The following is a 144,179-nucleotide window of genomic DNA, read 5'->3' as shown; positions in this document are numbered from 1 at the left end:
TAAATAGCACCTGAAAAGCGAATTGCATAAAACATATTTAACATGAAATTCAAGGAGTCCATGAAACAAATAACATAAGATACTTGTTGAGAAAAATGAGTTTGATTGTATTAATTCAAAAGAAGAAGAACTTTACAACCTTTGCCTTGACGTTGTACAAGCTCCTCCCAGGGTCCAACAAGAAGTCTCCTCTACTTTGACAAGTTTCACTCACTCCCCAATGAAGCCAAAAAGGTATGTGATCTCTCCTCTTAAGCTCAACTAGGAAGTCTTAATTTCACCAGCATTTACCCTCAAAATGTTCAGCTTCTAACCTCTCTAGTCCTCACTCCAATGCCTGTATTTATAGTGCAATGGAGGGAAGTTACTAGGTCCTCCTTCAAAGGGATAAAGCCCTCCTTCAAAGGGATAGCTCCTTTAGTCAAGGGATTAGCTCCTTCTCTTTTGGGATGCATGAACCACCTCAGAGCGAACAATCCACGTCAAAATTCCTTCTAGAATCCTCTAGAATTAACCCAAAGTGAGTTTTTTAAGATAAACTTTGCGCCTTTTGACTTTCACAGGGGTACGCACCCACCCCTTTACAGACAGAGCGTGAAGATACACAGTTGAAATGAACAAAGGGTGCGGGCCCGCAGGTGACAGTGAGAGAAAGTGCGGAACCAGAGCTTTTATTGATTTTCAATGTCTTTCTCTTATTTTCAAAGCTTGATTTGAAGAGCTGAGGTCTTAGACTTGCTTAGGAGGACAGTACAAGTGATGATGGACCCATACTGACTGCAAATAATCATGGTGACGATATTTTTGTGTAGCAAAATGCCTTTACTCTTGGGTTTTGTGTTGATTCATTATATCAAGTCGATGGAATTCCGCTAGGTGTCATGTCTTATGACACATCTCTTTAGTCTGAACTTTGGCATTGGAGGTTTGCCCACCTTCATTATAAAGCTCTACCCGATGTAAGACAAATGGTGACTGGGATGTAAGACAAATGGTGAAGGGGACCATTCCCCTCAAGCCAAAGCAAGACCTCTGATATATTACAGCTGGTTCACTTAGGCATACCTGAGGCTGGCATTAACAGGGAGACATCTACTCCACATACTCCTGAGAAGAATGGTGTGGCAGAACGGAAGAACCGTATGATTGTGGAAGTTGTCAAGAGACTTCCGAAGTTTCTATGGGTAGATAATATAACAATGCCTGATGTGGAGGAACCCATGGATCCTATTTATCCACCTGAGCCTTCCTCTTCTAGAAAGAGGCCTTCATGGCTTAGGGGGGTACTCGATGATGTTGAAGGACATGCTGCACCTCGAGGAACCTTCCATGAAAGTAAGAAGCCTAACAGGTATGAGGGATACTTGTCCATCATGAGCATGATCATACAAAATGAGCCTTCATCATTCTTAGATGTCGTCAATTATCAAGTATGGAAGGATGCTATGACTGAGGAATATGACTCTATTATTAAGAATGATGTCTAGGAAATAGTTCCCAGAGCCCAGGACAAATCAGTTGTCACCACTAAATGGCTTTACAAGATAAAGCATGCAGCAGATGGAAGTATGGAATAGTATAATGCTCATTTTGTTGCTCGTGGTTTCTCCCAGAAGGAAGGTATAGACTATGATGTGATATTTGCACCTGTTGCCAGATATATGACCATTTGCTTGATCATAGTCCTTATGGCTTCACAAGGATGGAACCTACATCAGACGGATGTCAAGACCGTGTTCTTGCATGGTTCGATCTAGGAAGAGGTATATGTGGAGAAACCCAAAGGATTTGAGATTTATGATTGAAAATCTCATCTATGCAGGTTGAAGAAGGCTCTCTATGGGCTAAAGCAAGCACCCTGAGCATGGTATGAAAGGATTGATAGCCACTTGATGAAGTTGGGATTCACTAGGAGTGAAGCCGATCCTAACCTTTACCTTAAGGTTGAAGATGACAAGCCTCTCATACTGGTGTTGTATGTGGATGACCTCTTTCTAACAAGTGCATACCCTCTCATTCACAAATGTAAGAGGGAGTTGGCTTTTGAATTTGAAATGAAGAACCAAGGGCTTGAAGTGTGGCAGAAGCCAAGGGGAAATTTTCCTATCTCAAAGAAAATATGTGGTAAAGATATTGGAAAGATTCGGTATGGTGGACTACAAGCCTGTGACTACCTCGAGGATCTTAACTTTTAGAAGTTATATGGTAGTGATGTTTGACCAGATTTGGGAAATGCCTCTAAGTTTCATAAACTCATTCACATTGATGTTCTTGGTGAACCTCCGTCTGAACATATGTTTTGCAGTCAACATTGTGAGCTCATATTTGGTTGAGCCTCGCTAGATTGATGCCAAGAATCTTCTGAGATGTCTTCGTGGCACAATCACTTATGGGTTAAAGTACACTGCCAGAGATGTGAGATTACTTGGACACACTAATGTTGATTGGGTAGGCAATGTGGAGGACCGTAAGAGCACTTTCGAGTGTTGTTTCTCCTTAGGATCTGCTTCAATATCTTGGATGAGTAGGAAGAAAAAGTCGGTGGCTTTGAGCACCATCAAATCAGAATGTATTGTTGCTAGCATGGCCTCCTGTGAGGTACTCTGGTTGTGAAAGCTCTTCAGTGAGTTGCTTGGATTTACAATGGATACCACCGTGATCCTTTATGACAACCAGAGTGGGATTCGTTTGTCAGAGAATCCCATATTTCATGATCGCTTCAAGCATATTGATATCAGGTACCACTATATTTGATATATGGTGCAGTGGGGAGCTATAAGGCTCCAACATATCGGTACAGATGAACAGGTCACCGACTTTCTAACAAAGCCCCTTGGGAAAGTAAAATTCTTGACTTTTCGAGAACAACTTGGAGTTGTTCAAGACCCTCCAATGAGGGTCCTGTATGATGCATTGAGCTCTGGGAGCTCCAGGGGGGTGCGGGGTACTTCTTGGAGCAGCATATGACCACAAGATGATTCATTATCCCCTGGTGGTATACATGTACACCCCGTGGCGACATTGTAGTAGGATTGATGTGTTCTCCTGTGAGGCCTGGATTGATGTGTTCTCCATGGCGATTGTAGTAGCATTGATGTGTTCTCCTATGAGTCCTGGATTGATGTGTTCTCCATGCAGCCTGGATTGATGTGTTTTCCATGGAGATTGTAGCAGGATTGATGTGTTCTCCTGTGAGGATTGGATTGATTAAGTTATCCTATCGAGACATCCTACCCATGCAGTCTGGGACTCATGGGAAGTACCTCTCATCTGATCAATGAGTAGGGAAATGAAGTTAGGTACCATAGTAGTACCGATTGATGCATTGTTTTATCTACCGTACTCCCTATGATAGTATGACATCCATTGATTTGGGATTAATGATATTGGTCTGGGTCTAGTGGTAGGGGTGGTATATTCTATGACACTGACTTTGGGTCGATTGTTACTGGTATGGGACTAGTGGTACACACTCTGAGACTGATTTTGAGTCAGTGGAGGATGTTACTGGTCTGGGACTAGTGTTAGGAGTTGTACTCACTATGACGCTAACTTTGGGTTGGTTGAGACTGGTTTGGGACCAGTGGTACATACTCTGAGACTGACTTTGAGTTAGTATGATATATCCTCGATCATTTCTTCTTCTTCATAATTCAGACAAAAGTAGAGCAAAACAGAACAAAGAAGAGAAGAGCATAATAGAGTAGAGTCATACAGATTAGTACAGGGCAGAACAAGACAAATCAGAATAGGCAGAATAGAGCAGAGCAGGGCAAGGGTCAGGCTGTACAGGGTAGTGCATTTGATGGATGAATAGTAGCAACTGACAGACAAATTGCAAATGAAGTTCTCCCTAGTTGAGAGGGAGTGTTAAAATTGGCAACTAGGGCCAAAGTTCATGTGGGTCATCTCATTCATGGCTGATAATATGTTCATTAGATTCCTCTCATCGATAGGTGTAGGATTGATCTAAAGATCATCCGATTCCGATAAGTATTGATGGAGATATGAATTTATTTTGATTATGGAATTATTATCAAGTGGACCTACAACTCATGTAGGCTCAGAAGGCCAATAGTCGCATCTATTCAAACATCAACAGTTGTGTATAAATATAGGAGGAATTTTCCTCATTTTCACTCACCCATCTCATCACATCTCTCTCTCTTTACTGCATAGAAAAGGGTCTCTCTCTCACACATGTGAAGCCGAAAGCTACTGACACTGAAGTTGCGACTGTAGAAGTGAAGTTTGACCTGCGAGGACCAGAAGATATCCTCACCTGAATTGCATTGTAGGTTCATCTGAACCTCCTCTGAAGGCTGCAACTTTTGGTGGTGGAATCAAGTCAATCTGACGGTCGGTTTGCGAGATATCGACTGCCCTAGTTTGAAGGAAGCTGCTAAAATTGAAGCTGCAACTGCAGAAGTGAAGTTTTACCTGCATGGATGAGAATATCTCCTCATATGAACTACGATGTAGGTTCATCTGAACCTCCTCTGAAGGCCACAACTTTTGGTGGTGGAATCAAGTCGATCCAATGGTCGGTTTGCGAGATATCGACTGCCCTAGTTTTGATGATGAAGCCGCTAATGATGATGCTGCTAATCTAGGGTTTGCTACTGCTGATATAAATCAGATTTATTGTACTATTTCTCTCTATTGAATTATTGAAGATAAAAGAAGATTTGATCAAAGGGTTTCCCCACACATTGTGGGGATTTTCCCTGGATAGCCGCCACATCTTGTCCTGGCTTGTTTTCTGTTGATTGTTTAATGTTCTATTTGCACTTTACTTATGCACATATGATTGCTAATCTATGAATAATAATAAGAAAGAAAAGTAAATTGCTCTAAGCATAAAACATACCATAACTCAACAACTTTTGTTAGCATCGACCATGGTTCCGTGTCACAAAGGGCCTTTCTGGATCAGCCCATGCCAGTTTTGAATGCTCCATCTCCCTTATTAAATGCCACATCTTCCAACCCATCCTCCTTCAAATCCATATACCATACTATCATGGGTTTATGGAAACGAGACTTTTACTCTGAAAAGCATTGCAGAACAACAATTTCCGATGCTCCTTGGCCCACTTTGGTTTAGCCCCTGTCTACATTTCTTCTCATATGACCAGGGGGTTGTGACCAGGTGCTTAGTCCCCAGGTGCTATGGTATTTTGCGGGAGAGAGTGTGATGATGAGTGGTTTCTGGAGGGGGGAATGATTGGTAAGTGGTAAGTGAGGGGGGGTGAAAAATGATATGAGAGGGACATGTAGTGGTGGGGCCTAGCGGGGGAAATCGCTTTTTCAGAACCCCACCCCCCCCCAACCACTAGTAAAGGGAAACATGGTGGGGGGGTCCGAAAATGCATTAGAGCTGTCAATCTAGGGAGAGTCAATCTGTGCCATCCTACGGAGGGGGGGTGTTTAATTAATATGTGGATTTTGAAAATAAACAGATACGACAAACTTTTAAATCTATTGTATAAAATATCACATCCGAGAGAGTTCCTACATATCACAATCACAAGCCAGGAGGGACTTCGGCGGAGGACAAAATTTGCTTTGCGTGATTTCTGATTATCGATCTGTAGGTTTGATGATGTCATTAGTACCATGTGTCACTTCCTAAGTGGTGACACGTGTCACCCGAATATGCCCCCATTGGACCCCTGAAAATGCCACATTTGCGTGCCACGTTTACTCCATACTACCATGTCATACTGATGTTAGTTTCCCCATGGATTCTTAGGAGCAATAGGATTCTGCCACGTGGCCCCCCTAGAGGAGAGAGAAAAAGGGCCCATTCACCCTTGGTTTTTCTTTAAAATTTCTTTGTTAAATGAAATTGGCCCCTCCCAACACTTTAACACTAAAGGCCCAAATTTCATCGATTTTCATGACATCAACATTAGGCGATGTTATGGTATCAGTGTTTGGTGATGTTTTGGTATCATGTTTGGCAATGTTCTAACCCTATGTTTGTGTGCACCCCTTTGCACCTACAATTGCCAATCTGTGATGTTAGTGCTCTGCATCATGAACTACTGATACGCTATGTGCCATGGGCCTCCGACCGCCAACATGCGATATTTTCTCTACCTTGGACCCACCAATAGCTTATTTGTGACATCTATGATCAAATGATCACAGATTTCACTGCCTTCCCCTGCCACTATTTCAGAAAATCTCTTATTGCGATTTGCGATGAGCTTGACCCTTAGCCATTTTTTCTTTGTTTTCTGACTTTCAAAGGGTATCTTCAATCTGCTCTAACTTCTGATCCAAGAGTCCATTTTTGGGATTTTAAAAGTAGCTTCAAACGTCACTGCTATTTGGCACTTGGGACAACTGAAAACTCATAATGTAATGAGTGACAAGTTACAAGAAGGAGATCATGCCAAACTAACCCTCTTGATAATAAAAAATCAACTAAAATCTCAACTAAGAAGGAATACCTTCCCTACATTCAGGGAGTTACCAATAAGATTGCAAGAGTTCTAAAGGAAAAGAGCATCAACAAATCCTTTAAACCTTTAGTCACTATTAAATAGAGTATGAGGCCCATTAAGGAAAAAAATGATATCCACCAACAAAAAGGAGTCTACAAAGTTTCTTGCTATTGTGGAAGATGTTATATTTGTGACACTAAGAGATCAATTATGACTAGAATAAAAGAGAACCTTGAAAACATAAAACATGAGTGTATTAGATCCTCGGCCTTAGCTGAATATTTAGTCAAAACTAAACATCATATATGCATTGAAGACACCCAAATCGCTTCCAAAGAAAATCATGATTTCAAAAGATGCATTCGAGTACCATTAAAAATTGATAAAAATACTACCAACCTCAATAGAAATAAAGTCTTCGAAATTTGTAGTAATTGGCTTTCTCTAATTAGTCAATCTAAGTCCTAGTTTCCCATCTCTCATGATCCATCCTTGTTCCTTATGGTCTTATTTCTTTTCTTTTCCTATCTTCCTTATACTTTTCATTTTTCTCCTCTCCTTCTCTCCCCCTCTTATGTATTACCCCTCTTCCCTCCTCATTTATCCTCGTCTGCCTTTTCTTAACCCCAGTCCTCTCCTTTTGTCTAAAATTCTTCTTTGTCTTTAGGCCTCCTTCCCCTTTTTTCCCTGTCATCCTCCTATTCTCTTGCTTCTCTCACCTTTTTCCTCCCCCTTCTCTTCTTCCCCTCTATTATACTATTCTTGTTATTACATTATTAAATTAATTGATTGATTAATCAATGAATTGATTGAGCCTATCCTCCCTTCCATAATCTCCCCCCCACCCCGAAAAAAATTCAAATAAATTATCCATTTTATCATACTCAAACTTACATATTATTATGCTAACTTATACACTAACTCATATATTAATATATATTTTTAATAATATTATTATGTTATATATTAATTTATATTAATATAATATTAATTATTAACCTATCTTTTATTATGTAATAACCTTCCTATTCATTAATTTTATCATATTAATCATTGACACACCTTTCATTCATTTTTGTAGGTTTTGTCCCATTATTTTAGGTTTATATGTTTTCTATCTCTGGAGTCCACCCTTCTCCCTTTCTCCTCTCCCTCTCTTTCTTGTATTTATACCTTTCCTTCATTTCTTCTTTCCCTTGACTTGTATATCCTAGTGATGAATCATTTTAAGAGATTTGAAATGTTGACCTATCAAAATGTCTACTATGGAGTCTACTTCAGAAAATTAAAGTATCAAATCTCAATCTCATAGGAATATGTAAACAACTAATTGATTGTTTATTTAGTTATTAGTATGGATTGTAGCCAACCATAGGATCTTTTTCATCCCTGTGGATCATAGTTGTATCTCGAGGTTGGCTTGTTGTAGAAAGAAGCAGACTAATAATGTTAATGGTTGGGTGCAACATCTAATATTTGTATCAATTTTTGTAATAATTTACAAAGATAAATGTTTTGGACACTAATTATTTTTTTTTTTTAATGTTGTGTTTAAATGTTGCATTTTATTCATTGTTTATGTGTTTAAATATTATGTATGAAATATTATGCAACTATAAATGTTTCCATTGATGGTTGCATATGCATAATTATCGTGTTGAAAATGCAACAAGAAAAATAAAATCCTAATTTTATTTGTCCTTGAATTAAATTAGGAATTAAATTGTAATTCCATATCTCATGATGACTTGTAATAGTTAACTAAGATGATTTGCCTTAGTTAGCTCAGTTATATTCGAGTTGAGAGTCTAACTAGATTCATGTAGAGTGTCTCCTACACTTAAGAGCACTCACTCAATTTATTTTGAGTTGTATTTATTTAATTCAGTCTAATTGAGTTAAATTTAGTTAATCTAGTTCCAACTGATGGAGGAATTAGTGGGAGATCTGAAATAGTGGGGTGTGGCTGACTACATTGGGGCGTAACTTACTGTAGTGGGGTGTGACTTACTATAGTGGGGTGTGACTTTCTCTAGTGGGGTGTAACTAGCACTAGTGGGGTGTAACCAGCATTAGTAGGGTGTAACCAACACTGATAAGTAAACTGAAGATTCACTCATAATTAACTCATGCATGTCAGATCAGAGAAAGACCCAGTTGAGATTGGAGTTCATGGACAGTGTACTATCAATTGTACAATCATCTGAATTGTATAGGTGGTGTATGAAATTAGAGGAAGGCCTATGACGATTGTGCAATTCATAATTGTGTGATCTCCCAAATATGGGCTAATGTTGAAGGGAACAATGCAAGGAAATAGGAGCTTGGTAGGCAATAGAATTGGCTAAGTATTGGCTTGAGCTTGTTTGTGAAGCAATGAGATAGATAGAGATAGTGCAGAGGTTGCTTGGGCTTGAGAAAAGCATTATAATCTTCTCATATTTTCTGATTAATGAAATATACAGATAGTATGGGTTTTTAACTATGGCTTTCTCTAGAAAATCATTTTATTGTGTGTGATTGAATTCTTTCTCTTATATTCTTAGTGATTTCATCGATCGTTTATTCTTTCTATTGATGAGTAGAGTAGATTCAATTCAATTGTTTTAGCATATTATGATCTGTAGTTTGAATCTACAAGGAATTTCTAAATGTTATCAGAGCTGAAATCACTATAGAAGAGGAGAATGCGAGTTTGTATTTTGCAGGAGAAATCAAATTTGTAGTATCATACTTCAATGTCAGTAGGATGTCGTTCTACAAATTGAGACTTGAATATTCCCTTAAGGGTAGTTCAAACTATATTGCTTCGAAGGACAAGATGGAGGCAATGTTGGAAGACAACATGCTTAAGAAGTTCATAGACAAATATATTCCTAATCCAAGTGATCCTCAGGATCTAGTAGAGTGGAGAAAGTGTGTGGTGAAGCTGAGAAGGATTATCCTAGAAGGAGTATGAGATCATATTATCTCAAACCTCCATAGGAAGGAAACTCCATTTTCAATGTGGAAGGCCCTGATAAACCTATTTCAAAACAATAGTGACCATAGGAACCTGGAACTAAAGGATAAGCTTATAAATATCAAGATGGAGAAGGGCGACTCAATACTGAAGTACTTAACCAAGTTCACCCATTGTCGAGATGAGCTTGGAAGTGTCAGTCTTATAGTTGTTGAAGACAATATGGTGAGCCTAGCACTTTTATGCCTTCCCAAGAGTTGGCATAGTTACCAAGACTTAGTTAATGGGAGGGAGAAGCTACCAAAGGGGGAGCAATTGTGGTTCGACTTGGTACAACAAGAGAATCGATGGGGCACTAGAGATGGATCCTCATCCAAGCAAGATGATGAGGATAATTGTGCCTTAGATGGAAAGGCGAAGAAAGGGAAGGGCAATTCATCCCATTCAAAATCAGATTCTAGTAAGGGTGGCAAGAAGGACTTGTCAAAGATTGAATGTTTTCGATGTCATGTGCTGGGACACTGTTGTCCCTTAAGAAATCAATTTCTTGGCTATGCAGAAATTGTTCTTAAGACATTAATGTTTATTGTTTATATCACTTAGTTGTATGTTGTATTCTCAAATAAAGGACATGAAAGCCCTGGTTTTAAAACCTCAATACTTAGGTGATATGAAAGTCTTAAAATGCCATTTGATTGCTGAATATAAATTTCGAATGAATAATGCTTGGAGAAGTCAGATACAATATGATGTTTTACACATAAACTATTATCTATGACACTTAGGGAAGTTAAAGACAATATGTTGTTTTACACAGAAACTACTATATGTAACTTAGAATAATTGTAGAGGTAGGAACTTCAAGTATAGGAGCGCTCTTTTAAGGAAATTTAACTTCATTCACATAAGAAAACAAAGAGCTGCAACTTCATTACCATACTTAAAGGAAAGAAGACATATGATGACACATAACAGAAAGTTACAAAATCATACCCAACAATGTGTGGAAAACTTCTGATTCTTTCATTAATCAACAATTTTGTCAGGAATACAGTGGCCTAGTCCCTAGGTTCTTCAAAATTCAAACCCTTTTTCTATAATTTTTCCTCTTTTTATACATCATGTGACAGTTGATAATCACCAAAACTATAAAACTACTTAACTATATCCTAACTGTCTAAAGTAAAAATCAATACATAATATTACATTGGAGGGTAAAAGACACCTCATTCTCAAGAAAAAAAGTAACAAGAAGTAATAGAAATTAGAAAACTGATGATGGTTTCTCACTATTCGGATCTATGGCTTGACTGTTGATGAAGTTTCTCTATAGATGTTTTGATAATAGTTAAACTGTTTTAACACAACAAACTACATCTTTACAAAACTCCGTGCATGGACTTTGGCCCATGTATGTATCCGAAATGTTATGATTGGCTAAAACATAAGGAAACCCTTATGGCCCACATATATATCAGGAGTGCTCCGATTAGCAGAAACACAAAGAAACCCATCCAATCATCGTTCCTTTGGAATTTTGGTCATTCGCCTCTAATTCTAGTTATTATGCTAAAACAACGGAATTGGTTGATTTACGCGGAATATGGCTTACCATGGAACTGAAAAGAATTTAGACTCCGGTTCATAAACTTATCGCGTCTGACTTTTCCATAGACCTTTGCCCTCCCCATGGACCCGATAGGAAAAAAAACTGTAGTTCAAAGATTTCTTGGGTCTGAAATTTACAATAAACTTCGTGCAATTTTCGACGCGATATCCATCGGATCTCGTTGCTTCTAGATGAGAGGATATGATTAATCTAGACTTCAACGAATTTAATCAGATTCTATAAGCTATCACACCCATTTTCCGAATTAAACATCGTCCATGTTAACCGCACGAATACCGTCGGATCTGCATTCTTCAAGCAGACGACCCTGATCAAATGAGGTTTTAACTCCATTTTATAATTTCTCGCATCCAATTTAGAATTAACCCTCATGCTTGTTAACTGTGTGACCACTGTTAGATATTTTTCCTTTCGATCGGATGACTTAGACCTTCTACCGAGTTTCTCACATTCAAAAGCTATCAATAAAATAAAAAATTTATTTCTTTTAAATTTCCGCATTTTCTCTTACTTTCGTTATAACATAATAGTTCTTTTTTTCCCTTTTTGTGATAAAACAGAAAATAAAATTAAAATAACAATGGATGCTACAACATCTGGCTCCACCTCGGGATAGTGCTTTTTCCATAGAAGCACTAAGAACCACAGATAAGTGCCTTCACCTCGGGCATGGAGTCACATATTGCTTAGCCAATTTAAATTCTATGGAATTTGTACAATGAATTCACTCTGGTATCTACAATGATAGGATGCTTGTGCTTCAGAATTGGAACTAGTGTTTGAGGTACTGCCCATTTAAAGGCAGTTGTAAAGATTCATTATCAATATTCTCCAAGAAGAATGTATTATTTTCCCTTGCTTCTATGATCCTGAATGGACTATACCAGAGAGGATCAAACTTACCATGTTTACCCTTATTTTATCTTCTAGTATCCCACCTTAATACCAGGTCTCCAACTTTAAAATCAATCTCTTTGGATTTTATGTCAAAAATACCCTTCATCTTTGATTGATACATAATCAAGTTGTCTCTTACCTTATCCCTTCTTTCACTTAATTCCACTACCTTATTCATCCTTCTTATCAAAGCATTGGGTTCTTCTTTTACCTCCTGAATCATTGCAATTACAGGCTTCACAATCTAGCTTGGGAACAGATCTTGAATTCCATACACTAACTCAAAAGGTGATTTTTCTGTAGACCTTCTTGTAGTCACTCGAACAACCCATAGAGAAAACTTTAATTAGGAATCCCATTCTTTCTGATTCTCTGTAATAGTTTTCTTAAGGATCTTCATCAATGTTTTGTTAGTAGATTCAGCCAATCCATTTCCCTGTGGATGATAAGCTATTGAATGAGATAAAACAACATTATACTTCTGAAAAAAAGCAACAAACTTACTTGAACTGAAGTCTTGAGCATTGTCTGTTATGATTTTGACAGGGTATGCAAATCTGCTGAAAATATTTTCCTCAGAGGACTTCATCACCACCTAGTCATTTTCCCTTTTAGTAGGTATAGCTTCTACCCACTTGGTGAAATAATCAGTATCTGTGAGAACCCACTTGTGTTGTCCACTTGAAGGTGGGTTAATCTCTCTAAAAAAATCTAGTCCCCATTGTCTTAATGGTTCTTCTATGAAGACTAGGATCAAAGATAAGGGAGCTACCCTCTTCTTCTCAGCAAAAAGTTGACAATTCTGACAAACTTATATGTATCACCAAATAGAGTGGGTAAATAAAACCCTGACTCAAGGATTTTGTGTGCAGTAGTTTTCAAACTATAATGTCCAACACATAACTTCTCATGATAATCTTTAATGGTCTCTGTAAATTCATCCTCTGTTAAACATAACAATAAAATTCCTACAGGATCCTTCAAATACAATCTGCCTTCAACAATCACATATGTTTGTGCTTTGATCTTTAATTTTCTATACTTTGTTATATCCAAAGGTTGAGGACAAGAGAGAAAACATAAATAATGAACTATGTGCTTGTACCATTCTATGTTGGGTTGTGTTATATTCTTTCCACAACTAAACCACGTAGTTAACCGGGGGGTTAGAGGGGGGCAGAGCCCACCCTTTGCTGTGCCGATTGCGTAGCAGGGGGGGTCACAGGGGGTTTGACGGGTGCAGGTAACCCCACTCTATGGGGTCCAGGGCTGTGCCCCAAAAAATTTTGGTTTTCGATCCTATATTATGTTGGGCGGACCTACCTATGGTTTTGTGCATGATTTTCGCATATGGTTTTGGATGCGATGGTCTTCGGTCCATTGTTTTGAATGCGATGGTTTTCGGTCCATGGTATTGGATGCTTCAGCATTTATAAATATGTATTGTGACATTGAAAGGAACAGAATGACAAATCAAGCTAGTAGTCCCGGTTTTGGGATGCAGGGACAAATCTCTGTGTATATGGTTTTTATGTGTTATGCTCTCACATTGTTTATTTTCTGTGTTTTAGAATTCGTATCCAAGTAATTTCTGTACGGGGTTAAAACCTATGTTTGGTATCAGAGCTTTTTTGGCTTCAAGGGGATGTCTTTGTTGCTAAGGGGTTTCACTCAGGCCTGTGGTAGACCCTGTTTAGTGGGAGATCTGCGAGATTGATTCTGGTGGTGAAAGAAGATGGTGAGCAGTGGAAAGATAGAGATCGTGAAATTTAATGGTTAGAGTTTTGAGTTGTGGAAACTCAAGATGGAGGATCTGTTGGTGGATAAAGATCAGTGGATCATGGTAGATCTGGGTACTAAACCAATGGGAGTGTCCGATGAAGAATGGAAGAAGTTGGATTGGAAGGCAAAGAGCTCAATATGATTGTGTGTCTCAGATTTAGTATTTCTGAATGTATCAGGGGAAGCTACGGTGAAGGTTTTGTGGGACAAGTTAGGGACTTTGTACCAATCTAAGTCTCTGGTGAATAAACTGTTCCTACGGAAAAAGCTGTATAACTTGAGGATGAAAGATGGAGATTTGGTGACAGAGCATCTGAATGCATTTAATACTATGGTAAGTCGGTTATTGTCTGTTGAAATTAAAATTTCTAATGAAGATAAGTGCATTGGTTTGTTGTGTTCTCTACCAGATTCGTGGGGTAGGTTATTGCAATAGGTAGCAATGAAATTGCCTTGCAGTTTGATGAAATAGTCTCATCCTTGCTGACAGAGGAGATGAGACAGAAAAATATGGAGAACCAGAATGGTGATTCATTGTCTGTACAAGGACAGTCCTAGAACAGAAACAAAAATAAGTCATCGAGTGGGAGATATAAATCTAGAGGGAGATCTAAATCTCCAGGAAAATCTGTAAAGTTGGTGTGCTAGAAATGCGGAAAGGAAGGGCACTACAAAAGGGATTGTAAATCTAAAGCTCTTGACAAAGGAAAGGGATCTGATGATGCTCCTTCTACAGAGACGGAAACCACCTCAGATGAAGGTGGGGATGTGTACTTAGCTTCTTCAAGTACACATTTAGATCATGAGGCATGGTTGATTGACTCAGGTGCATCCTTTCACTTCACTCCCCATAAAGAGTGGTTCTGTGAGTATGAGAAATATGATGGTTGTGATGTCTTCTTAGGGGATAATAGGAAGGCTAGAATTGTTGGTCGCGAAAAAGTAAAGTTGTAGTTGCAAGGTGGAAGGGTTAGAACACTTCTGAGTATTCTACATATTCCTGAATTGGCCAGAAATCTTATTTCTGTAAGCAAGCTGGATGATGCAGGTGTAAAAATAGTGTTCGAGAAGGATACTGCAAGATGGTTCGGGGAGCACTGGTATTGATGTGGGGAGTTCAAATTGGAACTTTGTACAAGCTGCATGGTAGCACTGTTGTTGATGGGTGCAACAGTTCTGTGGTTCCTAAAAGTGGAGCAGAAAATCTAGTGGTCTCTAGAGAGAAGACCATGTTGTGGCATCAAAGGCTTGGACATATTTTAGAGAAAAGCCTTCGAATACTTCATGGTAAAGGTGTGGTAGAAGGTATGAGTACTAGCTCTCTGGATTTTGATTTCTGTGAAAACTGTGTATATGGGAAGCAGAATCGGGTGTGTTTCCCCTCTGGTCGTAAGAGGGCAAAACATATATTAGAGCATGTGCACAGTGATGTGTTTGGACTTGTGAAGGTTCCATCACTGGGTAATTATGTGTACTATGTATCATTTATAAATGACTTCTCAAGGAATACATGGATATATTTCCTTAAGAAGAAATCTGAAGTCTTTGACAGGTTTAAAGAATTTAAGGCTCTAGTGGAAAACCAGACAGAGAAGAAGATAAAGGTACTGATGACAGATAACGGTGGAGAGTTTTGTAGTAAGGAATTTGAAGAATTTTGTAAGAAGTGTGGTATAGCACAGCAGAAGACTACTCCATATACACCTCAGCAAAATGGAGTTGCATAAAGAATGAACAAGACATTGATGGAAAGGGCAAGAAGCATGCTCAGTGGTGTCAGGTTAGGATAAGAATTCTGGGCAGAGGTGGTGGAGACTGTATGTTACCTAGTCAATAGATCACCTTCATTAGCATTGGAAGATAAGACTCCACAAGAGGTATGGACTGGTAAGAAACCTTCTCTTTCACATCTGAGGGTGTTTGGATGTGATGCATATATACATGTTCCAAAGGAGAAACGAACCAAGTTGGATAGTAAATCTAAAAAGTGCATCGTTATTGGGTATAAGGATGGTTTAAAGGGTTATAAGCTTTGGAACCCAATAACAAGGAAGGTTGTGTACAACCAAGATGTGGTGTTCAGAGAGGTGAAAGATGTTATTAAACATGAAATCCAACCAAAGGAACCTGAGAAGATAGAGTTTGAGCTTAAGGAGGAAGATTCAGACTCTACAGTAGAGGAGTAATCAAAAGACAAAGAGCCACAAACTCCGGGTGTGAGAAGATCAGTTCGAGAAATAAGGCATCTAGAAGGGTATAGTCCATATGCTTTTTGTTCAAATTTTGCTTTATCTATTACTGATGATGATCCAAGAACTGTGAAGGAACCAGTAGATTCAAAGGATGGAAAACTCTGGAAAGAAGCCATGGTTGATGAAATGGCATCTTTGCACAAAAATGAGGCATGGGATCTAGTGGAGTTGCCAGCTGGAAGGAAACCCATTGGCAACAAATGGGTGTTCAAGAAGAAGACAAATATAGAAGGAAAGGTGGAGAATTACAAAGCTTAGTTGGTAGCAAAAGGTTATTCCCAGGTGTCAGGAATTGATTTTGGTGATATTTTTTCTCCTATTACCAAGGTGACTTCTATTAGATTACTTTTATTTGTTGCTGCTACTTTTGATTTTGAGGTAGAACAGATGGATGTGAAGACAACATTTCTTCATGGGGATCTGGAAGAGGAGATCTACTTGAAGCAACCTGAAGGTTTTGCGGTGAAGGGTAAGAAAGAAATGGTATGCAAGTTAAAAAAGTATTTGTATGGGTTAAAACAGTAACCAAGGATGTGGTATTAGAAATTTGATACATTTATATGGGGACTTGGCTTCACCAGAAGAAAATTAGATCATTGTGTGTATTTTAAATTAATTGGTGACTGTGTTATTTATTTGGTCTTGTACGTGGATGATATGTTGCTGGTTGGAAATGACAAAGAAATTATCCAGGATTTGAAGACCCAATTGTCATCCAAAATCGACATGAAATATCTTAGTGTTGTAAACTATATTTTGCGCATGGAAATTAAAAGAGATCGGACAAAGAGGAAGCTCTAGTTAAACCAGAGGAAGTATGTCGAGACAATATTGCCGAGATTTAATATGCAGGATAGTAAAACGGTGAAGTTTCCTATTCCTGTAGGTGTAAAGTTATCTGTTGAACAGTGTCCCAAGACACAAGAAGAGGAAGAAGACATGTCCCGTGTTCCATATGCAAGCACAGTCAATAGCCTGACGTATGCGATGGTTTGTACTAGACCAAACATTACAATGCAGTGGGAGTATTGAGTAGGTTTATGTCAAAACCAGGAAAGGAGCATTGGATAGCAATGAAGCGGGTTTTCAGGTATTTGTGTGGCACTAGTGATTATGGTTTGTGTTGCTAAGGAAGACCAAGATTGGACAGAGTGTTGGATATTCGTGGCTTTGTTGATGTAGACTGGGGTGGAGATCTGGATCAGAGAATATCTACAAGTGGGTATATGTTTAACCTATTTGGAGGTGCAGTCAATTGGATGAGTAAGAAACAATCTGCAGTGGCACTATCAACTATAGAGGTAGAATATATGGCAGCCACTCATGCAAGCAAGGAAGCAGTTTGGTTGCAGAGATTGTGTTCAAGTATGGGGTTACTACAGGGTGCTATAAGGATAGACTATGACAGCCAAAGTGCAATTTTCTTGGCAAAGAACCCTGCATATCATTCAAAGACAAAGCACATTGATGTTCAATATCACTTTGTGAGGGATATGATAGAATACAAAAAGGTGTTTCTGGTAAAGGTGGACACTTTGAAGAATACTACAGATGCATCGGAAAAATCTGTGAGATCTGACAAGTTCTCTTGGTGTAGAGAAACAATGGGCGTTGCAGGGCTGGATAAATGACTAATTTCTTTTGTGGTCCCCTGTGGAAAGAAAACAAGTGGGAGAATGTTGGGTTGTGTTATATTCTTTCCACAACTAGCCCACGTAGTTAACCGTGGGTTAGAGGGGGGGCGGAGCCCACCCTTCATTACGCCGATTACGTAGCGGGGGGTGGGTCACAGGTGGTTTGAGGGGTGCAGGTAACCCCACTCTATGGGGTCTGGGGCTGCACCCAGGAAAATTTTGGTTTTGGATCCTATATTAGGTTGGGCGGACCTACCTATGGTTTTGTGCATGATTTTCACACATGGTTTTGGACACGATGGTTTTTGGTCCATGGTTTTGGATGCGATGGTTTTTGATCCATGGTATTGGATGCTTTGGCATGTATAAATATGTATTGTAACACTGAAAGGAACATAATGAAAAATCAAGCTAGTAGTCTCGGTTTTGGGATCTAGGGGAAAATATCTGTGTATATGTGTTTTATGTGTTATGATCTTGCATTGTTTATTTTATGTGTTTTAGAATTCGTATGCAGGTAATTTCTGTATGGGGTTAAAATCCTACATTCTGAACATAAAAACTTATATCTAATCTTTGTACCTGGGCTTGATTTTTCTTCACTTTCTTCAATTATCTCCTCATTTGTAGGTGTTAGCAAGTTGATTCCCAATTCCCAAAAATTTGACTCTGTCAACATCTTTGCCAATCCCTGCCTTTTCACCAGCCTTGTGGGGTTTATGTCCAGGTCATACTCTTGAATATTGGCTATCCATTTCCCTCTTTTTCCTTCCATATCACTCTGGACTAAGACATCCTTTACTATAGCATTTGGCACATAAGCAATGATCTGTGACTGCAGCACATAAGTCCTGAAGGCCTTTAGTGCTTTTACCAAAGCATATAGCTATTTTTCAAGAATATTGTACTTTAGTTTAGCATCTCTGAGAATCTTGTTAAAGAAAGAAACTGGCTGCTCCTTTTCCTCATCATTTTTCTGTAACAAAACAACAACTATTGAATTAGGTGAGGCAAATGAAAGAAATTGAAAAGGCTTTTGATAATCAGGGCTGATTAAAACTGGAGCTGCTTGTAATGCTTCTTTAATCCTGGAGAATGACTCTCTGGCTTCTTTGGTCCAATGCACTTCATTTTCCTTCTTCAACATATTGGTAATTTCTTTCACAATTTCAGCATAATTGGACATAAATCTCCTTTAAAAGTTTATTTTTCCCATAAATATTTGAATGTCTTTCTTACTCTTGGGAAAGGGTATTTTCTGTACATCTTGCACCCTTGCTGGATCTATCTTCACTCCATATTTAGAAACAATGTGCCCCAGTAGTTTTCCCTCTTCCAGAGCAAAAATAGACTTCTTAGGATTCAAGGGAAGCCCAAATTTTCTACATTTTTCAAAAGTCATTTTAAGATGGTCCAGATGCTCCTCATCAAACCTAAAGAAAATAGTGATGTCATTCAACTATATCACTACAAACTTATTCCTTACAAATTCAATGTCCATAGCCCTCTGAAATGTTGCACCTGCATTCATTAACCCAAATGGAATTCAAGCATACATAAAGGTTCCCCAAGGAGTTGTGAATGCAGTCCTTTTCTAATCTTCTTTATCAACAGCCACCTAGTTATACCCAGAGAACCCATCCAGCATGGAAATTCTGACTGATCATGTTACCTTTTGTAGCACATGATCCATTTTAGGTAACAGATAGTTATCTTTTAAGGAAGCCCTATTGATATTTCTAAAGTCCACACATAGCCATATTTCTCCATTTTTCTTCCTCACAGGCACTAAATTGGCCACCCGGTCAAAGTACCTGAGTGGAACTATTATCTTGGCATCAAGCAGCTTTTTGACTTCTTTCTCAATCAATGGTAAAAGCAGAGAGTTTATCTGTCTAAGTTTCTTCTTAAACGGTTTAATTCCCTCTTTCAAGGGAATCTTGTACTGAATAATACTTACATCATATGTTTTGAGATCCTCATAGGACCAAGAAAAAACATCAATATAGTCCTTGAAAAGCTTAATATATCTCTCCCTGTAATTAAGTGGAACTCCATTAAATAATTTGACTAACCTAGGCTCCTTCTTGGTTCCAATATTGTGATCTTGAATCTGATCATCCTGTCGAATTTTCTCTGAACTAATAGCTACATCATTGGAGCTAAAAAGTCTTTCAAGAGGGACAAGCCCCCTTGGCAGAGTATTATCTTAGATATCATTTTGGGATTCAACGTTAAGTAAGGCATTCATGTATGACCATTTCCATGAGAGGTAGTCGTAACTGACTAATTTCTCATGATTTTTGAATAGTTCACTTAGCACTCATTGCATCGGGTGATGCTCACAGGGGCGAAGAAATGGGATTGAAACTAGTCAAATGAATCACATAGCATCAATCATCACTTTCGGGGCTTGCACCCGGTAACTAGGACTTCTCGGGAGGTCACCCATCCTAGAACACCTTTGGCTCAAGCACGGTTAACTGTGGAGTTTTCCCCACAATCAAGCCCACTTAGCTTGCTACCCCATTTGCAAAACCTTAGCAAGTATTGTGCCTCATGAACCATTCAAATAGAGATCTCTTCACTCTTTTTGAATTTAAGTATGGGGGTTTTACGTAGTGCATTATACTAGATATCATTTTGGGATTCAACTGCGTTAAGTAAGTCATTCATGTATGACCATTTCCATGAGAGGTAGTCGACACTGACTAATTTCTCATGATTTTTGAATAGTTCACTTAGCACTCATTGCATCGGGTGATGCTCACAGGGGTGAAGAAAGGGGATTGAAACTAGTGAAATGAATCACATAGTGTCAATCATCACTTCCGGGGCTTGCACCCGGTAACCAGGACTTCCCGGGAGGCCACCCATCCTAGATCGCCTATGGCTTAAGCGCGCTTAACTGTGGAGTTTTCCCCACAATCAAGCGCACTTAGCTTGCTACCCCATTTGCAAACCTTAGCAAGTATTGTGCCTCATGAACCATTCAAGCAGAGATCCGTTCATTCTTTTTGAATTTAAGTATGGGGGTTTTACGCAATGCATTATATTAGATATCATTCTGGGATTCAACTTCGTTATGTAAGTCATTCACATATGACCATTTCCATGAGAGGTAATTGTCACTGACTAATTTCTCATGATTTTTGAATAGTTCACTTAGCACTCATTGCATCGGGTGATGCTCACAGGGGTGAAGAAATGGGATTGAAAATAGTGAAATGAATCACATAGTGTCAATCATCACATCCGGGGCTTGTACCTAGTAACCAGGACTTCCTGGGAGGTCACCCATCCAGATCGCCTCTGGCTCAAGCGCACTTAACTATGGAGTTTTCCCCACAATCAAGCCCACTTAGCTTGCTACCCCATTAGAGTATTATCTTCAATTGAATAATTTTTTGATTAACTATGGAATTTTTCAAACCACTTACTTCTACACCTTTTATTGCTTCATCTTCATCTTGACCAATCTCTGTGCCCTGAAAATCTTCAATCATAGTCAAGATTTCCTTAATCTACTCATCGTCCTCAAATATCTGCCAATGTTTTATATTATCAGGAACAGAAGGCCTATGCCTTATTTCAACCTCATATCTTAGCTTTGGATTAATAGGAGGCCTAAAAGTACTAGAAGCCATAGCCAAAGAGTCTGCTAATATGTTTCCATCTCTTGGAATGAACTAAATGTTGAAAGCTTCAAAGAAGTTCTCAACCAAATCCCACACTTCATTTCTGTATGCCCTAAGCCTAGGGTGTTTTGGCTGACAGTGGTTCTTTATTTTCTTTATAATCAACTCTGAATCTCCAAAAACATAAATTGACTGGACTCCCACTTGTTTTGTTGTTTGCAGAGCAATGATCAAGGATTCATATTCTGCCACACTATTTGTTGCTTCAAACTCTAATTTAAAAGAAAAAGGGAACATATTACCTCCAGGTGTGATTAGAAGGAAACCAGCACATGTTCCTTCTTTAGAATAGGCTCCATCAAAGAAGCACTTCCACACCCCTTTTGTTTGCAACTCTGTATTTACACTGGTTGAAGTAAGCTGCCTCTGGTTATCTTCAGCCAATTCTACATTGTCATGTAGCACGAAGCAAGAAAAGTCATCTTTATCTTGGCTATATACAGGTGAATTTCTTTCTCCATTGTTTGTGATTGTTTTTACAAATCTTGTCTCTTTGTACAACCTCCTTTCTTTTCCACCAAAAATTGGTATGATAGCATAAGTAAAATCTAGCTTCAAAACACCACCCAATTTAGCCCCCCATGACCTAGATAGTAACATTCCAAACCTAGCAAGGATATCTGCTACCACTACATCCATTACCAAGCTTCTAGCTAGGATCTGGGCTAGCGACACCACCATATCTTTAATGACCCCCAGACACTTGACTTTATTTGAATCAAAAGAATACAAGTCTCTATAAGGTTTAATTGTTTCATCATTGATAATGGCACAAGGTTATGTGAAGCTTCTAAATCAAACATACAATTATGCAAGAGGAAATCATGAATCAATAAAGAAATGCAGAAAGGAGGTGTTGAAGAATCTACCTCCTCCACATGTGGACCAAAAACCACTACTGGTTTATCTTCTTGCAAATTCACAGTGTCATTTACATTCACATTCTCTCTTAGATTGATAAACTCAGCAATCTCTCTCTGATAAACTAGTGTTTTGACCAACTCTGTGAGGGGAACTTCAATTATGATTTTTTCTAATTCTTTAGTAAGACTAAACACATGAACCTATTTAGTATTCCTTTCATTTTCATCTTCACTTCTCTTCATCACTAAAACCTCTTGTGGAATGGAAACAAGTTTTGCGAAAGGAATTTTTTCACTTCTATCTTGAGAAGACTCGCCTTGAAGTATTTGAGTCTTGCTATTTGTATTCTACTTCTACTTTCCTTTATTCAATTGTTTTGCGGGCTTGGTTCTTGTGGAGTCCCCTTCTGTAAGGGAGCTAGAACTTGCTACTCACCTTCATTTTCTTGATTTCTAGATCTTTTCCTTGATCTCAAGTCATATTTCTTATGTAATTATACCTGCATAAAATCAGAAAACTGCTTCCAATACTCATTAATTTCATTGTCATCATAAATTGCATATGTTTCAGCATATTCATATTCTTCTCCCTCAACGCCTAGTTCATCTTCATCTAATGCATACAATGTGGAAATTTGACCATCATGGTCCCTAGAATGCTCTACTATTTCATCAGGATCTGCCTCTAAGTAATGTGGTGCTTCAAATTGATCTTGGTCTTTTCTCTCCTTCTGCAAGGTTTGTAGAGGTTGTCTTCTATATTGAGGATTAAAGTTTCTATTCTATTGTGCTTGCCTCTGAAAATTCTTAATCTCCAATTCTAATTTAATCAATTTACTAGACAATGTTTTAATTACGTTATTCATATCCTCTAATGTTTGACTTTGAGAGGATTCCACTTTAGCCTTTCCTTATCTTGGATAGGCTATGTCTCTGGCGCTTTACCTGCAGCCACCAGATTTGCTTCTATTTATAATGCATCATTTTGGATCTGATCAATGGTTGTGGGTCTTCTCTCCCTCAATGTGAACCCAAAATCTAATTTAAAAACCCCTTCAAAAGTTATTTTTACACTAGCAGGAGGGGGCTTAATCTCCACTGGAAGACTATTGTACAATTTATTAAACCTTCTGATGAATTCAAAAACACTTTCATCAGATTTCTTCCTAATAGCATTAAACTCTGTGAGTGAATACCCATGGTGTCTTTTCTCTCCCCATCTCTGGGTGAACAGGCACTCCATCTCTTCCCATGTAGGAATAGAGTTATTAGGAAGCCCTTTAAACCATTTTCTTGCTTCTCCATCCAAGGATTGCACAAAAAGTCTTAAAACAACATCCAAATGTTCAACATTTATATTTTCTACAAAATTACAAAATATTTCTATACAATTCTCTGTTGTTTGTTCATCCTCCCTTGTGAAAGGAGGAAGAATCTTCAAGTATGCTTGTGCCATTTGATTCAACTGTTGTGGCAACTGAGTAGGTGCATACCTATTCATCAAGAATGCAGGTGCTGCCATGTTTTCTCCTGAACTTACTAAACCTTGAGTACCAACACGTGTAGAACCTGACTGAGGGGTAAATGAAGTATGAAAAGGTGGCAAGGTAGTTATAGGGTTCAGATTGAATAACTATAGCAGATACTGAGAAAGAAACAGACTCTAAAGACTGTTCTTGACAATTGGGTTCTTGAAATGAAGTGGATGTAAAATGTGACTTTTGGTTAATAAAAGGTGAATGTTTGGATGAAATATGTGTTGAACTGTTTCCAAGTGCAGACAATGTAGGACTTGGTGTAACTGGAGTTTTTGGCCTTCCAACCCTCTTGGAAACTAGCCTCTCAGGGTATGAAGGGGCTTGAACTTTCTGTTGTGAGGTATTTGACCTTGTATTGGGCCTCTTTGGAGCTAGAGTTATTATTTTTCTTCAATACAGCCAAATATTTCCTCCTCTCTGAACAACCAGAGGAAAATATTAAAAACCCAGGGAAAAGTGTTCTTGTCGTCTCTCCCCGGCAGCGGCGCCAATTAATGTTGTCCCTTAGGAAACCAATTTCTTGGTTGTGTAGAAATTGTGCTTAAGACATTAATGTTTATTGTTTATGTCACTTAGTTGTATGTTGTATTCTCAAATGAAGGACCTGAAAGACATGGTTTTAAACCCTCAATACTTATGTGATATGAAAGTATCAGAATGCCATTTGATTGCTGAATAGAAATGTTGAATGAAGAACGCTTGGAGAATTCAAAGACAATATTTTGTTTTACATAGAAACTATTATCTGTGACCCTTAGGGAAGTTAAAGACAATATGTTGTTTTACACAGAAACTACTATCTGTAACTTAGAAGAATTGCAGAGGTAGGAACTTCAAGTATAGGAGCACTCTTTTAAGGAAATTTAACTTCATTCACATAAGCAAACAAAGACCTGTAGCTTCACTACCATACTTAAAGGAAATAAGACATATGATGACACATAACAAAAAGTTATAAAATCACACCCAGCAATGTGTGGAAAACTTTTGATTCTTTCATTAATCAACAGTTTTATCAAGAATACATTGGCCTAGTCTCCAGGTTCTTCAAAATTAGAACCCTTTTCCTATAATTTTTCCTCTTTTTATACATCATGTGACAGTTGATAATCACCAAAACTGTCAAACTGCTTAACTATCTCCTAACTGTCTAAAGTAAAAATCAATACAAAATGTTACATTGTAGGGTAAAAGAAACCTCATTCTCAAGAAAACAAAATAAAGAAGTAACATAAATTACAAAACTGATGATGGTTGCTCGTTGTTTAGATTTGTGGCTTGACTGTTGATGAAGTCCCTCTATATATGTTCTAATAATAGTTAAACTTTTTTAACACAACAAACTACATCTTTACAAAACTTTGTGCGTGGACTTGGGCACACGTATGTATCCAAAATGTTTTGATTGGCTAAAACATAAAGAAACACTTATGGCCCACATATATATCGGGAGTGCTCTGATTGGCAGAAACACAAAGAAACCCGACCAATCACCTTTCCTTTGGAGTTTTGGTCATTCGATTCTAATTCTAGTTACTGTGATAAAACAGTGGAATTGGTTGATTTACATAGAATATGACTTACCACGGAACTGAAAAGAATTTAGACTTTGGTTCATAAACTTATTGCATCCACCTTTTCCATAGACCTTTGCCTTCCCAACAGACCCGATAGGAAACAAAACTACAGTTCAAAGATTTCTCGGGTCCAAAATTTACAATAAACTTCGTGCACTTTTTGATGTGATATTTGTCAGATCTCGTCGCTTCTGGATGAGTGGATGTGATTAATCTAGACTTCAACAGATTAAATCACATTGTATAAGCTACCACATCCATTTTCTTAATTAAAAATTGTCCATGCTAATCGCGTGACTATGGTCGGATCTGCATTCTTCAAGTGGACGACCCTGATCAACTGAGGTTTTAACTCCATTTTATAATTTCTTGCATCCAATTTAGAATTAACCCTCGTGCTTGTTAACTGTGCAACCACCATCAGATTTGTTGCCTGTCGATCGAACAACTCACACCTTCTGTCGAGTTTCTCACATTCAAAAGCCATCAATAAAATAAAACAACTCATTTCTTTTAAATTTCTACATTTTCTCTTATTTCCGTTATAACATAATATTTGATTTTTTTTCCTTTTAGCAATAAAACTAAAAATAAAATTAAAATAACAATGGATTCTACAACAAACACTATGCCACAAAGTGTTTGCACAAGAAGGTCAGTAAGAAGCCCTTAGGAGGAGTGGTAGGTGAAGCTCTTACTTCATAATTCAAGTTGGATTTCACCCTCATCGCTTGCATGGTGACATCGGTAATGGGTAGTGTGTTGTACCTAGATAGTGGAGCCTCATTCCATATGATCGACAATAAAGAGTTCTTCAGTGACTTAGAAGATAAGGACCTCTAGATGCACATTGATATGAAAGATGACGGGAGGTACAACACGATCTACATTGATATTATTACCTTTCAGAGGGAGTCTAGAACTCCTCTCACATTAAAAGGTGTCATGTATGTTCCAAGTTTGAATAAAAATTTAGTTTCAGATGCCATTTCGGAGGACCATGGCTACGATGTGATATTTAGCAAGGAAAAGTATTTCCTTCGTCACATAGCCTCAAGACAGGTGAAGTAGATCAGGGTTTGGGTGAAGATCCTATACAAATTGGATGTAGAAGACTATGTTTCTTTGAGCACTAAAGCAAAGAAGGTGAAGAGCCAAGATATCAGTGAGTTGTGGCATAGAAGATTGGGTCACTTGCACCATAGAGATTTGAAACTCGTGTAACAAATTTATACAGGAATTTCCAAGGTTACACTAGAGCATAGAGACGCATGCAAAGGGTGTACATTAGGTAATTAAACCAAAGCTTCCTTTCATGATAAGAAATTCGAGAAGTGATTCTTAATCGAGTTCACTCATATGTGTGTGGACTGTTCTCGACATCCTCCAAGGCCAAGCACATGTATTATGTAATATTTGTTGATGATTTTTCTCATAAGTGTTGAATTTTCTTCATGCAAAAGAAAGATCAGGAGTTCGCTAAATTTTGTGAATTTAACGCACTTGTCGAGAAAGATATTGGCAGGAATGTTAAAGCTCTTAGAATAAATAATGGTGGAGAATATGTGTAGAATGAATTCAAGAACTTTTATGCATCAAAAAGCATTCGACGGGAGTTAATATCACCTCATAACCCACAACATAATGGGGTTCCTCAATGGAATAATAGAAGAATTGTGGGAGTTGCATGGGCGATGTTACATGATTAGGGCCTATCATTGCACTTGTGGAATGAAGCATGCAACATAAATTTTTATTTTTAGAACAAAATCTCGCATTGAATTCTTGGGATGAGTACACCAAAAGAAGCTTTTTCAAGTAAGAAACCAGATGTGGCACACTTTAGGATCATTGGTTCATCAACCTACTATCATGTTACCAAGGATGCACAGAAAAAGCGAGAGCTAGCAGTTGAGTTGGGCATATTTCTGGGGTACGCTGATACACCTCACAACTATTAGGTGTACCTTCCATCCAACAGGATGACAATGGTTTGTAGATATGTGAAGTTCAATGAAGAAAATGCCCTGAGATGTTCCCTGGAGAGGGAGCTTCAGTTACATGTAGATGAGGAGATTTTACCTAAAAAGGAGGAACCTCACAATGATATGGAACAATCACATGCACAAAAGCAGAGAGTGGAAGCACCCACTCATGCAAAGACTTCTAGAGATGGAAAGAAGCCCACCAGAGAAGCTAACAAATTGATGCATGATGCTAGAGAGAATGTGGGAGCACCCACATAAAAATGCAGGTAGAGGAGGTCACTAGATCAGTGTGACTGGCTACATGTCTCTGATGAGCGAGAGTGTAGAGATTGAGCCATCCTCATTTGAGGAAGCAGTGCAGAAACTAGTATGGGTTGATGCCATGGTTAAGGAGTATGACTCCATTATCAGAAACAGTGTTTAGGAAGTAGTCCCAAGACCAGCAAACAAGTCAGCGGTCAGTTCCATATGGCTTTATAATGTAAAGAAAGAAATAGATGGGAGTGCATAGAAACACAAGGCCATATTTATGGCTAGAGGATTCTCTCAGGTGGAGGGAATTGATTATGATGATACCTTTTCTCCAGTAGCAAAGTACTCATCAATCAGATCTATTCTAGCACTGTTAGTGAAGATGGGATGGAAGATACATCAAATGGATGTGAAGACAACATTCCTCAACAACATGATTAAGGAAGAGGTGTATATTGAGCATTCAGAAAGATTTGAGATCTTCAATAGAGAGTTGCATGTGTGAAGACTCAAGCAAGCATTTTATGGAGTAAAATAATGATGCAGGAGCATCCAATTAAGGCACCATGACCGGGTGTTGGTCTCCACCAAGGTGGAAATATTTATCAGTGTTTAGTTTCTTTATGTTTAATTGGTCAAAGTAGAATGTAGGGACTTGTTTTTTTTTTTTAATTTCATGATTAGTTAAGGAACAGTATAGTTAGTTAGGGTCACTGTCACAATTGTCTTCCTTTTAGTGAGTGATTATTGTATACCTGTTTCTTCCATTTAGAAAAAGAAGACATCTATAATTAATTGTAAAATCTTGTAGCGCAAGAAGAACCAAATGAGTTAACAGTTATGTAACTAATAAAAGAAACAACTGAAGCATAATTGTGCACAATCCAGGTAACTGTGGGCAAACTGTACAAATATGAAATGTAAATCATCCTGAGGGGTTTAGCATATGAGAACAGTAATAGAATACAGAGAGTAATTTTCTTTCATTCGAGTCCATCTATAACAGTAATTGAAATATTTATCTACTTTTCCCTAATCATTGAATAAACCAAAATAAGCAGATACTGTGCATGCATAACCTTTTCATTTATTTTTCTCTCCTAAGGAACATAAGGCAGACAAGGAAAATTGCACGAGAACTTCCAGTACGAAGGCTGGAAAATAACAAACAGATTCCACGGCTGAAAGATCCAAGCACATTACGAACAATGCAACCAAGAATGAGTATATAAATGCTGAGTAACAAAATCTAGGACAGAGGTAACAAATACAACCGAATACACTGTATTTCCTATGATTCCAAAAACAAAATATTTGTATACATTGTAGAAATTTTGAGTAATATAACACTTATTTATAGAGATTATCCTGATTATACACTATTTGCGGAATGCATGCATAATTCATAACCTCCTCTATGTTGATCATCAATTTGCAGAATTAAAAACAATCGCATGCGCACATTGAAACATCAATCACACATATGAACACAGTATGTAATGGGGAAAGCATACAGCTGAAAACCCCTGACTATCTGTATATTATGATGATAGAGAACATGTAACAATACATAGTACAATACTCCTCACAAGTACTCAGTACTATCTCCACCTGCTACACACAAACTAGCTCAGGTTCAAATCTCCTCCACTGTTTGCCTGCCTCTACTGTGCAATCCAAGTTGAGAATAGATCAGATCCAAGTTCGAATTCCCTTGGCTTGTACTGTACAATCCTCATTGGAAATCTCAATCAATGATTGTGCAAATCTCATGCACAGCTATAGTCACAATTGATAGTAGTCTCACCCTTTCACCCACCTCTAATGCTTGTCTCCACTGAACTGTACATGCACTGAGTTAACTAATGTATTCTTTAGTTGATTTATGAGTTAATAATTAGTGAATTAATTAATAATTAATTCACATCACTCATCACTAGTGTATTTGGCAGTTAGACTAAATACAACTAGTTCAACTAAGTCAAACTGAACACAACTCCATCAACTCCTCAATCAACTCCACCAAACTCAATCACTTAAGTTCTAACTGAAGTCCATCATGCAATAGCTCAACTAACCCATAGGAAAAGCATATTTCCTTCTGGCAGTTGCATGTGCCACATCTGTAGCTCGAACTGAAGTGCTGCAAGAGGATAAGATAATGTTTATAGTCCAAATATTATTAAGAGCTAATAATATTCGACTGTTCTATTTTTAGACTGGCAGTCTAAAAATAGACTCCGCCCATATGTCTAAAAATAGAAGTCCATCTATTTTTACCAACATGACCAATCATCCACAAATAGCATCCTGCAACTCATAGACCATGATCCATATGTTTAAAAATAGACATAGTCTAAAAATAGACTTTGCGCCAAAAATAGCCTGCGGGCCCACTTAGTGAAGGCGACTTCTTTTCACTAAGCTCCATCATCTTGTTGCATTTTCAACACTCCCTCTCAACAAGATATGGATTATCTGAAACCCCTATCCTGCCTCTGTGGTATTCGAATTATCTCCTGGTGAGCGCCTTCATCAAGATATCAACATCCTGATCTTCCGTGGGAATGTATGAAAGTAACATGATTCTCCGCTGCACACAATCTCTGATATGATGGTACCTGATGTTGATGTGATTGGATCTATCGTGAAATACTGGATTAGCCGAGAGTTTAATGCAACTCTGGTTATCACAATAAATCACAGTAGGCTCCAAGTGTGACCCGCACAACCCGACCAGAATCTTCCTCATCCATATAGCCTCGCATGCAGCCAAACTTGCTACCATATACTCGGCCTCTGCTGAACTGAGTGCCACGGATCTCTGCTTCCTGCTGTACCAAGAAACTGCTGTCGACCTGATACTGAAGATCCCTCCAGATGTGCTCTTTCTATCTGTTTGGCTCCCTACCCAATCTGCATCCGTGAAGCCACATAGCTTCACCTCATCCTCCTGTCTGTACCACAATCCATATCCCGATGTGCCTCTGCGATAACGCAATACATGCTTGCCTGCCTTCCAGAAGAGCTTGGTTGGCTAACCATAGCTTGTGAAAGCTGGTTAAAAGCATAACATATATCGTGTCATGTATTGACCAGATACATAAGCGACCCCACCAACTGTCGATAAACAGTGGCATCCACTACCTCCACTGAAGTAGCATCCTCCTTCCTCCAACCTCCAGGAAGAGGAGTATCAACAGGCTTGCAGCCATGCATGTTGAACTTCTGTAGTATCTCCCGAGCATACTTACCCTGAGAAACAAATAGTCAATCACTGCGCTGCCAATTTTCCAATCCCAGGAAATAATGAAGGAGGCCCAAGTCCTTCATCTCAAACTCTCTAGCAAGTCCTTGCATGAAAGTATCAACAGCTCATCTCCCATCAAAATCAAATCATCTACATAAGCAACTTACCCTCCACCACAATCTGGTATAGGTTAGGATCCGCCTCACTCTTGGAGAATCCAAGTCTGGTGAAATAACTGTCTATCCGTGTGTACCAAGCACGAGGTGCTTGTTTCAACCCATACAACACTCTCTTGAGCCTGCACACATGCGACTCGTTGTTGAAGATCTCGAAACCTTTGGGCTGCTCAATGTACACCTCCTCCTCAATGACTCCATTGAGGAATGCAGTCTTCACATCCATCTGATGAATGTGCCACCCCATTTGCGCTGAGAGAGCAAGAATCGTTCGTATTGAAGAATACCTTGCGACAAGTGCAAAGGTCTCCTCATAATCAATTCCCTATATCTATGAGAAGCCTCGGGCAACAAATCTTGCCTTGTACTTCTCCACACTCCCATCAGCTGCCTGCTTCACTTTTTAGATCCATCTCGAACCCACCACTGATTTCCCCTCGGGTCTTGGGACAATCCCCCATGCACTATTTCTGACAATCGAATCATACTCTTCCACCATGGCATCTACCCATGCGGGATCCTCCATAGCTTCCTCGAAAGAGGATGGCTCAGTCAAGACACATTTGCTCACAAGAGCCATGCATCTAGTGTATTGATCAGGTGATTGTCTCTGTCTGCACTATGCTATAGGTGGTCCTACAACCTTCTCTGCATCTTGAGCCAGTCGCTCAGCTTCTGTAGTGTGCTTTCGCCCTCTGATGGTTGGCACTGCATGAGTGGAAGCGTTTACACTAACCACACCAAAGAACGAACCCCCAACTTGTGCAATCAAAACAGGGCAACATTGTCAACCCAAATGAAGAGTAAGGGATAGTGGAAAGCAAACGAAGCATAAGGAATTATCTGCACAGTCAACAAACCAATTACCTAGAGGTTTAGTCACGTGGGATAAATGCAAACACACTAAGCCATAGTTCATGGTGACATCCTGAGACCAAGGATTTGTTCTTGTTAGAGTCGAAGGAAGACAAAGGAGAAAGATGAATCATGGAGAGATAGCTTACCTAGAGCGAATTGCGAGCAGGAGGAGGCCACCGCAGCTGTGACCTGTAGTGTGCACATCCATTTATCAAATTTAATAAGCAGGAGAACCACAATAAAACTAGAACAGTGGAGAAAATACAAGTCGAGCAACCAAACATAACATACAATAGCCATTTTTCTTACACAAGCAAGCAGAACCGTCACTCTGTTCCCAAGGAACCGAGTCTATAAGTCACCAGGACAAATGTAGGTGCCATACTCACAAGTAGCACAACCCATAGCTGGTGCACGCAGAGCCGTGGCTTACCACCATACACTTGCAGCAAAAAAAACTTGCTTCCAGATCAAACCCTCAGCGCAGCAGAGTCACAGAACAAAAAAAAAAAGAAAAAGATGAAAGAATAACAATAGAAGGTACAGTTTTGGCATAGATCGAGGAGCGGGAAACAACAACCAAGGCAAGGAGCACCAGCACAATGAAATTAATGACTGTCATAAATGCCACCAAACGAAATCCAGAATCACCCTAAGATTAACCACTAATCACCATTATTAAGTCACAAAATCACTGTTTGATCATTTACTTATTGATTAGTGCATTATTGTGTTTTGTTTAGTATTATTGCGTGGAACTACGGGCTGGTCCCATCATAGTGGTATCAGAGCAGGATTTTAGTGTTTTCCTGAGAAATGGAAGTTGGAAGATGAGGACGTGGAAGAGGTGCTCGGAGAGCAGCAAATGAAGGATTGCGAGAGGAGATCAGGATCCTTACTGCCCATTTGGAGGCAGTTGAAGCAGGAAGGAGAAGGGATCTAGAGGTAGGAGATGACAGCGAAGAAGAAGCCATAGTGACAACAGATTGATCGGATGAAGAAGGGCCGAAAATGAGACTATTGAGGCCGGTCCTATTGGCAAGCAGCAAGCCTAAACCAAAAATCCCAAATTATGATGGTAGCTTGTCCACAGAGGTTCTGTTGGACTGGATCAACGAATTGGACAAATATTTTGAGTGTGAAGAGGTCAGTGAATATCAGAAAGTTAAGTTCACTGCAACGAAGCTGAAGGGACACACAACCCTGTGGTGGGACAGTGTCCAAATAGAGAGAAGGAGGATGAACAAGTTGCCAATCAAGAAATGGTCAAGGATGGTGGCCAAGTTGAAAGGCAGATTTCTGCCTAAGGATTACCAAATTGCACTACATCGGCAAGTGCAGAATCTAAAATAGAAAGGGATGATAGTAAGAGAGTACACTGAAGAATTCTACCGGGTAAATTTAAGAGTCGGTTATACGGAGGACACCCCAGAGAAAACAGCCAGGTATGTGAATGGTTTAAGGTTAGAAATATTAGATGAAATCATCATTCTTTCCCCAAAAAACATAGAAGAATCATATCAAAGTGCTATGAAAGCAGAGGAGAATATCACTAGAAAACAAAATGCTAGGAGAGGATGGGGAACCGGTAGAGGAAGGGGACAGTCTTATGGCAGAGGGCGAACTACCAGTAGTAATGAGGAAGGCAGAAGTTCCAAAGCTTCCGGGACAGCAGAAAAAAGTGACAGCACGAGAGGTGGTAGGCCATATCAGCGAGGAAGGGGAAATGGCCGAGGCCGAAGAGCTAATTATCAGTGCTATAGGTGCCATAAGTGGGCGCACAGATCTTTTGAATGTCCTAAAGCGGAACAAGCTGGACAAAGGGGTGCATATGTCGCACAGCCAGAGGAAGTAGAGGCACCTCCCTAAGAAGCAAAAAATGTGCCGGAAACAGGGGAAGCCTTAGTTTTGAACAAGGTGTTTCTGAAACTAGCCAAAGAAACAGCTGAACAAACTCAAAGGAAAGCCTTGTTCCAGATAGTTTGTAAGTCACACGGTAAGTGCTGTAAGCTGATTATCGATAGTGGGAGTACAGATAATTTGGTTGCCATGGAAATGGTGGAGAAGTTGGGGTTGAAGCGGTTGAAACACCCCACTCCTTACAAGGTATCATGGCTGCAAAAAGGCCATCAGCTGTTGGTGGATGAGCAATGCGAAGTGGAGTTTCATATCAGCAGGTATAAGGATACGGTCATTTGTGACATAATGCCGATGGATGTATGTCACATACTGCTAGGCAGGCCATGGCAGTATGACAGGAAGGTAGTACATGATGGGAAGACAAACTGTTATAAGTTTGTCAAAGATGGGATCAAGCACACGCTTGTGCCCATCAAGGAAGAAGAGACATCGGAAACAAGTGAGATGAGAGTGTTGTTAATGGGCAGAAAATAGTTTTTGAAGCAGATTGAAGACAGTGAAGTGAGCTATGTTGTTGTCAGAAGAGCGAAGACAGTGCTGCTACACACAGAGGTGTCAGATTTACCTGCGGAAATTCAGTAGATGTTGTAGGAGTTCAACGATACAGTAGTGGATGGCTTGCTAGATAAATTGCCCCCTAAGAGAATTATAAGTCATCACATTGACTTTATACCTGGAGCAAGTTTTTCGAACAAGGTAGCATATCAGATGAGCCCCAAAGAAAATGAGGAGATCAGAAAACAGGTGCAGGAATTGCTAGATAAAGGTCAGATAAGGGAGAGTTTGAGCCCTTGCACAGTTCCAACAGTTCTCGCTCCCAAGAAAGGAGGAGAATGGCGGATGTGCACAGATTCAAGGGCCATCAACAAGATTACCATCCAGTACAAGTTTCCACTACCACGGATGGACGACATGATGGACTACCTGAGCGGGGCAGCATATTTTTCAAAGATTGATTTGAAGAGTGGGTATCATCAAATTCGAATCCGAGAAGGGGATGAGTGGAAGACAGCCTTCAAAACTAATGAGGGACTGTATGAGTGGTTGGTAATGCCATTCGAACTGAGCAATGCACCCAGTACCTTTATGTGATTAATGAACGAAATGTTGAAAGAATACATTGGGAAGTTTGTAATAGTGTACCTGGACGATATATTAATTTTCAGCAAGACGAGAGAGGAACACTTTCGACATGTTCGAAAAGTGCTGGAAAAATTGTAGCAAAATAAGCTGCTGATAAATCTGAAAAAGTGTACTTTTCTACAAAAAGAATTGGTTTCTCTGGGTTTTGTGATTGCAGAAAATGAGTTGAAGATGGACCCAGAGAAGATTGCAGCAATTGTCAACTGGCCATCCCTGAAAAGTCTGTTTGAGGTACGTAGTTTTCATGGGCTGGCAAGTTTTTACCAAAAATTTATAAGAAATTTCAGTGAAATTTGTGCACCTATGTTGGATACTATAAAGAAGGAAAGTCAGCCTTTTCGTTGGACCGAGGCAACAGAAAGAAGTTTTCAGCTACTGAAGAAGAAGATCACAGAGAGACCAATCTTGAGATTGCCAGATTTTAAAAAGCTTTTTTAGGTTCGCTGTGATGCAAGCGGTATGGCCATTGGAGCTGTACTTAGCCAAGAAGACAAACCTGTTGCGTTTTTCAGTGAGAAGTTGAACGAAAGCAGGCAGAAGTATTCATCCTACGACAAGGAATTCTATGTTGTCATCCAAGCACTGAAGCATTGGAGACACTATCTGTTGGGGAATGAGTTTGTTTTATTCTCAGATAATTCCGCACTACAGTATGTGATGCAACAGCACAAGCTGAATCACAAACATGCTAAATGGGTTGAATATTTGCAGAGTTTCACCTTTGTGTTGAAACACATCAGCGGGCAGGCCAACAAGGTGGCGGATGCATTGAGCAGAAGAGCCTTACTCTTGCAGGAGAGTACTATACAAGTGCTGGGTTTTGAGCACTTGAAAGATTTGTATCAGACTGACATGGATTTCAAGGAGGCTTACGAAGCGTGTCAGAATCCTTTGGTGAGAGACAATAGTCTGTGGTTGGACTATAATTTGCAGGAGAAGCTGTTGTTCAGAGGGGGACAGTTATGCATCCCCAACTGCTCAATGAGAGAGAATATCATTCAGGAGAAGCACAGTGGAGGTCTAGCCGGACATTTTGGCATCGACAAGACATTAGAGTAGCTCAGCCATTTTTATTATTGGCCAAAAATGCGCAGGGATGTGCAAAGATTTGTGACCAGATGTAAAGTGTGTCAGTTGGCAAAAGGACACAGTCAAAATACGGGACTTTACACACCATTTCCCATTCCAAGTAGACCATGGGACTCAGTCAGCTTAGACTTCGTCTTGGGTCTACCAAGGACACAATGAGGTTATGATTGAGTAATGGTAGTAGTGGACCGGTTTTCGAAGATGGTACATTTCATTCCTTGTAAAAAAACCAGTGATGCCAGTCAGGTGGCCCACTTGTTCTTTACAGAGATTGTTGGACTACATGGTCTACCTAAGTCCATTCTCTCTGACAGGGACGTGAAGTTTATAGGGCACTTTTGGTGCACCCTGTGGAAGAAGATGGACACACAGTTAAGTTTTAGCTCTGCTTATCACCCACAGACTGACAGGCAAACAGAGGTGGTAAACAGAAGTCTGGGAAACCTACTACGAAGTTTGATTGGTGAAAATTCGCAGATGTGGGATCGAGTACTTGCCCAGGTAGAGTTCGCTTACAATGACTCGCCCAATTGCAGCATAGGTTACAGTCCTTTCTAGATCTTGTATGGCATGCATCCTCACGGAGTGCATGAGTTGTGAGATCTAGGACAGTAGGAAAGACGGAGTGCTGATGGGGAGGATTTCGCTAAAGCGATGAATGATTTGCACGAGCAGGTGAAAATAAAATTGCAGGACAACAGTCAAAAATATAAGCAGCGAGCAAATTTGAAAAGGAGAGAGGTGCAGTTCAATGTAGGGGATGAAGTCCTCGCGCATTTGCGCAAGGAGCATTTTCCTAGAGGCGCATACAACAAGCTGAAGTACAAAAAGATAGGCCCCTGCAAAGTTCTCCAGAAATTTTCAGCGAATGCTTATGAAATACAACTGCCACCAGGAATAGGCATCTCGCCCATCTTTAATGTGGCAGACCTGTTTCCATACACTGCTGATCCAGAGAAAGACAGTACAACACGGCCTACACGGGACACCCAAGATGGAAGTGAGACTTGGATGAGACAAATGCCTTACGTTCAGCCCCCCGAGATCGAGAGGATCCTCGACACTCAGGTGGCCAAGCGAACTTGGTGGAAAGAGTATCTGCAATATCTGGTCAAGTGGAAGAACCGTCCTATTGAGGACAATTCATGGCTTGATGCTAGGCAAATAGAGCAGGTGGGTTATTCAGTTGAGAAGCTCATGGACCGAAGTCATGAATTTTTCTTACCCCGGGAGCCTGATGTAGGAGCATCCAGTTAAGGGCACCATGACTAGGTGTTGGTCTCTGTGGAAAGATTTATCAGTGTTTAGTTTCTTTATGTTTAATTGGTCAAAGCAGAATGTAGGGACTTGTTGTTTTTTTTTAATTTCATGATTAGTTAGGGAACAATATAGTTAGTTAGGGTCACTGTCACAATTGTCTGTCTTTTAGTGAGTGATTATCGTATAACTGTTTCTTCCATTTAGAAAAAAAAGACATCTATGATTAATTGTAAAATCTTGCAGCGCAAGAAGAACCGAATGAGTTAACAGTTATGTAACTAATAAAAGAAACAACTGAAGCGTAACTGTGCACAGTTCAGGTAACTGTGGGAAAACAGTACAAATATGAAATGTAAATCATTCTGAGGGGTTCAGCATATGAGAACAGTAATAGAATACAGAGAATAATTTTCTTTCATTCGAGTCCATCTGTAACAGTCATTGAAATATTTATCTACTTTTCCCTAATCATTGAATAAACCAAAATAAGTAGATATTGTGCATGCATAACCTTTTCATTTATTTTTCTCTCCTAAGGAACAAAAGGCAGACAAGGAAAATTACACAAGAACTTCCAGTACAAAGGCTAGCGAACAACAAATGGAGTCCACGACTGAAAGAACTAGGCACATTACGAACAGTGCAACCAAGAACGAGTATATAAATGCTGAGTAACAAAATCCAGGACAGAGGTAACAAATACAACCGAATACATTGTATTTCCTTTCATTCCAAAAACAAAATATTTGTATACATATGACAGAGTCCAGGGATAACCCAACAAACAACTAAAGAACCAACTGAACCAGTAGAACCCCAAATGAGGGTTCTGGACAGCCTCCAAACAATATTTTTACAATTACACAACTATGGATTACAAACAAGGGTCTGTACAAATTAACCCAGGTCACATAGCGACGATAGAGGAGCATAAGCGAACAAGAACTGGGACTCTATCTAACAAAACCGACAGAGACTAATAATAAAACAAGTTGATAATAGTGGCAGAGCCTACCAGGAGAGAGCCGAAGCGTTTACACTAACCACACCAAAGAACGAACCCCCAACTTGTGCAATCAAAACAGGGCAACATTGTTAGCCCAAACGAAGAGTAAGGGATAGCGAAAAGAAAACAAAGCATAAGGAATTATCTACACAGTGAATGAATCAATTACCTGGAGGTTTAGTCATGCGGGAGAAATGAGAACCCACTGAGCCACAGTCCGTGGTGACATCCTGAGACCAAGGAGTTGTTCTTGTTAGAGTCGGAGGAAGACAGAGGAGAAAGACAAATCATGAAGAGATAGCTTACCTGGAGCGAATTGTGAGCAGGAGTTGGCCACCGCAGCTGTGACCTATAACGTGCACATCCATTTATCAAATTTAATAAGCAGGAGAACCAAAATAAAACTAGAACAATGGAGAAAATACAAGTCAAGCAATCGAACAGAACATACAGTAGCCATTTTTCTTACACAAGCGAGCAGAACCATCACTCTGTTCCCAAGGAACCGAGTCTATAAGTCACCAGGACAAATGCAGGTGCCATACTCACAAGCAGCATAGCCCATAGCCAGCGCACATAGAGCTGTGGCTTACCACCATACACTTGCAGCACGAAAAACTTGCTTCCAGATCAAACCCTCAGTGCAGCAGAGTCGTAGAACAAAAAAAATGAAAGAATAACAATAGAAGGTATGGTTTTGGCATAGACCGAGGAGCGGGTAACAACAACCAAGGCAAGGACCACCAGCACAACGAAATTAATGACTGACATAAATGCCACCAAACGCAATCTAGAATCGTCCTAGGATTAACCATTAATCACCATTATTAAGTCACAAAATCATTATTTGATCATTTACTTATTGATTAGTGCAGTATTTTGTTTTCTTTAGTATTATTGCGTGGAACTACGGGCTGGTCCCATCAAATAAGAACCACGTGCTTGGTACACCAGGATTGATAGTTATTGCACCGGGTTGGGCATCACCAAAAGTGAAGCAAACATGAAACTTTAAAATATTGTGGTTGAAGGTAAATTGTTGATTATAGTGTTATATGTCAATAATTTGATTCTAACAGGTGATGATAATTTGATAAAATCCTGCAAAGAGGATTTTGTGAGAGAATTTGAGATGAAGGATATCAGGCTCATGCATTATTTTATTCATATGGAAGTATGGAAAGGAGACAGGTAATTGTTTGTCGCTGAGGGAAAGTATGCCAAAGAGATACTGAAGAAGCTCTACATTGAGAGCAGGAAACCCATGGAGACTACTATTTATAGACAACTTGTGGGTTCACTTATGTATTTGGTGAACACATGACCGGACAAGTGTTTTTTAGTTAACCAGCTTAGTCAAGCTATTGTTAAGCCAACCAAACTTTATTGAAAGGTAGCTAAACATGTGTTGAGATACCTCAGAGGCACCACTTAGTTTGGCCTTTGGTAAAGACAGATAGAGGGAGTGAAGCTTCAAGGCTTCATAGATATACATTGGGCAGGGAGTCCATTCGATAAGAAGATAACATCATGAGCAATCTTAAGTATTAGGTCAACAGTAGTTTCTTGATATAGCAGGAAAAAGATCAGTTGCACTTAGTTCAATAGAAGTAGAGTACATGGCTGACAATCAAGCAGCTTGTGAGGATAATTAGATGAGGAATATCCTTGTTTGGTTATTTGGTCAGCAGATGGATCTTGTAATGATTTATTGTGACAACTAGAGTTGTATCAAACTCTTCGAGAATCTAGTTTTTCATGATCAGTCCAAGCATATCGACATCCGATATCACCATCTACGAGATTGTGTGTAGAGGAGAATCATGTTGCTATGGTACATTCCTATAAAGGAGTACGATACAAATATTTTGACAAAGACATTGTTAAGATGCCAATTCGTGTTTCAGAGATGCAGGATTGGGGTAGTAGATAATCATTTTCTTGTTGAGAGGGAGTGTTGAAAATGAAACAAGAAAAAAAATCCTTATTTAATTTGTCCTTGAATTAAATTGTAATTCCATGTCTTATGACAACTTGTAATAGTTAATTAAGTTGATTTGACTTATTTAGCTCAGTTAAATTTGAGTTGGTAGTCAAACTAGAGTCGTGTAGAGTGTCTCCTACACTTAAGAGCACTAGCTCAATTTATTTTGAGTTGTAATTATTTGATTTAGTCTAACTGAGTTAAATTCAATTAAACTAGTTCCAACTGATGGAGGAATTAGTTGGAGATAAAAAATAGTGTTGTGTGACTTGCTACAGTGGGGTGTAACTTATTGTAGTGGGGTGTAACTTACTTACTATAGTGGGGTGTGACTTACTGTAGTCGAGTATAACTAGCACTAGTGGGGTGTAACCAACATTGATCAATAAAATGAAGATTCACTCATAATTAACTGATGCATGTTAGATCAGAGAAAGACCTAGTTGAGGTTAGAGTTCAGGAACAATGTACTATCAGTTGTATAATCATCTGAATTGTACAGGTGGTGCATGCAATGAAAGGAAGGCCTATGAGGATTGTGCAGTTCATAATTGTGGGATTTCCCAATTAAATATGGGCTAATTCCCAAGGGAACATCACTAGGAAATAGAAGCTTGGCAGACAACAGAATTGGCTAAGTATTGGCTTGAACTTATTTGTGAAGTAGTGAAATGGGTAGAGATAGTCTAGAGGTTGTTCGGGCTTGAGCAAAGAATTTTAATCTTCTCATATTTTCTAGTTAATGCAATATACATATAGCAGGGGTTTTTAGTTGTGGCTTTCCCCATAAAATCATTATTTTATGTGTCATTGAATTATTTCTCTTGTATGCTTCATGATTTCATCGATCGTTTATTGTTTCCACTGATGAGTAGAGTAGATTCAAGTGAGTTGTTTTAGCATATTACAATCTGCAATTTGAATCTACAAGGAATTTTCACATATCATGTTACATGTATTCATTTTTTATTTAGATTTACCTTATTCTGGTTTATTTATGGGAATTTCCAAGTACCGCCTATCCTTGATGGAGCACTGATGGAGCTAGGTACATCACAACTCTTGTGTGTTTTCTATAAAGAAAACATCTAGTTCTCTTAAACTATCATTTATTTTTAGGTCTTTTGTTTTCTCAAGGGTATGAAATGGAATTTGTCTAGACTTTGGTGATGCCATTGACTCCTCTATTCAAAATAATTAAACAAAGTACCAAAACTCCAAAAGAACACAATTTCATTTTTTCTCATTGAACTCTATCTAAGGAAGGTAGTAAAGGGTTTCTTTTCACTTTCAAAATCAAAATGTAACAATCACTCCTAAGATGAAACTACCAAACTAATAACTTTTAATGAAAAACAACAAACTTACTCCTACAAATGAAAAAAAGAAAAAAAGAGGGAAGAATTATGATTTTTATCCTCTTTTGATAAACAAACCCTAATGCAGTTAACAAAGCGTAAGGGCAAAAAGACCCTACTAATCGACATCTTATCTTTTTGTGAATGCCAAGCAACCACCCTGAAAATGAAGGAAAGCAAGTAGAAATAGTGAAATTGAGTGCTACAATAAATACATGCACTCTTTCTTAAGGGAAAAAAACATGTACACACTCTTATTATGAAGAATAAGTGCTTGTACATGCTCCTATTCTCTAGAAATATAGAATACATTTTTTCTATCAAGAAAAAAGTTTATTAGAATGTTCAAAAATTTCCTAAATTTTGGTTTACAAGCAAGCAAGCAAAATTTCAAATACAAGGGTTGTCAAGAAAACCCTAAAGAAAGCCAAAAGATAATAAAGGGAAATCCTAATGAGAAGAACACAAGGAGTTCTCCCTAGGTTAGTCACCAATTATATTGAAGGGAGATTCATCTACAAATAACCAAATCCCATCATTAGTTGCATATAGGTCAATGATAGACAATAAGATAGATAACATAACTCTTTCCTCTAAAGTGAATCACACAATTTCATAAGGAAATGAGAGAGATAAAAGATAACTTACAAGGATTCCCATGGTTTTTCAATTTATCCACAAATTCTTGTAGATTGAGCTCTAATGATAATGTGGTTACCTACAAAATAATCTGACAAGAGCCATCTTTCTCATACCCTTATAACATCACAAATGGAGTTTAGTAAGAATTGAGCTCTAATTTAGTATCCTAAGCCTACTTAGATTAAAAAAAATCACATTCAATATTCCTAATAAATCTATGATTGGGGTGAAAGAATGTACTCCATTATTAAATGAAAGAGATTTATAATAGTGGATGATATACCTTGAGATTTGTCACCATATTCTTATCTCCAACACCTTGAACCCTTGTACTTAGCAAGCGCACCCTATTGAACAAGCATGACCTAACACCAAATCATGGTAAGAAAAAAACTCTACCTCTCACTAAGGCTCTAATCACACAAATGTTGTTTAATATTCAATAATATGTAACAAATTTAAGCCAAAGGTTCTTGCTCTAGTTCACTAGAATAAGGATGTTTTTGTCTTGTGATGCCCTCTTCTCTTAGCTTCGATCCCTTTTATAAAATCTTTGAGGAGCTTGAAGATAGACTTCATGGCATCTAAGTCTATCAATTACAGGTCATGCACAAATGTGCATGCCCAATTATGACATGTTTTCTCAATTTCGAGTTTTTCACTCAATTATGATCTTTTTTTTCTAAATTTTGAGTTTTTATCTTAATTATAAGCTTTTGTCAACTAATTATATAATTTCAACTTAATAACATCTCATAACAACCTTACAAAACTTTCAGTGATACATAAAATTATACAAAATCCTATAACAACTATGCTATTATGCAAAAGCTAAACAGTCTTAACCTTATCCAATCACAAACACATTTAGCATTCACCATATTACTTCCCTATTCTTACAAAATTAACATTCACCATATCATTTCCCTAGGCTCCAAGTGCAAAGCTAAAATGGTTTCCCTCTCGGGGGGCATTACAATGTGCTCTTTGGCTTACCATTGACACAATCCCAATTGTTAGGGATGCAAAATCCATCATCCAATGGGCTCACAAGGGAAATTCCCTTGAGGTCCCCTCTCTAGTTAACTCGATGGCAAATATCAAGTCACTTATGCTCTCTTTCTCAAATATCTCTTTTCAGCATGTTTTCACGGAACAAAATTCTAAAGTCGATGCTTTACCTAAGTGTGGTATCTCTCTCTCGTTGGGACTGATGTATTTCGAGCACCTGGTGGGAAGGGTTATTTTGAAATCTAGTTTACCTTGCCTCCATTTCGCTCTTTTTTTGTCTAATGCTATGGAAGATTTCTTTTCAGAGGTATTTGTTGTTTTTCTCCTCTCCCTATAGGTTTGATGGTAGTTTTATTGCGCATTGTTATTATGTTTATATTTCTCTTCGCTACCCGTGGGGCACCTTTTGACTTCTCATGTGGAGATTAACCCATATCCTTGGGTTATGTATGTTGTTAGACTTATGAGTTTTGTTTTCAGAACTTCGATTAAAAAAATATCTAAACCACACCTCTTTAAATTATTAATGAAAATTGTTAAGTTATTTTTGTCACATATATAGATATATCCCTGCACCTATTCTCCAAAAATATATATATATATATATATATATATATATAACCGCAAAACCCGCGGACGCAATTGATCACATTTTTGCCCAAAAAAAACAACTTGGAATTGCCCCTTGGCCTGCCATTTCATTTATTTAGATTTTTTTCTCTAACCTTCAGCCTGGATGTTTGATTCATATGCCAGCTCCACGAGTCCAATCTCGTTCTCCATAAGGCCAAACCCTATTGGCCATAAGTCAGGTCCAAGTTGCCCAAGCCAATGGAGGTGCGGAGTTCTCGTTCTCCATAAGACCAAACCCGATTGGCCATAGGTCAGGTCCAAGTTGCCCAAGCCCATGGAGGTGCCTAGTACTACGAGTGCAGTATACGTCAAAGAAGGATTGGGACAGCTATCAACATAAGCCACATATGGTGCAATTTGCCGATATATGTGCGATACGCTCCCGTTGCCCAATCAAAAAGTTTCGTACTCCGAGTGATCTCGATTCGATGGCAGAATTTCAAGCAGATCCGGGGTGACTCCTGTATGCCCTGGAAAGGCCAAGCACTGCGCTTTACTTGACACCAGTCATCAATCTATAAAGCGTGGAGGTCTTGTCAATCTGCATGTATGTTTGTACTAGATTACAGATCCCATCGGTCAAGGGAAATTCATGGCCCATTTCATAGAAGCGCTCTGTGGAGTATGACCAGAACTGTCTACTAGAAAATTTGAATATCGTTGATCAATGTGAAAGAATCGAACGCAAATGTGGGTGGGGTGACAGGTGGCAACGACAGAGGCCAGGGCGCAAATGAAAGAACTGTGACATAATGACACAATTTCAAACGGCTCCATGGGACTGTTCGAGCTTTAGATCGTGCTCTATACGTTATGTTCTAATGGTTTGGGAAAAATCATGACTGTATCAAGGTAGATCCAAATTCCAAATGCTGTTTAAGGCGTAGATCGTGTTCTTTAAGTCATATTATAATGGTTTGAGAAAATTTCGTAATCCACGCAATGGATTTTGGCTGAATGTTCAATTCCACCGCAGGGCACTCAAAACTCATTTAACCAGTAATATTAGAATTTTCGCTATGAAAAGAAATAATTTGTAAGATATATTTAGCTTTTTAGAGAAATATTAAATTAATAAAGAATTTTTTAATAATTTTTTAAGAAAATAAAATAGAATAAAATAAAAAAAAAAAATAAATAAATAAAAAAAAAAAAAAATTTAGTAGTTTGACCAAGGTCTCTTGGTCAAAAATTAGCCGTTAGAAATGTAGCCGTTGGGATCTCTGCACACTCTATTTATTCACGCTAAGCTAGATTGGTTCTTCAACTTGTCCTGACGATGAACCACACTGGTTGGTTCGAAACGCGTCGACAAAAGATTCGCTATGTGATTTTGCCGAAGATTATCTTACAAATTTGTAAGATATATGGAAGAGATATTGTAATGTGTTGTTTTTAAGTTATTTAAGACTATTTTAAAATAGATAAAAATATAAGTATAAATATTTTAAAATTAAAATTAATAAAATTAAGATAAATCATTAAAATTAAAATTAATAAAAAGTTTTTTATATGTTTTTCACAAAAAGATAGGTCAACAAATAAAAATAAATCATTAAAATATGAATATAAAAAATAAAATAAAAAATAGAATAATTAAAATAAAATTGAGGTAAAATAGTGATCGAAATAATGTGAGTTAAATTAAGAGGTGCAAAGTTTAAATCCCCTTGGTTGTGACCTGGTTTACAGAGAGGAGGACAAATCCTAGACCCCAAAGGTTTACTAGTAGCTATGTGTTAGATAGGCTCCTACGTTCCTTTGGGATACAAAAAAAATTAGTGGTTTTTTTTATTCTTTTTCCATCTTTCCAATGACAATTCTTAGGAGATTCCATTTACCTAGAAATATAACTTGTTGCATATGCTATATGAGGTCTAGTAGCAGTAAGATACATAATACTATCAACAAGTTATCTATACAAAGTGGAATTGATAGTAGTTCCCACATCATCTCTACTTAACTTTGTACCAACCTCAATAGGAGTATCTATTGGTTTACTCTTCTCCATCTTAAAACTTTTTTAAAACATCAGTAGCATACTTTTGTTGACTAATAAAGATTCCATTATTTGATTATTCCACTTCAATGCTTAAGAAATATTCCATTAATTCAAGATCTTGCATTTCTGTTATGAAACCAGCTCAAGAAAAGATAGAAAAGATAGATCAACGCCTTAGAATTCAGCCTCTTCGAGGGGGCAACCTCCTTTACATTACATAAATGAACAATTCTTGGATGATACAAATGACAAAACCTCCTTTCTATATATAGGAGTCTAAGGAGTCACAATATAATCCAGCCGACCTAACAATAATAATATAAAGCCACAAAAATAACAATAGAGGGATTCTATGGGGTACAGAAATAACAATATGGGGGTAATAGGGGCACAACAATATAAATAAGGGGTATAACTACAATAGTAATGGGGTAATCACTAGTATTATAGGGACCCAACATGCCCCTCTCCTTCAAAAAAGTGTTGTCCTCAACGCTTGAGTAGTTCTGAATACTTCTGCATAAAATTCTCATCCTCCCATGTGGAATCTTCAGCGGATAAGTTCTTCCACTTGATAAGATACTCTGAAATTGATCGATTTCGTAGCTGTCGAGTTCTTGTTTCTATGACTGCTTCCGGTTCCAATATAATTTTTCCTTCCTCGTCAAGTTCTGGCAATATTGTTTGAATTGGGAGCTTGTCACCTATAACCTTCTTTAAACATGAAACATGGAAAACTGGGTGCAATCGAGAAGCTGCAGGAAGCTCCAATTTGTATGCCATAGTACCAATCTTTTGCAACACCTTGTACGGACCATAATACTTTGGTGATAATTTATTATCCTTCTTAGCTTGCTTTAGGGACATTTGCTTATATGGTTGTAGCCGTAGGAATACCCAATCACCTACATCAAAACTTCTTTCACTGCGATGTTGATCTGCCTGTTGTTTCATTCTATTTTGTGCCAACACGAGGTTATCCTTTAAGAGTTGGAGGACTTGTTGTTGATGTTCGATGTGATGTTCCACTGCCTGAACCTTAGAATTTTCTCTTAAATATGATGTGATGGATGGTGGTTGATACCCATAAAGTGCCATAAATGGGGTCATTTTTGTTGCTGTATGGAAGGAAGTGTTATACCACCATTCAGCCAGAGGCAACCATTTGACCCATTGTGTCTGTTTATCAGATACAAAGCAACGAAGATATCCTTCCAAACATTTGTTTACTATCTCAGTTTGCCCATCAGATTGAGGATGATAAGATGAGCTATGAGCTAACTGAGTACCAAGACAAGAAAATAATTCTGTCCAAAAATTTCCAGTGAAAATGGGATCTCTGTCACTTACAATAATCTTTGGGTTTCCATGTAGCTTTTGAACTGTTTCCATAAATGCAGTAGAAACTGTACTGGCTTTAAATGGATGTGATAATGCACAAAAGTGTGCATACTTGGTAAGTCTGTCAACTACCACCATGATGACACTCTTTCCCTCAGACTTGGGTAAACCTGTGATAAAATCCATTGAAACCTCCTCCCAACGTTGGCTTGGAATGGATAAAGGTTGTAATAGACCCGGTGTCTTAATTGTTTCAACTTTATTTTGTTGGCAAACCAAACATTCCGCCACAAAATTTTGAATATCTGATTTAAGGCCATCCCAAAAAAATTCCTTCTTAACCCTGTGGTAAGTTTTTAAAAATCCTGAGTGCCCTCCTAAGGGAGAAGTGTGCAATTCCATAAGAATCTTTTGTTTTAGCTGGGAATTCTTACAGAGGTATAAGCGATCTTTGTACCATAACGAATCATTTTTCCAGCTAAATGTATCAGAAGTACTGGAATCTTGTTGTAGCTTTCGAATAAGTGCCCACACTTCTTCGTCATTCTTCCATTCCTCCCTTGCTTCGTTTATCCAATCTGGTTGGATAATAGAAATGGCACACAACAATGCTTCCACATCCTCATCCTTTCTTGAGAGTGCATCTGCCACCACATTTTGCTTCCCTTTTTTGTAGATGATTTCAAAGTCATAACCCAACATCTTTGTGACCCACTTTTGTTGCTCTTCAGAGGATAATCTTTGTTCTAAAAAGTATTTAAGGCTATCATGATCCGTTTTTACCTTGAAGTGTCTTCCCATTAGGTAGGGTCGCCATTTCTTAAGTGCATGGAGTATTGCCAACATTTCCTTCTCATAAATAGCTTTGCTTAAAAACTTTCCCTTGATTGGACGACTTTCAAAAGCAATGGGTCTTTCATCTTGCATTAGAACAGCACCAATTCCATTTCCTGAAGCATCACATTCCACAATAAAGGTTTTTGTGAAGTCCGGTGTAGCTAAGACCGGTGCTTGGCACATTGCCTCTTTAAGATGTTCAAAGGCCTTTGTTGCTTCCGGAGTCCATGAAAATGAATCTTTCTTCAATAATGTTGTTAGAGGTGCTGCTATTCTCCCATAATTCTTAACAAACTTGCGATAATACCCTGTCAACCCAAGAAATCCTCGCAGATGCTTTATGGATGTGGGAATTTTCCATTCCTTAATGGCTTTAATTTTGCTAGGGTCTACCTTAACTCCTTCATGAGATACAATATGACCCAAATATTCCACCTCCTGGACTCCAAAGAAACATTTGGATCTTTTTGCATATAATTGTTTCTCCTCCAATAGTTGTAGCACCCTGTCAACATGTTCAACATGATCCTTCCAAGACTTGCTGTAGATTAGTATATCATCAAAAAATACTAACACAAATTTTCTAAGGAATGGTTTGAAAATTGAATTCATCAAACCTTGAAATGTTGAAGGTGCATTGGTAAGGCCAAAAGGCATGACCAAAAATTCATAATGACCCTCATGAGTTCTAAATGCCATTTTCGGAATGTCTTCAATCTTCATTCTGATTTGATGATATCCCGAACGAAGATCCAACTTGGTGAAGTAAATTGATCCATGCAATTCATCCAGTAATTCATCAATAACAGGAATGGGGAACTTATCTTTAATAGTGAGCTTGTTGAGCTCCCTATAATCCAGACACATGCGCCATGATCCATCCTTCTTGTGCACCAATACTACTGGAGCTGAGAAAGAACTTTGACTCGGTTGAATTATACCAGCCTCTAGCATTTCTGCAACCATACGTTCAATTTCACTTTTTTGGACATAGGGATATCTGTACGGCCTGATGTTTGGAGGAACACTTCCTGGAATCAGATGAATAGCATGATCATGATCACGCATAGGTGGGAGACCTTTTGGAGTCTCAAATACCTTGGAATGATTGTCCAGGACTTTTTGGAGATCTGGAGAAATAGATGATTCCAATGTGGAAACATCTAGCGAACATAATTGTGCAATTACACCTCTTTGCTCCTTTTTTAGAAGCTTTGTCATGCCATTAGAGCTGATTATCTTTCCTGGTTTCCCTGCAATACCCCTTAATTCAACTTCCTTTCCTTCCGTAGAAAATTTGATGAAAAGTTCTTGAAAATTAAAAGCTATTGTACCCAAGGATTGTAGCCATTGGACTCCTAGTACAACATCAGCACCTCCCATTGGAATGGAAAGCATTGGGCTAGTCAATACATATTCTCCCATGGATAGCTTGATATTATGGCACTTTCCAGAGCAATTTATTGTTCCTCCATTTGCAATCATCACTTGACACTCTGGTGCTGGATATAGGAAGCAATTCAATTCTTTTGCTACCCTACAATGAATAAAATTGTGGGTGCTTCCTGAATCAATCAACACTATTACCTTTTTCTTCTTGATTTGTCCTTCTATCTTGATGGTTTGAGGAGTGGTAATTCCCGCCAATGCATTACAAGATATGGTCGGATTTATTTGTTCTTCATCTAGGCTTTGTTCCTGGAGTATATCTTCTTCTTTTGACCTTTCTTGCTCCTTTTCTTCTTCCTCTTCACAATCTATGTAGAATAATTTCTTCTCAGCACACTTATGACCTTTAGTGTATTTGCTATCACAACTGTAACAAAGCCCTTTTGCTCTTTTTTCTTCCAATTGTTGTGGTGTCAACCTTATAGGTTGTGGAAGACTAGGGGCAACAACACTTCCGTCTTTATAGTTGTGAGTGGTATGCTTCCTGGTTGCCATAATTTTGCTTTCCATTTTTCTTGCTAACCTGAATGCCTTCTCTAATGAATCAGGTTCCCAAAGGCGAACATCATGTTGGATATTATCCTTTAAAGACCCTATGAACACATCAATCCTATGCTCCTCTGGAATATCTTTTACCCTTATGTTCAATTTTTGGAACTCCTCAATGTGCTCCATTACTGAACCCTTTTGTTTGAGACTTATCAATTGGCTAAAAAAAGTGTTGTTTTTTGTATCTTCATAATGTGCTATCAATTCTTCCATAAAAATTGCCCAAGTGATAAATTGTTTACGAGAGCAAAGCCATTGATACCATACAAACTGATTTGGTTCCAAATATACAGTTGCCATACGTACCTTTTGTGCGTTTTGCACATTATTGAGATCGAAGAATTGCTCCATCTGTAATATCCATGTGGCGGGATCCTTGCCATCAAACTTCCTCATATCGATTTTTGGAATATGGTGATTCTTTGATCCAACATTAGCGTCTATGGAATCATGATTAACATTTCTTTTGTTCTCATCATGAGTTTCCTTTACTACCTTTTCACCATTAGTGACCCTTTCTTGTAGCAACGTCTTCAATTCTTCCATGTCTGTCTTCAAATCTATCTTCAAATCTGCCATGTCTCTCTTCAAATCTGTCTTCAAATCATCCATCTTAGCTTCCATGCCCTTTATCTTAGATTCCACGCCACTTATCTTAGCTTCTGTTAGCTTTTGTGAGCGTGACATTTGTTGCACTTGTTCTTGTAATTTTGATATATCATGTAGCATTTCTTCCTCTTCTTCATGAGTCATGCTAGAGCTTTCAGGTTCCTTACTAGGTGTTTGCATTTTCTTTCCTCGGGGCATCAGTTACCGATAATAATGCTTTACTATGCCCTTTGAATTCCGTTAAACCAAGCTTACACAAAAATTTAAAAAAAAACTACACACATTTTTTCACTTTATAGAAGCCTGATATTGAATCTGATGTATCTCTGTAATTTTGGATCATCCAGTTCTGAAATTTATACCTGTAGTAGCCTTCTGCATTCTCTTTCCAATGCCACAAGTCTGAGCCAAATTGGATTCTCCAAGGAAGAGTTATGTGAAATCTCCCACAGTGACTTGCTTTTAGACTGGTTCAGCAGAGCGAACTTGTACGACGTGCCACGAGTCACTGTTTCAACCTTTGAATCTGAAACACACATACAAGAATCTACAGTCCGTCATATTTCTGTACCTTCTTACGAAATTTCAATCCGATCCCCAGAGAGAAAGTTATGACGATTTTCCCCAGGTCACCTGTTTTGAATGTAATTTAGGAGTCTGCAAAAAGACCAACTTCCTCAGATCATATCTCCGCCAATATCGCGCGCAAAGCTCTGAAATTCGGACCCAAGGTTCAGCACGATCTCTTCTCAAACGGGTTTTTTTTGCGACTTCTGAAACATCACAGAAAAAAAGTTATAGCGAAAATTCCACGATGACCTGTTTGGAGCAGCGAAACCCTAGAATCCAAAGCTCTGATACCAAATGTTATGAAACCAGCTCAAGAAAAGATAGAAAAGATAGATCAACGCCTTAGAATTTAGCCTCTTCGAGGGGAAACCTCCTTTACATTACATAAATGAACAATTCTTGGATGATACAAATGACAAAACCTCCTTTCTATATATAGGAGTCTAAGGAGTCACAATATAATCCAGCCGACCTAACAATAATAATATAAAGCCACAAAAATAACAATAGAGGGATTCTATGGGGTACAGAAATAACAATATGGGGGTAATAGGGGCACAACAATATAAATAAGGGGTATAACTGCAATAGTAATGGGGTAATCACTAGTATTATAGGGACCCAACAATTTCAAATTCATTTTTCATTGCTACTTCAAATTCATGTAACTCATATTCCCTGTAGATATCATGTTATCAACATAAAGACATAATATAAGGATATTACATTTATGATCTTCATTGATATACAAAGTTGGCTCATGGATGCTCCTTCTGAAACCATCATTCAACAAATAATTATCAATTCTATTGTACCAAGCTCTTGGAGCTTGCTTCAAGCCATACAACGCTTTCTTCAACTTGTACACTTTATGTTCTTGTCCTTTGACTTCAAATCCAGGTGGTTGGTGCACATACACTTCTTCATTCAATACTCCATTCAAAACACAGACTTTACATCTAATTGGTAAATAGGTCACTTGTTTTGTGCTGCAGTAACCAATACAAATTGAACATTATCTGTTCTCACTACAAGTGAAAAAAATTCACCATAATCTATGTCAGGTTGTGACAAACCTTTGGCAACTAACCTTTCTTTGTGTTTCTCAATCTTTCCTTTCTCATTCAACTTTATTTTACAAACCAATTTATCACCTATGAAGTTTTTATTTGTTGGTAGATCAACCAAATCCCAAGTTTGATTTCTTTTAATAGCATCAATTGCACTATTCATTGCATCTACACATTCCTTTTTCTTTACAACTCCTTCAAAACAAATAGGTTGAAATGAGAAAAATGAAAAATGTGTTATATTATCATTATCATCTTGTGCATAAATATCACTCAAAATTCTTATTCTTTGATTTTTATCAAAATCTGAAACCCTATTAGATGATGAACTTCTTTCGGCTTGAACTTGTAATCTTGGAATACTTGTTGTAGATGCTTTATGTTCATCTAACACAACAAAAGGATCATGAAAGGTACCATTTTCCATTTCATTCCATGATTTGTGTTCCATAAAGTTATCATCTTTACTTATGAAGAACTTCTTAGTAATACGATTATACAATTTGAATGCTTTAAATTGTTCACTATATTCTATAAAAATGTACTTCTTACTCCTACCATCAAGATTATTTCTTAGTTTTTTTGGAACATGAGCGAAAGAAATACAACCAAAAACCCAAAAATGTGAAACAATGACCTTTTTTCCACTTCATGCTTCTTTAGGTGCATTACCTTGAACACTAGATGTTATATGGAATCTACGACTACGAAAATAAGGGTCTTCCCTAAGCCTGTTGGATTGAACTAGAAGAATAGAAAGAAAAGGACACAATGTATTACTTAAAGTAATTGAATGATGGGATGAGGCCTACCTGGAATTTGTCACAAGCTTTGCTCCTTCCTTGGCGTATATGCTCAGATCCAATATCTGATCGCTATAATTAGAACCTGCATAATTAAACAAGACAAGCCAAATATCTACGACATATATGTAGCATAAGCCAATCAATTCATTCAATAGATCAACACAGTATTGAAATATATGAAATGATAACATCATATATAAGAAAACAATCTACTCTTTGTATTAATAGAAATGAAGAGAGTTACAAGAAAAGATAGGAGTTGATCTTGTAGAAGACTCCCCAAGTTGACTTGTCCTTTCCTTGCCACAAAGTATGCCTCTATGGCACCCTGATGCATATTATAATGACTCTCAAAGCAACAACACGAGGGTAGAATCAATCTCCAAAAGCCAACGCCTTGCTGACAGATAGATGTAAATATATAGATGAGAGAGGTAGTTCATGAATTCTTATCCATTTACCAATATAGGAGTGAGATCCACTTGAGATGGGAGGATGAGATAAAGGGATACGAGGTGAAATCTCCAAGGTAGGATCAAATATGATTTGAGACTCTTATCCAAGGTAAATGGTTGAAATGACCTTAGGAAGCTTCTAGAAGAGGAAGCATTGGGATTCTTTTAAGTTTCCCTAAATTTCTAGAATCAATGCACCCCCAAGACTGAGCAACTTTTTGGTGGTCAGCGCAGGTGTAGAGACGGTCAACCTGGTAGTGAACGTTGGTCCCTTAAAGGATAGGGTTTGCTAGGCCTTAAAATATTGGAATCTCGGCAGTCAAGAGAAGAAACTCAAGGATTCAAGAGATTCATGCTTTGGGATTTGTGTATGGATGATGAAAATACATTGAAGGATTTGACTTCATCCCATTTGAAGGCCTATTATCCTGATGTGATAAAATGGTCTATAACAGATTCCCCCTAAAGTGCAAAGTCAAAAATGACAACTGATGACTGAAGTGCTTTAACTTATCACAAGTTAGGATCAAGAACAACAAGAGACATCATCATCTGTTACAATAGACTTACATGATGATACATTTATAGAGGAAGACATACCCATGGTTAGCACATAAGCTAACATTACATGTACAATTAACAAAATACATGTCCATGGATGATTGATGGTGGACCTTGTTAGCCTCCTGTTGCAACAGGGTATCATCTTTCAAGATTGACACTTTTACATGCCAAATATGTCATACTTTGCAGGCTGCAGTGTTCCATATTTCCACGAGGTGCCATGAAGTATGCTTAGTCCAAATACACTGCTGATTCCAATTTTTGATGAGTTGTTCCAGTTTTGAAGAGTTTTCATGTAAGGGAGGTCCAAACAGTTTAATCTTGGTCTCCCTAGGTTTCAATTTCCTGTTTTAGAATATAGAGAATGATATCTGTCCAAACAGTCTAATCTTGGCAGATCTGTAGATAGGTAGAGAACCAAAGGGACCCAACTGTTTAATCTGGGCCCTGGCAGAAATAAGTGTAGATTTAGATAGGAAAAATTCAAAAGAAAAGTTTTAAATCTGGGTTTGCAAGTCTAAGTGCACCCAATTCAAAAGAAGAAAAAATGTTAGGAAGGTAGGCTGGGTAGGTAGCTGTGTGGTTGCAGAATGATAATTTATGATCAATTTTGTGTTACAAAGTGCTTTATCTTTACAGATCACAGTGCAGGCAGTTTTCATGCAAAGGAGCTCAGAGGTGGACATAACTAACTCCCCCTTCTTCTAATTCCCCAAGTCACTTACTAACTTCCCAAAGAGGTCAAGATCTGCTTGATTCCTCTTAGTTTCATCATCATCCATATCAGTTGCCTTGGTGAAGATCTGCTTCACTCAAGGATTTTATTTGTTCAAAACTCTTTTCCCCAAAATTAGCCTAAGGTCCCTGACCTTGGCGCCTGCTTATCACCTTCATGTTAACTACTAATAGTATTATATAACTCCCTATCAATTTTCCCCTTTCCCCTATTAAAACTTTGTATATAAAATTCCCCTATGTAAATATCCCCTCCCTGGCAATATAGCCATATTCTTTCTAAGTCAGGAAAGAACAGTCCATCCGGGGTTGTTTTTAGCCCATCCGTGTTTTAAAAGGGATTAATCTGATACCTGGCCGGATTAATAACCTCTCCCCTAGCCCTAAAAACCCTCAAAAAACCCCCTTTTCTGCCCATAACCCAAAGTTTCTGCATAAATACATTAAACCTCGCGCATTTTTAACCTAAAAACCCCCATTCCCTAAGTCTAAACCTCACCGCGCGCATATTAAAATTCAGAATATTCCTTGAATATTCCCCGCCCTAACTCCCCGCCGCTTCACATTCGCCGCCAGCCGTCCGATCGCCCTGCGCCCAGATCGACGGTTGGCGGGCCGTCCCATCTCCGAACCGCCCGAAGGATAGCGTCCGGGAGATGGGCGGTATTACCCGTCGTACTCCCGCCACGCGTCAAGCGTTGGGGTGTGGTGGAGCCCCTCCCCCCAAAACCGCCCAGGCGCTAATGGCGGTGCGCCCAAAACCGCTTACCGCCCTCCCCTGTGACGTAAGCCCCACGTCACCCGCCTGCGTCACTCCCCCCTGGCCCAGTCACCGCGACATGTCATCTGCCTACATGGCCTCCTGCCACCGTACCGCCAAGTCACTAGCCACGTGGCCTCCTACCACCGTACCCTACCACTGTACATGCCACGTCACCGTCCGTACATGATGATGTCATCATGCTGACGTCATCCCGCCATGTCATCATGCTGACGTCATCAGCACTTTTTGGCGCGAAGGGAAAAAATCGCACTTCGGAGCCCCGGAATCAGATTCTGAGGCCAGAATGGGGAATCTTCAGGGAATCTTTTCATTTTGCAGCCCCCAGGAAGCCCGAAAGGTGCCGAAAGACCCATTTTTCTTTGCGAAGCTTGCCGAGAGGAGCAGAAAACAGTTTTGAAGGAAGCAGAGGCCGAACAGTAGCCATTAAATGATGATTTAGACCCACAACACATCAGAACAGCATCAGTTTATTGCCAAAGAGTATCAGAGGAATAAGAAAAGCCAAAGAGTATCAGCCGAAGATTTTTTAGGGGCTCGAAGCACCTGAACATTGATGAGCCCCCCCAGAAAGTCAAATCAAGAGACGAAAGCCCAACCTTGCCCTCAAATCACAGTTAAAGCTTTAAATGCAGAAAGACAGCAGAGATGCAGAAACCCATACACATTTATTTCAGAAGACACTGTAGCAAGCCACCAAGGACAACATCATTTACTCAATTTTGATACGGCGGCCCTGAGCGCAACCCGAGATATTTTTTGCATTTATTTCTGGATAGAATTAGGTTAAGTAATCATCTTTCTTTCAGACCTGTTTAGGTCAAGTTGTAATAAAAGCAGTTATAGAGAGTTTTTCCCTATATATACCGCCCTCTACATTGCTACAAGGGTTGGTTGATTGAGAATTTTCACCAAAGACTCGCATTGTATACCTGAGTTTTTTCTATAATCAAAGATTGCCGAAAGCTTGGAGAGAAAACTCACTGTTGTAAATTAATGTTTTTGGAGATATGAAGATGGAATTCTTGTGCTGCAGCCTGAAGCAATAAGTGCATCTTACCTCTGTTTTATTGTTTTCCACTATCTAAATAGCAGAAAGAAAGAATAGCCTAGAATTAGTTTAAATACTCTCTATGCTCAATTTCTACTATTTCTTTATGTTTTCCTCTAATTGAATTGATTATGAATATGAATTCCTCCTGGCTCATGTTTACCCCGATTCACTTGTGTTTGCCAATTATCTAGGGATTCTTTACTGCCCCTAGGTAGCGCTCTGTTACCTCCTCTGTTAAGCTCATTGAGAGATTCTTAACTATCTCTCATTACTTAGCATTCCTTCCATCATTTAAACCTGAAATATTGTTTCATGCTCAGCTATCTTGCTCCATTTTCCCTCACTGTTATTAAGGAAAAGCGCCAGCAGTCCTTCTCCTCAACTCCATGCCCAATGGTTCGAAACCCTTAGACTATGCTCTGCCTCTCTACCTGAAAAATCAATTTTCCCACCAAAAACAAAACAAAACCCTCTGAACTCAAGACCTAGCCTAAAATCCTTTTCAACAAAGCTAAATCATAAAGAGAGAGCCCTCTCTGATTGCAGGTTGGCTAGAACCTGCAGTCCAAAGTTGGTCTGTGGTTACCTCGGCCGTATCCTTTTCCAGAGCTTAAGGACAACCTGAGTGATAACATAATGGCAACTCCGCTGGGGAACTTCCTCAGGTAGTTTCACGAAGAAGGTAAGAAAGCTCTGCTGAGACCATAAATCAAACTTTCCAATTGCTGTTTATCTCTTAAAACTACAGATGAAGCCTGAATGTCAGCCAGGAAGCCTTTGAGACTGTTTTTTGCTTTGCATTAACAGGAGTAAATAAATGTTGCTTCAGTCAATCTTCATGCTAGTTTTAAGTTACAAACAAGCTGTCTCAAATTTTAATTAGTCCCCTATTGATTACAAAAGCATTCCCAGGAAAAATACCCAAAAAAAAAATTCGAAAGCTGGCTCCCAAGAAAAATCCACGATATACATGGTCTAATCCAGACCCCAACCCTCCAGCTGTTTTTGAAAACCCTAACATAATCTCCAAAATCATTAGGAAGCAAGAAAGACAGGAAAATTTTGCTGATTTGAGCCCTGAAACAGCTTACCCTAGCTGTATTCCGACTCCTGTCAAGGTTTTGTTCCGTTCAACCCCTATTTCCCTTAGTTCATCATCTACATCCCATAGTACTCCTTCCACACCTTCATTCACTGCACATACTAACACTACTGTTGTTTCCAGCGTTCCAGTTACTCCTGTGATCCCCGTTACTCCAGTTGTCCCACTTATGCCCGTTGTTCCACTTATACCTGCCAATATGGCTAATAGATATGCACCCCTGCAATTACCTGCTAATGCTGGGGCTTTACCTCAAGAGTGCCAATCTAAAATCACATATTTTGATAGCACCGGTCCTTTCACAGCCCTTCAGCATACCAAAAAGATGCAAGACTATTTTGAAAACTACGAAATAGATGATGATAGCGTAAGAATGAGAATTTTTGTTCAGAGTTTAACAGGTGATGTAAGAACTTGGTTCAGATCACTTGCTGCAAATTCCATAACCACCCCAGATGAGCTTTACCAATCCTTTACCAACAGATGGGAGAAAAAGAAAGACCCCTTGCACATACTAGCTGAATATGATACGATCAAAAGAGGTCCTCAAGAGACTGTTTTGGAGTACTGTGCAAGATTCAATAATGTATATAACGCAATATCACAGAACTTAAGGCCTCCACCTGATCTGGCCTTGTACAAATTTCCCGATGGATTCAACCCAGATATGGCATACCAGTTAAAAGAAAGAGCTCCTCAAACCCTTGCGGGCATGCAAAATGTTGCTGTCAGCGTAGAAGCCAATTTAATTGCCAAAAGAAACAGAGCTAGAATGGAAAGAAGAACCACCATTAAGGAAGAACCCTCAGCTTTTGATCAAAAGCTTGATTCTATCATCAGTGGCCTGCAAAGGCTGGGGGAAAGAGTAGAAAATGTTGAGAGAAAAGCATCATGGCAAGGACAACAGTCTAATACCATAAGGAACCCAAATTTTAGAAAAACGCAGAACATAAATGCTGGTAGGCCTAACCAAGACCATGATATAAGACCCCCTTTCTAAGATAATTATGTCGAAGGATCTACTTCTAGTGAACCCATAGAGGACACTCACATGAACTTAATGGATCTAAAGGGTGAGCACCAAACTGTCCTGTCCCAAGAAGACCAAAATGAACCTGATTACAATCAGTTTCATACTAGGTCTGGCGAGTCTTTTGATTTTAAACAAGGTTATGATACCGCTGTGTACGAAGTACACAAACAATATAAGCTGAGAACTAGGACCATCGACATTACCGAACCTAGTAAAACAAAGGAAGGAAAACAACCCAGCAAGACTAAAGGCAAGGCTGTCATAACAGAACCAGCTGATACACCTGTTCCAAACCCGCATCAAGTGACTGTAGAAGACATAACAGAAATACAGCCTTCCAAACATCAGCCTTTGCCACCTTCTTCCTCGAAAGAAAGCTCGAACAGGGTTCCCAAAAACTTTCCTGAAGTTGAAAAACCACAAGTAAAAACTTCCCATAACAGTGATAAACAAGAGCAAAACGCAGACAATTCAAATGAAACAGAAAAAACTGCCATTATCAACACCAAGACTCCATTGGAGAAACCATTTAATCTAGAGGCTGAAATAGCTAAGTTAAAAATATCCATTCCCCTCTCAGAACTTGCCAAACACGATGTATATAGGCAGCAAATTCAAAGATCACTTCAAATGCCAGAAGTTAAGGATGATGTAAATGTTTTAGACGACACCCCAGAGTTGTTGTTTCGCCCAGAAGTTAATGGAAAATCAACACATGGACCAGTCCCACCCTTTTATGTCAGTTTGCATATACATGACAAAGTTTTTCACAACGCTATGTTTGACTCGGGGGCATCGCACAATCTTATGCCCAAAGCAGTTATGGAAAAACTGAATCTTGATGTTACAAGACCTTACAAAGATTTATACTCATTTGACTCAAGTCAAGTGAAATGTTTAGGCCTCATCAAAGACTTGTGTGTCTCCTTAGTCCAATATCCCAACAAGACCATCCTCATGGATGTAGTGGTTGCTGACATTCCACCAAAGTACGGTATGCTCTTGTCAAGATCATGGGGAGCAAAGCTCCAAGGATCCCTTCAATTAGACCTTTCCTATGCCACCATTTCAGTCTTTGGGCAACCAAAGAGACTGTATAGAGAAACGCTCATGAAATATGTGGTAAGTAGTGAGAGCAAGCCTGAAAATTTTCCCATTTACTCAATCCACTCTGATATGGATTCCTTTATTTTGTTTAATGATGATACAAATGTTTCAATTGATAATGAGCCCTTCACCCTAGAGCGACAAGCACACATCAACGAAGAATCGGTTGCAAATACCCACGAAACTGTCACAACAGTTAATACGACCAACATACCAAAAGGAGTTCCCCAAACAGAAATTTTAAATATGCCCAATCCTAAAACAGCTCAATCTCTGGATACTGACCATAAACAAGAAATCACATGGTATTTAGAATTTGATGGCTCTGTTAACAAGTTAGGAGCAGGGGCAGGTGTCTGGATTCACAACACATATAACAACCATGCAGAAGGTCATGCCTACAGACTAAATTTCAAATGCACAAACAACATGGCAGAGTATGAGGCTCTGCTTTTAGGCCTTAAACTCCTCAAAGCTCTAGGAGCTGCAAAAGTGTCTATTTTAGGAGACTCTGATTTAATCATACAACAGATGAAAGGCAATTTTGTAACCAACGACAGTAGAATGAGAGCCTATAGGACTGCAGCTACTAATATACTCCAGGCATTCACTGAATTCAAGCTTGACAAGATTTCAAGAAATCACAACATTCATGCACACAGCCTAGCCACCTTTGCTAGTACATGCAAGCTTCCTTTTGACCCAAACCATCACTTCACAGCTGAAATAAAACATAGGCCCGTAGTCCCAAATAACGTTAAAGACTGGCAAGTATTCGAAAATGATGCCCAGATTAATAATTTCCTCACCCTTGAGCATGAGTTTTCGAACATTAACATTGACCTGGATGCTATGACAGATCCAGAACACCAAGCAAATGAAAATTAGCAAGATATAACGGCTGCAATAGTCAAGCAAATCCTGAAACCAACTATTTTTGACAAAGAAAACCTAGAACAGCTAAAACAAATACACTTGGAGGATATAGCCAAAATAGAGGCAGACATCATTGACTTAAAGGATAACTTTCTGCCTGCTGGCCTAACCCCATTAGAAGATATGTTTGATGCTAATGACGTGCCAAGAAAGCCAAAATTGCAGCCCATAAACACTGAGATAGAGGAACATAACATTGGGACTGTAGAAAAGCCAAAAATGATCAAACTATCAAAAAATTTACCACCTGATCAAAAGCCCAAGTATATTGACTTATTCAAGGAGTTCCAAGATGTATTTGCTTGGAGCTATGAGGATCTAAAATCCTATGACACCTCGGTGATCCAACACACAATTCCTTTAAAACAAAACCAGAAACCCTTCAAGCAGAAACTTAGAAGAATTAACCCTATGCTTCTTCCCCCGATTGAGAAGGAAGTAAAGAGAATGTTTGAAGCAGGCATAATAGCACCCATCAGATTTTCTGAATGGGTGTCCAATCTTGTTCCTATGAGAAAAAAGACAGGTGAAATCAGACTTTGTGTAGACCTCAGAAATTTAAATCAAGTCTCCCTAAAAGACCATTACCCTTTGCCTAAAATGGACCACATCTTGCAGAGAGTAGTGGGATCATCTAGAATCTCTTTGCTAGATGGTTTTTCAGGTTTCAACAAAATACTTGTTCACCCAGACGACCAAGACAAAACTGCTTTTACTACACCCTGGGGAACATTCAAGTATGTAAAGATGCCATTTGGTCTTAAAAACGCTGGTGCTACCTTTCAACGTGCAATGGATATTGCTTTCGCCAAAGAAATACATGACTTCTTAGTTGTCTACCTTGATGACTTAACCCCATTTTCCAGATCTGATGAAGAACACCTCAAGCATCTCAGGAAAATTTTCACGACATGTAGGAAATATGGCATTTCCTTGAACCCCAAGAAGTCTCTGTTTGGCCTCGAAGAAGGCAAATTACTTGGCCACATCATATCAAAGGATGGGATCAGAATTGATCCTGAAAGAATACAAGCCATCCTCCAAATCCCATTTCCAAGAAACATTAAAGAGCTACAAGCATTCCTTGGGAAAATCAACTTCTTGAGAAGATTTATTCCAAATCTAGTTGAGCTGATAAGATTGCTAAGCAACATGTTAAAGAAGGATGCCAAGGTAAAATGGTCTCTTGAAACCAAGCAAGCATTTGAATGTATCAAATCAGCCTTAACACAAACCCCTGTCCTAACTAGCCCACAGTTTGATAAAGATTTTATCATATTTTCATTTGCATCTGATCACACAATAGCTGCTGTCCTATTGCAAAAGGATGAGCAGGGAGCTAAAAAACCAATCACTTTTTTCAGCAGAGCCTTAAGAGACGCCCCTTTGAAGTACCCAATAATGGAAAAGCAGGCCTACGCACTTGTTAAGGCCATCAAGGATTTCAGAGTGTACATTTTATATTCACACGTGATTGCCTATGTCCCACATGCTGCTGTAAAGGACATATTGACTCAAGAGGGATTAGAAGGCAAAAGAGGCAAGTGGATTGCAAACATCCTTGAATATGACATAGAAATAAAACCAACCAAGCTGATAAAGGGACAAGGTTTTGCTAAAGTGATGTCCGAAACAAATTTTCAAGTCTTAGAGATTAACCAGCTGGACAATGAACCGGAGCTGGCGACTCCACAGATCAGTGAAATATTTTTACAATCCCCATGGTACACTGATATATGCTTTGTATTGTTAAACTTGTGTGCTCCCCCAGGATTGTCCAGAACCAAGAAAAGATTTTTGAAAATGAAGGCTTTAAAGTTTTGTGTTATAGATGGTGCATTATTTTGGAGAAATCATGAAGGTATATTGCTAAATTGTTTAACCATGAATGAAACTAACAATGTCATGAAAGAATTCCATGCAGGTGACTGTGGAGGACATCTATACTGGAAGTCCACTGCTGATAAAATTTTAAGGGCTGGTTTTTATTGGCCCTCTCTTTTTGCAGATGTAAAGAAGTTTCCCATGTCATGTCACAAATGCCAAATTTTTGAGGGCAAAAGAAAGTTGTTACCCCTGCCCCTCAAACCCATCTCCACATGAAAACCTTTTCAACAATGGGGTCTTGACTTCATTGGTGAAATCCATCCCTCTTCCTCAGGCCAACACAAATGGATCCTAACAGCCACCGACTATTTCACTAAGTGGGTTGAAGCCATTCCCTGTAGACAAGCCAATGACACCATCATTATCCAATTCCTTGAGTGCAATATCCTTTCCAGATTTGGCTGCCCTGAGAAAATCATCACTGACAATGCCGCTGCCTTTAAGTCCAAAAATATGATCAATTTTTGCCATAGATTTCATATTACCTTGGGCCACTCCACGGCCTATTACCCTCAAGGTAATGGCTTGGCCGAATCATCTAACAAAAGCCTCATCAACATCATAAAGAAAGTACTGGAAGAAAACAAGAAGAACTGGCACAAAAAGCTGGTAAATGCCCTATGGGCAGATAGACTGTGAAGCAAAAGATCAATTAGGATGAGCCCTTATGAGCTAGTATATGGCATGGAGGCTAGATTTCCTTCATCCCTGGGCATTCCTACTATCAAGCTGTTACAAGAGATTCAGGTTGAACCGAATGACATTCAAAGAAGAATCAATCAGACCATCCATCTGCAGCAAACCAGAGAACAAGTCTATGACAGAGCACAAATTTTGCAAGAAAAGCTCGAAAAGATGTTTGATAAAAGAGCTAAGGTTGAGGATTTCAATGTTGGTGACAAAGTTCTAAGATGGGACTCAAGAAGGGAAGACAAGGGCAAGCATGCCAAGTTTGATTTTTTATGGAAAGGTCCATTTCTTGTTTCTGCTATTCAGGGAAATAACACTTATTTTCTCAGATCTGTAGAGGATTGTTCTGCTGAAGAAGGCCCTGTCAATGGCCGTATGCTGAAGCATTACCATGATCCCTTTTAAGGGACACAATGCAGTTTTGTATATATCTTTGTACAGTCTTATTTGTATATATCAACACTTTGTCTTCATTTTTATAAGCAAGCCGATTGTTCAAAGAGCAGCAGTAAATTTGGAAAGGCACAGCCAAAACAAGTGTTCCAGTTTTAAAGCCTTTGTCTTTGCACCAATGCACAAAACAGTACAAGGAAAACTGTTCCGCAATCAAAGGCATGTTCCAGCAGCATTGTACATAATTATCAAGCACGCAAAAGAAAGCAGGCGATGCTGTACAGTTCACAGTAATTCAGTTGAGGAGGAGGTTGTTCATACTTCCAAGTTTATATTTTTAGCAGCCAGAACAAATGATTCCAGTCTACAACAACCACAGAAGATCAAGGCAGTATGACCTTCTGTTCTTGGCTTTTCACAAGGAAAATCCATCCCCAAGTGGAGCCACTGTTAGCCTCCTGTTGCAACAGGGTATCATCTTTCATGATTGACACTTTTACATGCCAAATATGTCATACTTTGTAGGCTACAGTGTTCCATATTTCCACGAGGTGCCATGAAGTATGCTTAGTCCAAATACATTGCTGATTCCAATTTTTGATGAGTTGTTCCAGTTTTGAAGAGTTTTCATGTAAGGGAGGTCCAAACAGTTTAATCTTGGTCTCCCTAGGTTTCAATTTCCTGTTTTAGAATATAGAGAATGATATCTGTCCAAACAGTCTAATCTTGGCAGATCTGTAGATAGGTAGAGAATCAAAGGGACCCAACTGTTTAATCTGGGCCCTGGCAGAAATAAGTGTAGATTTAGATAGGAAAAATTCAAAAGAAAAATTGTAAATCTGGGTTTGCAAGTCTAAGTGCACCCAATTCAAAAGAAGAAAAAATGTTAGGAAGGTAGGCTGGGTAGGTAGCTGTGTGGTTGCAGAATGATAATTTATGATCAATTTTGTGTTACAAAGTGCTTTATCTTTACAGATCACAGTGCAGGCAGTTTTCATGCAAAGGAGCTCAGAGGTGGACATAACTAACTCCCCCTTCTTCTAATTCCCCTAGTCACTTACTAACTTCCCAAAGAGGTCAAGATCTGCTTGATTCCTCTTAGTTTCATCATCATCCATATCAGTTGCCTTGGTGAAGATCTGCTTCACTCAAGGATTTTATTTGTTCAAAACTCTTTTCCCCAAAATTAGCCTAAGGTCCCTGACCTTGGCGCCTGCTTATCACCTTCATGTTAACTACTAATAGTATTATATAACTCCCTATCAGTTTTCCCCTTTCCCCTATTAAAACTTTGTATATAAAATTCCCCTATGTAAATATCCCCTCGCTGGCAATATAGTCATATTCTTTCTAAGTCAGGGAAAGAACAGTCCATCCGGGGCTGTTTTTAGCCCATCCGTGTCTTAAAAGGGATTAATCTGACACCTGGCCAGATTAATAACCTCTCCCCTAGCCCTAAAAACCCTCAAAAAATCCCCTTTTCTGCCCATAACCCAAAGTTTCTGTATAAATACATTAAACCCCGCGCATGTTTAACCCAAAAACCCCCATTCCCTAAGTCTAAACCTCACCGCGCGCATATTAAAATTCAGAATATTCCTTGAATATTCCCCGCCCTAACTCCCAGCCGCTTCACATTCCCCGCCAGCCGTCCGATCGCCCTGTGCCCAGATCGACGGTTGGCGGGCCATCCCATCTCCGAACCGCCCAAAGGATAGCGTCCGGGAGATGGGCGGTATTACCCGTTGTACTCCCGCCACGCGTCAAGCGTTGGGGTGTGGCGGAGCCCCTCCCCCCAAAACCGCCCAGGCGCTAATGGCGGTGCGCCCAAAACCGCTTACCACCCTCCCCTGTGACGTAAGCCCCACGTCACCCGCCTGCGTCACTCCCCCCTGGCCCAGTCACCGCGACATGTCATCCGCCTGCGTGGCCTCCTGCCACTGTACCGCCGAGTCACCAGCCACGTGGCCTCCTGCCACCGTACCCTACCACTGTACATGCCACGTCACCATCCGTACATGATGATGTCATCATGCTGACGTCATCCTGCCATGTCATCATGCTGAGGTCATGTTGACGTCATCAGCACTTTTTAGCGCGAAGGGCAAAAATCGCACTTCGGAGCCCCGGAATCAGATTCTAAGGCAGTTTTTGATGAGCGATTTGCGCCTAGCGCAGATTTTTTGGGCCAGAATGGGGAATCTTCAGGGAATCTTTTCATTTTGCAGCCCCCAGGAAGCCTGAAAGGCGCCGAAAGACCCATTTTTCTTTGCGAAGCTTGCCGAGAGGAGCGGAAAACAGTTTTGAAGGAAGCAGAGGCCGAACAACGGCCATTAAATGATGATTTAGACCCACAGCATGTCAGAACAGCATCGGTTTATTGCCAAAGAGTATCAGTCGAAGATTTTTTAGGGGCTCGAAGCACCTGAACATTGATGAGCCCCCCCAGAAAGTCAAATCAAGAGACGTAAGCCCATCCTTGCCCTCAAATCACAGTTAAAGCTTTAAATGCAGACAGACAGCAGAGATGCAGAAACCCATACACATTTATTTCAGAAGACACTGTAGCAAGCCACTAAGGACAACATCATTTACTCAATTTTGATACGGCGGCCCTGAGCGCAACCCAAGATATTTTTTGCATTTATTTCTGGATAGAATTAGGTTAAGTAATCATCTTTCTTTCAGACCTGTTTAGGTCAAGTTGTAATAAAAGCAGTTATAGAGAGTTTTGCCCTATATATACCGCCCTCTACATTGTTACAAGGGTTGGTTGATTGAGAATTTTCACCAGAGACTCGCATTGTATACCTGAGTTTTTTCTATAATCAAAGATTGCCAAAAGCTTGGAGAGCAAACTGACTGTTGTAAATGAATGTTTTTGGAGATATGAAGATGGAATTCTTGTGCTGCAGCCTGAAGCAATAAGTGCATCTTACCTCTGTTTTATTGTTTTCCACTATCTAAATAGCATAAAGAAAGAATAGCCTAGAATTAGTTTAAATACTCTCTATGCTCAATTTCTGCTATTTCTTTATGTTTTCCTCTAATTGAATTGATTATGAATATGAATTCCTCCTGGCTCATGTTTACCCCGATTCACCTATGTTTGCCAATTATCTAGGGATTCTTTACTGCCCCTAGGTAGCGCTCTGTTACCTCCTCTGTTAAGCTGGTTGAGAGATTCTTAACTATCTCTCATTACTTAGCATTCCTTCCATCATTTAAACCTGAAATATTGTTTCATTCTCAGCTATCTTGCTCCATTTTCCCTCACTGTTATTAAGGAAAAGCGCCAGCAGTTCTTCTCCTCAACTCCACGCCCAATGGTTCGAAACCCTTAGACTATGCTCTGCCTCTCTACCTGAAAAATCAATTTTCCCACCAAAAACAAAACAAAACCCTCTGAACTCAAGACCTAGCCTAAAATCCTTTTCAACAAAGCTAAATCATAAAGAGAGAGCCCTCTCTGATTGCAGGTTGGCTAGAACCTGCAGTCCAAAGTTGGTCTGTGGTTACCTCGGCCGTATCCTTTTCCAGAGCTTAAGGACAACCTGAGTGATAACATAATGGCGACTCCGTTGGGGAAATTCCTCAAGTAGTTTCACGAAGAAGGTAAGAAAGCTCTGCTGAGACCATAAATCAAACTTTCCAATTGTTGTTTATCTCTTAAAACTACAGATGAAGCCTGAATGTCAGCCAGGAAGCCTTTGAGACTGTTTTTTGCTTTGCATTAACAGGAGTAAATAAATGCTGCTTCAGTCAATCTTCATGCTAGTTTTAAGTTACAAACAAGCTGTCTCAAATTTTAATTAGTCCCCTATTGATTACAAAAGCATTCCCAGGAAAAATACCCAAAAAACAATTCGGAAGCTGGCTCCCAAGAAAAATCCACGATATACAAGGTCTAATCCAGACCCCAACCCTCCAGCTGTTTTTGAAAACCCTAACATAATCTCCAAAATCATTAGGAAGCAAGAAAGACAGGAAAATTTTGCTGATTTGAGCCCTGAAACAACTTACCCTAGCTGTATTCCGACTCCTGTCAAGGTTTTGTTCCGTTCAACCCCTATTTCCCTTAGTTCATCATCTACATCCCGTAGTACTCCTTCCACACCTTCATTCACTGCACATACTAACACTACTGTTGTTTCCAGCGTTCCAGTTACTCCTGTAATCCCCGTTACTCCAGTTGTCCCACTTATCCCCGTTGTTCCACTTATACCTGCCAATATGGCTAATAGATATGCACCCCTGCAATTACCTGCTAATGTTGGGGCTTTACCTCAAGAGTACCAATCTAAAATCACATATTTTGATAGCACCGGTCCTTTCACAGCCCTTCAGCATACCAAAAAGATGCAAGACTATTTTGAAAACTACGAAATAGATGATGATAGCGTAAGAATGAGAATTTTTGTTCAGAGTTTAACAGGTGATGTAAGAACTTGGTTCAGATCACTTGCTGCAAATTCCACAACCACCCCAGATGAGCTTTACCAATCCTTTACCAACAGATGGGAGAAAAAGAAAGACCCCTTGCACATACTAGCTGAATATGATACAATCAAAAGAGGTCCTCAAGAGACTGTTTTGGAGTACTGTGCAAGATTCAATAATGTATATAACGCAATACCACAGAACTTAAGGCCTCCACCTGATCTGGCCTTGTGCAAATTTCCTGATGGATTCAACCCAGATATGGCATACCAATTAAAAGAAAGAGCTCCTCAAACCCTTGCGGACATGCAAAATGTTGCTGTCAGCATAGAAGCCAATTTAATTGCCAAAAGAAACAGAGCTAGAATGGAAAGAAGAACCACCATTAAGGAAGAACCCTCAGCTTTTGATCAAAAGCTTGATGCTATCATTAGTGGCCTGCAAAGGCTGGGGGAAAGAGTAGAAAATGTTGAGAGAAAAGCATCATGGCAAGGACAACAGTCTAATACCATAAGGAACCCAAATTTTAGAAAAACGCAGAACATAAATGCTGGTAGGCCTAACCAAGACCATGATATAAGACCCCCTTTCTAAGATAATTATGTCGAAGGATCTACTTCTAGTGAACCCATAGAGGACACTCACATGAACTTAATGGATCTAAAGGGTGAGCACCAAACTGTCTTGTCCCAAGAAGACCAAAATGAACCCGATTACAATCAGTTTCAGACTAGGTCTGGCGAGTCTTTTGATTTTAAACAAGGTTATGATACCGCTGTGTACGAAGTACACAAACAATATAAGCTGAGAACTAGGACCATCGACATTACTGAACCTAGTAAAACAAAGGAAGGAAAACAACCCAGCAAGACTAAAGGCAAGGCTGTCATAACAGAATCAGCTGATACACCTATTCCAAACCCGCATCAAGTGACTGTAGAAGACATAACAGAAATACAGCCTTCCAAACATCAGCCTTTGCCACCTTCTTCCTCGAAAGAAAGCTCGAACAGGGTTCCCAAAAGCTTTCCTGAAGTTGAAAAACCACAAGCAAAAACTTCCCATAGCAGTGATAAACAAGAGCAAAATGCAGACAATTCAAATGAAACAGAAAAAACTGCCATTATCAACACCAAGACTCCATTGGAGAAACCATTTAATCTAGAGGCTGAAATAGCTAAGTTAAAAATATCCATTCCCCTCTCAGAACTTGCCAAACACGATGTATATAGGCAGCAAATTCAAAGATCACTTCAAATGCCAGAAGTTAAGGATGATGTAAATGTTTTAGACGACACCCCAGAGTTGCTGTTTCGCCCAGAAGTTAATGGAAAATCAACACATGGACCGGTCCCACCCTTTTATGTTAGTTTGCATATACATGACAAAGTTTTGCACAACGCTATGTTTGACTCGGGGGCATCGCACAATCTTATGCCCAAAGAAGTTATGGAAAAACTGAATCTTGATGTTACAAGACCTTACAAAGATTTATACTCATTTGACTCAAGTCAAGTGAAATGTTTAGGCCTCATCAAAGACTTGTGTGTCTCCTTAGTCCAATATCCCAACAAGACCATCCTCATGGATGTAGTGGTTGCTGACATTCCACCAAAGTACAGTATGCTCCTGTCAAGATCATGGGGAGCAAAGCTCCAAGGATCCCTTCAATTAGACCTTTCCTATGACACCATTTCAGTCTTTGGGCAACCAAAGAGACTGTATAGAGAAACACTCATGAAATATGTGGTAAGTAGTGAGAGCAAGCCTAAAATTTTTCCCATTTACTCAATCCACTCTGATATGGATTCGTTTATTTTGTTTAATGATGATACAAATGTTTCAATTGATAATGAGCCCTTCACCCTAGAGCGACAAGCACACATCAACGAAGAATCGGTTGCAAATACCCACGAAACTGTCACAACAGTTAATACGACCAACATACCAAAAGGAGTTCCCCAAACAGAAATTTTAAATCTGCCCAATCCTAAAACAGCTCAATCTCTGGATACTGACCATAAACAAGAAATCACATGGTATTTAGAATTTGATGGCTCTGTTAACAAGTTAGGAGCAGGGGCAGGTGTCTGGATTCACAACACATATAACAACCATGCAGAAGGTCATGCCTACAGACTGAATTTCAAATGCACAAACAACATGGCAGAGTATGAGGCTCTGCTTTTAGGCCTTAAACTCCTCAAAGCTCTAGGAGTTGCAAAAGTGTCTATTTTAGGAGACTCTGATTTAATCATACAACAGATGAAAGGCAATTTTGTAACCAACGACAGTAGAATGAGAGCCTATAGGACTACAGCTACTAATATACTCCAGGCATTCACTGAATTCAAGCTTGACAAGATTTCAAGAAATCACAACATTCATGCACACAGCCTAGCCACCTTTGCTATTACATGCAAGCTTCCTTTTGACCCAAACCATCACTTCACAGCTGAAATAAAACATAGGCCCGTAGTCCCAAATAACGTTAAAGACTGGCAAGTATTCGAAAATGATGCCCAGATTAATAATTTCCTCACCCTTGAGCATGAGTTTTCGAACATTAACATTGACCTGGATGCTATGACAGATCCAGAACACCAAACAAATGAAAATTAGCAAGATATAACGGCTGCAACAGTCAAGCAAATCCTGAAACCAACTATTTTTGACAAAGAAAACCTAGAACAGCTAAAACAAATACACTTGGAGGATATAGCCAAAATAGAGGCAGACATCATTGACTTAAAGGATAACTTTCTGCCTACTGGACTAACCCCATTAGAATATATGTTTGATGCTAATGACGTGCCAAGAAAGCCGAAATTGCAGCCCATAAACACTGAGATAGAGGAACATAACATTGGGACTGTAGAAAAGCCAAAAATGATCAAACTATCCAAAAATTTACCACCTGATCAAAAGCCCAAGTATATTGACTTATTCAAAGAGTTCCAAGATGTATTTGCTTGGAGCTATGAGGATCTAAAATCCTATGACACCTCGATGATCCAACACACCATTCCTTTAAAACAAAACCAGAAACCCTTCAAGCAGAAACTTAGAAGAATTAACCCTATGCTTCTTCCCCCGATTGAGAAGGAAGTAAAGAGAATGTTTGAAGCAGGCATAATAGCACCCATCAGATTTTCTGAATGGGTTTCCAATCTTGTTCCTACAAGAAAAAAGACAGGCGAAATCAGACTTTGTGTAGACCTCAGAAATTTAAATCAAGTCTCCCTAAAAGACCATTACCCTTTGCCTAAAATGGACCACATCTTGCAGAGAGTAGTGGGATCATCTAGAATCTCTTTGCTAGATGGTTTTTCAGGTTTCAACAAAATACTTGTTCACCCAGACGACCAAGACGAAACTGCTTTTACTACACCCTGGGGAACATTCAAGTATGTAAAGATGCCATTTGGTCTTAAAAACGCTGGTGCTACCTTTCAACGTGCAATGGATATTGCTTTCGCCAAAGAAATACATGACTTATTAGTTGTCTACCTTGATGACGTAACCCCATTTTCCAGATCTAATGAAGAACACCTCAAGCATCTCAGGCAAATTTTCACGACATGTAGGAAATATGGCATTTCCTTGAACCCCAAGAAGTCTCTGTTTGGCCTCGAAGAAGGCAAATTACTTGGCCACATCATATCAAAGGATGGGATCAGAATTGATCCTGAAAGAATACAAGCCATCCTCCAAATCCCATTTCCAAGAAACATTAAAGAGCTACAAGCATTCCTTGGGAAAATCAACTTCTTGAGAAGATTTATTCCAAATCTAGCTGAGCTGATAAGATTGCTAAGCAACATGTTAAAGAAGGATGCCAAGGTAAAATGGTCTCTTGAAACCAAGCAAGCATTTGAAAGTATCAAATCAGCCTTAACACAAACCCCTGTCCTAACTAGCCCACAGTTTGATAAAGATTTTATCATATTTTCATTTGCATCTGATCACACAATAGCTGCTGTCCTGTTGCAAAAGGATGAGCAGGGAGCTGAAAAACCAATCACTTTTTTCAGCAGAGCATTAAGAGACGCCCCTTTGAAGTACCCAATAATGGAAAAGCAGGCCTACGCACTTGTTAAGGCCATCAAGGATTTCAGAGTGTACATTTTATATTCACACGTGATTGCCTATGTCCCACATGCTGCTGTAAAGGACATATTGACTCAAGAGGGATTAGAAGGCAAAAGAGGCAAGTGGATTGCAAACATCCTTGAATATGACATAGAAATAAAACCAACCAAGCTGATAAAGGGACAAGGTTTTGCTAAAGTGATGTCCGAAACAAATTTTCAAGTCTTAGAGATTAACCAGCTGGACAATGAACCGGAGCTGGCGACTCCACAGATTAGTGAAATATTTTTACAATCCCCATGGTACACTGATATATGCTTTGTATTGTTAAACTTGTGTGCTCCCCTAGGATTGTCCAGAACCAAGAAAAGATTTTTGAAAATGAAGGCTTTAAAGTTTTGTGTTATAGATGGTGCATTATTTTGGAGAAATCATGAAGGTATATTGCTAAATTATTTAACCATGAATGAAACTAACAATGTCATGAAAGAATTCCATGCAGGTGACTGTGGAGGACATCTATACTGGAAGTCCACTGCTGATAAAATTTTAAGGGCTGGTTTTTATTGGCCCTCTCGTTTTGCAGATGTAAAGAAGTTTGCCATGTCATGTCACAAATGCCAAATTTTTGAGGGCAAAAGAAAGTTGTTACCCCTGCCCCTCAAACCCATCTCCACAGAAAAACCTTTTCAACAATGGGGTCTTGACTTCATTGGTGAAATCCATCCCTCTTCCTCAGGCCAACACAAATGGATCCTAACAGCCACCGACTATTTCACTAAGTGGGTTGAAGCCATTCCCTGTAGACAAGCCAATGACACCATCATTATCCAATTCCTTGAGTGCAATATCCTTTCCAGATTTGGCTGCCCTGAGAAAATCATCACTGACAATGCCGCTGCCTTTAAGTCCAAAAATATGATCAATTTTTGCCATAGATTTCATATTACCTTGGGCCACTCCATGGCCTATTACCCTCAAGGTAATGGCTTGGCCGAATCATCTAACAAAAGCCTCATCAACATCATAAAGAAAGTACTGGAAGAAAACAAGAATAACTAGCACAAAAAGCTGGTAAATGCCCTATGGGCAGATAGATTGTGAAGCAAAAGATCAATTAGGATGAGCCCTTATGAGCTAGTATATGGCATGGAGGCTAGATTTCCTTCATCCCTGGGCATTCCTACTATCAAGCTGTTACAAGAGATTCAGGTTGAACCGAATGACATTCAAAGAAGAATCAATCAGACCATCCATTTGCAGCAAACCAGAGAACAAGTCTATGACAGAGCACAAATTTTGCAAGAAAAACTCGAAAAGATGTTTGATAAAAGAGCTAAGGCTGAGGATTTCAATGTTGGTGACAAAGTTCTAAGATGGGACTCAAGAAGGGAAGACAAGGGCAAGCATGCCAAGTTTGATTTTTTATGGAAAGGTCAATTTCTTGTTTCTGCTGTTCAGGGAAATAACACTTATTTTCTCAGATCTGTAGAGGATTGTTCTGCTGAAGAAGGCCCTGTCAATGGTCGTATGCTGAAGCATTACCATGATCCATTTTAAGGGACACAATGCAGTTTTGTATATATCTTTGTACAGTCTTATTTGTATATATCAACACTTTGTCTTCATTTTTATAAGCAAGACGATTGTTCAAAGAGCAGCAGTAAATTTGGAAAGGCACAGCCAAAACAAGTGTTCCAGTTTTAAAGCCTTTGTCTTTGCACCAATGCACAAAACAGTACAAGGAAAACTGTTCCGCAATCAAAGGCATGTTCCAGCAGCATTGTACATAATTATCTAGCACGCAGAAGAAAGCAGGCGATGCTGTACAGTTCACAGTAATTCAGTTGAGGAGGAGGTTGTTCATACTTCCAAGTTTATATTTTTAGCAGCCAGAACAAATGATTCCAGTCTACAACAACCACAGAAGATCAAGGCAGTATGACCTGCTGTTCTTGGCTTTTCACAAGGAAAAGCCATCCCCAAGTGGAGCCACTGTTAGCCTCCTGTTGCAACAGGGTATCATCTTTCATGATTGACACTTTTACATGCCAAATATGTCATACTTTGCAGGCTACAGTGTTCCATATTTCCACGATGTGCCATGAAGTATGCTTAGTCCAAATACATTGCTGATTCCAATTTTTGATGAGTTGTTCCAGTTTTGAAGAGTTTTCATGTAAGGGAGGTCCAAAGAGTTTAATCTTGGTCTCCCTAGGTTTCAATTTCCTGTTTTAGAATATAGAGAATGATATCTGTCCAAACAGTCTAATCTTGGCAGATCTGTAGATAGGTAGAGAATCAAAGGGACCCAACTGTTTAATCTGGGCCCTGGCAGAAATAAGTGTAGATTTAGATAGGAAAAATTCAAAAGAAAAATTGTAAATCTGGGTTTGCAAGTCTAACTGCACCCAATTCAAAAGAAGAAAAAATGTTAGGAAGGTAGGCTGGGTAGGTAGCTGTGTGGTTGCAGAATGATAATTTATGATCAATTTTGTGTTACAAAGTGCTTTATCTTTACAGATCACAGTGCAGGCAGTTTTCATGCAAAGGAGCTCGGAGGTGGACATAACTAACTCCCCCTTCTTCTAATTCCCCAAGTCACTTACTAACTTCCCAAAGAGGTCAAGATCTGTTTGATTCCTCTTAGTTTCATCATCATCCATATCAGTTGCCTTGGTGAAGATCTGCTTCACTCAAGGATTTTATTTGTTCAAAACTCTTTTCCCCAAAATTAGCCTAAGGTCCCTGACCTTGGCGCCTGCTTATCACCTTCATATTAACTACTAACAGTATTATATAACTCCCTATTAGTTTTCCCCTTTCCCCTATTAAAACTTTGTATATAAAATTCCCCTATGTAAATATCCCCTCCCTGGCAATATAGCCATATTCTTTCTAAGTCAGGGAAAGAACAGTCCATCCGGGGTTTTTTTTAGCCCATCCGTGTCTTAAAAGGGATTAATCTGACACCTGGCCGGATTAATAACCTCTCCCCTAGCCCTAAAAACCCTTAAAAAACCCCCTTTTCTGCCCCTAACCCAAAGTTTCTGCATAAATACATTAAACCCCGCGCATTTTTAACCCAAAAACCCCCATTCCCTAAGTCTAAACCTCACCGCGCGCATATTAAAATTCGGAATATTCCTTGAATATTCCCTACCCTAATTCCCCGCTGCTTCACATTCACCGCCAGCTGTCTGATTGCCCTGCGCCCAGATCGACGGTTAGCGGGCCGTCCCATCTCCGAACCGCCCGAAGGATAGCGTCCGGGAGATGGGCGGTATTACCCGTCGTACTCCCGCCACGCGTCAAGCGTTGGGGTGTGGCGGAGCCCCTCCCCCCAAAACCGCCCAGGCGCTAATGGTGGTGCGCCCAGAACCGCTTACCGCCCTCCCCTGTGACGTAAGCCCCACGTCACCCGCCTGCGTCACTCCCCCCTGGCCCAGTCACCGCGACACGTCATCCGCCTGCGTGGCCTCCTACTACCGTACCGCCGAGTCACCAGCCACGTGGCCTCCTGCCACCGTACCCTGCCACTGTACATGCCACGTCACCGTCCGTACATGATGACGTCATCATGCTGACGCCATGCTGATGTCATCAGCACTTTTTGGCGCGAAGGGAAAAAATCGCACTTCGGAGCCCCGAAATCAGATTCTGAGGTAGTTTTTGATGAGCGATTTGCGCCTATCGCAAATCGCTCATCGCTAGATTTTTTGGGCCAGAATGGGGAATCTTCAGGGAATCTTTTCGTTTTGCAGCCCCCAGGAAGCCCGAAAGGCGCCGAAAGACCCATTTTTCTTTGCGAAGCTTGCCGAGAGGAGCAGAAAACAGTTTTGAAGGAAGCAAAGGCCGAACAACGGCCATTAAATGATGATTTAGACCCACAGCATGTCAGAACAACATCGGTTTATTGCCAAAGAGTATCAGAGGAATAAGAAAAGCCAAAGAGTATTAGCCGAAGATTTTTTAGGGGCTCGAAGCACCTGAACATTGATGAGCCCCCCCAGAAAGTCAAATCAAGAGACGTAAGCCTATCCTTGCCCTCAAATCACAGTTAAAGCTTTAAATGCAGACAGACAGCAGAGATGCAGAAATCCATACACATTTATTTCAGAAGACACTGTAGCAAGCCACCAAGGACAACATCATTTACTCAATTTTGATACGGCGGCCCTGAGCGCAGCCCGAGATATTTTTTGCATTTATTTCTGGATAGAATTAGGTTAAGTAATCATCTTTCTTTCAGACCTGTTTAGGTCAAGTTGTAATAAAAGAAGTTATAGAGAGTTTTTCCCTATATATACCGCCCTCTACATTGTTACAAGGGTTGGTTGATTGAGAATTTTCACCAGAGACTCGCATTGTATACCTGAGTTTTTTCTATAATCAAAGATTGCCGAAAGCTTGGAGAGCAAACTGACTGTTGTAAATGAATGTTTTTGGAGATATGAAGATGGAATTCTTGTGCTGCAGCCTGAAGCAATAAGTGCATCTTACCTCTGTTTTATTGTTTTCCACTATCTAAATAGCAGAAAGAAAGAATAGCCTAGAATTAGTTTAAATACTCTCTATGCTCAATTTTTGCTATTTCTTTATGTTTTCCTCTAATTGAATTGATTATGAATATGAATTCATCCTGGCTCATGTTTACCCCGATTCACCTATGTTTGCCAATTATCTAGGGATTCTTTACTGCCCCTAGGTAGCGCTCTGTTACCTCCTCTGTTAAGCTGATTGAGAGGTCTTAACTGTCTCTCATTACTTAGCATTCCTTCGATCATTTAAACCTGAAATATTGTTTCATGCTCAGCTGTCTTGCTCCATTTTCCCTCACTGTTATTAAGGAAAAGCGCCAGCAGTTCTTCTCCTCGACTCCACGCCCAATGGTTCGAAACCCTTAGACTATGCTCTGCCTCTCTACCTGAAAAATCAATTTTCCCACCAAAAACAAAACAAAACCCTCTGAACTCAAGACCTAGCCTAAAATCCTTTTCAACAAAGCTAAATCATAAAGAGAGAGCCCTCTCTGATTGCAGGTTGGCTAGAACCTGCAGTCCAAAGTTGGTCTGTGGTTACCTCGGCCGTATCCTTTTCCAGAGCTTAAGGACAACCTGAGTGATAACAGACCCATGATTTGATGACTATCTATATGATCATAGCCATCATACATTGTGATCTTGTACTAATCTTTGAATCACAACTCGGATGGATGAAACTAAATCTGAGGTCTTCTATCTCGCTCACAAAAACAACCAATGTACGAATCTACCCATGTGAATTAATGAGACGAAGTTGAACATGGTAGACACCATTTGATTACCAGCCAATGATCTAAGCCATTAACAAATCCAAGAGAAACCACCGATGATGTTAATGGCTCTCAAGTTACTCTAGTACAAACTATATTGTGTGAATGAATGAGTTGATGTCAAACACCACACAAAATCTTTCAGTCGAAGGCCAATGAGGTAAACCTATCGCCAAGAGCGAAGAAAATTTTCATTGATGTATGCAAGCACCAAGGTACCAAAGGGGTGTTTCTAAGTCAACTTCCTGGATAATGAGATGAATTTGACAAGAAGCGACTCATCACAAGAGGGCCTTGATGTATCTCCCAAAAATGACACAAAATGGGTATGATGGTTTGAGACAGAATGATCAAAATGATATTGATATGGAGCTGGATCAGGAAAGGCAAACATGGAATGAAGGATTAAGAGTATTATAGTAGATATCGACTTAATCACTTCTCTTGAAAACAACAATGACACTAAAATGGAGTTGGAAGCATTGACCCAAAACCAAAATGGAGGCTTTGAAAAGGTATGATAAACCAAAACACAAGTAAATTCCCTAACCCAACAACTGTGAAGATGAAGTGGAAGAGTGTCATGTTCAAGATCATCTTACTTTTATTAACAAGAAAAGTATATGAAATACGACTCTTATCATTCCATTTTTATTATTCCATTCTAGTCAAAAGAAAATTAATGACAATAGGACTCCTTTTGGAAACCCAATGCACATATAAATCCACAGTTTACCAACAATATGTGATCACACCATTTGACCCTTTTAAAAAATTCTTAACACATCTCAGGCCAAAAAAAGGATTATTCGATACACAACATGCCAGGGTATTTCAATGCACAGTCATGTTGACCAATGCACCATAATTTTCCAGAGCAGATCGAATCAATGTACCACCTACTGAGCAGAAGAAAAATACAAGACATGGGATCACACACCTCAACATAGCACCCCAATTATGCAACATATCATTCAACCATTCTAACAGGTCGGACCAGCGAGAACATTTAACCTTCACAGAATAGGAGTTTCTAGCAATGACCAATGCTGAGAGCAGAGAAAAAAAAAAAAATCACAGTCTTCAAATCCATGAATAATTCAACTAGCGAACCTTTCAAAAAATAAAGGGAAGCTACTTCAAAGAAGAGCTCATTCCAATGCATAGGAGTTATGCAGTCTTTGAGTTAACGCAAAGATAGATAGAATGTAGAGGGATAAAGTACAATAAAAGGAAAATATCAAGAGTTACACAGAAGAAGAGAGCTAAATTTGGGAGATGGCTCTGATAGCATGTCAGGCCAGGAGTAACTCCACGAACGAACTTGTTTATTGCATTAGCCATATCATGAATTTATACATGAGTGGAGAGACACTTGGGGTTCCAATTCCAAAGTCTCTTGGTTTGCTCAAATGTGTAATTGACAATATTTACAATAATCATTTCGGATTAGGTGTCAACATGGTTGAATTGGTATTACAAAAAGTTTACAAACTTTTTTCCTTTCAAAACATAAAACAAATGAGAAAGGTGCAATACTAACAGAACAATTAGTACAACAAGCTAACACTTGGATTTTAGGTGGAAACCATTTAGGGGAAGAAAATTGTCATAATTATTTTGCTTGCTTTTCTTTTATTTTTTGAAAATCTTCTTCTGCACACAAATAAGCTAGCCCAACTAGATATTTTGTTAGCCACTATCCAGAAGGAGTCACTACCCCCTCAACAATATTGCAAGCCTCCACATGCTTTACACCACAACCTCAAAAATTACAATTATGAAATTTATGAGCAATTATAAGGAAAATAATTCACTAAAATGATAAAATAAGATGCATATATGAAATCAATATAAACTCTATAGAATCTCCTTCGGCTACCTCTTGAAAATAGCTCAACACAATCTAAATTATAGATACAATTCGCCAGCAATTTTCTTCATTACAAATATTCAAACCTTGCATAAAAATATGACTCAAACACACAATAAAGTCTCTATTATAATTATTTGATAATATTCAAAAGGATGATATACTCATTGAGTAGAAATATATCTCACAATTGTCTCACAATGCATAAAAATGTTGCTCACTCACAAAGGGACCAACTTTTACTCTACAAATATTTATCTTATAAATATTTTTTCTAGAGTGATTAAAACAATAATTACAATTAGAGTTATGGAGAGCTAATCATGTATATTCAAACATTTTTCATCTAGCATGGTTCATAATGTTGGAAATACCAAGAGGGTGGGGGGGGGGGGGGGGGGGGGGGGGGGGCGGCGGGGGTGGGGGGTTGTTTAGTATTTCATTTCAATAATTTAAGTATCAAAACAATTAACCAATAAAATGACATCAAAGTAACACAAGATATATATGAAAAATATATTTATATTAAAAGGGAAGCTACAACACAAAGGAATACAACCCCAAAATTTAAAAGCTCCGACTAGAAGGAGGTGAAAAACTCCTAAAGGAAGCTAGAACTTCCATATCTAGCACCATCCTGCCACCTTATAGAATAAAAAATAAAACAAAATATTATTGAGCTCTCTTATTAGGGACAATGATCCAATTACAACAACATCCAAATCCTCAAATCATTAATGCAATTCCCCTCACTTTGTTTTTAACTCAACAACTTGCTCCAAGGCTTCAACAAGGGTTTCAAAAATCTACTCCAGAACAAGTACCAAAGGTGTGCTACAAATATCAAGGTCTGCTCTAAGAAGGGGTCTGGTACAAATTCAAGATCTAGTCCAAAAAGGGTCTAGTACAAATTAAAGATCAAATCTAAAAGGTATTCTTCAAGGTCTTATCAATATTCAATATTACCTCCAAAACAAAACAAAGATAGGCTTTAACATCATTTGCAAAGTAGCTTCAAGATTTCCTTCAACAACTTATGGAAAAGGCTTCAAGATTAGCTTCAATAATGGTCTCAAAATAAACTTCAACTATACTCTTCAAAGGACTTCCAATTTAACCTCCAAAACATAACTAAAAAAAATCTCCAAAAGAAACTGAATTCAGGCCTAGTTGAAGTAGTAATAGGCTGAGATATGGGGCTGAAAATTACAGGACCTAACTGAAGTGGGTTATAGTCCAAACTGAGGTATGTTGCGGGTCTGGAATGAGGTAGAAAAGGTTTAGTTGCTGGTTAGAAAAGGTGCTAGGGTCGGCCATATTTTGAGGGAGAAATAAGCCAAATTTCCAATGAAAACAAGGCCAAATTCAAGACATTTAACAACTCCAAATATGCTCCAAAATCTAATCAAGATACCCTCTAAGAACCTATTGATGCCTCGAAAATCGCTGCAACAACATTGGGGGATAACCACCCGGTCCGGACCTTAAAAGCAGCTCCTTTTCCGTTTGGTGTGGTGGCTCCGACTGTTCATCTAGGTCCAGTTACCTTCTCCCTATTGCTATTGGTTTATAATGTATCTTTAACTACCAATAGACAGGGACATCAGATCACTTCTTCTTGCTGATCAGGCAAGAGAATGACCCTTAAGCTGATTTGGGTTCAGCCAAGTCACAACTAAAGTTTTGCCTCTTTGAGGAGAGGACTTAAAAGAATGTAAAATTTACTCTAAATGCAAGCTTATTCTATGATGCAAGCAAAAGAAACTAATCTAAATCCTATCTTAATTAGACAGATATAGATCTAACCCAACTAAGAGCAAGATAATTAAAATATTAGGATTTAAACATGTCTTGTTTATAATGAATATCAAGTTAATGAAGTAGTTCAATTAACTGATATTATGATTACCAAAACACATTCTATTGAGAGCTTAAAACTGAAATAATAAATCAACAACATTCAGGAAGTAGTTCTCAAAATGATATTGATTATCAAATCAATAAATCCAATAATTGAATAATTATATGTAGAAATAGTTCACACACATTATTATTCAATAAATCAGTTTCATAAGACAGATTTCAGAGTAAGTAGTTACTCCAAAATGAGAAATTAATCCATAAAAACAGAGATACATAAAAACAAGATTGAGACAAATTACCCATATTGACAATAGTGCACAAACATGAATAAAATGACACATTCATATCACCATAAAAATAAAATTGATATTTGAAACAGTGGTATTAGAAATACCAATTTATTGCATCCATTTCTCTGTTCTTGGTCTCCAACAGCCCTTTACATTGCTTGAACTTTTGCCTTCAAAACTAGAGCCACAATAGTTCAAGCTTTGTTCCTCATGCATAATTCAATGTACAAAGGGAAAATCCTCAATAATCCCCAGATCTGAGATTTTTCACTCCTCCCTCCTACAACTCTAAATTCCAATTACAAAAGTGCTTTTAGAAGCTCTAAAATTGCAGAGGAAAGCAGCCCCTATTCCATTCTGCAATCTGTTATTTATAATATTTGTCAAGGAATTCTTGAGAGAAGAGTTTGTTGAAGAGAAATCTACTAAATCCAATTTTACTTGCTCCTAATTCTGATCTTCAATTGCTGGAGCCTTCTCATTGATTGAGATTCTTTTTCCATATTTCTTCCACTGTTTTCCTGCAAAAGAAATCAAAATAAATTAAAATGCAATCAAAATATCATTTCTGGCAATTAAATCAAACCCAATCAAATTCTATTTAAATAAATAATTAAAAACAAAATATAAGCTCTGTATTGATGCTTGGAATGGTTTGATTGGTAAATGATATTATTGACCAATGGATCTGCAATTAGAAGAGGCTTTGGACCAATGAAATTGAAAACAATAACTCAGAAAATTGATTTTGTTTTCAAAATTCGGAGCCTGATCTTCTGCCTGATTTTTGGCCCAATAAATGATCAAATCTGTTGGTGAAACCTCCTTCAAAATATTCTCCTTGATTTTCTCTTTCCAATGAGCCGTCCTGGGCCTCATTTGGCCAAGTAGAACTCAATTTATGAGCTTCCAAAGTTGATGGGTCAAATCTGATATGAATCTGGAAATTCTGTTGCTGGGCTAAAAATCAAAATTCTCATTAAAAATTAAATCCTAAATTAGAATTCTAATTAATTATAAATCAATTGTTAATTATAAACTAAACTAATTATTAATAACCTATTTATTAATCTAACTAACTGTTATCTAATTAGCGATTTATAAACAAACTTAACCTAATTAAAAAACTAATCAATATTAATCTAATTAAAAAACTAATTAATATTAATCTAAATAATGTTTAAATTTTAATTTAATCAAATTAATTAAATGTTATTAATTAATTAATCTGATTAATTTAAAATTCATTAATTAAATATTATATATATTAATTAAATAATATAATATATTACATATTACATGTTAATATATTAACTAATATTTAATATATATTAACCTACCCCATAATGTTAAATATACTAACCTACACCACTTCTTATATATATAAAACATTAAACATAACCATTATCACTATACGTAAGAGTTTAAAGGAACAAGTCGTTTGAACAAATCATATAAAACTTTGTTTTTGTTCCATTTTGCTATCGGCACATACTTTATCGGCACATACCTTATCGCATCGGGGTAGCTTATCGGCACATCGCATCGGGTAGCTTATGAGGTTTTTAAAACATGTCAAGTCAAATTCCCCGATGCGATATCGCATCGGGGGAATCATGGTTATCGGGATTTTTAAAATATTTCACATAAAACTTCCGATGCGAAGTCCCGACGCGATCAAAATAATTTTGTTATATGTTTTTTTTTTTTGTTTTAAATTTTAATTTAATTTAATTAAATTAATTATATTAATTAATTTAAAATTTAATTTTAAACATAAATTTTTTGTTTTTTGTTTTATTTTTATGAATATAAGTTTTTAAACTACAGCCACTTGAATGTTTGGATTTTTTAAGATTAGGATTCGATTTGAAAATTGGAGTGAATTTCTTAACAATCCTGATAATCAATGATTTGGCTGCATAATGAAAAATGTTAGTAAAACTCTCTACAAGTTAATATTTAAACTGAATGCATTATTGAACTAATTTATTTACAAAATGCGATATTGTACATTTATGCATTTTTAACCCAGACTAGATAAATGATGAGACTTCAAAGGAGTGCCATTTTCAAACCAGTTGACCAAATGAGACCAAACAAGCGTCAATGTGAAGCTTATAAAAAATCGATTCTAACAAAGCAATCAAAACAAGAATCCAAAGAAAACTAAAAATTAACGAAAGCGTAGGGCAATTAACTAAAATAAAAATCCAAAAAGGTACTTAGCCAAAATTTTTATAGAAAGGGTCCCCATTATTCGAAGTGGACAAGTCAAAAATGGGGGGTTGTGTTTTTTACCACAACAGAACCCTCTTCAAGAACATAAATAGAGTCCAAGAATTTCTCCTTCATTGTTCTTCTAGGTTCATGAGATATGAACAACCTCCACCTTTACCACAAGTCCAAATTATTCTTTCTTACATCACTAAGTTTTTTTGGCTAAATTGTGAGAGGATTATACTATTTATATGGTTTAAGTCATCCAAACAAGGGAAAAATGATCCTAGATGTATCTCAAAGTTCAGGAAGACTAGACTTCATATGGCCACATTCAAAAATTAATTATTCCTCAACCATGAGGAGTATAGGGAAAGCCATAGCTCGTTGGAAACGTCTCAATGAGCACTAGAAGTCAGTGTAATCCATCCTTGTGTTTTCCCTAAACCAATCCACGAAAAAATTGATTTTATTCTGGGGTTGCTTATGGACCTTTGACATTTATGAAAACTTTCTTCCAACAATTCCCCCTTTTTCATTGATGTCAACATGCATGCCCCCATTTCATCATGCTCCACCAATGATCATGCTCCCCTTGTCTCTATGTTTCGCTTCCTTTTCTCCATGTTGCATGTTATCACTCGAAATTTTACCTGGTTGTGTAAATGAAAATCCCGAGGTAACCTGAAACTAGTCTTTTAGATTAGAAGCTAGCCTCTCCAACCCAGTGAGGATTCTATCTGTAGATCTATTACCCAACGTAACTACGATAACAATATATAAATTTAAATCCATGGTTAGATATTTAAGTCGAATAGGGTTTAACATGCTGTAGGGTAGAGTGAAACATCCATTTGGCATGGAGTCATGATAGTTTGAATATTAAAAAGGAATATGATGGATCCTCTAATAATTGGCTATGGTTGTTAAAGGTAGTGTAGATGGAACTTTCTTAGACAATTAGATTATCCTTGTAGTTAAAATTTGAATGGAGATAAGAATCCACTACAATAGATCATCCAATAAAAATGAACTCTAAAGTACATTTAGAGGGAAAAGATGAAAGTATTTGATTGTAGGCAACTAGAGCATCAATGATAGATTTTGGAAACTTTTCTTTTAAGCATTTACTAAAGATTACCTATAAAATATAATCACCTATAAAGGAAAAACAATCACCATAAGAAAACACAAACAAGAAATTATCAGTACAAGAACCTTTGCACCATATGCTCAAGAACTTAAGATCTAGTCAGATTCAATTATTCTCAAAGATATTGCAAGTTTACACAACAATGTTTTCCCTACGAAATTGAACCCCTTAATTTTTATTTTACATCAGTTATATAGAAATTTTACATAAGTTTCATATCCACAATCCACGGAAAATATTAACTACAAAATATTAAAAAGGTATATGCATATCTTACTTTTGGACTATTTTTAATACATGCTACAATAAACAACTAGTTTCTTGTGCTTCCAATTCTCAACCTGGACCAATATGTGTCAAATCTAAATAAGGAGTAAGTCCTTGAATGCCTTGCTGGAACGAAATCTGGATCCCCTATTTTTAGCCCAAAAAGCTAAGGTAATTTTGGGTCCTTCTGATATGCTTTGATTTCTTTTCCCTACAAAATGGAAAAGTTCTATTTTATTTTTAACTGATCACATATTATATAAACAAAATAACCCAACTGTAGTAGAAATTTATTCTAGAAAAGGTACATTTAATGCTACCAAAATTTTTATGTAATGCGCTGCCAAATTAGGATGTTGTCAAAACAACTCTTTTTAAATGTTTCCACTTCGTTTGGCAATGCTTCTTATTTATATCATAATAATGAGCATTGTCAAATTAAAAGACAATATTTTTTTAAAATTAGAAACCCATGTTGTTTAGGACCACGGACTGAAATGTCAAACTTAGGAGAGATGATTTAAAATAAATTTTGTATGTGATAACATCTAGCTCCAATGGTGATATTGTCCTTCGTGTGAGGAAACAAAGAATGGGCGAACCAAGTGCCTAATCCAAACTCTAAAATTTTGAAAGCTTTAAAATGAACTAGATGTTGAAATTTTGAAACCTATGACCTGCTTTCTGACCCGATCCATTCAAATATGCAACCTATACCTATTCTTATCTAGTGATTCAACTGAGACAAAATTCAAATTGAAAGTACTATATATCAAAGTGAAAAATGAATCCTTTGTACAGGAAGGAAATTTACAAAAAAAAAGTCCTAATCTCCAAGCTTATTTGCTCACAATCCTACTCTACCATGATAAAAACAACTCATTTCAAGTGTAGTGATGCTTCCAATGCAACCACGTAAAAACTTGGTTATCTTATTGAAGCTTGTGCTCAACTACTCCAAACAAAAAAAATAAATTAAAGCATGGAAACTCAACATACCATCCGTGACTAACTCCATGGTTCTTTTTGTTGATGAGGTAGAAGAAATGGATATCCTTCATCTTTAATTGGCTCTCCTTTCTCAATGTTATGAAGTTTATCATTCTATTGACCCTTAAGAAAAATGTCTAAATAGTGACATTTTTTTCTTATATCCTACTTATTTCCATCAAGAAACTCAGGGTTATTCTTAGAAGAAATGGAAGAAATCAACTTTTCATTTTTATCACCCACAAAAAGAATAGGAATTGAATGGAAAACTAAAAATGTAATAACCACATCTTGTATATCAGGAATATCCAAAAATGACCATTCACGAATTTCAACAGAAATGTCATCTTCACTTTCTAGAGTTCATTGATTTGTGACCTCTAGATATGTGTGTTATTGAAAAACATCTTCATTTCCAAAGGGATATAACAACACCCTTTCTTCTTCATTAATTATTTCAAGTTCTTAGCCATGACTATCATGTGTAGGCACAAGCTCTTCATTAAAAATAAATTCACTATTTTCTTAAATAAATGGCTCAGGAAGAGATTGAGGTGATTCAAAATCTAATAAATTATCCATATATTTCTCTTGTTCCTTTGAAGCTTCTAAAGGATGTTGGACTTCCTCATCATTTACAAGGGAAGGAATATGGATTTGAACATTAAAATTCTGGTCTTTTTCATCTATAGTCAAAGAAGAAACTATACTCTGTTGAAAACCTTCCTGACGTTGGAAAGGGTTTTCATAAAGAACCTCTATAATCTCTTCATCCATAAACACTTCATCACCGTAAATAATTTGTATATGTTGAATGAAAATTTGAAAATGATCACAAAAATTTTCCACCAACAAAAAATATGAATAGGATTCTCTATAATTCTCAAAAAATATTGTATGAAATATTTTAAAGAGGATAAACTAGTAGGTGCCAAATTTTCATACCATGATCTCGTATTTTCCTCCAAGGTGACCATGAACACTTTCATTAGGAAATATTCATGATAAACCTTTATCTTATGTCTATGCATATGAAACTTGATCAGATGCAAAGAACAGGGTCTTCACTCAATGAAATTATTACATAACATGTGTGTTCGTGGAATACTAAATAATACCCTTAATTTGAATATGTATTGGAAAACACCTCTAAAAACACTTTATCTAACCCCCTACCAATACGAACCCAATAAACCTTCCCAATATTAAAAAACCCTACTTTCAATAGATATTGTAGGTGTCTATTTTTTCATTAACATTTTTGATACCCCTTTGTATTTTTTCATTAACTTTAAGCTCCATTTTTTATACACAACATACAAAAACCCTTTACCCCCCCATTATATGCTCAATATATTGTCATTATTTCGTTAATATATATCCCCCAATATGAATGCACATGGTATGGTATTGGTGATCCACAGTTAAACAGGAACACAACAAATTATAGATATAACCATAAATAGGGAGATGCAATAGAAATAACACTTGATTTCATTAATATCAAATACTGAAATATGCTTACAAACAGAACGGAAATAAGACTAGCTTGGGTGATGGGAGCTTATCTCTGAGAAGAGATGTGGCAGCTACATGACTCTAAACTGAGTTACAATGAGGCTCAAGGGACTTTTTATTATTGAACAATAAGAGAAAACCCTAAACAACCAAAATTCTAACTTGAGGAGATGTAATACCAAGAGTTTATGGGCCCTGTTGGGGTTAGTTGGGTAGCCAACTTCCCGAAGTCGTAACTTGGTCATGTCATCCCCGTTTGATTCATATGATACCATGTTGGAAAGATATCTCCAAGGAATACAACCATTAATATTTTTACCCTAGCAATAAACGAGCAATTTTTACAAAAAAATGTCGTTTAGGGCCTAAAAATGGCTTCGGAAGTTCAAGACCCAAAAAACTGCCAAAAATAGTAAATGGTGCTACAATTAAGGAAATAGAAGAAACTAACTGGGGGTCTAGCCGAAATAAGTGGGTGGACACCAATATCCACCTGGATCATTTGTCCCCCCTTAGGTAGCAATGGTCCCAATTGCGTGCAGAGCCTCCATGAGGTGAGGAAATTTATGTTGAACCTGGTCCCTGGTGAACCACTTGCCCTAGTGAAGGAGTTGGCCTGCTTTGACAACCCGATATAGTTGTATCCTTTGTTGTCGAGTGTTCTTGATCTATGTTTCCATGATTTGATCAGTTGTGGCTTGTTCCATGCAATCCAGGTTGAGCTATGTTGGTGTGAGTTGTTCAGTAATGTTAGATCTATCCAATAATGGTGGAAAGTGAGGTCAAAGGTGATCTAAATTGAACACTAGGTGCAAGCCAAGGAATGGGGGAATGTTGTGCTCCAAAGCATTGTTTCCCACAACCTTGGTAATGGTGTAAGGACCATATCAGAGTGGTCTAAGTTTCTGATGGGCTCTTGTAAGGTGTTCTTTCTATAAATACAACTAGACTTTGTTGCCCACTTAAAACTTGTGTGGCGCCCGATGTTGATCATGTCGCTACTTGTACTTGGCATTTTGGACAATGGAGTAGTGATATATCGGCCCTTCGAGTAGAGGTGTTCTAGGAGTCAGATCGAATGAATGCTTGACCTGATAGTGAAATGGTACCCCTCTGGGTGAGGAGAAGATGCCCCTGTATTCTATGATGACCGTATCCACCTACTTCTGCTAAGTGGAGGAACCCTTCTTTGGGGCCATGCATGTGGCTATGATCTGCCCCTTATTTTGAGAGAGAACTAGAAAGAAAATAAATTTTCTAGTCTGGGAGATGATCTTACTCCATTTATTATCAAAGATCCAAGAGGTGGCGGTAGGTGGGGCTATCTCCAGTATCCTATATAACGTATTACCCGAATAAATAATCATAGAGCAAGGTCTAGACTCATATACTGCATGTCACTTCCACAAGTATTGTTGTCCTAATGATAAATCACAAACCTCGAGAGGAGCATCATCACACAATAACTCATTTGTGAAGGGCTTGATGTTGTAGGGAAGGCAACACTACTAGCTGACTCAGAGATCTCATCCTTGGTGAAGCCACCCGATGTTGTACGACTGCAGGTGTGGTATGTTTGTAGGTGCAGCTGATTCACGAACTCTGCTGAAATGAGGTTCTTTTGGCTGCCACTATCGACAATGAATTGTAGCGGCATAGCGGCGAACCCTTCACCCACATTTGTGAGTGGAAAAGACACTCCCTCTCCTCTAGATCTTCGGGCTCATTCTTCTGGATCTTGGTTGTGGCAATAGTGGTGCTAGGCTCCACATCAATAATCTACTCCCCTTTGTCATTCCCCTTTTCAGGTTCTGACTTAGGGTCGAAACATGCATCTGATTCTAAAGCCTTCAACTCAGCCACCAATGACTGCTTGATCCGACACTCACTTGTGTTCTGAGTGGGGTGTTAATCAATGTTGTCATTGATATCAATATGGCCTTGGCCAAGATGGACAATATCCTTGATATGCCTAATGAATATCATGAAACCCTAGAATGAGATGATAAGGTTGAAGACAATAGATGCCTGGTTCCATATGATGATGTCGTAACTCTTGTTTGATAAGAATGTCATCAATTAATATGTCAACTCACTAATAAAGAAGTCTTAAGAAGTGCCAAGTGCCAAGATTTAGAATCCCTTGATGACATATGGAGGACTACATTTGATGATGTCATATTCTTGATGAATGACCATAATTGATGATGGAACTTGTGAGGTCTTGATAACATGGTTGGTGTTAGTCCCCTAAATTTTGGGTGTGGAGCATGATTATTTAGATGTCTTTGTTTCAGCCAGATGTATACCCCAAGAATATTGTACACCCCTCCACGCAGGGGGGGTGGGGGGGGTTTCGGGGTAGTGCCCCTGAAGCTAAAAAAAGATGTAAAACTACCTTGTAAAAGTATAGTAATTTCTAGTCAATCTGGGCCATTCATTAGGCAGATGATTTGACGGTAGAATTTATGTTTAGTTTAGTGTTTTTTTTCCCTAGAAGGAACCCGCTCTCTTTGTATGAGGGCATTCTATTGAGGCTGTGTAATAGATGTGTATTCTCCGAGCGAGAAATAAAGAGGTGAGACTGTGAGAGAAAATAGAGGATATTACAGCAGATCTACTGTAGGTTGTGTCTCTTCATTTTGCTAGATAATAGAAAGGAAGGACTGGCTATTCGGGGTGGATGTAGCACAAACTGGGTGAACCACGTATATCTGTGTCTCTCTGGTTTTATGTGTTTGTGTTTTTCCGCATATTATATGTCTAACATTTCTCTGACACATATATAATTTTTCTAACACTAAATTGTCCCCATTCTTTTCGTTTTTCCCTTTATAAACCACAACTATTTACCTATGTTTTACCCTTTTCACATACCCTGATTCTGCACTAGTCCAAGCATGGTGATATATTTCACATGTACTTTATTTTTCATATTTTATTTCAATTTAGCATTTAATTAATTATTTAATTTGGATTTCTTACTTTTAATGAACTTTTGTAACTCATCCTTATCTCTGATAAATACTTGGTAAATAAAGCCACTTAACGTGATTGTTGATTTAAGTGCAGGATCGGATCTCGCACTATTGCAGTGTCGCGAATCCACACAGCAGATCCACCAAAGACCAGATCAGACAAAGACAAGAACTGAAGTTGCAGATCGCTTGAATGGAAGCTGAAGATTTGGCCCATGGCCAGCAAATTCAATTGTCTATACTTAAAAGTCGAGAGGCTAAAATATACATTTTTTTATGTAAATGGTTGACTGAATGGCCTGCACTAAGTTTAGTAGTTACAACCTTGGGCTAATAGTCTATAAATCACAAGATGTAAATAAAATTAGGAGATTAGCAGATAGAGGAGATAACAACACTGTGTTCCAATCATATTGTATATTTTTGTTATCGCCCGAATCTGGGCTAGACTCTATATTCCATGATGTACTTTGTATTTGCGAATTAATAGAAAGAAGGAGCTCCACCTCATGATTTTTCAAATCTTATCTATTATTTTAAGCCAACAAGTCTGATCTGAATTACTAAGTAGCATCGTTTCTTAGGTGAGAAATGAGCTAGTTCGCTAGGGCCCAACCAACCTAGCTCGTTTACCTTATTTTCGGTTTCGTATTTATTTATGTGTTCTTATTGTTAAAGTGTGATTTAATTGAATTCTATTTCCATGCACATATGTTTCTACCAAAGTGTGAGAGGATCCACCATGTGAATTAGTTAGATTTACTTTCCTGCAATTTCCTTCCATGCAATTTATTTTAGCTGGTTTTCCCCGCCTGGTCCAAATAGTAGAAGTGAACCTACACCAGTGCACATTGGTATGGTTGATCCTTTCCTGAAATTTCCTTTCATGTGATTTATTTCAGTTGGTTTTCCTCGCCTGGTCCAAGCAGTAGAAATGAACCTGCACCAATGCATGTTGGTGTGATTAATCCTTTCTTGCAATTTCCTTTCATGCGATTTATTTTAGTTGGTTTCCCTCGCCTATTCCAAGCAGGAGAAATGAACTTGCACCAGTGCATGTTGGTGTGTTGTAGCAAGTATTTCTAGGCGCTTTCATGCAATGTTTCCTTTTTGTCCTCCTAAGTAATGTATATATGCAGATGGCAAGTTGATTCTTTAGTGGTTTTTTCCAGTTATGGTTATTTAATTTTATTCTACATACAATTAATATTGGAAACATCTACATGTACAAATTATTTCTACAATTAAGTTTCGTTTGCAATAGTTAACGCTTATTTTGAGAACCGATAACGAAGTGCAAGGAACTCTACTCAGGTGCAAGAACTGGTTTCTTGTCAAAGGATCCAAGTGCTCATAACCCTTGAGGTTCGAACCCTTGCATGAAGTCAAGAATATTTGGTAAGACACAACTTATACCTATCACATAAATCTTTGCACTTGCACTAGTGCAAGAAGATTGCAATAAGTACAGGACTGACTAGTGCAAGAAGGAAATCTTTAAGAAAGTAGGTCCAAGGGCCCACTTTACGAGACTGCTAAAGTGTTTCTACTAAAGAGAAATATAAGCATATACTCAGTGATTAAACATTGATCAGTTGGAGTGATTGTCTTTTTATTATGATTCCTTTTCAAATGCATTCTTTCTTGTTCCAACACTAGATTACTTTGATGATTCAGTTGTCTTTTACTCTTTTCAATTTGATTCTACAAGTTCCCATTTAATAAGGTAGGAATTTACATCATAAAGGTTCATACCATCTCTGGCATTGCCTGTGCTTCATCTCTAAGTTTATGGATCCCCCGGGTTGACAATTAAGTGTTGAGGAGTTTCTTAAGTACAATTCCTGCACCCAACATTTTGGCATCATTGTCAGGGAGGCGATTTGATTTGGTAAGAATTTTCTATTTGATGCAATAGGGGTAAGTTTCCTTTTATCCTTTTCTGTAGTGTGCTTCTATTGTTTGGGAAAGTATTTTGAAAGAATTTTATTGGTGTTGAGCATTCTTTGCAACATTTAATTAGAAGTTTCTTTATTATTTTTCTTTTGAGATGAATGCCCAGAAGAGGTAGAGGTCCGAAGCCCACTAAGGGCTGAGGAAATACTAATAAATATAAAAACAATTTTCATATTGGGTCTTCTCCTACACGAAGGAGGTCCAAAATTCAAACCCATCACACAGGAACAATCCACCTGGACTCCGGTGACAGTGGCTCAGGTGTGTTTCAGCCCAAAGAGGTGAAGGAGGGAACTAATAGTAGTCAATCTTCTCAGCCTATTGAGAGTGGTTCGCGTGAAGGGGAAACAGTGGCAGATTGTGAAGATCATGCAGAAGGAACTGGCAAAAACTGGGTAAATGAGGAACAATCCACTTTTGAGTTTCCAATTGTGGATCTTGATACTGTTTCACAGATGAAGAATATTCCACCATCGACTCTCTCTCATTTCCATGGTAAAGTTCATGAAGATCCTGACTATTTTTTATTCGAGTTCGATATTTTGTGTAGAAGTTATGACTATTCAACTGAAGCTCATAAGTTGAGATTTTTTCCTGCTACTCTCAAAGACTCAACTTTGTGCTGGTTTATGGGGCTAGGAGGGAACACCATAACTTCTTGGGATCAGATGAAGAGAGTGTTTTTCTCAAAATATCAAGAATATTGAAAAACTCAGGACATGCAAGATGAAATCTTTACAATTGTGCAGAATGATAATGAAACACTTGAGGATTACTTAGAAAGATTTATGTATATTTTACAAAGGTTAAGGCTTAAGTTTGATTCTAGTACTATTAGAAATTTGTTCTTGCGTGGACTTACTGATGATGCTAGAAATAATTTGAACATGTTAGGACAAGGTGATATTTCTTAGAAAACTTTTCATCAGATCTATGATTTGTGTAGGAAATTTTCAAGGAATCAGTATAGATCTGGTAGATGAATTTGGAGTAGAAACAGAAAAACCGAATCTAGTGATGCTATGATTATTGGAGTAGAAAATAAAATGGAAAATATGAAGATTGAAACAATGATTACTGTTAGCAAACAGTTAGACTCTTTGAAATTTCAGCAAAAACTTATAAAAGAACAAGAGTCATTATATATTTTCTGTCCTAAATGTACGGATAAGCATCCTCCTAAAGAGTGTCCTCTTAATTTCAAGGAAACTAATAAGTGTGCTATTTGTGTAGAAGACCATACCACAGAAAAGTGTCCCTCTATACCAGGACTTAAAGCTGTAATCAAAGGGGAACATCCTGAAGCTGAATACTTATATGCCATATGAGCAAGGAGGAATTGGCCTCAGGTAAGCTAAGCACAGGTATGGATCCTGAATCTCTCCACACTATTTCGATTATAGTGCACATGCATATTCTTATCCTAACACTAATCATTCCCATTAGTGGCAGTATGGAAACCTATTTCAGCATGGCCAACCTTTTCCACCATGGCAATAAGGTTGGAGAGGGCCAAATCATCATTATTATTCCTACCAGCCACCTATGTAGTCATATCCACCTACATATGCACCTTATCCAATGTCTAAGCCATCTTTACCTCAAAGTCAGTCTACTCTACCTTTGCCTTTACCCCCACTGTTTCGACCTCCTCAGTTGCCTGCTCAACCTGTACCCAATCCTAATAATAATAAAGTGGTGCAAGTGATCTCTATAATGAACCTGACTTTACCGTTCGGGTACCAGTCTATTCCAATTAGGGTTCATGATATCCAATTGAGATCGGGGAGGACTGTAACTTTGGAAAACTAGAAGCAACCTATGGTGATTATTGAAGAGAAAGGAGAGGAGGAGACTCCTAACCATTCTATAGAAGTTGTCACCAAGCAACCCATTCCCTTACCTTCTGAATCCTTACCATCCTCTTCCAACCAACCTTCCTTTCCAGAAAGGCTAGTTATGGAAAGAAGTGAGCCTATTTCTCAGACTAGCTTAGTTTCTGAACTCAGGAACCTTTTTATTTAGGTACCTTTGTTTCAGGGCATTAAAGAGATCCCCCTTTGTACTAAGATCATTAAGGAACTCTGTATCAAGAAACTAGGGAGGAAGAGATTAGAACCCCAAACTATTCAATTCGTTGGTAGGGCAGCAAAGTTGATGACAGGATGCGTGTCTATGAGAAATATATTGATCCCGGAAATCTTGTTGTCTCAGTTCAGATTGGTAATGTCCTTGTCTCTAATGTTCTTATAGACCTGGGAGTAGCCATTAATGTCATGACTAAACAAACCATGGATCAACTTCAGTTATCTCATCTTCGTCCTACTCCCACTGTGCTTGAATTGGCGAATAGATCTAAAATCAAGCCAGAAGAAGTATTGGATGATGTGATCATTTCATAAGATTCTTGGGAATATCTCGTTGATTTCATTGTGCTTTAGCCAAATAACCTAGTAGGAGGACATCCCTTGATCCTGGGTCTCCCATGACTTGCTACAGTCGATGTATATATTGGATGTCGTTCCGGTGACATGTATATTTCTCATGGAGATTCTAGGAAGAAAGTTACCTTGTATCCTCCTACCAGATCCATTCAGGACCTCCGAGATACCTTATGGTTGGATCAAAGCAGTGACGAGGAGACTCAATCCATTTGTCTTATACATCATTATACTAGGTCGTCACAAGAAGATGAGATTCAAGATTTCTTGAATAATATAGAAACTATGCCTAATTTTGAGCCATTGAGCCAGATTTTCAGCCTCAATTTTCAAGAGAATCATGATTCTTGTTCTTATGTACTACTGCCTTTGACCACCCCCTGAGTGTTCTTGAGCCTGATACTACTCTTGTTGAGATTAGCCCTAGTAAACCCTACATATTAGTTCAGATCTAGACTCATCTCAGGAAGAGCAGCTTGTAAACTTGTTCCAGAACCATCTTGGTGCCTTTGCATGGCATTATGAGGAGATGAAAGGCATTCCTCCTGAAACCTGTGCACATCGTATTTACATTCAGGAAAGAGCCCGACCTGTTTGATAGCCCCAAAGGCATATGAATCCAGCTCTGAAAGATGTTGTGAAGGAAGAATTACAAAAACTTTTAGATGTGGGTTTCATCTATCCTATTTCTGACAGTCAGTGGGTCTCTCCATTAGTGTTGGTTCCTAAGAAATATGGGATATGGCATATTTGTATTGACTATCGAGAATTAAACAAAGCCACTCTTAAAGATTACTTTCCTCTTCCTTTCATTGACCAGGTGCTTGATACCCTTGCAGGAAAGAAATACTTTTCCTTTTTGGATGGCTTCAGTGGTTACAACTAGATACGGATTACACTTGAAGATCAGGACAAAATTACTTTCACATGTCCTTTGGGAACATTTGCTTATAGATTTCTCCCCTTTGGTTTATGTAATGCCCTGGCTACCTTTCAACTGGTAGTCTTGGCTATTTTTGTTGATTTAGAATGTGTAGAAATTTATATGGATGACCTTTCTATGTTTGGTGACTCTTTTCAGGAGGCTCTAAATTTTTTGGAAAAAGTACTTCTTCACTGGCAAGAAGCCCATCTTGCCTTGAGTGACAAGAAATGCAGGTTAATGTGCAAGGCAAGAGTGGTGCTTGGCCATCTCATTTCTGATAAAGGTATCCAGGTTGACCCAACTAATATTGAGATCATTATGCATCTTCCTGCACCCAAGACTCAAAGGAAGTAAGAGGTTTTTTAGGACATGCTGGTTACTATAGGAGATTCTTTGAAATTTTTTCTATGATAGCTACCTCTCTTTTTCAAATTCTAGCTAAGGATAGTGAGTTTTCATGGTCCACAGCTTGCCAATAGTCCTTTGAAACATTGAAGGAAAAGTTATTATGGGCACCAATCTTGAGAGGTCCAAACTGGTCCCTACCTTTTCACGTTTCCTCTGATGTTTCAGATTTGGCTGTTGGCGCAGCTTTAGAACAGGAGGAAAACAAGCAATCCTATGCCATCTATTTTATTAGTAAGCATTTGTCTCCGGCTGAATTAAATTATACAGTTACAGAGAAAGAGTTTTTAGTTGTGATTTTTGCAATTAACAAGTTCAGGCACTATATTGCAGGGTATGAGGTCTTTGTACATACTAACCATTTCACAATTAAATATTTGATGAATAAACCATTGAGTAGCGATAGAGTGACTAGGTGGTTGTTATTGTTGCAGGAATTTAATATTACTATTGTTGATAGACCAGGAAAATCTAACGTGGTAGTAGATTTTCTTTCAAGATTGAATAATCCTGGTGAAGTAACTCCTGTTAATGATGATTTTCCTGACAAACATCTTTTTGCTATGTCAGCAAACTCCCCATGGTTTGCTAACATTGCTAACTATTTAGTCACTAGAAAGACACCATCCCACTTGTCTGCTCGTGAAAAGCAAAATATTATTCAGAAAAGTGCTACATTCTCCTGGATTCAAGGAGATCTCTTTTACATTGGTCCAGCTTTGATTATCCATAGATGTGTGAGAGAGGAAGAAATGTTTGACATTTTAAAATCTGGCCCTGATGAACCTTGTGGAGGCCACTTCGCTGATAAGCAGACTGTATATATGGTATTGCGCACTGGCTACCTTTGGCCTTCCTTGTTTAAAGATGCCAAACAATATGTAAGACAGTGTGATAGTTGTTAGTGAATGGGTCAGCCTAATCAAACCAATGAGATGCCTTTATGCCCCCAAGTTATGATTGAGCCTTTTCAAAAATGGGCTATTGATTTTATAGGGCCAATAAATCCAACTTTGTTAAGTAAAAAACATATTTTGGTTTGTACAGATTTTGTTACATAATGGGTAGAATCTAAATTTGTTCCCTTTGCTACAAAAATGGTTGTTGTTGATTTCATTTTTACTGAAATTTTTACTAGATTTGGTGTGCCTAGAGAGATTGTTTTTGACAATGGTCCGTAGTTTATTTCTAATCTGGTGCAGGGTGTGATGGAGCAATATAAGATATGACATAGGAAATCTACACCATATCACCCACAAGAAAATGGCCAGGTGGAATCCACAAACAAAGTCATCGAGTCCATCCTCACAAAAACAGTAAATATGTATCGGAAGGATTGGGCTGAAAGATTACCGGAAGCTTTGTGGGCATACCAAACCACTTGGAGAAATAGCACAGGACATACACCATATGAGCTGGTATATGGCAAACAAGTCCTATTACCAATTGAATTCCAGATCAAAACCTTCATAATTGCAGTTCAGTTGGGGCTAGATCTCTTCGAAGCACAACAATAGCGTCTCCTTCAATTGAGTGAGCTGGATGAATTTTGAAGGGTGTTGTTCAGTAGAACATATTGATTCAGAAGCAATGCAAAAGGTGGCATGACAAGTCTATTCAGAAAAAGGAGTTTCACCCAGGTGATTGGGTGCTCCTTTATGATTCTAGATTTAAATATTTCAAAATAAAATTCCATACACACTGGATGGGACCTTATGAGGTGGTATGAGTATTTGAGAATGGAGCGGTACATATTAAAACTATTGATGGACAAAGCTTAGCATTCTTGGTGAATGGACAAAGATTAAAGAAATATTTTTAGCCACTTGCCAAGAAGGATTTTACATAGCAAGTCCAACAACAATTTGGAACGGTAGTGATGGATGGTAATACGAACCTGTTGAAAACATGAACTCTTCTTCTTCTAATGTGCCTATATTTATGAAAATTAGTTTGCTGACATGATTGCAGAAGGAACAACCTGAAAAACAGCTTGCTGGCAGGAAGATCAAAAATTTCTAATAAATGGAGAATGTTGCTTAATCTTTAGAGGTGCTAGTTGCCCCCAAGAAGAAGCAGGTTCAACAGAACCAACCCTTACACAAGTTTGGGGTAACTAGCATGGATATTTTTATTCAAGTAACATTTAATTCTTGCTGCAGTTTTTTTTCTTGCACCAGTGCAAGCAAACTTTCCAGAAAATTTTATGCCTCTCTTCATATTCCATTTTCATAATTCCCTGTCAGCTTTCTCCTTCAATCCCATAGTGATTACCTTCCCATATTCTTCCGAATTCACCCTATCCGTTTCATAAATCCCACTTTTATCCCTTGGATTTTTTTCCCTATCCCATTTCTGTTTACACCCTCTTAATGGTACTGTTCCTGGAATCACTGTCATAAACTTCCTTCCCATTCTGAATTTTTTCCCTTTTCCCACTTCTTTGTTCCCCCATGAGCTTATTGCAGGATCTAGTGTAGAAAGAGCAAAAGGATGTGCTTAGAAACATCAAAGAAATGGTGAAGCAAACCTTCCATATGATTGGGAAAGTCATGTTAAAGTCCAGCCTATGTTCTACTAAAATTTCCTGTTTTCTTCAGCAGATTTTCTGCTTGCACCAGTGCAAGCATGTTACAATATACAATAGTGCAAGTAGAGAAGCACAATATAGGTAGTGCAAGCACACACCCTGTCAGAGATATAATGCATTTTGTTCTTTCCATGCAATATAACATGTGTTATAAAGAAGTGGTTATTATGAAAATTTAAAAGAAGTATTTTCATTCAATCGTGAAGTACTTTATGTTATCATGTATTAATTAGGGAGAAAATTATTTAAGTACAAAGTGTTTATGGTTAGAAATTGTGATCATTTTAATGAATGCTAAAGGTATTTTTTAATGAATTATGAAGATGATGTGGATTATGTAACCATTGCTTGGCTATGATTACACCCCTTGTGAAATGATCCTTTATGTCCTCCATTTGAAATCATTACCTTACCCAACCATTAAATCACCGCCGCAAAGTACCCCTAATCCGTCTGGCACACCTTTCAAAGGATGCTACACATCCATGGCGATTTAAGGGATAATTTAAATGATTGGATGATGAGTTGGAAAAGGGCATTGGATGGTTGGGCCCCTATCCATAATAATCCATCTTCCTCATTTGTTTCATGCAAAAGAAAGTCAGACTGTTCATAGCTATTAAGCAACGATGCCACCCATTAGAAGTGAGCCGTCATCCCTTAGGAAAGTAGAGCAAACCACTGAATACCGCAATAGTCTTACACTATTACAGGAATCAGGGTTTCTTCAGTTTTTATAGACGTTTGATGGGCATGATAGGGAAGTGGCCCTGCAATTTGCCAAGAGTTTTAAAGACGACTGTGTCAAAATTGGCCCCTTGAGGTTCAAGGTGACAAAAGAATTCATCGCAGAGGCCATAGGGTTAGAGAACATTGGCGAGAAATGGTTCAAGAATTAGAAGTTAGATAATAAGCGGTAGCACTGATCTGTCATTGACAAGAAAATGTAGGTAAATTGGAAGAACGACATCCCCCACAGCGCCTTGCTGGATCAATGGCGAGATCTCCCTTATATTTTGTAGAAGTTTTTGACCTGCAATGGATGCTATTCCTTCACATTTGTTTACCATTTCATAATATTGCTACATTTCAAAGCGGGCCAACATCTCCGGTGGAAAATCAATTTCCCCCACTTCTTGCTCAAGAGTTTAGAGAGGATGGCCAAGGGCATGCAAACTGTACGAGAAGACCAGTCTGACTGAAAATTATACCATCACGGGTTAATCAAGATTTTGGTCAAGAAGGAGTTGGAAGCCAAAGGCATGACCTGGGCAACATTATTAAAGCAGTTACACAAAGAGACACCTGCCGGGAAAAGGACAAAGGACCCTGCTAGTCCAAGTACAAGTAGGGGTCTAGTTAAAAACAATGTGGGAGGTTCTTCTCGTACTAGTACAAAAAGAAAGAGACCCATAGAGATAGCAAAAGAGGAAGCCCCATCTCCAATAGAGAAGGTGACAAGTGCCTCCATTGAGAAGAACCCCTCCCCTCAAACTACCTCTCCAGTGCATACAAGTGCCTATGAAGGGCATAATTTGTCATTCCTTGCGGACATGGCGATCTACTCCAAAGAAATAGAATTTGAAGAAATTGAAGATGATGCCTTGCTGGCTAATTTTATCTAGAAACCTCAGAAGAAGAAAGAAGAATCGAGTGCAATCAAGGATTTGGTTGAAGGGTTGGATGCTGATATGGTGCAATCCCCATTTCGACAAGTTACTGAATCCCCTGCCACATCAGTTAAAGAGAAGGAGGTACAGGGTACTGAAATAACTCCACCCGATGAGTCAAAGACACAAGTCTCTCATTTTAGTAGTTGTATAGCCGAGTTGGAATGCCAAGTTCGGGATTTAGAAGTGCTTATGGTTAAAGAGTAGGATGATAAGCAACATAGTAAGGAAGAATTGACCACGAAGGTCAAGAGGTAAAAAAGAGAAGACAAGGTGTGGAAGTATCGAGCTTCGTAGTGTTTTAAGTGTCTCAAGAAGGTGACAAAGAAATTGAATATCAAAGAGAAGAAGTCCAAAACAGTGTAGGTCGACATCAATATTACAGTACAGGACTGAACTGAAGCACCCCAAATTTTTGAGTCTTTTTGAAACATGTAAAAAGTTGTGTGAGGGCACACAACAACTTAGGGATGGGAGGATGTTAGTCCCCTAAATTGTCCCCATTCTTGTCCGTTTTTCCTTTATAAACCACATCTATTTACCTATGTTTTACCCTTTTCACATACACTCATCAGGCACTAGTCCAAGCATGGTGATATATTTCACATGTACTTTATTTTCATATTTTATTTCAATTTAGCATTTAATTTATTATTTAATTCAGATTTCTTACTTTTAATGCACTTTTGTAACTTATCCTTATCTCCGATAAATACTTTGTAAATAAAGCCACTTAACGTGACTGTTGATTTGAGTGCAAGATCGGATCTCGCACTATTGCTAGCGCAACGAATGCACACAGCAAATCCAGGCTTCCCTAACCACCGCCACATTTTGTGCATTTTTGGCCACGAAAACTAGACCAGCCAAAGGCAGGCAAAGACAAGAATTGAAGTTGCAGATCTCTTGAACGGAAGCTGAAGATTTGGCCCACAGACAAGAAATTCAATTGTCTATATTTAAAATCCAAGAGGCTAAAATCTACATTTTATTATGTAAATGGTTGACCAAATGGCTTGTACTAAGTTTAGTAGTTACGACCTTGGGACGATGGTCTATAAATCATAGAATGTAAATAGAATTAGGAGATTAGCAGATAGAGGAGATAACAACACTGTGTTCCAAGAGTATTCTATATTTTTGTTATCGCCGAGATATGGGCTGGACTCTGTATTCCACGATGTACTTTGCCTTTGTGAATTAATAGAAAGAAAGAGCTCTGCCTCATGCTTTTTCAAATCTTATCTATTCTTTTAAGCCAATGAGTTTGACCTAAATTACTGAGTAGTGTCGTTTCTTAGATTGGAAACGAGTTGGTTGGAAAGGGCCCAACCAACCCAGCTCATTTATCCTATTTTTGGTTTCATATTTATTTATGTGTTCTTATTGTTAAAGTGTGATTTAATTGAATTCTATTTCCATGCACATATATTCCTGCCAAAGTGTTAGCGTGTTCGTCGTGTGAATTAGTTAGATTTACTTTCCTGCAATTTCCTTTCATGCGATTTATTTCAGTTGGTTTTCCCCACCTGGTCCAAGCAGGAGAAGTGAACTTGCACCAGTGCACGTTGGTGTGATTTATCCTTTCTTGCAATTTCCTCTCATGTGATTTATTTCAGTTGGTTTTCCCCGCCTGGTCCAAGCAGTAGAAATGGACTTGCACTAGTGCATGTTGGTGTGATTAATCCTTTCCCACAATTTCCTTTCATTCGATTTATTTCAGTTGGTTTTCCTCACCTAGTCCAAGCAGGAGAAATGAACTTGCACCAGTGCACATTGGTGTGTTGCAAACCATATTTCTAGTCTCTTTCATGCAATGTTTTTTTTCTCTTCTCCTAAGTAATGTATATATGCAGATGGTAGGTTGATTCTTTAGTGGATGTTTCTAGTTATGGTTTTTCAATTTTATTCTACATACAGTTAAGATTGGAAACATCTACATGTGAAAATTATTTCCGCAATTACATTTCATTTGCAATAGTTAATGCTTATTTTGAGAACTGATAACAAAGTACAAGGAACTTTAGTCAGGTGCAAGAACTGGTTTCTTGTCACAGGATCTAAGTGCTCAGAACCCTTGAGGTTCGAGCCCTTGCATGAAGTCAAGAATCTTTGGTAAGACACAACTTATACCTCTCGCATAAATCTTTACGCCTGCACTAGTGCAAGCAGATTGAACCCTTGAGGTTCGAGCCCTTGCATGAAGTCAAGAATCTTTGGTAAGACACAACTTATACCTCTCGCATAAATCTTTACGCCTGCACTAGTGCAAGCAGATTGTGATAAGTGCAGGACTCACTAGTACAAGAAGGAAATCTTTAAGAAAGAAAGTTTAAGGGCCGACTTTATGAGACTTATAAAGTGTTTATACTAAAGAGAAATATAAGCATATACTCAGTGATTAAACATTGATCAGTTGGAGTGATTTTCTTTTTATTTTGATTCCTTTACAAATGCATTCTTTCTTGTTCCAACACTAGATTACTTCAATGATTGAGTTGTCTTTTACTCTTTCCAATTCGATTCTGCAAGTTCCCATTTAATAAGGTAGGAATTTACATCATAAAGGTTCATACCATCTCTAGCATTGCCCGTGGATCGCTCGGGTTGACAATTAAGTGTTGAGGAGTTGCTTAAGTGCAATTCCTGCACCCAACAATTGGAGATCATTTGATGGTTGGAAGATTATTTTGGAGTTCTCCTAATGATGTTGCACTATTACTACACTAGTATATGATGACATTTTTCATGCGTCATGCTACATGGATGTTGCACTCCTACATAATGACTCTATGATCCTATGATGACATTGATAAAAATGAAGAAGCCAACGAATGAAGAAGCCACGCTGTCCCAAACATTCCTCATGTTGTCCCAAAAGTTTTATGCATAAAATTTAAGGGCAGTCACAGAGAAAAATTATTTTGGACACCTTGGAGGTATCCTTTCAAAATGGATCCTAGACCATCTTAAAGAGGATTTTTTTTCTCTTTCTAACGAGCCTTTATTTTCCCCAAAACTCCAAATAGTTTATGAGATATTGAATTTTCATGTTAAGGAAATTATTCCTAGCAGTGAGCCGACCTACACCCAGTCATACAAGTCAGTATCACTTTAAATAGACATGTCCCTTCAGTTATAGACAAAATATCTATAAATAGAGGTCTATGTTGGCATTATGAGATAAGTGTTGTCCTTGATGGCAAACCTCACTGATGACAAATCATAGTACAGAAGGTCAGCAGCAAGGAATTGATGATCAGACTATAAGAAGAAGAGAAAGTTCATACACGCAGGTTCGTTAAGCCCAAGTCGCGTGTACACGCTGGTTGGCTTCATCAAAAGCGCTTGTATGTGGAAAAGTACCTTTGGTCCATGGCGGTTATTCCTTGGAAGTTGTGCCTATGGTTTTGGACCTTGGCGTCTCGGCGGACGTGTTGATCCCTAGTTTTGAAGTTGATGGTATTGGATTTCTATGGTTTTGGCCCTTGGTATTGAACAAGGCCTAAGGCTATATAAGGAGAAGAAGATCATTAGGCAAGTGCATCTGAAATGTCTTGAATATCTGATGAAGCATTAGATCCAGTATGCAGGGTTATGGGTTGATGATGCATTGCTTGATCTGAGCTAAGGAGAGATCTCACCTGTTGGTGGAGAACTAGATCTAAGGAGAGATCGGGATCAAATGGTTTGAAATGAAATATCTTTATGATGCTTATTCTAGATCTACATACTGACGCATGTATTGTTCTATAAGTGTTATGAGTATGACTGATGTCTGGTACAGCTGCAAGTTATGAGAAATTATTTTTAGATCTGTACGCGGGTTGTCTTTGATAAAAGCACGTATACACGCGGGTTTGATTCATCGAAGTAGCGTATACATTGTAAATCTTAATATTTGAAGTTGCAGATGGATCTGATGGTTATTAAAGAGTTCTGTGTCTGCTCTGTGTTCTGGTGACTGTTGTTAACAGGGTTTCAGTGATTCAGAATTTGATGACTGTTTTGAGCCTCAATGATAGTTATGGGTCCAGTATGAAAATTGGATGAAAAGTGGCCTTACAGATTATGTGTTGTGCTTCAGTGTATCCAGTCTGAAAATTGATGAAACGTGGTACCTGGAGGTGAGAAGATTGTAGGCAAGCACCTACGTACTAGTATCTAAGCTAGTACAAAAGCTAAAGGAGATCTTTGGAGCATTGTAGCAGGTAGCAGCCTGCGTACTAGTAAATGGATCGGCTAGTACAAGAGAAAAGGGGGTTGTAGCTCCCGTACTGGTATAAGACTGCACCAGTACAAATATTGTAAAAGGATTTTCTTATTAAGAAGAAGATTGAGATGACTTGCAGCAGGTGGTTTTCACCCACATTGGGTTTCCACCTTATATCTTTGTGTTCATGTGTGTGGCTCTTGTGTGATGTTCTGTTCTGTTATTCTGCACCTGTTTACTGTTAATATGCTTAATAATGATCTGATGCATTTACTGAAGATTAAGCTAACTGAATTATAAGATCTCTGGATATACGCGAGTTTCATTAGACACAGTAGCGTGTACACGCGGGTTCACTTAATTGAAGTAGCGTATATGTTTCTGAGTATGAAATTGAAAAGTTTGATTGATCTGATAATACTGATTCACCCCCCCCTCTCAGTATTATTTCCAACAATTGGTATCGGAGCAGGACCTTTGGTAGAAGCTTGATCGCTTGAAGGAGATCCGTGGAACAATGGGAAAGAAGCTTAAGAAGAAAGCTCATAAGAAGAAGAAGACATCTCAGAAGATCTATGATAGTGGGAGAGTCGATTGGGGATTAGATATAAGAAGCTCTTCAGATTCAGAATCAGATTCAGAATCATTATCAGGTATGAATGTGTTATCCTCTGATGTTCCAGCCATATTTCCTTGTGAGACAGATGGAAGTGATAGTGAAACTACTGAACTTGCTCTTATGGGTGAACAAGAAGGAAATGAGATAGAAGCAGAATTTAGAAGACTAAGAAGCAAAATTAGAACTCAAGAAGATCTTCTGAACATAAAGGATGATACTGCTAAGGCTCAACGAGAGTTATTCAAGGAGAAATATCAAAAGTTGCAGGTTGAAGCAACTTCTCTAAGAAATGAAGTCAATGACAAAAACACAACCATCAAGAAACTCAAAGATAGATCCAGCTAGTATGAAAATCTTGAAGCTACAATCCTCTCACTAAAAGGAGATCTTGAAGAATCAAAGAAGCAGAATACAGATCTACTCCAAGCTACTGCAAAACAAGAAAACGAAGTCACCAGCTTAAAATCTCAACTAGAATGTGCCTTCCGAGTCCGTCAAATGCAGCAGGATCTGAATGAAGAACAAGAAAAGGAGATTCTCAAACTAAGGCATCAGTTGGAAGAAGGAAGGAAAGATGGAGAAGACATGAAGAAACAATGTCTAGAAAAGGAGGAACAACTTCAAGTTGAGGTAAATATCTTGAAAGGTAAATTAGAAGAAAAGGATAAACTTTTGAGATTTCAAGATAGTACTAAAGCCTTGGATGATATTCTTAATAGTCAAAGGTCTCCTGCTATCAAGACTGGTCTTGGTTTTCATGAATCTGTTGAAGGTGAATCTAGCTCACAAGGTGAGGCAAGGAACTCTAAAGAGAAAACTAAAATGATCAACAAGGAGATGAAAGGTCAACCCCATCAACAATCAAAGAAAAAGACTCCTCAAAGAAAATCTTTTACTCCTCCTATGAATAATATTGAATGTTATGTATGTCATAATCTTGGACATGTTGCAGCTAGATGTAGAAAAAGAAGAGTTCAAGACTATTATGCGGACAGGTCATCTCAATCAAGGTACTTTAATGGATATTGCTTTGCTTGCAATATGTATGGTCACAAAGCTGCTGATTGCTACAGGAGGAATATGAAACATGTAAGATGTTATGCATGTAACAAGCTTGGACATATAGCAAAGGAATGCAGGAACAAAGGATGGACATCACATCAAAAGGAGAAAACCTCATCACACTTGAAGATATGGAGGAAGAAGGAAGTACAGTCAGCACAATGTACTGAGACACAGCACAGCACAGACATATCAAACTCAGGGGGAGCTGAAAGTGTAAAACTTCAGCGTTCTGAATCTCATACGCAAGTTCCTTAAAGGGAAGTCGCGTATATACGCGAGTTAGACATTGAAAAGTCGCGTATATGTCAATCTGAGGAAAAGCAGTGGGAACAGGATCAGAAAAAGGATCTGATATGATTCAGTCTGTTATTTGCTCTATTGGTTACAGTCTGCTGAGGATGTGTGGAAATGTTTTGTTACTTGTATGATGTCTAGAAGTGTTTTTTATCCTAACTTGAGGATGATGATGTTTTGATGCTTATTGCTGATATATGCATGATCAGATCTAACAGATGGCACAGGTTGAGGGGGAGCATATGCCTTTAGCAATTCAATGTTGGCATTATGGTTAATAATCCTTGGTGATGATTCTTATATGGCTAAATGATATATCTTGCTATTGTGAGTTGTCTATGATAAACTCTCATATGATTCTTGGAGTTACATAGAAGATGTTCAGATCAGATTTATGGTTGATTCTTTGATGATGCATATATGGTGCTTACATGGTGATCTTCATAAGAACAAGGAGAAGTACAAAGCTTGAATACACATCTTCCTCACTTGATGATGAGTCACTTATATACTGCTGTTGTCATATGCATAAATATCATACAGTTATGATGCAGGCACTCATGCGGATAAGGATTGTTGCTGATGATGATATCAAGAATCTTTGTCAAAAGAATTTGAGCTCAAGATACATAGTGCTGATACATGGATGACTACTCAAAGTTGCTTTATTGAAGACATGGTGATGAGTTCTTATCTATATGATGATAGGTTGATCCTTACATATGTTAATTGATGCAGATGTTCCCAAGTAATGATACTTGGATCATGTAGAGCTTGATGAAATGGCTATGGTGGTTTCACACATGATACAATGTGAATGACTCTGAATTCTGTTCAAAGGGATGAATTGATGCAGACATACCTTGTTATAGGTTGATGACCTATTCTCTACAGGACATTTACAGGTTGCTGATATGGAAATTTGTGTACGCGTGTTGTTTAAAGGATATCCGCATGCATACGCCGTTTTACAAGGGGATAGTCGCGTATATGGTGTACGCGTGTTGCGTAAGGGATATCTGCGTATATACGCCTGTTTATGTGTATACAGACGCGTATATGGAGATTTGAAGGAAATCAGCAGGGACAGATGTTGGTTGCAGAAAGTCTGATATAGGTCTGACAGAGATCATCTGGCACAGGTTCAGGGGGAGCAGATAATCTTCCAATGATGCATTGTTGGCATTATCTTAAAGCTTTTGGTTCTAGTTCACATTTGGTGTTGATTTCAGGAGGAACAAAGGCGAAAGGAGAACAGAAGGATCTCTTGGTTGCTGATCTGAATGGTGATTATCAGATGCTGTTGGTGACTTTCATAAGTCTTGGTCTAGTTCTTTCGTCTCTATGTCATATATCTCTTTTGTGGTATCTCTGTCATGGTGTCAAGGTCATATAACGACCTATTTTGGTTTCCCCACTATGTCTGGGATGATTGATGCAATATGTTTGGTTATGTAAACTTTTGATGTATCCCCACTTGGTTGGGTGGATGAGTCAATTTTTGTATATCCTCACTTAGTTGAGAGATGGATGTATGTATGAGTCTTTGGTGATAGGAAGATCTTTTATGATGTATAGAGTCATGTTCTTCTTGAAGAACATCTTTTGCAGATCTTGCCTATAGTCAGGAAGAGCATGAACAACACACTTCAGCGGTATAGAGATTCAGCATGTACTCAGGGGGAGCATGGACAGATTGGTGCACCTTGGCATATACAAAGGGGGAGATTATTCAGAGATTTCAGCAGGTACTCAGGGGGAGTATGGACAGTGGAATGATTCAGCAAAGGAAGAGAATATCTTGGTCCACCCTTTGCCCTTGATGTCAAAGGGGGAGAGTGATTTGGTGTTGTTGCCATCAAGTCCAAAGGGGGAGATTGTTGGCATTATGATGCATGTGTTGTACTTGATGGCAACCCTCTCATAGAAGAATATCTCACTTATGTATAACTGGGTGAATCTTCAGAAGAGATATCAGATGTGACTGATGGAGGACAGCTCAAAGGAATCAGATGATGAATCTTCAGAAGAGATATCAGATGTAACTGATGATGTATAACTGGGTGAATCTTCAGAAGAGATATCAGATGTGACTGATGGAGGACAGCTCAAAGGAATCAGATGATGAATCTTCAGAAGAGATATCAGATGTGACTGATGGAGGACAGCTCAAAGGAATCAGATGATAGTTCTAAGTGTGACAAGTTAGCTTTGCCATCAAGTCCAAAGGGGGAGATTGTTGGCATTATGAGATAAGTGTTGTCCTTGATGGCAAACCTCACTGATGACAAATCATAGTACAGAAGGTCAACAGCAAGGAATTGATGATCAGACTATAAGAAGAAGAGAAAGTTCATACACGCAGGTTCGTTAAGCCCAAGTCGCGTGTACACGCTGGTTGGCTTCATCAAAAGCGCGTGTATGTGGAAAAGTACCTTTGGTCCATGGCGGTTATTCCTTGGAAGTTGTGCCTATGGTTTTGGACCTTGGCGTCTCGGCGGACGTGTTGATCCCTAGTTTTGAAGTTGATGGTATTGGATTTCTATGGTTTTGGCCCTTGGTATTGAACAAGGCCTAAGGCTATATAAGGAGAAGAAGATCATTAGGCAAGTGCATCTGAAATGTCTTGAATATCTGATGAAGCATTAGATCCAGTATGCAGGGTTATGGGTTGATGATGCATTGCTTGATCTGAGCTAAGGAGAGATCTCACCTGTTGATGGAGAACTAGATCTAAGGAGAGATCGGGATCAAATGGTTTGAAATGAACTATCTTTATGATGCTTATTCTAGATCTACATACTGACGCATGTATTGTTCTATAAGTGTTATGAGTATGACTGATGTCTGGTACAGCTGCAAGTTATGAGAAATTATTTTTAGATCTGTACGCGGGTTGTCTTTGATAAAAGCGCGTATACACGCGGGTTTGATTCATCGAAGTAGCGTATACATTGTAAATCTTAATATTTGAAGTTGCAGATGGATCTGATGGTTATTACAGAGTTCTGTGTCTACTCTGTGTTCTAGTGACTGTTGTTAACAGGGTTTCAGTGATTCAGAGTTTGATGACTATTTTGAGCCTCAATGATAGTTATGGGTCCAGTATGAAAATTGGATGAAAAGTGGCCTTACAGATTATGTGTTGTGCTTCAGTGTATCCAGTCTGAAAATTGATGAAACGTGGTACCTGGAGGTGAGAAGATTGTAGGCAAGCACCTACGTACTAGTATCTAAGCTAGTACAAAAGCTAAAGGAGATCTTTGGAGCATTGTAGCAGGTAGCAGCCTGCGTACTAGTAAATGGATCGGCTAGTACAAGAGCAAAGGGGGTTGTAGCTCCCGTACTGGTATAAGACTGCACCAGTACAAATATTGTAAAAGGATTTTCTTATTAAGAAGAAGATTGAGATGACTTGCAGCAGGTGGTTTTCACCCACATTGGGTTTCCACCTTATATCTTTGTGTTCATGTGTGTGGCTCTTGTGTGATGTTCTGTTCTGTTATTCTGCACCTGTTTACTGTTAATATGCTTAATAATGATCTGATGCATTTACTGAAGATTAAGCTAACTGAATTATAAGATCTCTGGATATACGCGAGTTTCATTAGACACAGTAGCGTGTACACGCGGGTTCACTTAATTGAAGTAGCGTATATGTTTCTGAGTATGAAATTGAAAAGTTTGATTGATCTGATAATACTGATTCACCCCCCCCCTCTCAGTATTATTTCCAACAGTCTAAACACTTCAATTTGATCAGCAATTCGAGCAAGAATTCAGAGATACGAAGTACAGAAGAATACAAAAGGTAGAGGAGAACAAGGTGACTATTATTTAGGACGAGAAAAAAGGATAATTCTGTTTGGGCATAAAATCTTGGTTGAAGCTGTCATAGTTGTCATAGTGGAAGCTGTTGTAGTTGCCATGGTCGAAGCTATCATAGTTTCCATGGCCGAAGCTTTCGTAGTTTGTGTGGTCGAAGCTGCCATAGTTGTCATGGTCGAAGATGACATAGTTCCCATGGTCAAAGCTGCCATAGTTGTTGTGGTCAAAGCTGTCATAGTTGCCATGGTCGAAGTTGTTGTAGTTTTCATGGTTGAAGTTGTCGTGGTCAAATTTGTCATAGTTGCCATGGTTGAAGAGTTGATTTATTAGGATTGGAAAAATAGAGCTTGTTGAAGTCTTCTCTTGAGAACATAATAGGGCAAATTTGGAGAACTTTGTGAAGCAACATATTGAAGATTTGTAGAGATCATTGAATACGATGATGCATTGAAGCCATCATGAGGTGACCTTGAATAATTTTTGTTTGGGTAACATGAAGACAAGTGGTGACACCTTCATGTGGAGAACAAGGTTGTCATTGATGATGTGATGTGGAGACTAAGTGAAGGCATAGCTGAAGATTGATAGGGATTGTTGAAGAAGACATTGGGAGTCGTGAAGTATAACCAAACATATATTGATGAAGTAAAGCTAAGGGTTGGAGCCCAATAGGTTGGAGCCTCAAAGAGACAAGGTTGGTGCATTGGAAGATAGGGTTGGAGCCTTGGAGGTTGGAGCCTCAAAGAGACAAGGTTGGTGCCTTGGAAGATAGGGTTGGAGCACTAGAGGATAAGAGTTCTCAAGAGATCAAGTTGGTGCCTATACCAAAGATAGGGTTGGATCCCTATAGGTTGGTGCCTCAAAATGACAAGGTTGGAGCCTTGGGAAGTCCAAGTTGGTGCTTGGAAAAATACAGGTTGGAGCCTGAGAGATTGAAGATTGGTGTGTTCATCTAGGGTTGGATCCCTACACAAATATTGTACTTGATTTATTGAGATTAAGAAAATTATTTATTTTTATTATTCATTTTGTGTTCTAATTATAACTGATCTAACTGGTAACAATAACAATTGAAAAGAAATATTGATTCACCCCCCCCACCAGTATTTTCAACAATTGGTATCAGAGCTAGTACATTCACGCAAAGCCTAACAACTTGAAGGTTGATTATTAGAACAAAAATGGCGAAGCCAAGGAAGAAAGTCTCCAATCCTCCTAAAAATGTGTCTCCCTCAACCACCGAAATTGAAGTCAATATATTTGTGAAGGCTCCATTGTTCAATGGAATCTTTGATATATGGGAAGCAAGAATGAGGAATTTATTAAATACTGAAGGCATTGAAGTGTGGAAATCAATGATTTTTGATAGCATGATGGATGGAGAATCCAAGGAACATAATATAAAACAATGAAAGAAATCTTGAATGGGCTACCTGATTCTATGAAGACCAATTTTGAAAAATGTTCATAAACAAAAGGTATATGGGATAAACTTAATGATATTCACTCAAAAGGAGCATTGACAATTATCTCTAGTGAATAAAATGATGGAAAACAAGAAGGAAATCCAGATCCCATCAAGGAAGCTGAAGATAAGTGTGATAACATCAAGGCTAAAGAAGATCTATAAGACAAAGAAAATGTAGAAGATTTTGAAGAAAATCTCCTCACTAAACTTATGGCTACCATAGAAGAGATTAACAATTTGAAAAACGAAAATGAGGAATTTAATAATAAAGCACAAGTTGGTGACCAAGACAAGACAAGGAAGGAAGTTGACCTTGTCAAGCTTCAAGTACAAGAAAGAGATGAGGAGCACACCAATATTAAGGAATAATTTCATCAAAACAAGAGAAAGCATCATGGAGAAGTCATATCTATGAAAAATAAATTGGATAAGGCAAAGAAATGGGAAGATATCTTGTCAATCCACCTTGAACAAAGGCACAAGAGCTTGAACAAACTTGAAGCAGATATTGGTCAATACAAGGAAGAGGTCTCCTCCCTTAGATCTCAACTAGAAGAATCAAGGAAACAAGCACAAGGATCTGAAAAGGTCATGGAAGCTTTCACATTCATACAAGGACAAGTTAATGAAGCAAAAAAGGATAGAAACGCCATGATACGCCAACTACAAGAAAATGATGATGACAACACCAAGTTAAAATCAGAAATCACTTTGCTTAAGGCCCAATCATGTGAAGTAACCAAGATGAAGGAAGAAATTGTATTTCTTAAAAAGGAAGTTGACTTGCTGAATAAGAACTTGAAAAGCTCTCAAACCCTAGATGACTTCCTAAGTCATAAAAGGTCTCCCCTTTATAAATCAGGTCTTGACTATGCAGGTGAATCCTCAAGCAAGAATGATATTGCACTAAGCAACAAGGATACGAGGAAGCCTGGAAGAAATGTTGATTCCCTCGAAAAAGGAAAGAGTCAAATTGACATTGGAAGAAATCCTACTCCAAGAAGAAATGTAGATGGTGCCAAGGATGCAAGAAGCAATGGTTATCATCAAAGGATCTCAAGGATGAAAGACTTCAGAAGTACATTATGAAATCTCCATCTCCCAGGTACCAAAGTATATTTCTTGGTTATTGTTATGCTTGTACAAACTTTGGACACAGGACAAAATATTGTAGGGCATATAATGGTCCCCGTTAATCTCCAAGAAGAAATTTTGCAAGAAGAAGTCATGAATTCTTATTCATGAACAACATAAAGTGCTTCAAGTGTCATAACATTGGACATATGTAACATGATTGTAACTTGACTTGGGCCCCTACACAAGGAAGAACCATGCCAGAGAAGAAAGTTATACAAGTATGGAGAAGGAAGAAAATTGAATCTGGATGTCCCTTGAACACTCTAGCCAACAACACATGTTGTTGACTTGATGAAGTCATCCTTGATATTCCAAGTATTTGATGGGGAGACTCTGCCAAAAGGAAGACCGTGCATATAGTTAGGGGGAGCTCATGATGATTAAGCATTCTTACAGAAGCTATCCATGAATGAGTCTTATGAAATCCTTTATGAGCTATATGGACAATCATTATTTCATAGATCATCTCTCAGGAACACTCCTTGAAGAATATAATCCTTATTCATCCGATGGATTATTATTGAATATTTCTTCCACTTAATCACTAGCAGGTAATCTTTCATGAGGGGGAGTTGGTTCATCACGTGAAGGAATTTAAGCACATCTATCATGGACCACATTGCCAGAAGAAAGAGCACCATGACAGGGGGCATAACATACCTATGAAGAAATACTATTGATAAAGAAAATATGATGAAAAGAAGAAGTTTGGCAGGGAGAGTACTTGGGCACCCCATTTATCATTGATGTCAAAGCGGGAGAGAATGTTGGAAGGGAAAAAATATTGCCGTCAATGACAAAGGGGGAGATTATTAATCAATGTTATCATTGATGTCAATATGGCATTGGCCGAGATGGAAAATATTCTTGATATGCGTAATGAACATCATGAAACCCTAGAATGAGATGATAAGGTTGAAGAAAATAGATGCCTGGTTCCATATGATGATGTCGTAACTCTTATTTGATAAGAATGTCCTCAATTAATATGTCAAGTCACTAATGAAGAAGTCTTAAGAAGTGCCAAGTGCCAAGTATTTAGAAGCCCTTGATGACATTCGGAGGACTACATTTGATGATTTCATATTATGATGACTGACCACAATTGATGATGGAACTTGATGAGGTATTGATAACATGGTTGGAGATTATTTGATGGTTGGAAGATTATTTTGGAGTTCTCCTAATGATGTTGCAATATGACTACACTAGTATATGATGACATTGTTCATGCATCATGCTACATGGACGTTTCACTCCTACATAATGACTCTATGATCCTATGATGACATTGATAACAATGAAGAATCCAATGAATGAAGAAGCCACACTATCCCAAACATTCCTCATGTTGTCCCAAACTTTCTATGCATAAAATTTAAGGACAATCACAAAGATAAAATATTTTGAACACATTGGAGGCATCCTTTCAGAATGGATCCTACACCATCTTAAATAGGATTTTTTCCTCTTTCTAACGAGCCTTTATTTTCCCTGAAACTCCAAACAGTTTGTGAGATATTGAATTTTCAAGTTAATGAAATTATTCCTAGTAGTCAGCCGACCTACACTCAGTCATACAAGGCAGCCTCACTTCAAATAGATGTACTCCTTTAGATATAAATGAAATCTCTATCAATATATGTCTAAACACTTCATTCTAATCAGCAATTCCGACAAGAATACAAAGATACGAACTACAAAAGAAGACAAAAGGTCAAGTAGAACAAGGTGACTATAGTTTAGGACGAAAAAAAAGGATAATTCTGTTTGGGCATAAAATCTTGGTCGAAGTTGCCGTAGTTTTCATGGTTGAAGTTGCCATAGTTGCCATGGTCGAAGCTATCATAGTTTCCATGGGTGAAGATGTCGTAGCTGGCGTGGTCGAAGATGCCATAGTTTTCGTGGTCGAAGCTGCCAGAGTTTCTGTGGTCGAAGCTCCCATAGTTTCCATGGTGAAAGCTTCCATAGTTTCCATGGTCGAAGCTGTCATAGTTCCCATGGTCGAAGCTATCATAGTTCCCATGGTCGAAGCTGTCGTAGTTCTTGTGGTGAAAGATGCCATAGTTCCCATGGTCGAAGCTGTCGTAGTTGTCGTGGTTCAAGCTGTCGTGGTCAAGGTTGTCATAGTTTTCATGGTCGAGGTGTTGATTTATTGGGATTGGACAAATAGAGCTTGTTGAAGTCTTCTCTTGAGAACAGAATAGGGCAAAGTTGGATAGCTTTGTGAAGCAACATATTGAAGAATTTTGGAGATCATTGAATATGATAATGCATTGAAGCCATCGTAAGGTGACCTTGAAGAAGTTTTGTTTGGGTATCATGAAAAGAAGTGGTGACAATTTCATGTGAAGAACAAGGTTGTCATTGATGATGTGATGTGGAGACTAAGTAAAGGCATAGCCGAAGACTGATAGGGCTTGTTGAAGAAGATATTGGGAGTCATGAAGTGTAACCAAACATATCTTGATGAAGTAAAGTTAAGGGTTGGAGCCCAAGAGGTTGGAGCCTCAAAGAGACAAGGTTGGTACCTTGGAATATAGGGTTGGAGCCCTAGAGGATATGAGTCCTCAAGAGACCAGGTTGGTGCCTCAAAGTGACAAGGTTGGAGCCTTGGGAAGTCCAAGTCGGTGCTTGGAAAAATACAGTTTGGAGTCTGGGAGTTTGAAGATTGGTGTCTTCATCTAGGGTTGGAGCCCTACACAAATATTGTACTTGATTTATTGAGATTAATAAAAGTATTTATTTGTATTACTAATTTTATGTTCTAATTATAAGTGATCTAACCCGTAAAAATCAGTATTTAAAAGAAATATTGATTCACCGCGCCGCCCCCGCTGAGTATTTCCAACATGGGGCTCTTATGGAACTCACACCACTTTCCGTTGTCCTTCTTTGACTTCGTGCTGGTGTTCTTTTCTTGCAGCTTCGATGGGTTGCCTTGGGTCACCCTGCCTTGGGTTTGTCCTTTGTTTTTATGATTCGTGTTGATTTGGGGTAGCATCGGATGTGCTCTAGCCATGAAAATTGGTGGAGAGGCTAAAGCACATGAGATATCTAGAACCCAAAAATTGTTTTAGAAAATTCCACCCGGATAAGAGTTATTAAAATAATTAGTATTTTTAATGAGTTCCTAAGTCTAAAGTTAGGAAAATAAAAGTATTAATGGGTATTAATAAAGATAAGGATGAGAAGCTTCTAAGAGACAAAGATAAACTGCATTTTAATCTTAGCCATTGATTAGGGACTTAATATCGGTCGTTGATTCTTCAACAGAAAAAATATAAGAGAAGGCTTGAGGGTTAGTTGGAGATACACTGAGGGAGACCAGCCAGTTTGATTTCTGGAGCAAGACTTGTTGAGAACTTCAATCTAGAAGACGGGATTGCAGTAAGAGGTAGCAGGTACGTAATAGAGAGGCAGGGACAGTGCCATAGGACCAAATCAGAGTTCAGGGAGGAAGACACAGAGCTAGAGGGAGCCATGTAGAGGCAACTTGACTATGCAATCATTAGAGGGCTTGCGTGGGTGATGCAGAGAGGCCAAGTGTTGATGCAGAGAGGAAGAGGCTGACATAGAGGGTCTAGGAGCTGCGCAGAGGCTAGTTGGAGAGACACAGAGCCTAGTGGAGGTGCCATAGGATTTATCTCTGTTGGGTGAGCTAGTTTGGCACCCTATTTGTACTCGAGAAAAGCTGATTAATAAAATCCTCCTCTGCCACACCATTTTCCTACATTAGGTTTTTCCGGGGACAATTTTCCAAAAATATATGTGTTGATGTGTTTGATAGTTGTGTATATATTTATTTTTTTATTGTGGTTTGATACGGAGTAGAATTTATTTTAATATTTACTGAAGGGATTTCATAAATAACTTATTGGAAAATAAGCAGGTAAAATAAATCAGTTGCTACAGTAATAGAAGTTTCACATGGTGACAGAGCAAGGAATCATAGACAAGAAGGGAAAATCAATTATGGGTCAAGATCATGATGTAGAGGCATATACGTGAGGAGACGCGTGCATATTTTCAAAAAATTGCACAAGAGATAGTAATTTTGATTTCTATATGATGGCTTCCAGATTGGAAGAATAAGTTTCTTGTGTGACAAGCTCTGCATCATCAGAGGTATGGTATATAGACAATGGAGCCTCTTGGCATATGATAGGAATCTGGGAATGCTTCTCAGGTTATCAGGAGCAAAGGATGAATTTTCAAATCAGCATGGGGAATAAGGAAAAGTGGACTCCAATAGGGAAGGGTACCATAGTTTTTCAAATAGAAATGGGAGAGCGGTTCTGTTCTACCAATGTGCTACATGTGCCAGGACTAGGGATGAACTTAATTTCTATATCGTACCTTCAAAGCAAGGGCTATGCCATTTTCTTCATTAAGGAGAAAGTATACGTCAAACACCTATGTTCGAAAAAGAAATTGCAGATCGGAATCAAAAGTAACAGGTTGTACAAGTTACATCTAGAATCACCAATGACACTGATAGGTAGTGATGGAGACAAGGATTTGAGTGAACTGTGGCACAGAAGAATGGGACATTTGCACCATGGGACTATGAGAATTCTCAAGAAAACTGTAACGAGAGTTCTAGATCTTAGTATAGAATGAGATGATCTATGCAAAGGATGTGATTTGGGAAAGTATGCCAAAGCATCATTTCCTAGAAGTAAAAATAGGGCCAAGAGTGTGCTACGACTGATACACTCAGATATCTAAAGACCAATTTCCACTATCTCTTAATGGTACTGAATACTTCGTCACCTTTATTGATGACCACTCCAGGAAAACTTGGATTTATTTTCTAAAAACCAAGGATGAGGTTTTTTGTTGAGTTCAAGGCTATGGTGAACAATCTGACAGGGAAGAAAATAAAATTTTTGTTATTACAAAATGGTGGAGAATATGTCGATAAGGACTTCATTGATTTTTGCGCTAGGGAGCGCATCATAAGAGAGTGGACATCTCCTTACAATCCAGAGTAGAATGGAGTAGCAGAAAGGAAGAAAAGGACTATCGTGGAAGCAACTAGGGCCATGATGTATGATCAAGATATGCCAAAATTCCTATGGGAAAAAGCATGCAACACGACATTTTATGTCCAAAATAGAACTCCTTATAGGGCGTTGGGCAAGATTACTCTAGAGAAAGTCTTCAATGGGAAGACACCTGAAGTCAGCTATTTTAGGATATTTTGGAGTTTAGCATATTGTCGTATACCTAAGGAGAAAAGGAAGAAGTTAGATCAAACTGCAGAGAAAGGATATCTAGTGGGATATATCGAGAATGCTAGGGCATATAGAATCAATATTCAAGTGAGCAAGAAGGTAGTAGTTCGACAAGATGTGAAGTTCATGGAAGATAGGGCCTTTAGAAAATCTCGAGAAATGCCCTCCGAAGAGTAGTCAAAAGATGAGTTGCTGGTCAAACCACTTCAACTAGCAGGAGCCAAGAATTCTTCCTCAGAATAGGAAGAATAACAGGAAGATTAGGAGCTAACATATGCACCTACTACCAGAGGAAGAATGAGACGGAAAATGTTGATTTGGGGTAGCATTAGATGTGCTCTAGCAATGAAATTTGGTGGAGAGATTGGGGCACATAAGATCTCCAATACCCAGAAAGAGTTTGGGAAGATTCTAAATAGACTAGGAGATATTAAAATAATTAATATTTTTAATGGAGTCCCTAAGTATAAACTTAGGGAAAATAAAATGTTAATGTGTATTAATATGAATCTGTGTTAGAATGGTCCAAAAGACATGGATCAAGCCAGATCTAATCTTAGCCATTGAATAGGGACTTAATATTGTCTATTGAGATTTCAATAGAAAAAGTGTAAGAGGAGGCTTGAGGGGCACTCGGAGAATACACTGAGGGAGACTAGTCAATTCAATTTCTAGAGCTTGGTTTGTTAAGAAATTGACCCAATGGTCTGGAGAGCAGCCAAGAGGCAGCAAGTACAGAACAGAGAGATGGGAGATTAGCGTAGGAGAGGCAGAAGCAGAGCCAGAGGAAGCCATGCAGAGGTAGCGTAGGCTGCTCAAAATTAGAAGGGCCTTCGTCATCAACGTAGAGGCTGCAGGAGTGACGCAGAAGCCTAGAGAGGCTACACAGAGCTTCAGTAGGCTAACGTAGAGGGTCTTAGGCTGAAGCAAAGGGTCTTAGGCTATAGCAAAGGTTAGTAGATCCTACGCTGGGTTTAGAAAAGTGGTACAAGTTTGTCTATCTGTGGGTAAGCTAGTTTGGTACCTTGTTGTACAAGAAAAGTGTTGAATAATAAAATCTTCCCTTGCTGTACCGGTTTTCCCACATTGGGTTTTTCTGGGGACATTAATCCAAAATAACTATGTCAATGTGTGCATATGTTTGTTTCTATATTACGGTGTGATATCTGAAGCAGTATTTATTTTTATGTTTGTTGAAGTAATTTCATGAATAACTTATGATGAAATAAGTAGGAAAAGTAAATCAGTTGCTGTAGTGATAGAATTTTCACATGGTATCAGAGCGCGTAATTAGAGACAGAACGGGAAAATTAGTTATGGGTCGAGACCATGATGCAGAGGCATCCACCTCACAGGACTCACGTAGATTTTTAGAAGATTTCACAAGAGAGAGAGATTTCGATTTCTCTATGTTAGCTTCCAGGTTGGAAGAAGAAGTGGCATGTGGTAAGCTCCAGTATTGCAGCAATAATGCTGCAACTCTTGTGGCTTCCTTCCTTACTTTTATCAACTCGGTAGTTCATAACAAACTTGGAAGTGACAGTGTTGTATGCATAAGTACTAGCTTTTACTACAAGCTATCACTTGATCAGCTGGTGCAAGTTTGCTAGGACCTTAAGCCAACTTCTATGAATTATCAGAAGAAGCTTTTAACTGTGATGAAAGAAAGATAACTCAAAAGAGGCTATTCTACTTGCAAAAAGAGAAGAAAAACTAAAATGTAATGCAAACCCTAGCAAACCCTAATCTACCCACTAACCCTACTTTTGTAAGAAAAGAGATGGAAACTGATGAAATGAGTGCCATTGACTACTGAAAAGCTAAATTGCATTTATTCAAGCTACATCTAAAAATAAATGATAAGAAATCATCTTTTTGTACTTTTGAGTGTTTTTATGTGAAATTATTATGCTTTTGATTTAGCTAGTTATGACTATGCAGAGGTTTGGTGGCAAAGGAAGATGGAGTTGGTTGTTGCAGAGGTAGGGGAAGGTGTGGAGAGGTCCTAAGAAGCCCCTAGTACCCTTCTAAAGACTTCCATTGCGATCAGAATTCAAGAAATCACTCACAAGAAATTCTATAGGACGCTGCAAGGGATCTACATGAGGTTCTACAGGAGGATCTACAAGCAGAGGCCGAAAGCTATTTTTGGAGTTTTAGAAGTGGAAAAATGATGGGAAAAAGGAACTGAAAGCTAGATGAAGGTGTTGAGGTATCTAGAACTTGTCAAAGGAGATCAAGGATCAACTTGATGGTTGGATTTGTTCAAATGGCAAGGAAATAGCTTTATGGAAAAATGCCGAAATTAGGGTGGATTGGCGAAATGTTGCGAATGAGCTGGGGAATCTATGAGGAGTGAGTTGGCGCTAGTTGTTGCATGGATAGATGGTGAGATAGAAGGTCCTACAATAGATCTACACAAAAACTAATCAAAGGAAGAACTACTATACCATGAAAACAGAGCTTTTTCTATCTTGACCTAATTTCTAACCTACAAACATAAAAATGTTGAACAATCACTTATGAATAGGAAAGCATGCGAGAAAACCATGGTAAATAAATAGGAAATGATCTAAACATGTGAATCCAAACTAATATCACCTTCTCCAACTTGAAATATCACACTGGCAGTTGCATTGGAAGAGCAAAAACTATGTTTTTAGTGGTAGCAGTAGTGCCTTGACCTTAAATCATGGTCCCAAGGAGGGAGAAAGGAGATCAAAACCTACTGTTGACCTTTTTGGATCTTTTTTTGTCAATGCAGCAAACTACTTAAGCAACTTGAAGCAAAAACAACTATTTTAACCATCAAAAGCAACCTAATCTAATGAAGCAAAATGAACCTAAACAACAGAAATTATCTCATGAATGAAAGAAAAATAATATAAATACACAAACGAGGTGCTGGGTAGCTTGGGTTGGGCCCTAACCCAAGAGCTTCAACCCTCTAGAAAAGACCAGTGCTGGTTCAAAACTTGGTTCATCTTCATTTATCAAAAAATAGCAGTTACATCACAAAACTGTCTTCAAAAAGAGCTCGAAAGTGAGCTGAGTACAATGCTGCAGAAAAGTGCGAAAATATACAAAGAACTGGATAACTACTGAAGCTTGAAGCCTTCTTATTTATACAAGTGGGGACTCCCAACATTCCTCCTAAACTTAAGGAACTCAACTGTCTAGAACTGAAGATAACAACAACACTACTTGACTTGCTCGACTGCCCCTTGGAATCATCAATGTGGGCCTCTGTACTCTGAGCTACTGATGGAGAATTTGAGGAAGGGGTCATTAATGAAGGAGATACCTCTCCTACAAGTCCTCATCCCTGTTTCCTCGAGTTTGGCTACCATTTTGCTCATAAATTCCTGGTCCTTGTCCAAAATTGTCCAAAAAATCTACAATAAACACTCATTAGACTACATGGCAAAGTGACTATCCCCATTCACTCTATTGACATAAATATACTCAAAAAAATGCACAAAAATATTGAGAATGGTGGATTAAATGAAAATAATAGGTAGAATGGGCCCATATAATTACCCATTTCTGGGGCTCATCGTCACCCCCGTGCGGAATGGGTTGCCCATCCTCTGAGCAACTAATCTAGTTCTTCATCTTTAATAGCTCTAACAGATTCCCAAGCTTCTGATGTGATGTCTTCCTCTCTGTCATGGAAACCTGCTTTCCTATCCACTTCATCCCATTGTTTTTTTTCTTGCTCCTCCTTAACTCCTTCCAACAGTCCTAGCAGCAGTGGAGGACTGAATTTAAGACCAATCTAGTTGGCTTTCAAGTTTTGCATTGATTGTTTATATAGGGGCACTCTCCTCATAGCTTCCCTCATTCTGGTTGGGGAGTGATACTCCCTGATCCTTAGGCTATGTGACAATGTATTCCACCTTCTCATGCAGGCATGAAGGCAATCATTGCCAAATAATCTCTCCATATCTTCAAAATGAGCAATATCCTGTGCTTGCTTGTCAACATAGTCAGGAAGAACTTGAGGATTGGCTGCCAGGTGTTGGTGGGCATAAATGAGATCCAATGGTTCTGCTAGTTCTGCCCTTATCATCAAGGGCTCACTTAGCTCCTTTGCCATGATTTTCTGAATTTCCACTACCCTCTTTTCTTCATGGTTCAACCAAGAAGCCATAGCCATGAGCTGTAGGTCTCCCAATGCAACATTTGGATCCCATAAATTCATGTCAGGAAGTGCCATGTTGTGAAGGTAAAATTCTGCTAGCTTGGCTTTATCCTCAGCTGAACTATTATCACATAAATGCATAAATTGGCCATAATCTTGAAATGGTGTTGTGCCCCTCTGGGCCAATGTGTTAATATGGAATTGGAGCCACTGGTCTTTGAGATACAGTGCATATGATCTAGTTTTTTGTCTGCACCGCAAGGCCTCCATTGCCCAGCTGGCCATGCAGGCCATTTGGGCTTCCTTTTCCTGCAGCTGCCTTTTCAAAATCAACACTTTAGTTGCTGCCTGAGATTCTTTTTCTTGTTGTTGTTTCATCAGTGTCTCACTATATGTCTGTAATTCTTCTTCTTGCTACTATTTCTCTGCTACTTCACTATCTGCCTAGGGTCCCTCTTTTTATTGTTGTCCTTCCAAGATTGGCAGCTTATCTCCTCCTTGAGGTCCCCTTTCCTGTAGCTACTTTTTCAACAGTTCGTTTTCTTCCCGTAGTTGAGCTCTTCTAATGCTCTCTCTATACCTTACCATGCCCAATTCTTTACTCATCTCTCTCAACCTGTTTTCCATGTGCCTTATATCTTCGACCCCTTTATATTTGGCAATCTGCATCCAGGTGTGGGTCCTGACTCGTTCCTTTTCTAGTTCAAAGAAAAGAGGCATTGCGAATTTTTGTGAGATGATCTTCCCACCTTCTAGAAGATTGTAATAGGAGCCTAAATTAGGTTGAGGGCTTGGCTCAAGTATTTCTTTGGCCTTACCTTCCTCTTGGGACTATTCTTCTGCCTTCTTTTCCAATTTTTCAATTTCTTTGAGCTTGGCCAGTGTCTCCTGTAGAGAGGTTTGTGCCTCCTATAGGACTGCTTTAGAGTCCATCAATTTTATCCTTTCCTTCCAGGTGGAGGTCTTAGGACTCCCTCTCTCGTAGGTGACAGAGATTTTGGAGGGAGATTCCTCTCTTGTCACAGTAGATGCATCCTCCATGATGATGGGTTCTTTTGATGGTGGTTGTGGCTTGCCTACCTTAATTATGGTGCTCCTCCGAGCTTTGAAATACATACATGTTTGTCTTTTTCTTTTCCCCTTTTTCTTAGCTAGAGTGCTCAATGCAGCAAGTACAGCTGCTGCTTCCCTTGCTACTGTCTCAGGGAACACTTCTTCTTGCTGTTCTTCTTCTTCATCCTCTGCAATTTTGCCTGTGTCTACTACCTCTATTTTTGTTTCTGTTGTCTCCGGTGGTGTCTTCTCCTTTTCTTGCTGAGTCTCTGCCTTTCCTGTGGTAGTCTTTTTCTGAGCTTTCTTGGGCTTCTTCTTCTCAGCTTTTGTCCTCTTCCTCTTCTCTGCTTTTGATGTTGTTTTCTTTTCTACCTTAGGTTCAACTATGGTTTTTTCTGGTTTCTCTTCTTCTTTTTGTTTTTCCTCTTTTTCTTCTTTTATTTGAATATTTTGTGCTTAATCATGAATTTCCTTTCCAAGTTCCTCTGTATGCTCCTCCTATTCACTGCCAAATGGGTAAGGTCATCAGTAAGAGTTTTGATGTCATCTTCTCTGGACATGTTCCTGAAAAATTCCCAGGCTATAGGGATGGTGTATGTGTGTAGGGAATCCTCTACCAACAATTTGATGAGCCCATGGTGGGCCAGTTGGTCTGGAACCCCTGCATTCAATTTGGTGCCACACTCTATCAAATATTGCAGGAGAAAATATGGCAGACTGAGTTTTCTAGCTACAGGTAAGTCCATTCAATATCTTAATTCATGCAATAATCTGAAGTGATAACCATAAACTATAGTGAATCTTCCTTCACAAGAGATATATTTCATGATCTGGTAGCTGAACTCACCCCATGGATGAGGTAAACTTATCCTTCTAACCCCATTCTTATCCTCTACAGGATGTTCATAAGGCTGAAAAAATGTCTTTTTACCAACCTGTCCTAATGGTTTTTCTTCTTTGCTCCAGGGGAGCCCAAGTGGAAGATCTATGACTCTGCTGATGAATTTTGGTGTAAGCTCTGTGGTCAAACCCTTGAAACTGACTATAACATGGGTTTTTGAATGTGATGTTAAGGACATTAAAAATTCCTCTGTGACCTCCTCATCATATCCACGAATGTTCTCAAAGAAAGGCGTCCAACTTTCCCTAGTGAAGAGGGCTACCACTTTTGGGTGTTCATGCAATTTATTGGAGTTCAAAGGCTCCTTTCTCATGCAACCTCCTAGCATGGTGTTTAGTGACTGCTAGAAATGTTCAGGTGAGGAGGAAGGAAACAAACTTCAAGACCGAAATCAGAGGAATAACTGAGGTTTATCTTTCTGAAACTAGAGAGGGAATTTCTCGTGTTCTTTTTTCACAACATCAGTTTGCAATTTTTCCCTCCCTTCAACCTGGTTCTCAACCTTAATTTACTTCTCAGCTTTTGGAAGAAATCAATACTTTGACAGAATAGCGAATATATAAAATAGTGTTTTTTCGCAGAGTAGACGGACTTGCAACTTCATTCTTTCATAGGCCTTGTTTCTATGGTTCAATCCCATTTTTTTTATAGGAGAATACGAGAAAGGGAAAAAAAACAGATTTTTGAGTGCAGAGAAGAAAATTGAGAGACTGTATGGAATTCAGGGAAACATAGGCAGACTTTTGAGCTCTCTTTCCTTTCCTTTTTCAACCCAATACTTTGCTTCTAATCCACCACCTTGTATAGATATATCACATGTAGAGTGGGCCTACCTATTTTCAAGATCGAATTTGATAAAAATTCTGAATTTTTCCTCTACAGAGCTGCTCTCTAGCCTTCCTGTAGAAAGCCTCCTGGAGATGGTGTTCCTACTCCTGTAGAATGCAATAATGCTCCTGTAGAGCCCGATAAGTAGGAGGGTTTTGAAAACTAGCAGAGAACAACTGGTTCGTTGTTCTGAAGCTGGTAGGTGAGTGCTATAGTCGAGAACTCATCGATGCAAATGAAAGCAAAAGGTGGTGGAGGCTTAGACTGCACTGTACTTAAGCTGATGGCATGATCTGTGGTGACGAGGTGAGGTGGCAGGATGGGTACGTTATCCCCATCTAGACCGTTGGTCCTACTCCACTTGCATTATGGTATTTCATGTTGCCTGACCACCATCACTTCCATTATTCCGTTATACGCTGCCACCACTACTGGTTCTGAGCTTTTTTCTTCCTGAGTTGATGGGCCACACATGCTGACTGCATATCTGAACTGCTGTTTGAATGGGACAAAGCTTGTTTGAACTCAACAAGGGTGATTTGAACGGATTTCATTTCATCGTGACCATCCCAATAGTTAATGCAGTTCCTAAATAATATTCATTCAATAGAGGAACAGGTTTAGCCACTTACCTGTTAGTCACTGCTGTGCTCTGCATGCTTGGACGTTGGAACTTCATTTTCTCATTGCTATTGCTGCTGGTGCTTTGCATGCTCGGACTTTGGCACTTCATTTTCTCATTGCCGCTGCTACTGGTGCTATTGGCCTCTGAATTGGTGGCTTATGCTGGTGATTTTTCGATCAGGCTCTGCTCCTTGCATGTTGCATACATCTTGGTTGTGCCGACCCTGTCTTTGGAGCTTGTTTTTTTAAAGGGATCAACTGCTACAGGAATCCTGTAGGATTTCTAGTAGTTGCTTCTCCCTCTGAAATTTCAGGCTGATGCTTGAGCAGGGACTGAAGAGATAGCTAAAGAAGGTTTTGAATGAAAGGAATAACAGCAGGAAGGCATCAGGTAAGAACAAGTGAAGAATGTTGTTGTTTTATTCATTATTATTTTATTTATTATTTTTTTTAAAGAAAAAGAATTATGTGTTTTTTTTTTGTGTGCGGGGAAGAAAAAGTGAGTGGAAATGTGGGTGTGCAGGGATGGAATGGAGAATCAGGAGGGTGAATGGTGGCAGGGAGGTCCATAGGCCTTCTGAGCAAATTTCTAGCCCTCGGATTCTTTTCTAAACGTGATTTTGAGCTTTCTATGATTTCTACAAGAGCCTCCTGTAGAATGCACAGAGTTTCCTGCAGAATGTGAAATCTTCAAGACAAGTGAGACCAAGGCCTAGGAAAAGATGATGGTGATGGAGGAATGGACTATGAAGGGTGTATGCAGCCTAGCCATGTCCTTTTTTCCCTCTGTGACCCTCCTGCAATCTGTAATGCATTCAAAAGAAGTTAGTCTTTTTCTGTTTTTTTCTTTTTTTCTTTCCTTCTTTTTTTTTTTTTTGGAGACAGCTGGGGCGCCTCTAGGAGGTTTTCACCTTCACTACCTGCCCTGGGCACCTCCAAGAGTATTTCACCAAGGGATCTTTGATTCCTTTTTATGTTTTTCTTTATATATATATATATATTAGCTCAAGGTGTGGGTGGAGTGGAGACAGAGACCTGCTCCACTACCAACGCTGTTTTACCCAGATTCTAAATGAATTCCCGCTTGGAAAGGGACTTCCTATAGATCTTCAACCTATGCCGATTGACGAGCATGGGGATGGCTTCTTCGTCAATGGTCCATATCAGGACTAAACCATTGTCATTGCATTTTTCTACTGTGTATGGTCCCAACCATCTTGTCCTCAGTTTGCCCTTGAAATCTTTATATCTTGAATCATACAGAATCATCCAATCTCCTTGTTGGAATTGTTTTTCTTTGAGGTATCTGTCATGCCATATTTTTCTTTGAAGTTGGACTACCTCTGAGTGGAGAAGGGCTTGTAATCTCTGTTCATCCAATCCATTTAGCTGAAGCAATCTTTCCTTTTGTGCATGGCTAAGATCTAGGTCCAGCTGAGCTGCCATCCTTAATGTGTTATATTCAAATTCTATTGACAACAGATCCTTCTTCCCATAGACCAGCTCATAGGGTGTGAACCCTGTGGTGGTTTTCCAGGTGGTGTTATAGGCCTAGGTGGCCTCAACCAATCGATCTGCCCAATATTTTCTGCTGCTGCTCACTACCTTAGTCAAAATCCCTTCCAAATCTCTGTTAGTGACTTCCACCTATCCATTTCTTGCGAATGATAAGGGGTGGAAGTTTTGTGCTTAATCTTGTGATGTGTGAGCAGGTCTTCAACTAGATTGGAGGTAAACTGACTCCCTTGATCTGTGACTAACTCTATTGGATAGCCAAACTTGTAGAAGATATTTTCCCTCAAAGACTCAGCTACTTTTTCTTTTGTTGTTGCCTTGATCGCCTTTGTTTCTACCCATTTTGTCAGATAATCAGTACACACAATGATGTAAGATTTCCATTTTGAAGGAGGGTTGATAGGACCCACAAAGTCCATGCCCCACTTCTCAAATGGCTCGAAAGTCACTTGAGGCTACAGGGGCATCTCATCCCTTGGAGTAGGTTTCCCCATCCTTTGACATCAATCACATTGGCTGATATATCTCTTGACATCTTAATGAAGAGTGGGCCAATAGTAACTGCTTGCAAAATTTTGAAGGCAGACCTCTTTGCTGCAAAATGCCCCCCATAGGGCCCATCATGACAAGTTAGGAGGATGTCAAAAACTTCCTCCTCCCTGACACGTCGCCTCAAAATCTGATCTGGGCCAAGTTTAAAAAGATTGCCCCCAATCCAGGTGAATGGGGAAATTTTCCTCACGATCTTGCTCTTCTCTTTTGAGGACAAGTGTGGCGAAAACTGTGCTGAAACCAAATAATTTGCTATATCAGCAAACCATGGAGAGAGTACTGAAATAGCAAATAGGTGTTCATCTGGCATTTGATCATCCACCATTCCTTCTTCACCTGCAGGCAGATCTAGTCTAGACAGAAAATCAGCAACAACATTTTCCTTACCTGGCTTATCAACAACGGTCAAATCAAATTGCTGCAATAAAAGTAACCATCTAATGATACGAGCATTTACATCCAGTTTATTCATCAAATACCTAATTGCAACATGATCAATGTGTATGAATGTTTGATAGCCAGTGATTTAGTGTCTGAACATATTTAGGGAATGGACTACAACTAGGAGCTCCTTTTCAGTTACAGAGTAGTTTAGTTCTGCCTTGGACAAATTTTTACTTACAAAGTATATAGCATAAGGCAGATTCTCATCAACTTGCCCTAAGGCTGCTCCTATCGCTTTGTTTGAGGCATCTGTCTGAATGTGGAAAGGTAGGGCCTAGTTTGGACCTCTCAAAATTGGGGCAGTTACCAGTTTACCTTTCAAGGCATCCAAAGCCTCTTGACAGTTGTCAGTCCATATGAACGTAGCATCTTTCCCTAAAAGACCAAACAATGGAGAGGCTAGCTTACTAAAATCCTTAATGAATCTTCAATAATACCCTTCTAAGCCTAGAAAATTCTGAACATCTCTTTCCTTTTGAGGAGGTGGGACCCTTTGGATGATGGCAATCATGGTGGGATCCACCTGTAATCCTTGCTAAGAAATTGTATGACCTAGCATGGTCCCTTCAGTCATCAGGAATTTTCATTTTTCAGGACTGAGGGACAGGTTCATTTCAATACACTTGGCTAAAACTTTTCCCACGTTAGTCAAATATTCCTGGAAGTTAGAACCATAAGGGGTAAAGTCATCCATATAGATTTCCACTGAATCATGAACTAGTTCAGCAAATATGCTTAGTACTGCTCTTTGGAAAGTGGCGGGAGCATTGCACAGCCCAAAAGGAAGGACTCGGTATGCAAAAGTACCCCAAGGGCAAGTGAAAGTGGTCTTTTCTTGGTCTTCCGGGTTGATTTGGATCTGGTTGTACCCGCTAAACCCATCTAGGAAGGAGAAGAACTTATTCCCTGAGGCCATATAACACTTGATCTATGAAAGGCAAAGGGAAATGCTCCTTCTTGGTGGCCTTGTTTAGTTCTTGATAATCTACATAGATTCTCCACTTCCTGTTTTTCTTTGTCACTAGCACCAAAGGAGAGACCCATTCGCTGTTAGAGATGGGGGAGATGAATCCTGCATCCAACAACTTTTGCAGTTCTTCTTTGACAATGTCCTTAAGGGTTAGATTCATCCTCTTTTGAGGTTGCTTGACTGGTTTACAATCTTCTTTAATGTAAATGTGATGAGTACAAACTGAAGGGTTGGCTCCCCTCATCTCCTTGTATCTCCAAGCAAAAGCATCCAAGTGGTTTTTCAATAAGCTACACAGTTCTTTCTCTTGAGAGGTGGATAGGGATGAGTTAATCTTCAAGGTTCTTTCTAGGCCGAATTCCACATTCTTAACTCAAAGAGGGGTCAAATCAGCCACACAAAGATCAACTAAAGCATTGGCTTGCGTTTCTTCCACCAACTCTTCTAATGGCAACACATTGGTGGGTGGACTCTGAATCAAGTTTTCAATAAGGTCATCCTCTATTTGTGGGCCCCCCAGGGTAGCCTCTACTATACACAATGGTGTGGAATAGACTTCATACTCATCTTCCTCCTCCAACCAGAGAGGTAAATCATGTTGTAGCAGAGGTTGGGCAGGAGGATATAGGACTAGCTGCTTAGACATATGCCCATTCTTGATTGTCATGTTCCCAGCTCGACAACTAATTTAAGCATCTGCAGTAGCCAACCAAGGCCTTCCTAGGATGAGAGGATACCCAGTGAGCTTTGCCATTGACTGGAGAACCAAGAAATCAGCAGGGTACTCCCAAGAATCAATAGAGAACATTACATCTTCCACAATCACCTCAGGGGTCATAGTGGAGCGGTCTACTAACTGCAGTACTGTTGAGGTCTTTCTCAGGGAACCATGAAGGTTGAGTTTGAGCATAGTGTCCCTGCTCATCACATTAATGGTAGCCCCTAGATCAATCAAGGTATGGAGGATTATGGTGCCATTGATGTGGACATCGACTACAGGACTCCTAGGGTCTAGATATTTCGGATAGATCACCTGCCCCAACATCAGGTCGGACAGTTGTCATATGACATTGATAGTTGGGGCATCTCTCTTGTGCTTGCAAGGGTGCCTGAAGCACTTCTCCTTTATCATTTTTTTGTATATAGGTACATCCTTTATGGCTTGGAGATGTGGTATCTTTACACATAACTGTTTCAATTCTCCCAAAAGTTCAGTTTCTTTTGGGGTCAGTTGTGTGGTTCCAGTTAGTCTCTCAAGAAAGGGTGGAATGACTTTTGGTTCACTTTCCTGTTTTTCTTCCTCACCTCCTTAGGAGGAGGTTGGTTATCTCAGAGAACCTTCCCAGATCATAGGTTAATCTCTTGAATCTCCACAGCATAGGTCAAGCATGATGTTTCTCTAGTATATACCTGTTGGGCCTGTCTGTTATTGGGGTTCAGGTTCGGTTGAGTAGGTATTTGGGGTTGTCTTGGAGGAGCATGAGGTAATGGTTGTGGTTGAATAGGTGGTGGAGGAAAAAGAGCAGGAGGAGAGTTGTACTGGGGTCTCCACCCTTGATGAGGTGCATTCCACTGAGGCTGTGGCGGAACATAAGAGTGAAACGAATGAGCAACTGGCAGAGCCTGGTATTGAGGAGGATACAACCAAGGAGGAGGTGTGGACTAGGAAGGATGAGCAGGGGGACCCCATAAGGCATGGAAGTGGCTTGATTGGGGTTGTAATAGGTCTAGGATGTCCCTTGAATTCCCTGATGGTAAGGTCTGGGTCCATGTGGCCTCCTTTGGTTCATGAAATAAAGTGGTTCAATGGCTCCTTCAGCCCCTTGATATGCAGCTTTAATTCTGGGCAAGGAAGGGCACTGATTAGAAGGATGGTCTTGTTCACAGACTAAACACACTTCTATAGAGTGCAATGGGCATTCATTCCTAGGATGCATTCTAGTGCACCTGGGACAAAAGATGGCCAAAGCCCTCTCAGATTCCTCTTGTTTCCTTTTGATATGCAAGGTATCCATTTTCATGGCAAGAGTCTGCCTCACCTCGCTCTTGAAATCTTCTAGTCGATTCTCAAGTTCGTTTTTAAGGGATGAACTGGATGATGATGTACTGGCTAAAGGTTGACTTCCCCTACCTCTCTTTCTAGCTGACCTGGAATGGTTTCTAAACACAGTCTTTATGTCATCATAAGGCGGTTGGTAGATGTCTCCCCCAGCTAGCATATGGAGGGTATCTAGAAGGTGTTTAGGGACTCCTCTAAGCAGAACCAACTTCAGAGATTTAGGGTCAAGTGTGCACCTAGCGCTTTTATAACTGAGTTGAAACCTCTTTTCATAGTCTTCTAAAGATTCATCACTCCCCATGGTCATTCAGAATATTTCTTCCTTTGTATCCTTTGACCTACATTATCCCCAATATTTTTTGTTAAAGGCTTGCTGCATCTGAGCCCAAGTTGTGATATTGTTTCCAAGTAACCCCATGAACTAGCACAATGCTGCATCCTTGAGGGTAGAAGGAAACAGTTTCAACTTCTACTCATCTTCTGCATAGTCATAGGTTCGACAAAGAATAGTGAATTCAAACAAGAAGGTATCGGGATCTTTGATAATCAATCCATGGAAGTGAGGTAAGGCTGAAGGAGTTATGTTTTTCATTTTATTGTCCCCATTGGTCTCTTGGATAGGAAAAGCACCTTCTATTCTTTCCCCATTTCCTCTAACATTTTTTTTTTCAGCCATGGTCTCAGGAGGAATGCTTTCTTGCTTTTCTTCTGTTATAGGATCTTCATATATCTCTGGAGGTTCACCTATACGTTCTTCTGGATCACCGCCACCAAACAAGAGAGAAGGGTGACTTAGTGATGTGGTGGGGGTGTTGGGTAGGAATTTTCCTAAACTGTCTCTGTTCCTACGAGGCATGAAAGGAAATCTCTTTTGGGTGATTTTTTTTTTTCTTGTACCTGCAAAACTGAAATGGATTGAACAAAAAATTGCAACTAATTGAAATAAATCTTGCTAAAATGGAAATTGTAGAATTGAAATGAAAGCAGGAAATGACTAATCTACTTTGCTGGAATGGAAATTGCAGAATTGAAATGAAAGCAAGAAATGCCTAATCTACGTTTGCTGAAATGAAATTGCAGAATTGAAATGAAAGCAGGAAATGCCTAATCTACGCTTGCTAAAATGAAATTGCAGAATTGAAATGAAAGCAGGAAGTGCCTAATCTACTTTTGCAGAATTCAAATTGTAGAATTGAAATGAAAGTAGGAAATGACTAATCTACTTTCGCTGAAATGAAATTGCAGAATTGAAATGAAAGTAGGAAATGCCTAATCTACTTTTGCAGAATTGAAATGAAACAACTATTCTACCTTTGCTAAAATAAACTACTTAGCAGAATGTTGTAGTAGAAAATAGAAGAAAAGCAGTAATCACAAAATACTCTAACGCTTCCTCGACAACGGCGCCAAAAAGGGTGGTGAGCGCTAGTATTGAAACAATAATGCTACAAATCTTGGGGATTCCTTATTTACTTTTATCAACCTGGTAGTTCGTAACAAACTTGGAAGCGATGGTGTTGTATGCACAAGTACTAGCTCTTACTGCAGGCTATCACTTGATCAGTTGGTGCAAGTTCGCTAGGAGCTTAAGCCAACTTCTATAAATTCTCAGAAAAAGCTTTTAGCTGTGATGAAAGAAAGCTAACTCAGAAGGGGCTATTCTACTTGCAGAAAGAGAAGGAAAACTGAAATGTAACGCAAACCCTAGCAAACCCTAATCTACCCACTAACCCTACTTTTGCAAGAAAAGAGATGGAAACTAATGAAATGAGTTCCATTGACTATTGAAAAGGTAAATTGCATTTATTCAAGCTACATATAAAAAGAAATGAGAAGAAATCATATTTTTGTACTTTTGAGTGTTTTTATGTGAAATTATTATGCTTGTGATTTATCTGGTTATGACTATGCAGAGGTTTGGTGTTAAAAGAAGATAGAGTTAGTTATTATAGAGGTGGGGGAAGGTGTGGAGAGATCCTAAGAAGCCCCTAGTACCCTTCTGAAGACTTACATTGTGATCAGGCTTCGAAAAATCACTCACAGGAAATTCTAAAGGACGCTGCAAGGGATCTACATGAGGTTCTACAGGAGGATCTACAAGAGGAGGTCAAAAGCTGTTTTTGGAGTTTTGAAAGTGGAAAAATGATGGGAAAAGGGAACTGAAGGCTAAATGAAGGTTTTGAGGTGTCTAGAACTTGTCAAAGAAGATCATGGATGAACGTGATGGTTGGATTTGTTCAAATGGCAAGGAAACAGCTTTATGGAAAAATGCCGAAATTAGGGCAGATTGGTGAAATGTTGTGAATGAGCTAAGGAATCTATGAGGAGTGAGCTGGTGCTGGTTGTTGTATGGATGGATGGTGAGTTGGAAGGTCCTGTAATAGATCTGCACAAAAGCTGATGAAAGGAAGAACTACTATACCATGAAAACAAAGCTTTTTCTATCTTGACCTAATTTCTTACCTACAAACAGAAAAATGTTGAATAGTCACTTATGAATAGGAAAGCATGCAAGAAAACCATGGTAAATAAACAAGAAATGATCTAAACATGTGAATCCAAACTAATATCAACTTCTCCAACTCGAAATATCACACTAGAGGTTGCATTGGAAAAGAAAAAACTGTGTTTTTGGTGGCAGCAGTAGTGCCTTGATCTCAAATCATGGTCCCAAGGAGGGAGAAAGGAGATCAAGACCTGCTGTTGACCTTTTTGGATATTTTTCTATCACTGCAACAAACTACTTAAGCAACTTGAAGCAAAAACAACTATTCTAACCATCAAAAGCAACCTAATCTAATGAAGCAAAATGAACCTAAACAACAGAAATTATCTCATGAATGAAAGAAAAAGAATATAAATACACAAAGGAGGTGCTGGACAGCTTGGGTTGGGCCCTAACCCAAGAGCTTCAACCCTCTAAAAAAGATCAGTGCTGGTTCAAAACTTGGTTCATTTTCATTTATCAAAAAATAGCAGTTACATCACAAAACTGTCTTCAAAAAGAGCTCGAAAGTGAGCTGAGTACAATGCTACAAAAAAGTGAGAAAATATACTAAGAATTGGCTAACCTACTGAGGCTTGAAGCCTTCTTATTTATACAAGTGGGGACTCCCAACAATCCTCCTAAACTTAAGGAACTCGGGTGTCTAGAACTGAAGATAACAGTAGCCCTACTTGACTTGCTCGGCTGCCCCTTGGAATCATCAATGTGGGCCTTTGTACTCCAAGCCGCTGATGGAGAATTCGAGGAAGGGGTCATTAATGAAGGAGACACCTCTCCTACAAGTCCTCATCCCTGTTTCCTTGATTTTGGCTGCCATTTTGCTCATAAATTCTTGGTCCTTGTCCAAAATTGTCCAAAAAATTTGTAATAAACACTCATTAGACTACATGGCAAAATGACTATCCCATTTACTCTATTGACATAAATATATTCAAAAACATGCCCAAAACTATTGAGAATGGTGGATTAAATGAAAATAATAGGCAGAATGAGCCCATATAATTACCCATTTCTGGGGCTCATCAGTGTGCATGACTAGTGCTGCATCATCAGAAGTATGGTATATATATAGTGGAGCCTCATGGCATATGATGAGAATCAAGGATTTTTTCTTAGAATATCGAAAAGAGAAGATGAACTTTCAGATTACCATGGGGAACAAGGAAAAATTTACTCCAGTAGGAAAGGGTACCATAGTTTTTCAAACAGAATCGGGAGAGCAGTTGCGTGCCACAAATGTGTTGCATGTACCAAGATTGGGGATGAACTTACTTTCCATATCACAACTACAGGGCAAGGGCTATAATGTCTACTTCATTGAGGAAAAGGTATACGTCAAACACTGAAGATGGAAAAAGAAAGTGCAGATTGGGATCAAAAGTAATCAGTTGTATAGATTACAACTAGAATCTCTAATGGCACTAATAGGCAATCATGGGGACAAATACTTGAACGAACTATGGCACAGAACGATGGGTCACTTACACCATGGAGCTCTGAGAATTCTCAAGAGCAATGTAATAGGATTTCCAGATCTAAGTGTGGAATGAGGTCATGTATGCAGGGGATGTTCTCTAGGAAAGTATGCCAAGGTGACATTTCCTAGGAGCAACCACAGGGCCGAAAGTGTACTAGGATTAATGCACTTAGATACCTATGGACCTATGTTCATCAAAGCTCTTAGTGGTGCTAAGTATTTCCTTACCTTCATTGATGACCACTCGAGGAAAATGTTGATCTATTTTTTGAAAACCAAGGATGAGATTTTCTTTTGATTCAAGGAGTTCAAGGCTCTAGTGGAGAATCTAACAGGTGAGAAAATAAAAGTCTTGCACTCAGATAATGGTGGAGAATATGTCGATAAGTACTTCACAGATTATTACACTAAGGAGGGCATCAAAAGAGAGTGGACAACACCCTACAATCCGAAGCAGAATGGGGTAGCAAAAAGGAAAAGCATGACTATTGTAGAAGCAGCTAGGGCCATGTTTTATGATCAAGATATGCCAAAATTCCTGTGGGCAGAAGCGTGCAACACAAATGTCTACGTTCAGAACATGACTCCTCATCGAGCATTGGGCAAGATTACTCTAGAGAAAGTCTTCACTGGAAAGACACCTAAAGTCAGTCATTTCAAGATATTTGGGAGTTTGAACAATGTAAACTTTGAAACGGGAACTGATACCATTACCCGTTTCGTAGAGATAGCAAAAAAAGACCTGTTTTTGAAAAGGGGTGATGCAGAACACACATGTTTTTTTTAGAGCATAGTTTTGGCACTTTAATTTTTTTTTATGTACATTATATTTTAGAATGGTAGTGATTTTCATGCTGATTTTAAAAAGTGGTTATTCTGCATCAGACCTTCTTTTAAAAGACCTATTTTTTGACTTTAAATTTTCTAATGTATGAAATGTAAATAATTATTTTGTAAATTTGATAATTTTTGAAGTGGTCGTTTTCTTCATATTTTCTTGTTTTTTATTTTAATTTTATTTTTTTTGTAGCGAGGTTTTTATTGTTTTGCACTTTTAAATTAGAAGGTCGATATTTTGAATTTTCGATATTCTACATATTTATACATCCTTCATTAATTTTTCAATCCACATGAAATAATTGTTTCTAAAAAACAATATTTTTAACAATGGACATAAAAATCAACATTTTTAACATAAATATAACTGAAAAACTACCCATTTTGATAATTTTTTGCTAGAATTGACATGTCAAAATCACAACTTTTATATGAAAATTTTGACTAAAAATGGTTAAATAATAGTTTTTTTTTATGAATTTCATGTCAAAAAAAATAATAATAATCACTTTTGTTTTTTTCGAAAAATTATGATTCGCTTAAAAATCAATGCGAAAATCACATATTACAAATATTGAATGCATAACATCCTTAATTGAGTGTTTATTCTTCTCATAAAATGTCAATGTCAAAACATTACAAAGTTTGATTTCCATGCATAACTTAAATTTAATCAACAATGTCACGTAATCCAAACTCTTCGTCCTCTAGAGTTTCATCATTGTCTTCTTCCACAATATTTTCTGCTTTCTTTTGCTCATTTTGCTCTTCTAATGGATCTTTGATGTTTGCGAATGTCCCAATGTATGTTTTTCCAAACATTCCATGTAATGGTGGTTGGGGTTCCTTTGCCTTTTTTGCTACACATGATTCACGAAAGTCCCCTTTCTTCACCCCAATTTCTTGCATTGCATCTGGAAGAAATTGAAGAGCATTAATTCTTTGTTGAATGAAATTGCAATGTACTGGATCTTTTTCAATTGCAATGTAATTTTTTCCTTTTTGAAGGCAACATGCTAGTGTTGTACCTAATTATCAAGCACAAAAGAAATAATGAACTAAATTAGTACAATGACATATTAATTAAAAAATAACATATTGAAATTCAATTCCATATAATTAAACTTACCTGAGCCAGAAAATAAATCCAAAACCCAATCTCCTTCATTTGAACATATGTCTATAAGATAGTTAATCAATAATTGTTGTTTTTGATAAATGTTAACTATCTATCATTTTGCTTCTTTGTCTTCATATGTTAGTTTTCTCACAACAGCATCATAAGTTAGTATTTGGCTATGACTCTTTCCGTCTACCTGATTAAAAATCATAGACATATGGCTATCATCTTTTTCCCAACTATCAATATGAATGAACTCACAATCATTTATAAATTGTTGATCTTCATTATTAAGAAGATTTGACTTTTGCCTGTAACATGAAATATGTTATGGATCTAACCCAGAAATATATGATAATGGAAATAAACCCAGAAACAATAAGAGAGAAATAGATAGAAATGCTTCTTTATTATCAAAACCCTTAAGGTAGGGAAACACCATACATTCACTCCTTAAGGAAGGAGAGCACTCCACAAGCCATATGCCTGTTCATACAATAATCCTTGACTCTATTTCCATGTGGAGTCTCTAGCCTCTATATAGGCCTCATACATACAATATCATGGGTCATTACCATGATTTCCTCATACCATCAACTAATACCATGGGCCCATTACATTATTATTAACTACTTGTGGTCCCTTACATGATATGGGTTAACCACCTTATTTATTACTATGGCCCATCCCATTATTACATTATTACCTTGGGTACCTCCCTTGGTACCCCATATTATCCCCCCTAGGTATATAACATTCCACCCTCCTAAGCATGTTTCATCCCCGAAACATGGGAAGAACACAAATAATAAGATCTACTCAAAAGAGTAGTCCACTGGTACCATGCACGTGCATCTAGCCATCCAAGAGAAAGGTGAACCCTCGATCTCACTGGTGCCTTGCTCGCTTGAGATGGATGTTGACCGTGGCAGCTCTTTTGTGTTAATGTGTAGTAGGTGGATCTAGGCTCCTTGCTATCGATGATACGGGGGTTGTTGTCCTTGTGGCTAGTTGGTTGCCACCTTGTTGGTTGTTTTCTTACGGAGTGATGTGGGTGATGATATGTTAAAGTTTTAACCCATGGTGTCTTTTTCTTTAATTCACCCTGCTGTGGTGCCTGTTGTCGTGTCTTCTTTTCCAATATGACTTCAACCACTGAGCCGTCCTCTGATGTATCAACACCTGTAACCTTTTCTACTTCAGCCTCTATTTGCGTTTGATTATCTATCATTACTAGCTCATCATCTAATATGTCAGACTCTGGAACATCTTCTACTTCAGCCTCCTTGGACTCTACCTGTTTATTAATGGAAATATCCTGTAATGTAATTTTCTTCTTTTTATACCAGAGCTTCAGGAATTTCTTCTGCACATTAATATTGATAGTACCCATGGATTCCATCCAAGGATATCCCAAAACAACATCCATATTATCCATCTCTGAAGCATAAAAATCACCATGCAACACATATTTATCCATAGAAATCTTCAAATCCTTGTACACTTGAACATCCTCATTATCAACTTGTGTAGTTTCAATGTGTTTCGCTGGAACTTGCAATCTTTTTGCCAAATTAACACTTATAAGATTTTGCTTGCAACTAGGATTTATAGATACAACGATTTTCTCCTTCTGAATCAATCCATGAACCTGCAATAAAGGTATACCAGTAGGAAATAACCCCATATGTTTCTCCTTATCTTGTTTTCTAGTATGAGACCATCGGTCTAAAAGGAATTTTTCAAATTCTTCATGAGGCAGGTTGTAACACTTCGGTTGGTTAAGTAATCCCCACCATGTGGCCGCCTTGTCTCTAAAATCCTCCACTGCCCACCATTTCCAATGGCTTTTCCATACCCACTTATGTTGTTTTATGTATTCTTCAATAGTAGGACCATCATCTTTTCCTGTAAAATATAGAGTTGCCATGAAGAGGGTTTGAGAAAAAATTCGTTTACTTGGCGAAAATTTGAAATTGTCACAGTTTCGTCAATATTGCTCAAAATCCTTATTATGACATGTTCTCAGAAATGGAAAAATCATTCTGCATCTGCCCATGTGATAGAAATCCTGATCCAGGCACTAGAATTCCAGAACTGCGCTGCTACTTTCCCGCCGTCACCCAAAATTTCTGAAAAAAGAGCTGATTTTAAATCAGCGATATCTCCCTCATCCGGGCTCCGATTCGACTGATTTTTTTTTTTAAATTAGGTGTTTTTTCACAAAGATTCCAGATCTATAATTAGATTTTGCAGATCTTGCACCAGGACATCCAGATCGGCGCTGCAAACTCGCTGCCCTGAAAAATTGTCTGCAACCCCACTGATTTTTAGATCAGCGATATCTCCTTTATCCGGACTCCGATTCAACCGATTTTTTTTGAAATCGGCTATTTTTTCACAAAGAATATAGATCTACAATTAGATTTTGCAGATTTTGCACAAAAACGTATAGATCTGATCTGCAACTCGCCACCCAAAAATCCCTGCAAAAAATAAAAAAAATTCTCCACTTTTGTGCCCAAGAAAGTGCTCTGATACCACTTGTTATAGCTTTGATACTACTTGTTATAGCTCTGATACTACTTGTTATGGATCTAACCCAAAAATATATGATAATGGAAATAAACCCAGAAACAATAAGAGAGAAATAAATAGAAATTCTTCTTTATTATCAAAACCCTTAAGGTAGGGCAACACCATACATTCACTCCTTAAGGAAGGAGAGCACTCCACAAGCCATATGCCTGTTCATACAATAATCCTTGACTCTATTTCCATGTGGAGTCTCTAGCCTGTATATAGGCCTTATACATACAATACCATGGGTCATTACCATGGTTCCTTCATACCATCAACTAATACCATGGGCCCATTACATTATTATTAACTACTTGTGGTCCCTTACATGATATGGGTTAACCACCTTATTTATTACTATGGCCCATCCCATTATTTCATTATTACCTTGGGTACCTCCCTTGGTACCCCATATTATCCCCCCTAGGTATATAACAAAATAGTAAAAGTTCAATTAACTTGTACATAAATGAATTTTTCAACATTAATCAAATATACATTTTAAACGTCTTACCATGTAAGTTACATCATTGAGTTTGTTTTCCCCTCGAAGCTTGACAATATCATTGCCAATTGTGTGTCTGAATGAAATGCCACAAATCTCCATAATGGTGATGACATGACTTCTACAAATCCCGCAACCACTTTACTAAGAGCTTGATAAGTATAAGGGTCACTGCCATAGTCAATGTTTGGAATATTGAAACCATGGGGAATATCTGCAATAACTAGGGAATAAACCATTTTAGGTATGAGTTTAACAATATCTTCACAGTCGTCTTGTATTACCTGATATTGAATAGTGTCTAGCCCATTCCAAATGAAATGATTAAGAGTTGGATCAAGTTCAGCATTCTTAATATGTTGCTTCCTCAGTCTTTCGATCTTTATTTTTTCAATAAAGATTTTGAAACTATCTGGTGCTCCATTATCATCCTTCCTCATTTTTTATAAAATAAATAAATATATGTGTAAGTTATAAATTAAAAATAGTACACAGATGAATAAAAATGAATGTATAAATCAAGATACCGTTTTAAATGCAAGATAAAAAGCTTTTAATGTTGATGTAGAACTTGAATCTGGATAGTTGCGTACAACATCATCCCAACTATCTTCATTCAACAATCTAACCATTTGTTCTTGAATTTGCATGTAAACTTTGTGATTGCATAGATAAAGTAACAAAAAGTTAATATAATGATATGTATAACAAATACTTCCAAGAACAACATGTCTTATTTAAAAGATAATTATAATCTAGAAAAAAATAAAAATAATTCAACAAACTTACTTTTGAAATTTTTTAGATATTTCCTCCAATGATAATTCCCTTGACCTCACACGAGATAATATTGTTTTGACAATTTTTTCATCTTTCACTCCTTGCATCGCCCTCCAAGGTGTGATAGTCATATCGTCTGGAAGCTGCTTCATTTCAGGAGCTGATTTACTGTTGCTACATATCAATGGCTTAGACTTTTTGACCCTCTGGTTTTTAATGCCAATGTCTTCCCACATGCTAAAAATCTCATCAATCAACTTCCAAACATCTCCAGTTCTAAATGCCAATTGGAAAATATTATCAACACCTCTGAATAAATCACTATTTTTGATGCCTTTTCCACCTATTGAATTGGTTTTCTCTTCAATTTGATAGCCTATTTCCATACAACATTCCTTTCGGAAATATGCAGTAACATTTATCCTATCCCCACCACATTTTTCTTGAAATTCACTATGACTAAATCTAACCCTTTGGATGAAAGTCATAGACATCCTATATTCATTATCTGAATTATGATCCCATGCCACTAACTTTGCTTTTGTATCTGATAAACCAGCATAAATGATACATTTCATTGTTTCAAGACGTGGGTTATTAGGATATTCCTCCATCATTGTCTTTGAGCTTCTACAGAATGGTTCCCCCAAGCACATAATAATTGTATTCAAAACATTTTGACTTATCAAATGCTTCTTTGTTTGGAACTTGAAGTGAATCAACAAGAAGCACATAACTAACCACATGAGCATATGGATTGTATCTCATCAATGTTTTCAAGTTGTGAACATGCAGATGATGTGGCTTTCTGACTTGATATTGACATTGTCCTTCACTTGCCTTATAGGTTTGTCTGAAATTAAGCTGAAATGTACGACCACCATCAATTAAGTTTCTCTTTGTCAAATTCTGTTGAATGGAATTTTATTTTGTTTTGATAATTCCATCCTCTAAATCAGCTCTTGGTGTAATGATTTCTCTACTTTCTTTTGAAGTTTCACTAGGTTCTTGACTGCTGGTAATGATTACTTCAAAATATTCAACTTTACTTTTCTTCATCATAACATTCTCAATAGATTTATTCTTGGGCATTGTTACTTTTGGTCTTTTACGACTCTTCTCAGTTCCAATGTAATCTTGAGTAATGGCAACATATGCTTCACTGTCAGTTTCAACTTCAACATCCTCAAAAGTAACTTGTTTACCCTTGCTAGATTTATCCACCAGAGGCCTTTTTTTCTAATTCTTTGGATGTAGTTTTGTAGCATCATCAATTACTACATTTTGCTTATTTTCCATATATTCTTTTGACACTGAGTAAAAACTGCCAACAACTTTCATGATATCATGCTCTATGAAATGAATTCCTCCCAACCTAATTGAACAACTTTCAACAAAATTTTGCCAAACAAAATATCATATGTCAATAAAGACAAAGTTAAAAAAAATATAGCGAGACACTTTCAAGAACGCAAAATACAAATATAAATAACAATACTTACGATGTTTTGTGTCATCTCATTTACGATTTGTTTACACAACTTTGTAGATACCTCTCTCGTGTCATACAATGAATATGATAGTCGGTATTTAATCCCTTCATGTGACTTGGGAGCTTTTGTAACTATGTAAACAACTTCAGTGTCCGGTACCGAACACATATATATGACTCTTCCCATCACCTCAAAAATTCCATTATCATTCGGTATATCAATATATAGATATATATTCACATTTTTGCTTTCTCTTTCTTTCACATACTAGATTCTTGATGGAAATTTCACCTCTTTTGAATTCTTCCAGTCTGAAATCATCTTCTTATCACTTGAGGCACTTGAAATATTTGTAGCCATGAGCTCAGGTGGAGTTCATTCACTATTGTTTCTTGAAGATGAACCTTTAAGAGTCTTTGGTCCAGAAAGATTCAAAGAAATCTTCTTTGATGCCATTTTCCTGAAAAATAGAAACACATAAATCAGTAAATAACAAAAACATATTAACTTAAATTAACAATGAAAATATATCATAAATTTTTTATTTGTATAATCAGAATCGCCTAGCCACCCCTGACGGGCGGGCGGGCGGGTCGGCGCCGGATGGGAGGGTGGGCGGGCGACAGGTCGAGTGAGGGACGGTGGGATGGGGTGGGCAGCTGGGCGGGTGAGGGTGGGGGGGGTTCAGCGGGGGTGGGCGGGCAGGCCTGGTGGGTGAGGGTGAGAGGGTGGGCCGGGCAGGTGAGGGCGGGGGGGCGGTCGGGGTGCATAGGTGTGGGCGGGCGGGCGCGCGGGGTGGGCGGTGGGTGGGAGCGAGCGTGCGGAGGGGGGGGTGTGAGTGAGCGAGTAGGTACAGGTGAGGTGGCTAGGTGAAGGCGGGTGGGGCGGGCTGGATGAGTGGGGTGGGCAGGGTGGGTCGGGCGAGGGTGGGTGAGGGCGATGCGGGTGGGGTGAGTGAGGGCGGGGCAAGCCAAGCACGGGTGGGGCGGACGAGGGCGAGGCGGGTGGGGCAGGCGAGGGCAGGCTGGGTGAGGATGGGCGGGCAGGGCCGGGCACAGGTGGGTGCGGGCGGGCGGGCAGGCGGGCGGGCGTGGGCAGGTCGGGTGGGCGAGGA

This window comes from Pinus tabuliformis, chromosome 1_1, assembly GCF_031772625.1.
Source record: "Pinus tabuliformis cultivar Carrire ecotype Pingquan chromosome 1_1, CPIR1, whole genome shotgun sequence".
NCBI classification, from domain to species: domain Eukaryota; kingdom Viridiplantae; phylum Streptophyta; class Pinopsida; order Pinales; family Pinaceae; genus Pinus; species Pinus tabuliformis.
The sequence above is the reverse complement of the archived record's forward strand: the minus strand, read 5'-3'. Positions refer to the sequence as shown.